Genomic DNA, 144,179 nt, shown 5'->3' with positions numbered 1-144,179 from the left:
ATACTAAAATAAACTTGACTACAAGAAATATCTCGTTATCCTGAGTTCAGGCATACTAAACATGACTCACTACCATGCTCCTTGAGCCTGCGGGGATTATAGGGTGTAATAATCCTCGCAGCTCAGTCTGGCCTAATGGAGCAGGTAGCCTTCAGTAGTGAAATACGGTCTTCGTTGTAAGTCACTACCAGGACATGCCACGCACGTCAGGGCTTGTCCTACCTTACACCTACAACGCACCCTGCCCGCAGGCCTACCATAGGGGTGACTAATATGTAGTCAAGGGAAGGGTCGGGGCGGGCAAGTGGGGACACTTGCCCAGCTAGCGTGACAGTACGAGACCGCACGCGGTCGCAGTTCCCGGACACATCTTTACGGCTGCTTCGGTGGGTGGCGCAACCAGCGCTGCAGGCCCACCAGCAGTATTGGCATCTACAAGCCCCGGCACTCTCTTGTGCACTTTACTAGGGACTAACAGTAAATCCAATGCACCAATCATGGATACCAATCGTATGTACAATTTACAGTAGGGAGCACTTGCACTGCGGCACGGATCAGCCGTGGCGCAGTGCCCTGAGTATCGGAGAACCAGCAAAACATCGGAGGCACATCAGCAAAAAGTGGAAGGGAGACTCACGCCAAGGTGCCAGGTCTAACATGTGTCCCCTCCAGCTGAAATGTGGGGGGAACTACCCTTCCCCAGGGAGTTCCACATCACTAAGGCGGAAAAATCTGGACAGACCGTCAGCGTTGGCGTGATCGGTGCCAGGGCGGTGTTCCACCGTAAAGTCCATACTCTGTAGAGAAATGGACCACCTCAACAGTTTCGGGTTCTCACCCCTCATTTGCATCAACCATCTGAGGGGCCTGTGGTCCGTCTGAACTCGGAAGTGAGACCCAAACAAGTAGGGTCTTAGCTTCTTCAGCGCCTAGACCACAGCAAATGCTTCACGTTCTATTGCACTCCACCTACTTTCCCGTGGAAGTAACCTCCGACTTATGAAGGCTACGGGTTGGTCAAAGCCCTCCTCAGTCATCTGTGAAAGAACAGCCCCTACACCATGCTCTGAAGCGTCTGTTTGCACAATGAACTCCTTGGAGAAATCGGGGGCCAGGAGCACGGGCGCCGTGCACATGGCAGTCTTCAGGGTGTCGAAAGCCTTCTGACAGGTGTCAGTCCAAATCACATTCCTGGGCTGCTTTTTCGAAGTCAGCTCTGTCAAGGGGGTCACGATCGTGCCATAGCCCTTGACAAACCTCCTGTAATACCCAGTGAGCCCCAGGAAGGCTCTCACTGCCGTCTGGGTCTTGGGGGGTTCCCAAGCCAGGAAGGTTTCGATTTTGGGCTGCAAGGGGGCTACCTTGCCACTTCCAACTTGGTGTCCCAAGTACACCACTGAACCCTGCCCAATCTGGCACTTGCTTGCCTTGATTGTGAGGCCTGCTCTGCGCAGGGCCATCAACACTTCCCAGAGGTGTCGCAGGTGTTCGGGCCAAGTGCCGCTGAACACCGCGATGTCATCCAGGTAGGCGGCACTGAACTCGTCCAGCCCAGCCAACACCTGGTTGACCAATCTCTGAAAGGTGGCAGGGGCATTCTTCATTCCAAATGGCATAACCCGGAACTGGAAATGCCCATCTGGGGTTGAGAATGCCGACCTCTCCTTTGCCCCATCGGTCAAGGCGATCTGCCAGTACCCAGACGTTAAATCAAACGTGCTGAGGAACCGGGCAGCCCCTAGCCGATCAATGAGCTCGTCAGCTCTGGGGATGGGGTGCGCGTCAGTCTTCGTGACTGAATTGAGTCCTCTGTAGTCCACACAGAACCGGAGTTCGGGTGTGGCTCCCGGCGCAGCAGCCTTCGGAACCAAGACCACGGGGCTGGACCAAGGACTGCTGGAAGACTCAACCACCCCGAGGGCAAGCATCTTGGAGACCTCCTCCTTGATGCAGGCCCGTACCCTGTCAGTTACCCGGTAAGCCTTATGCTTCACCGGTAACCTGTCTCCAGTGCCCACATCATGGACGCACCAATCTGTGACACTCGGAACCAGGGAGAACAGGTCTGGAAACTGCCCCAGCAACTGGCGGCAGTCCTCCTGTTGTTCGGCGGTCAGGGAGGGTGAGAGGTTAACTCCATCCACTGACCCATCCTTCTCACAGGCCACCAAGAGGTCAGGAAGAGGCTCCGACTCCTCCTCCATTCCGTCATCGGTTGCCAATAACATGCCCACTTCGGACCTTCGCAAGTGGGGCTTGAGGCGGTTGACATGTAGGACCCGCAAAGGGTTCCTGGGCGTCTTCATGTCCACCAAGTATGTCACGGGGCTCTTGCGCTCCACAACCTCAAATGGTCCTGTCCACTTATCCTGAAGGGCACAGGGCTCCACTGGGGCCAGGACATACACCTCCTGTCCAGGCTGAAGCTCGACCAGAGTGGCATTCTGATCGTACCACCGCTTCATTTCCTCCTGGCTTGCTTCCAGATTTGCCTCGGCAAGTTGTCTGAAGCGTCTGGTTTGGTTTCTGAAGGCCAGCATGTAGCTATATACATTCTGGGGAGGTTTCCTGGGAGATTGCTCCCAGCCTTCCTTTACCAAACTCAGTGGTCCTCTCACGGGGTGGCCGTACAGTAGTTCAAAGGGGCTGAACCCTAGGGACTTCTGTGGTACCTCGCGATATGCAAAAAGCAGGCATGGCAAGAGGACGTCCCACTTACGCCTCATCGGACCTTCCAGGCCCATGATCATGCCTTTGAGGGTTCGGTTGAATCTTTCAACCAACCCGTTACCTTGGGGATGGTAGGGTGTGGTGAACTTGTACGTTACGCCACACTCCTGCCAAAGGGACTTCATATATTTCGATATGAAATTGGTTCCCCTGTCGCTCACCACCTCTAGAGGGAATCCTACTCATGAGAAAATTCCCATCAGTGCACGCCCCACCACGGGAGCCGTCACTGTCCTCAGAGGGATGGCTTCAGGGTACCGGGTGGCATGGTCCACCAAGACCAGGATGAACCTGTTGCCCATGGCTGTCTTGGGGTCCAGAGGCCCAACGATGTCAATACCCACTCGCTGGAATGGCGTACCGACCACAGGGAAGGGTTGGAGGGGAGCCTTGTTCTTCCCTCCCGTCTTTCCACTTGCCTGGCAAGTCGGACAGGTTCTGCAATAAGCATCGGAACTCTTGTGCATTTGGGGCCAGTAAAAGTGGGTGACAAGCCTGTCATAGGTCTTGTCCATCCCCAAATGTCCTGCTAAAGGCACATCATGAGCCAGACCCAGTAGGAAGGCTCTGAACTTCTGGGGTACCACCAGCACACGGGCTGACCCAGGTTCAGCAGCCTTAGGCTCCGAATACAGGAGGTTGTTCTCCCAGTACACGTAATGTGTTTTGGCCTGAACACCATTGGCCTGGTCTGCAGCCTGTTGCCGCATACCCATGAGAGAAGGGCATTCTTTCTGCTCCCTGCAGAATTCCTCCCTGGAGGGTCCTCCTTCTTGCTGCCAATGGGTCAGCTCAGGCAGGTCCCCCAGTTCGGCGATCTGTTCCCCTGTAGGCTCCAGGGCATCCCCCTCAAGGTCTGCCTCTTCCTGGACCGTAGGAACTTCAGGGGCCGGCTTCCCGCGCCCCCTGCGCCTTCTCCCTAAGGCCGGTTCCTGGGCCTCTCCTTCAGGCCCCAGGACCTCTCGATCACCCCTACTGGCGGCCATTGACCGGGTGGTCACGCACGCCCAGTCAGGCAGACCCACCATCCGCAGGTGAGTCGTTTTCTCCACCTTTTCCCAAGGGGAGTGCTCCAAGTCGTTCCCTAGCAAACAGTCAACAGGCATGGTTTTTCTCACACAGACCTGCAGAGTACCAGAGACCCCCCCCCACTCGAAGGGAACTTGAGCCATCGGACACTGACTCTCAGAATTATCAGCGTTGATAACCCTACAGTAGGCATGGGGTACAACCTGCTCTTGAGACACCAGGTGCTGCCTCACTGCAGTCACACTGGCTCCTGTGTCTCTAAGAGCCTCGGCTTCCTTACCATTGATGATCACCACCTGCCCATATTTTTTAGTGTTAGAGGGCAGGTAGTTCGTAGGGATCATCTCGCTGTCTCCCAACGAGACCAGGGTCATGTGAACGGGATCTCCACCCCCCGGGACCATCATTTCTTCTCCCAGGTGAACGCTAGTCACTTGTCGGGGCGGAGCACCAGTGGGTGCGGGTTTTCCAAATAGGCGACACTTGGGGTCACTGGATATGTGCCCAGGCTCGCCACATTTGAAACAATTGAAGGGCCCCTTTGGAACAGGTTTACCTGTCGGGGCCCCATTCTGCTTCGGGGGTGGGGGAGGCTGAGAACCCTGCTGCGGATTCCCTTGGGAACTACTTTGGGGGCCTTTTTGGAACCCTTTCTGTTTTCCCCCCTTGTCCCCCCCACTCTTCTGCTGGGGACCCTGCCCACTCTTGGCGGAATCTCCCACGGGACCCTTGTGGACCCTGGTGCTGAGCCAGCGGTCCGCCTCCTCAGCAAGCTTCCTCGGGTTGGACAGCTTGCTATCGATCAGGTGTTGGCGTAACTCAGGAAAACAGTGATCAGACAAGTGCTCCCATGCAATTAAATCAAAGAGACCTTGAAAATCATTAACTTTGTTACCTTTCACCCAACCATCCAGTGCTCTGCAAAAGTAAGTCACATACTCCACATACGTATTCCCAGGCCGCTTAGTACATCCCCTAAACTTCTGTCTATACATTTCAGGGGTAAGCCCGTACCTGTTCAATAAAGCTTCTTTCATGTGGGAATAGGATCTCTGATTCTCAACGGGCAAATCTAGCAAGGTATCTCTCCCTTCGCTAAGGAACCTTCCCCACAACCCCGCTCCCCAATCCTTGTCAGGGACCCGGTGGGAGGACATGGCTACCTCGTATGCCCTAAACCACTGTCCTATGTCATCCCCCTTAAAGAACTCCTTAACTACGTCCTTCGGGATGTGCACTCTTGACTCTACCTGCACTGGCGATGTGCTGCCACCAGAGGGAGGCCGATCCAAGTCTCTCTCCTTGAGACTTATCTCCCTCATTTTTATTTCGTAATCCATCTGGTGCTTTCGCTCTTCCAGCGCCATCCTTTTGGTTTCAAGCTCCAGCTGGATTTTCATTTCTGCCAACTTCCTCTCGTGATTCCGGGTTTCCTTCCTGTCCGCCAGCTCCTCTGGCGACAGGCCTTTACCCAAGCTGTGCTCGCTGTCTTGCCTCTCTAGATCGATCAGATCCCCAAGCGCATTCTGCTCCTCCGTCGTATTCTGCTCGGCGAGGACGTCTTGCTCTTCCGGGGTCTTTCTGGACTCCACCCAGGCTTTCAGGGCCTTGTAGAATTCCGGTTTGTTTTTGCAACCAGCGTGCGGAACCTGGAGTTTTCTACAGAAAAACTTTAGTTCCATCTTCGAGTATTTGTCCAGCTTTGCGGCGTCCCACTCTACCTCCAACACCTCGGAGGTAGTGGACTCCGCTCCATCCAGGCTCTTTGTGCCCGGCATGGTTTCTGCACTCGGAATCTTCTTTCGGCAAAATTCAAAAAGCAAAGTTTGTGGCTAAGTAACTGGACCGTAATCCTTGTGTAGTGGTCAGAAGCTCAGGTATAGATATCGCAAGTGTAAATTCGAAATCCTCACCGCTGCGTCCAATGTAGGAAGGGGGAGGCTCTAGTTGGCGCAGTGTAGCACTAGCGACAAGCAGGGACTCTCTCTTCCTCGTCAGGGCTGAGGGTTACCTTCCAGACAACCTCTGCTTACCCTCTAGGTAGTGTGGCTTAAGCAGTCGCAGGCTAATCTTTGGGGCACATAGGGTTAAACACTTGCAACAGTACACCTTTACAACCAACCCACCACACAACGAGACCAGACTGTATTCTGTAAAAATATATATCTTTATATAGATTTTAAGCAGGCTTGTGAATACAGTCAATATACTTTATGGAAAACGGTTGCAGATTACTTGATTCGGGTTACCACAGTTCTTATGCAGTTCTCTTGAGGCCCGTAGGCCGGTGTTACTCAGAGTTCTTGTGGAGCCGGCGGCTTCCAGGGGATCTGTCCCACGTCGCGTTGCCTTCCCGGGGTCGTTGATCGTTGTGGCTCTTCAGCCGAGCAGGTCACTGGTCCTCCGGGGCAGCGGTGTTCAGTGGCGGCAGGGTCCTCTCCTCGTCGTCCGCTCCGACCTTGGAGGCGGCGGCTGTGCGGTGGTGACAAGTGGCAGTACGGTCCCCAAGTGCAGGACGTACCCAGCAAAATGTCGGTGCAGCTGTGGGCTCACAGCTGGGCTGTCGGGCAGACTACCGACTTTGCGGATTCTCGTAGGGCAACTGTCCGTCTTTGCAGGTGAGTGGCTGTTCGTTATGCAGTCCCCTCGAGAGCTCGGACCGGACGGGTCCTCCTTTGCTTTGCTCTCGGGCTCCCGGTGCAGTTGCGGTCACGGTGTTCGGGCCAGCGGCGGCTGGTCCTTGCTTTGCTCCCGCTGTTGCTGTGGGCCCCGGTCACGGTGGTCAGGTGGATGTCGTTGCCTTGGAGGAGATTCCTTCGTCAGTGCTGCGGCGATGGTCAGCACCCGCAGTCGCTTCCTTCCAAGGGGGGTAGCGTCCACTGGTCCTGGGACGCTGGTCAGGGGGCAAGTTCAGTTGCAAGCCCTTGGAGATCTCTTTTAGCAGAGTTTGGCACAAGTAGAGCAAAAGTCTTTTCGTAGTCTTTTCGTCTTCCTCTCCTTCAGCAGCAAGGCACCAGACACAGGCAAGAGTCAGCACCCTTCCTTGTCTCTCACGGTCCTTCTCGTAGGGCAGAGTCCTTCTGTGGCCCAAACCGGATCTAATTTTCAAGGAGCAGGGCTCCTTCTTTTATAGGCCAATTCTTTTGTTCTCGCCGGCCAGGGGGGCCTTTGCCTAGCCACTCTCAGTTCTGGAGTACCCCGGCGGGTGTACTCCGGCTTCTGCTTTCAGTGTGAGGGGCCGGCGCATCAGACGCCCCACAGGAGGTGGAGCCAGCATTGTCCGGACAGGGGTGGCCAAAGTACCTTGTTGATGGGGGGCTTCGCCCTTCCTGGGCCAGGTGCCGGCAGAGTCATCCGCCGCTCCCCAGGAGGGCGGAGCCAGCATTGTGGTGGCCGAGCACAGTGACAGTTCGAGTCAAGAGGCACTCCTACCTCCCACTAAGGTGTAATCTGCGCATTCACCACCTGTCATCCCTCCAGCCCTGTCACTCACACATCCCAGACAGACAGATACACATACCAGCAGAGGCGGCTGAAATGGTTAAGCAAGCAAATGCTAACTTTCTAAAAGTAGCATTTGCAAACCCAGGATACTAAAATAAACTTGACTACAAGAAATATCTCGTTATCCTGAGTTCAGGCATACTAAACATGACTCACTACCATGCTCCTTGAGCCTGCGGGGATTATAGGGTGTAATAATCCTCGCAGCTCAGTCTGGCCTAATGGAGCAGGTAGCCTTCAGTAGTGAAATACGGTCTTCGTTGTAAGTCACTACCAGGACATGCCACGCACGTCAGGGCTTGTCCTACCTTACACCTACAACGCACCCTGCCCGCAGGCCTACCATAGGGGTGACTAATATGTAGTCAAGGGAAGGGTCGGGCGGGCAAGTGGGGACACTTGCCCAGCTAGCGTGACAGTACGAGACCGCACGCGGGTTCTGCGGTCGCAGTTCCCGGACACATCTTTACGGCTGCTTCGGTGGGTGGCGCAACCAGCGCTGCAGGCCCACCAGCAGTATTGGCATCTACAAGCCCCGGCACTCTCTCGTGCACTTTACTAGGGACTAACAGTAAATCCAATGCACCAATCATGGATACCAATCGTATGTACAATTTACAGTAGGGAGCACTTGCACTGCGGCACGGATCAGCCGTGGCGCAGTGCCCTGAGTATCGGAGAACCAGCAAAACATCGGAGGCACATCAGCAAAAAGTGGAAGGGAGACTCACGCCAAGGTGCCAGGTCTAACACACAGTTTCCTGCACTATCTGGCATTTGGATGCCTTGATAGTTAGGCCTGCAATTTGCAGGGCATTTAAAACCTTTCCAATGTGGATCATGTGATCCTGCCAGGTGAAACTAAAGACAGCAATATCCTCCAGATAAGCTGCACTAAAGGATTCCAATACTACAAGGACTTGATTCCCCAAGCGCTGGAAGGTGCCAAAGGGCATAACAGTAAACTGATAATGACCATCAGCTGTGTAGAATGATGTATTTCCTCTATTGCTCCTGGTGCCATGCCAATCTGCCAGTAACCTGCAGTTAAGTAAAAGGTACTTAGAAATTTGGCTGCACCTAGTTTGTCTGTCACTTCATCTGCTCTTGGGATAGGGTGAGCATCTGTCTTGGTGACAGAGTTGAGGCCTCTGTAGTCCACACAGAACCCCATTTCTCTTTTTCCACTCTGTGGATGAGGTTAGTGGACTAGAACCTCTGGGCTGGCCCAGGGGCTCTCAGAGGGTTCAATAATCACTAACTCCAGTATCTTGCTGACTTTAGCTCTGATGCTTTCCTTGACTTGATCAGACTGGGGATAGATTCTGTTTTTGACAAGTGAACTGTCACCAGTGTCCACATCATGGGTATAGCAGTTTGTCTGGCCAGGGGTCAAGGAAAAGAGCTTTGCAATCAGGCTGCTCTTGTGCAGTGAAGGTGTCTAATAAGACAACTCCATCCACTGACCCATCTTTGGGGCTGTATGAGACGAGGTCAGGGAGAAGTTCACTCTCTGTCTCCTGATCTCCATCAGTCAACATCAGCATGGTGATGTCAGCCCTATAATGAAAAAGAAGGCTGTTCACATAGATCACCCTTTTGAGTGTCCTACTTATGCCCAGGTCAACCAAGTAGGTGACCTTACTTTTCTTTTCTAAGATGGGGTAAGGGCCACCTCATCTGTCCTGGCGAGCCCTTGGTGCCACTGGCTCCAAACCCCACACCTTCTGCCCTAGTTGAAATTCTACCAGTGCAGCTTTGTGGTCATACCTGTGCTTCTGAACTCCTGGCTGGCCTCATGATTCTTGAAAGTTTTTTCCATGTACTCAGCCATTCTTGACCTTAGGCCAATTACATAGTCTACAATGTCTTGTTTTGGTTCTTGGAGAGGCTTCTCCCAACACTCTTTTACAAGACAGAGTGGTCCCCTGGCAGGATGGCCAAACAGAAGTGCAAAGGGGAAAAACCCTACTCCCTTCTCAGGCACCTCTCCGTAGGTGAAAAACAAGCATGGTAAAAGGACATCCCATCTCCTTTTGAGTTTTTCAGGGAGCCCCTTAATCATGCCTTTCAATGTCTTGTTGAACCTCTAAACAAGACCATTGGTTTATGAGTGATAGGGTGTAGTACACCTGTACTGCACGCCACACTCTTTCCACACGTGCTTTAGGGAAGCAGACATGAAGTTGGAACCTATGTCTGAAACCACCTCCTTAGGAAACCCTACCCTGTTGAAAACACAAATTAGGGCCTTGGCTACTGCAGGATCTGTAGTAGACCTAAGGGGAATCGCCTCAGGATACCTAGTGGCATGATCCTCTACCACTAGTATGAATTTGTATCCTGATGCTGTGGGAGGTTCAAGTAGACCCACTATGTTCACACCTACCCTTTCAAAGGGAACCCCAACTACTGGTAGTGGTATCAAGTGGGCCTTTGGGTGTCTACCTGTCTTGCCACCGGCTTGACAGGTGACAAAGGAGGTGACATACTCCTTTACTTTCTGCTACATTTGGGGCCAATCAAAGTGGCTAACTAACCTTTCCCAGGTTTTGGTTTGGCCCACATGTCCAGCTAGGGAGATGTCATGAGCTAAAGTTAATAAGAACTCCCTGTACTTCTGAGCCACTACCACTCCCCTAGTGGCTCCAGGGTTGAGATATCTGGCCTCAGTTTACAATAGTCCATCCTCCCAATAAACTCTGTGGGTACCACTGACATCTCCCTTTTCCTGGGAAGCAGATTGCTGCCTCAGGCTTTCAATAGTTGGACAGTCCTGCTGTCCAAGGCACAGCTCTTCCCTAGAGGGTTCCCCTGGGCCAAAGCGTTCAACCTGGTAAGGGACAAGCTCCAAGGGTTCAGTCCCCTCTGGGAGTACAAGTCCCCTCCCTGAGGAGAGGGGTTCTGATCCTTTTGCTGTACAGAAGCTGGTTTCCCAGTCTTCTTACAATTTCTCTTGGAAGGTTGGGCCATACTTTTAGGCTCCAACACCTATTTTTTACCCCATTTTCTGCTCTGTGCTCTGGTTTTTACACACACCATCTCAGGGATATCCAGCATTGCTGCATGGGTTTTCAATTCAACCTCAGCCCATACTGAGGTTTTGAGGTCATTGCCAAGCAGACATGCAGTAGAACCACTATCTGTTTCAGGCCAGTAACCCCCGACCCCCAGTCTAATCTCACCATAGCCATTGCACGGTTAGTGGTAGTACTCTCAGCATTGGTGACTGGGTAAGTACTCCCAATCAAATATTACTCAGGGGAAACCAATGCATCTCTCACCATAGTGGCACTGGCACCTGTATCCCTCAGAGATCCATTAATCCAAGGGTATTGAAATATTTCTTTAAGTTGGGTGGCCACACAGCTAAAGTGGCAAACTCAACTTCCCCTTCTGAAATTAGAACTGCTTCAGTGTGCATCCCGATTTGCTCCTGGCACATTGTTGATCCCATCTGGAGACTGGCGACACCAGGAGTAGCTGTACTAGGACTAGGGGGCTTCTTGTTAGGACAAGTAGCATCTCCAGTTAAGTGTTCCAACTTTCTACAGTTGTTACACCAGGCCTTTGCAAGATCAACGTTCTTTCCGCTGTACTTGTTAGTAGATTGGGAAGAGTTTTGGGACCCACCCCCGTGCAGGTTTTTGGGGCCCTTTTGAAGACTCAGGCTTTTTATCTTGGGGATTCTCACCACCTTTCCCCTGGGAAGGTTTTGTAATTCCTTTCTTTTGTTCAACCCCAGGCATTGTTGTTTTCATCACCCTTGTCTTGACCCAATGGTCTGCCTTCTTTCCCAATTCTTGGGGAGAAATTATACCTAGGTCTAGCAAATGTTGATGTAACTTTTTATTAGTGCAATTACTTAAAATATTTTCTTTCATAAACAAATTGTAAAGTCCATTGAAGTCATGCACATTGTGTCCAGTTAACCACCATCTAGTGTTTTAACTGAGTACTCTACGAAGTCAATCCAGGATTGGTTTCGGGGTTTGTGAGCTCCCTGAATCCAATTCTATATTCCCCAGTTGTGAGACCAAATCCCTCAATCAGAGTTCTCTTCATGAGGTCCTAAGACCCAGCATCTGCCCCAGAAAGGGTCAGGAGTCTGTCTCTGCAATTACCAGAGAACAGTTCCCAAAGGAGTGCCACCCAGTGTGACTTCTTCACTTTTCTCATTTCACAAGCCCTCTCAAAGGCTGTGAACCATTTTTGTGATATCATCACTCTCTTCATATTTAGGGACAATCCAGATGGGGATTTTTGATCATAATATTGCTCCTTATGTTTATTAAGTAAATTGCTGCCACCATTGATGGGTGCAAGGCCCATCTCTGTCCTCGCCTTCTCTCTCTATAGAGCCAGCAACCTGGTCTCTAGATCCAGTATTTTGGTTAACCTTGCTAAAAGGCTGTCCTGCTCATTGAGGCTGTCCTTAATGTCCTCAGTAGTGCCTGACCCACCTGTGTGGGATCTAGATACTGAGAGGTTGATTTTTAGATTCAGGACCATTGGGGCTCTTATCTCCCTATGAAGTGTGGGGGGGGGGGTTGGAATGCTTCCTCATCCCCTCCATCTTCTTCCTCATCAGATTGGTCTTCATCATTGTCAGACGGGTGGTCCTTAGCATACCAAGCCAACAGCTCCTGTGGCTTTTGTTTGGTGGGAGGGGCCCCCATGTTTAAGTTTTTAATTTTATATAGGGACCTTACCTCCTTGAAAGACAACTGAAGGTAAGGGGTGAGATCAAGCTCCTCAACCTCATCCTCAATGTCATTATGGTTATCTTCACTAACAGCTGGGTTCTTTTTAAGAGACATAGTTAGAAAAAAAAGTTTCTAACCCCTCTTATCCCTAGCTAAAGTGACTTCTTATTTTTCTAAAATTCTAAGCAGACTTAAACAAGGCACTGATTTGGCAAAAATGCCAATTTGAAACCATCAGAATTCTAAAGACAATGTAAGAGTTCTGTCCTGTGATCAGGTGGTAACCAAGTTAGTCCAACAAATACAAAGTTGTATATCCCCACCGCTGATCTACCAATGAAGGAAGCTGGCTCTGTATGTGCTATATCAAAGTGAGGTATAGTGTGCACAGAGTCCAATGTATCCCTAAGGGTGGACAGAGGTAAAAGCAGATAGCCCCTTACTATCTATTTGGGGTAGCGTGGTCGAGCAGTACGGCTTTCTCAGAGGACAGTGTTAAGCATTCGTTGTACACACTCAATCAGCAAATGATATCACACACTCAAAGACTGAACTTTAGACCAATTGGTTTGGTATACAAATATTCATTATTTTATTTTCTAGAACCAAACAAGCCTGGCATAGGTAAGCAATAAATACTTTACAGTAGTAAATCAGTTTGTAAATAGTTTGAATTGCAATTGTATATGCACTTAGATTTGATTACAGTAGAGTTATTGATAATGCAATGCTTTTGAAAATACAGTACATATACTTTGTATAGGCTTTTTAGTAGAATGTCAAGTAGATTACTTCACAGATTACATTTCTTACACAGTACAGAACACCTGCATACTGCACAGGGACATTTCCTGTAAACAGGTAAGTAAAAGCGTTTTTGTTATTTAGTTACAGTTTTAACGGTTTTCATAGATGTTCCATCTCCACACTTACTTTTCACAGAAAAACAGTCAATTTTATCCTATGGAGGAAAATAGTGTTATCGGTTAGCGGGTAAGTACTTTGTTGTGGTAGTTGGTATTCTGGGGTTACACTTAGGAGTCCCCCAGGGGCACTCTTGTAACACCCTCAGCTGCACTAGGGCGGCCTGGTGTGGAGTGCTGAGGCCCAACGTTATCCAATGGGGGATAGGCAGCCTCGTTTGGTTGCTGCTGACGAGCAGGCCACTGGATTGTGGGGGCAAAGCTCCTGGACTTAAGCTCAGGACAAATGGTGGTTTGAGCCAGCACAAAGGTGCAACCTCAGCAGCACTGTAGCTTTCAATAGGGAGTCTCCGGTTTGTAAACACACTGCAGACTCGAGCCCGAAGGTCTTCTGGGTGTGACCACCACTTAGAGAAGTAAGTTGGGATGCTGCGGGTTGGTTAGGCAACGTCAGTTGGGTCACCCAAGGCCATGGGAAGTCAGGTGCAGGGGTGCCTTTTAGGGTCAGATCTTCTTACCAGCTCCTGCTCGCAGTTGGGGTGATTTTCCGGTTTGAGGCGGAAGGCGTCGGCTGGAGGCTTGAGGCAGGTGAGGGGTTACTGTATCTCAGGTCAGGATCGCTGGAGAGACCTCCTCTTGGTGTTGGGACACTCGGACCGTGGGCATCAGGAGCAGAGTGGTGTAGTCTTGCGGATCCTGCCGGAGCTGGAGTCTTTTGGTGTACACATCCGACATTCAAGGGAGACAGAGTCTTTTCTTTTGAAGGCTGGGCAGGTCCTCTGGGTTCTTGAGGCTGCTGGCTGCAAGACACACCAGGTTTCGCTTCTGCAGGTTTGAGGTGTGGACAGACCGGTGGGGCTGGGACCAAGTCAGTAGGCATCCTGCTCATTAGGTTTGGAACGGCTGTTCGGTCCTCCTTCTTTTCTACTTCATGTTTCTTGTCTGAGGAATCAAGGTTCAGGGGTGCCCCTAAATACTACATGTAGGGGTGTTACAGGTAGGTAAAATGGTGGGACCAATGGGTCCCTTCCCTGGGGTGGGCACACCCTCTATTATGCCACCCTCCAGTGTGAGGGGGGCATAAGCCTTTCCCTGGTTGGCTGTGTCACGCCATCTGCAAGATGGTGAGGACTGAGAATGTGGCTTCACCTCACCTCCCCCACCTGAGGGGTGGAGGTGGCAGAGGTGGGCACACCTCCCTTCCTCACTTGTTTTTCCCGCTGGTGTTCTCCCGCCCAAAGAGGGGGTCAGAGCCAGTGGGGACCAGTTGCTGAAAGCAGCAAGTGGCCTTGGGAAGCTCACAAAGGTGGCAAGCTTTTGAAGCTTCCCCTTTGTGGACCCTGCCCATCCAGGGGGAGGAGGCTTGGCACCTCGTCCCAAGATGTGCATTGTTTCAGGCCCCCAAGAGCAGCAGGTTCTCGGCCCAGGGATCCAGAAACATGTCTGTTGGTGGCAGCTGAAAGCAGCCACTCAGCCTGGAGACTAGTGGTTGGTTGTTTTACAGGGAGCATCTCTAAGATGCCCTCTGTGTGCCTTTTTCATTGAATCCCACACTGGCATCAGTGTGGGTTTAATGTGCTGAGGAGTTTGATACCTAACTCTCAGTTTTCAGTGTAGCCATTATGGTGCTTTGGAGTTCGTAATGACAAACTCCCAGCACCACATACTCTTAATGGAAGCACTGCACTTACAATGTCTGAGAATGGACTTAGACACTGTAGGGATACAGGGCTCATGAATCTGTACCTTCACCACTGGTATAGTGCACCCAGCTAGAGGGGTTACTGATCTATGCAGGGCAGTGGGTTGTAGGCATGGCACACAGGGATGTGTGCCATGTCAACTCTTCACTTTGTTCTGCACTAAGACATGCAGACTGCAAAGGCAGCATGAGAGTGTAAAGGTACAAGGTCTTTAAGGGTGGCACAATACGTTTTGCAGCCCTTAGAGGTCTACCCTGGTCACAGTGCCCTAGGTACCTGTGGTACCCTTTACCAGGGCCTGACCTGTGACTAGAGATTGACAATTGGGTTTTGGTTTCAATGCAGTTTTGGAGAAAGAACATAGGCCCTGGGTACCTAATTAGCAGGAGCCCAGGCCACACTCAGTCAAAGCACATCATCAGGTCAGCAAAAAGTGGGGCCACCATGCAGAAAGAGGGCACTCTCTCACCGGAGAGAAAGTCCTTTCTCAATCGGATCCCCCATAGAGTGTGGATAAAATCGAATACACTGTCCCAGAAGGGCAAGATCGTGCAGCGATAAAAGAGTAAGTGGCTGAGGTCACCAGTAGCTTCATTACAGTTCCAACATGTTGAATTATCTCTAAGAGACCATTTATGAAGTCGAGCCGGGGTCCAGAATTTCCTATGAAGGAGCCATACTTCATTTGGGAGAGAGAAAGGGAGACCTTGTGGGTTACAACTGATTTCCAGATTAGTTGCAAGGTGTCTGAATAAATAGGCCCTTGACTATCCAGTTTCCTCTTGAGTGTCGCAGTGAGGGATGTATATTTTGGTTTTAAAAGGTGATAGAGCTTGGAGGATTAATGGCCAGATTTGTTGAAAGAAAGTATGGTCTTAATGAGAGAGGAAGCTCTTTCAGGGAATTTAATTTTGGACAGACTGAGCTTGAGAAAGTCATTAAAGGCTATGTCAAGCAGGCTAAATTATTGTTGACATTACTTGAAGGAGAGAGCTGCTTTCCAGGGGCCCAATAGCCTTAGGAAATGGATGTCTTTTGACGCCCATGAGCACCAAAATATGGTTCATCCATGAATTTAGATTTGTGGGTTGTGTCAGGGTGACATTGTGTTATAGTGGGCTAGTGGAGTCTCTAAGAGTGATCAATCTTCAGTAGGGCTATTTTCGTATTGTTAACTGTTTCGCTACTAGGCCCCCCCCCCCCACAGCACTACCCTCTGCCATGTGCTAACCCTTTTTTTGGCTTTTTGGGGTAGTTTGCACTAAGGTCCCTGTAACGTTTTGTCCCCATAAGGTATCCATGCCAGATTTCTGCCTTGTTCTTCCAAAAAATGCTGAAGTTCAAGGTACCCAAGGTTTGTGGATTTCTCTGGAGGGGACCCAGAAATTACCCAAAAGACAGTAACATTTGTTTTTTGGGGGAAAATGGAGAAAACGTGCTGCAGAAGAAAGCGTCAGGTTTTTTCCCCTTCAAATGGTATCAACAAAGGGTTTGTGGTGGTGAAATCATCATCTTCCCAGCTTTCAGGGACAAGCAGACTTTTGTCAGCAAAACAAAATTCTTTACACAGTTTTGGCCTTTTACTGGGACATAGACTCTTTTTGCTACTTTGTGTGCTTTCAACCTCCTTCCAGTTAGTGGCAGATCCCAGACAGCTATACATTTCTGAAAAGTAGACAAAATTCTGAAGGAGTCATTTGTGTAGATCCTTCAAGGTTTTTTTTAATATAAACCAGCAATTGAAAATATAAAAAATTGAAAATGAGTTGAAAAAAACAGCCATTTGTGCCCACATTTTCACCTGTATCTTCTTCTAAGTAGGACTGATGTTTGAAAGTAATATTCCGTTACATCCGCTGAACCCTTCTGGTTGTGGAGATATATGACTTGTAGGTTCATCAAGAACCCAAGGAGCCCAGAGCCAATAACTGAGCAGTGTCTTGAAGTGGTTTTTCATTGTATACCAGGTATATAGCAATTCATTTAGTAAAATAAAAAGAGTGAAAAATAGGTATCAAAGACACCTATGCATTTCCGAAATGGGAACAAAATATAGAGTTTAGAAACAGTAGTTATTTGCACATCTCCGAAATTGTGGGTAGGAATACTAGCCTGTGATTTATAGGACATTTTACAAAGTGACTTAATTTTTACACATTGTCTTACATTATGAAGACAGAAATGCATAGAAATTTAATAAGTAATAACAGTTACTCTACAATTCTGAGTTCCCCTAAGTCTCCCGATAAAAATGGTACCCCACTTGTGTGCGTAGGCCTAGTGTCTGTGACAGGAAATGGCCTAAAACGCAATGTGGACACACCACATTTTACAGTTAAAACAGACCCTTTTTTTTGCACAGTGCCTAGCTGTGGATTTTGAACCCTAGCACAGCCGTCACCTTGGGAAAACTAACAAACATACATTTTTTAAAACTAGACACCTAGAGGAATCCAGGATGGGGTGACTTGAGTGGCTTTCACCAGGTTCTGTTACCCAGATTCCCTTGCAAACCTCAAACTTTGAAAAAATAAAAACATCTTCCTCACATTTCTGTAATGGAGAGTTCTGGAATCTGCATGAGTTTACAAAATTCTACCCATCCCGTATTCCCCAAAGTCTTCTGATAAAAATGGTACCTTACTTGTATGGGTAGGCCTAGTGCCTGCAACAGGAAATAGCCCAAAACGCTAAGTAGACACACCACATTTTTACAGTGAAAACTGACCCTTTTTTCGCCAAGTGCCTAACTGTATATCTTGAACCCTGGCTTTGCCAGCACCTAGGGAAACCTAGCAAACCTAAACATTTTTGAAAACTGGACACCCAGAGGAATTGAGGAGAAGGCAACTTGTGTGGCTCTCACCAGGTTCTGTTACCCAGAATCCCCTGCAAACCTCAAACTTTGTAAAAAAAACAAAAAGATTTTCCTCACATTTCTGTGATGGAAAGTTCTGGAATCTGTGTGGATCCACAAAATTCCACCAACCCCGCATTCCCCAGAAGTCTTGCGATAGAAATGGTAAGGGCGGTATCTGTCCCCGGGCACAGCAGCCATCTTGGGAAACTACCAAACCCACACATTTCTGAAAATTAGACACCAGGGGAGTCTAGGGAGGTATGGCTTGCGTGGATCTCCCAACATTTTCCTTTCCAGTATCACATGCAAACCTTAACTTTAACTGAACAAAATCACTTTTTCCACATATTTTTGCTTAGGATCACAGTGCCAGCACAAATATCCTACTACACAGTGTTCTCCACAGTCTCCTGAGTAAAATGATAACCTCACTGTTTTGCGGTAGGTAATCCAGGTGACCCCCCTTGCAAAACCAGGTTATTTTGTGATAGGTAATTTTGATGTCTCCTAAATACAGTTTGGGCCCTTGTCTGTCGCGGGTACTTGGCCCACCCATGCGAGTGAGGTACCATTTCTATCAAGAGACGTGGGGGAACGCTGGGTGGTAGAAAATTTGTGTCAGCCCGGTGATCCTACAACTTAACCACACAGAAATTTGAGAAAAATTTGATTTTCGCAGCTAAATTTGAGGTTTGCAGGGGATTCTGGGTAGGAAAACATTAATGGGTCCACGCAAGCCAAACCTACCTGGACTCCCTGGGGTGTCTAGTTTTCAGAAATTTGTGGGTTTAATAGGTTTCCCTACATGGTCGCCGGGCTCAGGGCAAAACACCCAGGTGACCCCCTTTCCAAAATCAGGTCTTTTTGTGATAGGTGATTTTGATGTCCCCACAATACGGTTTGGGACCTTGCCAATCGCGGGTATTTGGCTCACCCACACAAGTGTGGTACCATTTGTATCAGTAGATCTGGGGGGGAACGCTGGGTGGTAGGAAATTTGTGTCAGTCTGGTGATCCCACAACTTTCCGACACAGAAATTTGAGAAAATGTGATTTTTTCTGCTAAATTTGAGTTTTGCCGGGGATTCTGGGTAGGAAAACGTTGGGAGGTCAATGCAAGCCATACCTCTCTGTACTCCCCCAGGTGTCTAGTTTTCAGAAAATGTGTGGAGTTTGAAGGTTTCCTTAGAGAGCAGCCGAGCCCGGGGCTGAAAACCCAGGTGCCCACCCCATGCAAAACTAGTTTGTTTTGAGATAGGTTATTTTGAAGTCTCCATCTCCACAGTAAGATTTGGGCCATTTTTTGTTGCGGCCACTATGCCTAAAGACAAAAGTGAGGTACCATTTTTATTGGGTGAGCTGGGACAACACTGGGTGGTAGGAAATTTGTGGCTGCCCAGTGATACCACAATTTTCCCACACCGAAAAGTGAGGAAAATTTGATACTTTTTAAAGCTAAATTTAAGTTTGCAGGGGATTCTCAGTAGGAAAAGTTTGGGATATCGACAAAGCCACACCTCCCTGGATTCCCACAGATGTCTAGTTTTCAGAAATGTCTGGGTTTTTTAGGTTCCCTTAATGGCCGCTGAGCCCGGGACCACATACAGAGGTAACCCCCTTGAAAAACCAGGATGTTTTGTGATAGATAGGTAGGCACCTTTGTGTTTGGTCCCGGGTTCGCAGACATCTAGGGGAACCTGAAAAACCCAGACATTTCTGAAAACTAGACACCTGTGGGAGTCAAGGGAGGTGCGATTCGCATTGATCCCCCAATACTTCCCTTCCAAGAATTCGCTGCAAACCTCAAATTGAGCTAAAAAGTCACATTTTCCTCTAATATCTGTGTGGAAAGTTGTGGGATCATCACACGGCACAAATTTCCTACCACTCAGCGTTCCCCTCCGTTTCCTGATAAAAGTGATACCTTACTTGTGTGGATGGGCCAAGAGCCTATGACATAGAAGGCCCAAAAACATGTAGAGATTGAGGTGGACCCCAAGCATGTCCAAAAGGGCAGTTTGTTTATACGTTTTTAGGATGACGCTACTTTGAGTACCTGCACAAGTGAGGTATCGTTTTACTCGGGGGTCCAAGGGGAATGCTGGGTACTAGGGAATTTGTGCCTGCGTGGTTATCCTACAAGTTACCCACACTGAAATGCCAGGAAAATTTATTTGACTTTCTAAGTACATTTGAGGTTTGCAGGGGATTATAGGTAAGAGAATGCTGGGGGATCCATGCAAGCCACAATGCCATCCAAGAGTCAGTGCACACACACTACCATCCACACACCATCAGCCAAGTGACATCCATGCACACTGCCAGCCAGGTTCCATCCACACACATCGCCATCCAAGTGCCATCCATGCACACCGTCAGGCAGGTGCCATTCATGTACACCATTTGCCAAATGCTATCAATGCACACAGTCAGCAAAGCAATATCACACACCAGGGCCAGACTGGGAACAGCAACCAGCCCTGCCAGATTGCTGCTCAACTGGCCCTGGGAGGTAGGGGGGAGTGCTATGTTATGTTATGCTATGTTAAAAGATTTATACCGCGCACGTACACCGAGACGGTTTCTTGGCGCTCATACCAAACATAGCTAGCCAGGGCAGGAGAGTTACTCAAAAGCCACCTTGAAAAGGTGTGTTTTTAGGGTTTTGCGGAACAACTCATATGAGGTAAAATGACGAAAGGAAGAAGGGAGGGAGTTCCAGTAGGAAGGGCCTAGGAAAGAAAAACGTGCTAGTAAAAAGCACCACTCTCGCTTGTGTAACTGGGGCTCCATATTGCAACACTGCTGCAAGCCCGTCCCCAGAGACAAAACCAATCCCCGGGGAAACGGCCGGTGCCCACTACGCCCATTCTGCACCGGCAGCCAAGCACCATCCATGCACGCAGCGAATCAAGCACCAGTCCACATACAGTCCACCAGTCCACATACACTGCCAGCCAAGCGCCACTTCATGCACACAAACAGGCAAGTGCCAATCTACACACCGGCATCTAGCGCAAGTCCACCACACCATTAGCCAAGTACAGGTCCACACACACTGCCAGCAAAATGAAAGCTAATGGTCAGTAAAAGCAGAAGGTCAGCCAAACTCCAGTTAACACACACACACAAACTCTCCTTGGTTTCTAGTGTATTTCTGCCCCACCTGGGTGCAGATGACAATATAAATAACGCTGAAACAGCCGAAATGTGTGCCTAAAAAAAGGGAGCAACACTTGTCTATGAGGCTTTTCACTGGCATGCCCATAAACATATCCCTGGTGTCTAATGGGCTTTTTGCCCCCCGCGCAGGGAGCCAATAGAGGGCTTTTGCCCTAATCTTCCATTCAGGGCAGAAAGCCTTTTTTGGGGCGTGGAGGCATTAGCATGCCTATTTCCTTTCGGGCAGACGGCAGTCCTTGAGCATAGGTGCTGGGCAGGGAGTCGCGAGCGTTGAAAGTGAACGCCGCATGAACATTTCCCGCACTGCTCTGACCCAGGAAGTCATTCTTCTTCCTTCAATATGAAACTTTGGCTGCTGTAATCCACATTGTGCCGGCACGGGTAACATCCGTGAGTAACTACACTTTACTAATACATTTTTAATTTTTCACATTAAGTGCCTCATGGGAGGGTGTACCTTAGCGCGTACATACCACCGGAGCGCCATTTAGTTGTGGTCCTGACGAATGCTGTGCGATCCCGCTTTTTGACAGCAGAAACATGTTGACCAGATATCGTAATTAAGGACACAGGTCTCCTAATAGAGAACCTTTGAGTGTGCGGCTTTCCCGTTTTTAACCTTAATACAGGTTGGCCCGCATTAAATATTTTGTTTGGGTTCCAACCGAGTATTTTGTAACCTTGCACTCACATATTTTGCACATCCTTTTGAGTTTAATCACTATTACACTCACCACCAACCCGCTCCGCTGTAACTCAGGCGTTGTAGAATGCTGTGGGGGGGTTATTCGGCCACCCCAGCGGGGACCCGATGATGGAGCATGTCACCAACTAGCGGTGAGTGAGGGTCCTTCTAAACAAGAGGTTACTTGTCTTTCCCTGTTGGATGCAGTCATTCCTGTCCAGTGGGTTCTTACCTCCTGGTTATTAGGATTGGAATTGCCAAATCCTAGAGTTGCCTTAACTAGGTAGGGGTCTTTGAATAACCTGTCACTTTCATTTGTTTTCACGTATGTTACGTTTCACAGAGTCACTCCTTAGTTGTTTTTGATATACTTGTTAGGTACAGGAGTGTTTACCCGCGCCCTATCTCTCTTGTTGATATAAAGATATTTCCTGCAGCCCCCACATCTACGTATTAAAAATAAAATTCTTTGGTGCCTAGTGGGCTTTCTGCTCCCCCCGGGACAGATTAGGGAATATTGCTCCCATCAGCCTCCTGGGGGAGGCAGAAAGGCTGTGGCAATTTTCTTTTGGGGGGTGGGGGCATTGCAATGCCCAAAATGGGCATGGCCAATACACATTAAAAAAAATCCCTGGTGTCTAATATGCTTTCTACCCCCTTCTGGGGCAGATATGGGGCTATTGCTCGATCTGCCTTCAAGGGGGGGGGCAGTAAGACTGTGGAATTTTGCAGAGGGCATTGGCATGCCATCTCGGGCAGTCCCCACCCTTAACCAATAAAAAAAAACCTGGCTTCAAGTGGGCTTTCTGCCCCCCCCCGGGGGGCATATTGGGGGCTCCTGCAACCATCTGCCCCCCTGGGGTTGACTGATTTTTCCCCAAAATATTTTGGGGCAGCAAATGCCCTTGCCCAAGGGGCTGCTCCCCGCTCCCTGGTGCCTAGTAGGTAGATCCTGCTTGGGGCTCAGCCTCCTGGGGCAATCCCCAAGCAGGGATCCACTAGGTAGGGTTACCATTGGAAAGGGGAGATTCTACCCTTTCCAATGATATCTCTCCTGACTTTCTACTTGCTTGGGGGCTGACTTAGCCCCATCAGCACATAGAAAGTGAAACTGAAATGAGCCCATCAGCTCATTTCAGTTTCAGTTTCTGTGCAATGACGTCAGCGCGATGTGCGCGTTGATCGTCATTGCACAGAAACCAAAGAGACAGACACGGGAGCACAGGAAGCCCTTCCCCAGCTCCTCAGGCTGTTAGGGGGAAAAGAGAATCCCTCTGGTGCCCGCACCAGAGGGATTTCCTGTGCCATGTGATCAGACAACCAGGGGCCGTTCGACGCACTGGTGCCTAGGACGGCCACAGAAAGATGTTAATGATGTATTTTTCACAAGAGGTGGATTTTATTTTACTAGTTAGCAGTGAGATAGGGTGGAGGTCCCCCATAATCTCTCTTTCAATTTGTAGCCATGTGAGGGTATAATTTAGGGAATGGGAGAGCCAAAGGTAGCCTTATCTGGCTAGGAAAGCAGTTTAGTCGTTTTTGAAATCTGCCAAGTTAACTTCTCCTAGCTGAATGGGCAAGCATAGTTTTTTATTTCGATTCTAGAGCGTTTATGTTGCCAAATAAAGTTTGTCAGTAGAGTTCCGTTTTTGTTATGGTGTAGTGACTCTAGCAGGCCAGAGTTCAATTATATGCCCAAGTATTTAATGAAGTGAGGCTGTCAGGTTAGTCCTGTGGATTTGAAAAGGTTGTTAGTGCAGAGGTTGTTTAGACTTATTGAGTTTATAGCCGGAAACCTGGCATAGACTTCTATTGTCTCCAACAGAGAAAATTGATTGGGAAGAGTCTTTGGACATAATCAGGATGTCGTCGGCATAGGCAGCCACCTTCACTGTTAAAGGAAACGCCGGCTATTGAGGGTTTCGTTTGGATCTTAAGTAGGGGCCCTAGGGTCAAGATAAAAAGGGATGGTAACAAAGGGTAACTTTGCCTAGTGCTTCCCTCCAAATTAAAGGCTGGGGATAAGAGACCATCCGATCTTGCCTTGGCAAAGGGACTACTGTATAGAGCCATGACCATCTTAGTGAAGGTCTTGTCTAGGTTATACTTCAGTACGCTCTCCTAAAGCAAAAGTCCAAGAGACCCTATCTATAGCTTTTCAGCATCTAATGTAACTGTGACAGTTTCAGAATACTTTAATTTGGCTCTCTCAATGATGTGGCATAGGAGGTGTGTATGGTCTATTCCGATGAATCCTGCCTGTGAGCGGTCGATTAGGGATGGCAGCAATGGTATGAGCCTTTTACATAGGATTCTGGCATAGATTTTCGCATCTTAGTTAATTAATGAAATTGGTCTTCAATTTTTTACCAGCGATGGGTCCTCCTTTCCCTTTTTTGGAATAACCACTGTAATGGCCTCACTGGCTGTGCCTGTGATGGAGCCTGAGGAGTGATTGAATAGGGCCAGTTACATGGGGTTAAGGACAAGAGTGCATGTTTTATAAAAGTTAGCTGTGAAGCCATTAGTGCCCGAAGCCTTATTAGGTTTTACGGGAATTGATAGCTCACTAATAATGATAAAGGAGGTTGCTGTGGCTAAGTGCCAGCTTCTCTTGTTCAGAGACAGTCATTAGCATTGTTTCCTTTAGGTAAGCCTTGCAGTCCTCCAGCAGGGGGATGGAGTTTTCTTTGAATAAGGATAAATAAAAGTCTCGGAGGATCTCTAGGATTTTTCCAGTATTGGTATGTGGAACATTTAGTTAATACCACTGAGATCTTGCTTATGTTTCAGGTATGAGGCCAGAATTGTACCTGCTTTGTTTGCTCCACATAGTTTTAGGGATTTATCTTTATTGATTCAAATCCCAGCCCTTTCACTCAAGATTCTATTGTATTCATATTTTTTAGTGGTGAGAGCGAAGAGGATTTGGGCATCTGGGTAAGAAATGTGCGTATCCTCTAGGGATTTAATCTCTCCTTCTAAAATTTCGAGATCTCCATTATGGGTTTTGTTTAGTTTAGTTTGTATTTCGATTAAGAAACAGTGGCTTTGAAGGTGTCCCAGTGATTAGTCAGTGCTGTGTCTGAAACCATATTTTGCTTAAGATAGTTCTTTGTTGTATTTTTTAGAGCGGCTCTGGAGCCAGCATCTCTGATAGACTCATTGTTGAATCTTCAAATTTTGCTAGGTGTTCTTCTGTTAGTGCCCATGAGAGCTAGGGTAACAGCAGAATGATCAGAGACTAGTCTCGATAGGATGGCTGTCTGATCCATTAGATGTATATAGGCATGGGAGATCAGCAGGTAGACAATCCTGGAGTGAGAATTGTGAGGATTGGGAAAAAAAGGTATAGTCCCTGGATGTTGCAGCCTCCACGGGTCATGAAGGTTGAACCGTAGCAGATTTTGAGAAAGATCTATATGTTCTGGAGGGCTGGAGTGATCATCTGGATTGCCAGTCTATGGTCAGGTCCATGGGGAGGTTAAGGTCTCCTCCAAAAATAATGAGGCTATCAGGAAGGATTTGGTTTAGGGAAGGTGATAGGTATTCCTAAAATTTGGGTCATCAGTGTTTGGGCCGTGCATGTTTAGGAAGTGGAAAAACCTGTTGTTTCTGTAGAGTTTTGATAAGATCCATCTACCTTTCTCGCATGTGATGTGAAAATCGATACATATGCCTGATTTGTTTTAGATTTTTTTTTTTTTTTAGAGATCAGCGCGACTACTCCTCCCTTTTTATTGATGATAGGGGAGAAAATGACATCATTAAGCCAGGTTTTACCAAGCTACGCCATTTCCTTATAGGTGACTTTCATTTCCTGTAGTAGGATCACATCTGCTTTGAGTTTTTGAAGGTAATTTTTTATTTGCTTATGCTTTACTGGGTGGTTAAGACCCCGGCGTTTAGAGTCTCAGGTTTACATCGGGGGTCATTATTCGTGTTGTGAAGACATGTATGTGGAGTGTGTTGCGTGTATTGGGTAATTGGCATGTGATTGGAGAGAGCCTGTTGGTCTCTGGCAACAAGCTGGTATCTAGTATTGGGCTGGGGAGACCTGTGGTGTCTGAGCTATTAGGCAAATAGGAAGGAGGTAAGAACATAAACCCATTAAACTGCTCTGTGACTGCGGAGTAAAACAGTTAGTCGCCACTGAGAATCTAAAATGAAGGAGCAATGTTGGATTGTCAAGCCGCACAGAATATTGAAGAGTAAACAAAAGAAAAAAAAGTCTACTAAAAAGTATAAAGGAATACAATTAGTAACAGAAAGTAACCCAGATCCAAGAACCCTTTCCAACCCCACTTCTCTTCCCTCCTACCTACCCTAAACATTGAATGTAAGGGAGATGACAGCAGGGTAAATCCCGCCACCGCAGAAACACAACGAATGCCAACAAATCAATTGGTTAAGCAGAGAATCTGATGGTAAGTGAATGAGGCATAGCATTAGTAGAAGTCATAGAAAAGGAAAGGAGATGGAGCACAGAAAATACACTAATAATGTTGGTGACTCCCATTTCACAATGCGTGCTGTGTGTTCAGTGGCTGGTGGAGGCACTAAGGCTGGGCGGGTCATGTGAAGTGGTCATGTGAAACAGTGTCGGTGTTCGCACCTCAATCAGTTAAGCGTAGACGGGGCAGTCAAAACGTGTGGTTAGGTGGAAGACCAGGCTTCTATATTAGGCCATTATGAAAGGAGGAGCTGCTGCTACTCTGTGGTGCGTGTAAGACAGAACGAGCATGCCCTCCCAAAGTATGGCATTACAGAAATATGGAGCTGGTAGCCAACCCTGGGCCAAATTTGGTATCTCATGGTGTCATCGCGTTGTGAAGCTTACAATAGGAAGTGTCTAGGCCTCCGAGAACTAGTGTTGGAGAGCTTGATGAAAAATAACAGAACAAAACAGTGAGCCGTAATGAGCAATTTGTGTGGGGAAACAGTGAAATAGTACTGCGGTTATGCAATAAGACAGAAAACCTCTATGAGGAACAGGGAACTACAAATGGTGCAGGCACACTCCGGCATGCCCACAGGAAGCAGTTCCAGACAGGCTGGAGTAGCCTTCTTGCTTCATGACTTGGTTTTGACTGGGGTTGATGGATGAGCGTTCATTGAGGAGCCATCTCACATCCAGAAAAGTTTTAGGTCTCTGGGGTCACTAAAAATGTGCTGTCTCCCATTCGCCTGGATTCCGAATTTTGCTTGGGCAAAGAAAGAAAATTGCAGGTTGGCGTTTGTTAGCCTGGGATGAAGAGCAAGGAAGCCTTTTCTGATCTCGATCTTTTGTTTGGAATAATCTTGCAAGATGAAGATTTTTTTACCTTTCCACGCTATATGGTTGTTCTTACGAATATAGTTTAGGATTAATTCTGTGTATTAGTACCTTAGAGGGTGGCTGGCAATCTGGTGTGTGTTGTTTTTGTTAGGAGACTTCAATGAGGGCACACAATGTGTTCTCTCGAGTTAGAACACCTTTTTAAAGGACATCCCGGTCATTTGTGGAATCCATTTCTCTAGAAAGGTGATGAAAGATTCTGATGAATCCTCTGAGCCCTCTGGCAGGCCAAAAATACGCAGGTTTCCCCTGCAATTCCTACCTTCCAATTCTGCCACATTTCTGAAGGCTCTTAGAGGTATTCTGTAGTGTCTGTATATCTCTGACTGAGAGCGCAGTTTTGTCTTCCAAGGCACTGATTTGTGTCTCCGCCTCTTTCACTCTGGGATTAATGGTGTTTATGTCAGATAGCAGATAGTTCCTGCTGAATCAAGTCTATGTTAATTTTGGTAGATTTTGCCAGGTCGTGCTCTTCTGCTAGTTTTTTAAGAATCATGTCCATGGTATTATTTATCTCAGACTTTCCTTTAATGGATGAATCAGGCAGTGGTGGTTCCGATACGATGCATTTGTAATTTGGTTTGGCCTCTGTCTGCCGTGGTTTTACCAGCAGGGAGAATGGTAGGGAGAGAGAGGTGGACAACAGATTTGTACAGTTTGGTTTTATTGTGACCATCCCTAAAACTCAGTTCTGTTATGTTCTAATTCTGTATATTCCGGTAAGATCTGTAGTGGTTGCATGGACTTCAATTGTCTTGTGGTTGAGAGAGTTCAGCTCTGATACAGCTCACAGCTCAGTTTTAGACAATAGTAGTGGTTGCTTGGTCTCTGTGGCCCTAATCTGGGGGGTCACAGATGAGGAGAGGAGTGTTGGTAAAGCTGGTTTATGGAGCAACAAAGACCTAGTGCACATGTGTCTGCCTGGGAATAAGCAGGAAAGGTGGACACACCGTGTTTATGGATGGTGTTACACAAGACAGGCAGAGCTAGGAGATCAGACCAAGCCAGAGAGTCTTGCTTTAGCAGGGGTCTTGTCAGAGGTGTTTATTGGATTTTGCTATTTAGGTTGCTCATTTGGTTGTATCAACCCGGTGACCTAGGATTAGTTGGGTTAGCAGTAGCCCAAAATCAGAGCAAGTGCAGAGTGTCTCAATCTCGTTCACAAGGAAAGGTTTCACTGTGCAGTATGGTTCACTGCAGTATCTTCACCTACATAGAGGGGGACAATGCATGCTTGTAGCTTAGTGAAGAATTTGCCAGAGCATGACAGCAGCAGGAAACTTATGGGGTCAGCATACACTAGATAAGTGGATTGTGCTGGCCCTGCTCATCGTTATTTATCTGATGGATCCAGTTTGAAGAGAGCTCCGTAAAAATTGAGTACACCTAATTTCAGCCATCGTTTTAAAGTCCGGCAGGACGGTAGGCAGACACAGTGGTATCAGGAGAGCTCATACAGTCCCCCGGTGAGCACCTACATAGTGGAGGTTTGGCAGAGAGGGTTGAGCCCCTGGACAAACATTGGTGCCATAAAGAATCCTTACTTGACGTTTGTAGACATTTGTGTCCCAATGTTCCAATGTCAGTGCCTGCAATTAGTACAAATGATTTGTTATGGGTCCCGCACTCCTGGGTAGTTGTTTAGGAGGTTGTTAAATGAGTGTAGTACTGTCGTTGGTGCAATGGATGGTAATCTTGCTGGGCTTCCAAGATCAAGATATATCACCATTAAACTATGTATCCTGTGAACACAAGATGCATTCCATCCATGCACTCCTTTTCAAACTTTCATAGATTTTCGTGCAAATTTTACTTTCATATTGAATAATTCATTTATTTCTCATTTTGTTCAAGGTATGTCCTTATATTCATGACTGTTCAACATATTCCATGTCTCAGAAACATTTTTTTCGCATTATTATAGTTGCCCAATGCATTTCAAGCGTAACGCCCTTCCTCAGGGGACTTCATAAACTCTTAATGCATGGAATTATTCGTTCAGGGTGTTTAGCTGCAAGCTCATTGAGGAACTGAAGCAAAACACTGGTGACTTGGAGTACAGCTCAACAGTAGGCCTGAAATCTTAAGAGAATTCAGGAGTTTCTAAAACAGGCGAGCTGCATCCGTCAGCCTGGCCTGCAATTAGATCAGGACAGTGGCCATTTTGCCGATCCCTGGCTACAAGCCTCTGAGCTCCGGCAGTCTGGGTTGAGAAAAAAAAGCATAAAAATGTGCTGGATATATCTCGTCCAAAGTTACTCTTTGGTGCCTTGGGTGTTTCGATCCCCGGATCTGGCGGGCATGTAGTGGAATCCAGGCTGTATGGTGAGGTAGCTTGCTGTAAAGGTCTGTGGTGGTAGCAGCAGTGCAGTTAAACCACCATACGCCAAGCTGTCAAAGTACCTTTAGGCTTAGAAAATACCAAGAGTCAATTACCAAAGAAGCCATTTTTTATGTTTGTATAAGTCTCGAGACTTACTGCACAGAAAAATATTCAATTTACATTGAGAGTTTGGGTCAGCCCACTTTCTCATTTCTTGTTTGGCAGTTTCATTCACATTGGTAGAGTTGAGTATAAATTCAAACACGCAAAGACATACCCTTTACTATGTGGCAACATACCATGGTGTCAATGCACCGAATACAAGCGTTCCATGGAATAGGAAAGTCAATGTGTTGCAAAAGCTCTGAGGTCGAAGACAGTAGTGTGGCCTCACTCACAGATGGTGACTGCTATGCAATTTTAAGGTAAAGACATGACTGATAAAGGGATGTGTGGTAAAGATCACACCCCAGCCCTCCTGCCCCTAAAGACTACCCGACCCCTCTGGGCACTAAAAAATACCCCAACCCCTGAGCACAGAACACTACCCGACCCCCATGAGCCCTCACAACTACCCTGCCCCCCTGAGCCCTAAACACTATCCAGACACCCCACTGAGCCCTAAACACTATCCAGACACCCCACTGAGCCCTAAACTCTATCTAGACACCCCACTGAGCCCTAAACACTACCTGACCCCCTAAGCCCTATACATTACTCGAACCCCGAGCCCTAAAGACTACCCTGACCACCCTTGAGACCTCAAAAGCTACCCTGCCCCTCCTGAGCCCTAAAAACTACCCTGCCCCCTGAGCTCTAAACACTACCCAGAACTCCCCGGAGCCCTAAACACTATCCAACCCCCCCCTGGGCCCTGACAACTACCCCTACCCCCAAAAACTACCCCAACCCCGAGCTCTAAAAACGACCCCAACGCTAAATACTACTCGTATCTCCTAAGCACTAAACATTATCCGATCCCTAAAAACTACCCTGACCCCCCCTTGAGACTTCAAAAACAACCCCCAGGTCCTATAAACTACCCCGAGCCCTAAACACGACCCAGACTGCCCCCCCCCCCCCAGCTCTTAACACTACCCCGACCCCTAAACACTACCCTGACCCCACTCCCTGAGCCCTAAAAACAAAAAACTTTGGAGGTGTTGCCTACCAATCTTTCTGGAAATGCTGGCGAGCTAAACAGTACTTCTGTCTGGCAATAACAATTCCTTTATGTTCCCATAGTTATTTTTGGTGTATTCTCAATGTCCAGCCGGTTTATATCTTTGCTGTGCAGTGAACCCGCACCAAGAATTGCTTTCTGGTGGAATACAGGAAGTTTAAACAGAAAGTGTTGTGTGCCCATGGGCTCACATTTTTATTGTCCCCAAGAATCATTGCACTCTCTGCCAACCATAAGTCAAAGTTCTCTGTCCTATAACTCTTATGGCAAAAATGTCAAACTAGATTCTAAAGTGCTGGGATCTTCTTTTTCTACCGTAAATGCTGCACAATTAATATTCTTGTTATTAGAATTTTCCTTATAATCAAGTAGCATTTCAGAAGTCATCTTTTTGGTTTGAAGATCACTATTCTCTATTTTTTCATTTGCTACATGATTGGCAAATGTTTGTGATCAATTAAGTTATAACAAAATCTATATACATACGTAGATTTCTTGAAAGATGGGGTGCCTAATAATGCAAGCGGAGTTTAATTGTATTATCTTGTTCCTTTAATTATTTGTGTAATTTTCTTAGTTTGGTTGCAGTTTTCACTCTAAAGCAATTTTTATTAGAATGCGCCATTAAAAGACTGTTCTTTTTCTTTAAAAATATCACTGGATGAATATTCTACACTTTTTTGTACCTATGATTACCATTATACTGCTTAATTAAACAAATGGAGGAGTACCACCATAGAGAATCAGAACAATTCCTAATGGGGTGTGTAGAAGACAAAAGGAAGGGATTTATCCTTTTGTAAAAAAACCCTCACTCACCAACCTAGTGGTGACATGCTTAATCATCAGGGTCCACTCTGATGACCTAACGCCACCAGGGTGTGCTAAAACACCTGAATTACAGTGGAGCAGGTTGTGGGTGTAAAGACCCAAAGTATCTATGTATGTATGTATCCATGTATGTGATCTGGTCAAATAGATACTTTGGGTCATAACTACCCTTACAGTATCTCATCACTTTTTTTAACATTGTCCAGTTGCTTGTAAATAAAATGTATCTTCCCAGCAAGTTAAACCAGGACAATTTTTAACACCTTTTTTTGTACTTTACACCCACAACCTGCTCCACTGTAATTCAGGTGTTGTAGCACACCCTGGTGGCGTTAGGTCATCAGGGTGGACCCCGATGATGAAGCATCCACTAGGTTGGTGAGTGAGGGTTTTTTTACAAAAGGATAAATCCCTTCCTTTTGTCTTCTACACACCCCATTAGGAATTTTTCTGATTCTCTATGGTGGTACTCCTCCATTTGTTTAATTAATTGATACTCAGGGGAACAGGAGTACTCTCCATTCACTCAGTGTGAACACGATCCCTTGCTCTCTCTTTTGTTCGTTTATAAACCATTATACTGCATCAAGACTGCTCAATTAAGTTACCATAGACAGTAAGGGCAACTTTCCGCCAGGCATAGTGTATTCTATGTCAAAGTGCGTAGGGAACACTAGTAACTTCACCTGTTGTGTTTGTTTTACTTAGGCATTATTTAAAATGTATATTTAATATTACCTCTTAGTGTCAGGCATTATCATCAATGAGATTACACAGAGTAGTAATTTCATCATAATAGCGATACCTGACACATCAAAGAGTGAGGAGAAGGCCTGGCGACCTAGGCATATTTCACATTTCTAAGCATGAAAACAAAATGTGGTAATATATTGTTTTTATAGAAGGCTGTAAATAACAGGTAATTACTCAGAAGAATGTACTGACCTTGTTAGAAAGAAGGTCTGAGTTTGTCTTCCTTGGAATTTAACTTCTCATCTTCAGCTGATTTACAAAGACACAGAGTGCACACACTACGATTTTCACAATGTCTCAGTATGCAAAATTCTATTTGGAAACAGTTACTTATAGGGACAGATTCACTCTATTATATAGAGACAACAGCACACTCAGTTACTATTTCATGTCAATGTATGTACACTGCATATCCAATATGATTAATAGAATACTTTATTATTATCAATCAGGGCAATGCAAATTGCAATACGTAGGTCGCTAGACTAATTTATTCATATAAATACAGCGCAGTGTGCTTATCCTAACAAGCTGTTCCCATTATTGCACACAATTTCAAAGGGGGGGGGGGCGCAATTTCTTTCATGTCTATGATACATCCTGATAATGGTCTAATCAGTGTGACCTTAGGACCTGTATGTCTTCAAGTCCCAACTTCTCAAAAGAAAATTGGAATGGTTAAAACCGATAAAAGTGGTGGGAAGGGAAAAATGGCGGCTGAGCGATCATCAAGGAACCAAACAACTATGCAGAGGGGAGGCAACAGGCTTGTACTGCTGCAGCCTCTTAAATTCCTATAGAAGTGCCTTACTTTCCTCCAGAACGTGCTCTGATTGGTTCTAGTGTTAGTCTGACTTGGAAGTTCACCTAATAATTTTGTGCTGCAGCCTCTGCAAATCAGCTATTCAAAGTCTCCATTTGTGATTCCTGCACTTTCTCTCCCTGATCTTTAGCGAATTTCCAGGGATCTTGGTATTACCTGCCACTCTGAAACATCCGTTCATGACAGAAACCGGATTCCAAGATAAGCTGAGAAACTAGTCATAAACACTCTAAATTAAGTACGTCTCCCGATAGGATGCATAAAACCTGGTGCCTTCACCCTAGTAAACTAGGAAAACTGCCACTCTCCCACACAACCTATGAAGCTTTAAACACTACGTCTTTCTAAGCAGACTCGCAGCAAAAATCTTCCCCAATTTAAGTTATGCAACACAGGGCATACAAAACAATGCCTCGAGTACTCATTTAAAAGAAACAAGTAACTCATGTTTTTGAACATTTAAAGGTATATCTGCAGTACAAAAGTGGATATATTATAGATCCATTTAATGAACTTATTTACTACAAGGACAGGTACAATTATTAAAATACAAGAAATATGACCCATTCATTCTGCTTTGCTTTTCTTTTCTTTATCAGCTTTCCGTTTCCGTTGTAGCGTCTTGAGTTCAGTCATTACTCGTAATGTTTTACAAACCCAATTAATCTGAAAAGTAAAAATAAAATAGGTAAAATCAATATTTCTGAAACAGTATGCTTCACAACACTGCATTAGCATGGGTGTGTGGAATGTTTATGACTGATAATTCTATTGTCAAGATAATACACTTGAAATACAGTCAGAATGGCAGCTCTTGCTGCCGGGAGAGAGGAGCACCCCGCAATGAAGAGCTGTGAACCAATAAACCATTCCACAGGTACTGGTGGCGTGATAGACCTTTAATTACCATAGATTGGCGATGATGAGCCAGCCAAAGTGGACTGAGACCTCTTCATTCGTGGATGTGAATCAACAAGCAAGTCTCCCTAGCCCTGGTGAACCCTTCTCTGCTCCCCTGAGGATAATAGATTCTAACAAAGGCTTATGGTCAGTACGGAGAGTAATCTGATGTACCTATATGTATGTTCTAAAATATTGTATTCCCCATGCTGCTGCTAAGGTCTCCTTCTCGATGAGAGAATGGTGATGCTCAACAGCAGTCAAGGAGCGTGAAGCAAAGGCTACAGTTCTTTCAGGTAGGCAAACCTTCTGCGATCACATTGTGCCAATGCCAGTAGCACTGACATCAACCATTACAACTGTGTTATTTTCCGTAACAAACGGTACAAGGATGCTTGCATCACAAATGTTTTTCTTTATGTTATCACAACGTTTTTGTTACTCCGCACTCCACAAGAAATCAATTCTCCGTCAGTGTTTTCAAACAGTCATCAGTGTTTTCAAACACTTCGTTTTGCTAGCAAAGTTTTGATCAGATTACGAGTAATACTCGATTAGCCCTAGAAAAGACTGTAATTCGTCCTTGTTATGTGGAATAGGCACCAATCTTATTGTTGCAAGCAAATATTTTTCCAGTTTCATTCCTTCCAGTGACAATGAGTGTGCCAAGTATACAACTTTGGTCACCAGGAATGCACATTTGCTTGCTAATAACTTTGCCACCATTTGGTGAACCTCCACAAAACTTTGCAGACCTATTCAATTTTCTACATTGGCAAATGGCACAAAGTTTCATGATGATTCATTAAGGGGTTGCAAAGAAAAAAGGAGGCGTTTGTCATAAAATGCGCTCTTCCACCAATGCATTTTCCATACAGTTTGTACTTAGCTGTTTACGGTTAACTGGCTGAACAGATTTTAATGAAAAGTGACAGGAAAAGAGTAAACTCTTTTTGGTAGAAGATGTAATTTGGTTATGTAGTTTTAAATTTAAAAGGAACTGAAACCTAATGAGATGTTAGGCCGCAGTAATTTCACGGTAAATATATATATATATATATATATATATATATATATATATATATATATATATATATATATAACGCTCCAAAATCCTTCCAGACTCGTAGAAGAACACAACAGCACTCGAGGGTGGAGGGTTTCAACACGCTTAGGTTTTATTCAGCGAGGGGGGTGCACACAGACGCGTTTCGGCGTTCTGCCTTCGTCAGTGTGTGATGCAGTGTGTTTACTCCCGACATGTTTTTAAACATCATCTGTTCACTCCCACATCCACTAGAGCATAGACATAGAAAGGGGACTCGCACCATACATTGAATGGAGGCAGCCATCTTGCAATGTATATTTTGGATCACATTGATTAACATTGAACAAGAGATAAAGCAAGCGTTCAAGCCCACTAATGGGCAACAGCCATATTATATGTATGGTATATGTCACATACTAATCCTGAATTGGACAACAACATACAGCCGTGGATCGGCTAATGTCCCCTTATATAAAGTGCATAGTCAAATGCATTAAATCCAAATATGAGACTTATGTTTCAACAACATTTCAACAGCAGTTACTCATACCTAGAATGCGGGATTCCTGTAGTGAAATGCCTCACGTGCAGCAACAGAGAACATGTTAGACTAAATGTAATCTAAACATCACGTATCATTATAAGAATCAATCTCTCAGAAAAGTGTGATGAAAATCAAAGGTACAGTGAAAGAAATCATAATAATATTAATAATAATCTGCGAGAGTCTCTCTCGATAAACCCATATATAGATCCAAAGAAGGAGGAGTATTCTGCAATTCTCAAACTCAGAGTACATTGTACAGTCATTTAGAAAGGTCTAAAACCGATCAAAAGATATGGGTCATTTGGCATGGAAAGGTCTCTCACAGATTTCTCATCATATGACATAGATCAAACAAGTTTCAAGAGCTTATGTATACAATGGTGTACAGTCGATCCAAAAACATGACACTCACGAAGTTCTAATTACAGTTTTTTTGAGAATGGACTGTCATCATGGATCAATGTGCTTCTCATATTGTTAACAGATCTTTTAAGCTTACTTCCCCAGGTGAAAAGCCATCTCCTCCCCACTATTCAGACCTTTGGGGTATTTAGTTGTGAGATCTATGATATATCTAGACTCAAGTCTCCTCAATCTACGTAAGCGATCACCGCCGCGTATATTAGGAGGTACAACATCTAGGCCAAAGTATTGGAGCTTGCTCCGATCTCGGTTGTGGGCCTCCGCAAAGTGGCGAGCTACCGGATAAGCCTGGTCCACTTTGTCAATGGCTCTCATATGCTCGAGTATTCTGAGCTTGATCTCCTTAATCGTACTCCCAATATAGCGTAAGCCGCAAGGACACTGCAGACAGTAGACAGCATATTGCGTGCTGCAGGTGATAAATTTGTTGATATACATTTTTCTACCAGTGTCAGGTATGATGTAGGAAAGAACTCGTTTACTTCCTGCGCACGCTTTACAGCGGCCGCAGGGGTAAAAGCCTCTTTGCTCCCTTAAGGTGTTACTTTTTCGGGGCATTTTCTCGAAATGACTGGTCACCAGCATGTCGCCTATAGATCTGGCCTTACTGAAAGTTAGGAGTGGCTGGGATGATAGATCTTCTTTGAGCACAGTGTCTGTGAGGAGAATATGCCAATTCATCCTTAACATAGCTCTAAATGTTTCGGCTCCTGATGAGTAGGGAGTTATAACTCTAAATTTTCCCTTATTATCACCTGGTATTCCTCTACGGTTCCCATGGTCAGGAATGTTGGTCAGGAGGGTCTGTCTCTCTATTCTTCTGACTCTATTTAAGGTATTGTTCAATAATTTTTCACCATAACCCCTGACCATAAATCGGGATATGCATTCCGAAGCAGCCGCTTCGAAGTTAGATGTTTTTGAACAATTCCTACGGAGCCTCAACAGTTCCCCGTAGGGGATACTGTTGATCAATTGGGGAGGGTGACTACTGCTGGCAAAGAGTGTTGAGTTGCCAGCAGTTTCTTTCCTGAAAAGGTTTGTGTGGAGTTGTCCTTCTTCTACATATATCTTGAGATCCAGATAGTCCGCTGCCACCGGACTTACTGTTCCCGAGAAATGGAGATTGATTGTATTTCTATTCAGGACATTGATGTATTCATAGGCTGTTTCAGAATCGCCTTTCCACACTAGGAAAAGGTCATCAATGTACCGATGCCAGCGGATGACCTTTCCTTCTTTCCCTCCTAGTGTACAGCTACTGGGCACCTGCTCCTCCCACCAGCCCACGAAGAGGTTCGCGTAGCTGGGGGCAAAGCAGGTACCCATCGCCGTAGTTGGCGTTGTTCTAATGCATGCTTCACAGCCTCTAGTCCATGGTGGTGTTCAATAATTGTATAGAGACTGGTGATGTCTAATACCATCAATAAATAACCTTGTTCCCACACCAAGTTCTGTAGTTTTATCAGAAAGTCTTTTGTGTCTCGCACATAAGAGTCCAAGGTAGATACCAAAGGAAACAAAGTGTGGTCCACAAAGCGAGACATATTTTCTGTGAGGCTCCCAATAAAGGAGATGATTGGTCGACCAGGTGGACAGTCACGATGTTTGTGCACACACACACACACACACACACTGTAGCCCTTGCCGATCTCAAAGGAGAACATGAATTGCTAATAACTGCCTTTACAAAAGTAAAAGGCAGCCTATTGTTTAGCTCATACTTAGTCTGTATTGTTGGTTTTACTGTGAAATGTAGTGTAATATATTGCGAGTATAAGAAGGCTTGAGGTACTTTCAATAAATATGTAACAGTAGTTTTATTACTTAATATATTTTAAAAAATTACAGTGTTGCAGTAATATCTAGAAATTACCTCAGTACTTAGAATTTATTTTTTTACATGTTAAATAATTGAAAATGCACTCTACTACACTATATTTCACAAATATAATTGTGAATATAAAAGAATATAAAGGGGATAGGGCGCTCGACCTTGGCTCTGGGGAACTTAACTCCAGCCTCGGTAATGATGCTAAAACATCCTGTGATTCTGGGCAAATCACTTAATCTCCCGGTGCCTAACAAAAATGAATGTGTGTCCTCATGTAAAGTAACTGGTGCTCTGTAAAGCGCTCCGATACCCGATTCGGGTCTAGTTTGCGCTATATAAAACTCTGAAAAAAAAAAAAGGATGACTTACAGTTTATTTTTCATTTTTTACATATATTTTTTTATAAGTTAGAGTACCACTGTACAACCTAGAAAGTACTGCAGTCCTCACAAAATAAAAAATGTAGATCAAAAATACACTGTACTACACATTTCACAAATATAAGGACTTAGTGTCTTTTTATTTTTTACATATGTTTTTATTTTATTTTTTTAATTATAGAGTCAGCAGTATTACCTAGAAAGTACAGCTGTACTTACAAATATTTAAAAAGACTGGAAAAAATGAAAACGTTACAGTACTACATTGTATTTCACAAATATAGAATACTACAGTGTATTTTTTGCATAATACATTTTTGTATTATTTCTGTAACTTATGCGGTACTTGCTACATACTACTGCAGTACTCCGCAAATGTATAAAAAAATAGATATATACAGTAATAACACTAGTTTTACTTACCTTTACAGAATTACCGTAACTGCTTTATTCTTTACTATGCACTTATAGTTCAGTAATACACTATATTTCAAAGTAAAAGCCAGAACGCAGACTGTGTGGTTTAAATAACATGGCTGTCTTTTACTTTCATAAAGGTAGTTAGTAGCCAATTATATACTGCTTTGGTAACAGAGGAAGATGGCAGCCGAGTAGGAGCTCTACCTCCGAGCTCCTGGGTTGGGGAATACCATGAACGTTTAACATTATCCTCCTGAGTATGAGTATATGCAGGTTGACAAGATGGGAACAGCAATGCCAGTGACATGTTAAGAGCAGCATGATGCCAGATTGTGTATCTTTGACACTGAGAAGGTGAAGGTGAAGAGGAAGTTGCGAATATGTTTTAAGCAGAGTACAGTATGACTTATCTACACATTAGTTATACAAAATAATAAGAGAACAAGTGTAACCACCTACCACAATTATGATGGCATTACACAACAATGGCGCCGAAAATACCAGAGAAATGAACATCCCTCCAGAATCAAAATATTGCTGTTTTGAAAATACTCTGAAAAAAGAAAAAATAATTATCATTACAAGCCAGACAAAACAAATAAGGCATTAAACCCCCGCCAACCAACCAACAACTTGTAAAACAAATTAAAAATAGAATACAACAATGAAAAATATATATGTCTCTAAAAGAAACCTTAATCCCTAGTCAAAATGTTCTGTTTTTTTGTTAATGTCATCATGTTTTATGTTTTGCTGCTCCCTGTGGTGTCATTACACTGAAGAGAACTTAAATGCATCTCTATTTCTTGCGACTCTTGAAAGTAAATAGGGCCTACTTTTATGAGAGAAATCGGTTTTCTATTCCACCAGGGCGATATCAGACGGACTTGAGCTAAGAGGAGAGAGAAGCTTTGAGCAAACAGAAAGGCTTTAGATCGCAAACAGTTTGAAGGGGGCTACGGATCCTTTCCAGCAGCTCAAATTATAGTTTCAATACATTTCTTTGGAAAGTAGTGTGTTGTTGAGGAAGTAGCCAAGGGAATTTAACATCTGAATCCAAAGAGTCAACCATGGAGAGAAATCGGTTTTCTATTCCACCAGGGCGATATCAGACGGACTTGAGCTAAGAGGAGTGAGAAGCTTTGAGCAAACAGAAAGGCTTTAGATCGCAAACAGTTTGAAGGGGGCTACAGATCCTTTCCAGCAGCTCAAATTATAGTTTCAATACATTTCTTTGGAAAGTAGTGTGTTGTTGAGGAAGTAGCCAAGGGAATTTAACATCGGAATCCAAAGAGTCAACCATGGAAATAACATGAATTAGTTATCGGGGAGTTCCTTTCCGTTCTGTGTTATAAAAGGAAATCTTTTCATATACGCACTATTTAGTGTCGTACTAAGCCATTGCATCTATATCCCCCTGGCATGAAACCGGATGCCTTTGGCAGAAATACAGGCAGACTATGTTGCACATTCAGTGTAACTCTCCAAACATCGAAAGAAAGCGAATTAATCACGCCTTGTTATTAGACACATTACGTATCCTTTTGTAGGTGGACTTAGAATAAGGACAAGGAGCTTTTTAAGAAACAAAAGTGTCAATGTAGACAGGCAAGGCATTGGTGAGGTCACTTGCCTCAATGCTAATGAGGCTGGGAATTGTTCATCAGCAGCTGCAATTTCTTTGTAAACATTTTTTTAAAAACATGCCTTTGCAAATTCAAAACAGCGTTTGGGGAGCAGTTGCCTGCGTACAAAATTCGATTCATGGGGTATGAGAGTGCTTTAGAGCTGCGTAGGTGCCTATTCTATATTGAGGAGTCTCCGTAGAAGCTCCATTGTAGAGGAATCTGCGTCCCCTTGGACAGCATGCCCAGATATACTATGCAGATGGAAGTGGCAAACAACTGTCTCCTCTACAGGTACTGTGGTGACCAAAGACCACGGATTATTCCCTCAATCCGAGAAAAGTTTTTACAATCATTACTGGTGAAAGGTGTCAACTTAACATTGCAGACAGAAGGTACCACACTTACTACTAACAGGGGGGTGGGGAGAGACCACGGACATAAGGAGGGAGTAAAAAAAAAAATCTTTGTTTTGTTGGATCAAAAACTAAAACTGGTTGCGAGTCATCTATGACGCTTGCTGTTGTAACTTTGGCTTTTCCCCTTGCCTTTACCTCTCCTCTCGACTACTCTTGATTCATTCCTTCCCTCCTTCCTCTCCTTTCCCCCCTCCTCCTCTTCTCCCAGTAGTACATTTCATTCCAGTAGAATGTTGGCGTGAAGGTCACCTTAGAATGTTGGTGACTTCACTTGTCAGCTGGTACGTGAGGATCTAGACTGAATAAATGTCCTCCTTCTCCTCAAGCTGTGTGGATGCGTTATTCTTAACAATTGGCGACGATTCAGCTGTGCTGGGGACAGCCTAGATCCTCTCCCCAGTTTCTACTACCAGCGCGTCTGCCACCTCCGATTTGTTTCTTTAGTCGGGCTCCTGCGAGGTGGAGAGTGCCTGCCATGAGGGTCACCCTTTTTCCACAAGCACTTGTTTGTATTTTGTCTGCGGTATCTGCGCACCCACTGAGGGGTGTTCCTCCTCCGTGAGCAGTTCTGCTTCTGCTGTGGCAGCGAGTTTGTGATGGCTTGCCGTGCCTCATTCCAGTGAAGGAGTATACCTCTTCCATGAGCAGTTCTGCCTCAGAGGTGGTGGTGAGTGCTGTGCGCATGTGGCGACTTGCTGCGCCTTGCTTTGCTTTCCTGCCTTCCTCCTTGTGGTGTCTGGACGGCATTTTCATTGTTGGGCGTGGTTACCTGTTACCAGTGTGCACCGTGCTGTTGAAGGAAGGAATCGGACTATTGGCAGGATGTTAATTGCAGGCAAGCGGCCTGCCACTGTGAAGCTATCACCACCGGCTGCTTCCTGGTGCCTGCCCCTTGCCCTAAGTTGACTCAAATGACGCAACATGCCACTCTGCTCCCTTTCCTCAGAGAGTTGTAGCAGAGGCAATTTCACTGAGGGAGGGGCGGGCGGCGCTGCCTCGTTTTAATTGCCGCATGTTGTGTATGCTTATTCCTTTCTTTCACGCGTTCTTCCGCGTGCTGTTCTTGCGCGCTGTCTTCTCGCGCATTGTATATATTCAAATGTGTGTTATTGCTCAAATATGTTGTATTGGTTCATGGCACGATCTGCGATCGTGCCATTCCACAGTTGAGGGTTAGTTGGTCAGTTGCTGTTGGCTGACCGATACCTTTGGATGTGTCACCGGGAGATGCTTCTTATCTACAATTAAACTACCTTTTACAGCTACTTCTTTTGTGATTCCTGACTCAACAATTTGGCGACGAGGGACGGAGCATTTTGGAAGCATCTCCTTGTTTTATTTTTTTTTTCAATTTTTTTTTTTTATATAAACGAGTATCGAAGGATTTCGAGTCATTCAGACGTGATTTCAGATTTACAAAGTTAATTCCTGGCACTTCTAATTAATTTGTGGAAATCCTTTCACCTACTTCGATTGTTTAAGCGCCTCTACTTCAAGTTGTTGCCGCCTGTGATTAAGCGCCTCTACTTCATGTTGTTGCCGCCTGTATGTTGTTGCCGCCTGTGAAACACGAAGGGAATTCATGTTTCCTTTCTGTACGCCGCACAACATTTATGCATGAGGAGCCTTGTTTGGTTTATTTTCAAGTCGAGAGGTGATTGGATCTATCGGGTTGAGACGCTACTCCCCGGTCTTGGAAAGAAAGGAGGTGACTCGTTCCACGAAGGTGAAGTTATTTCGTGTTTGCTAATCGACGGTTTGAGACGCCACTTTCTTCGTTTAATAATCGGAATTCACGCTGATCAGACCACTAAAAGGATTTCACGTTGATCGAACCACTTAAAAGAAAACTTTACATCACGCTGATCGAACCACTTAAAGGAAAACTTTAAAACCTTCATATTTCAACGCTCTTGTTCTATTTAAAGAGAAGAATTCATCCCTTCAACAATTTAAGTTCATGACTGTTTATTTTTTTTAAATGACACATCGTTTTATTTAATTTATTATTTCTTTTCAGTGATAAGTTAATAGTTAAATCTTCATTTTAACTTTAAAAACAGCATTACTATGTGTGCACAAGGTTACACTCTTTCTCCTCCCCAGAGTTATTGGGCAGCTGGGAGTTCCCCTTGCATGCCTTGGATTGAGTGGAAAGCCTATTTTCTAAATTACATTGAAACTTTAGATGCTAACAGAAAAATGAAACCTCCAGAAAAGAAAGGTATTTTTTACATTGCTTAGGACCAGAAGGTTTAAAAGCTTTTAATCAACTACCAGCTTCACAAGCAAGTGGGGATGCTAATGTTTTTGAAAGAGCCTTATTTGATTTTGATAAATATTGTTCTCCTAAGGTTTGTATAGGAATTTCTAGATACAAATTCTTCCAGAGAAAACAACTAAGTGAGGAGTCTATTGATAATTTTGTTTCTTCCCTTAAAACTTTAGCCTTAGACTGCAAGTTTGGAAATTTAGAAGAAGATCTAATTAGAGATCAAGTTGTCATGCATTCATGTAATGAAAGTATACAAGAGAGACTGTGGATTAATGGTGATGAAAATTTAGATTTTGTTGTAGCTATTGTAAGAAAAGCTGAACTTTCATGTAGGAGTGCGCAACAAGTTAAAGGAAAGGATATCTCTGTAAGTAAGGATATTGTTTCTAAAATTAATTCTAAATATGACGATAAGCGTAAGGATTTTTCGAAAAAGAAACAACATTTTAGTCAAAAAAGCAATTCTGAAGAGTTTAAGAGTAATTTAAAATGTTACAGGTGCAATAGCAAATCTCATCTGGCTAATAGTAAGACATGTCCTGGTTTAAAACAAAAGTGTTCTAATTGTGGATTATATGGTCATTTTACTTCTGCTTGCAGAAAAAGTAAGACCAGCCAGAAAGTCAAGTGTATTGAACAGAGTGATAACAGTGAGGATGATACCTCGAGTGATTTCAACAACTGTTCTTTTGTTTTAAATGTTAAAGATTCTGCAGTTTTAAATGTTAATGATGCTGTGATTAAGAAAAAACCATTATGCGATATGGTTATTGGAGGGGTAAAAATCAACATGTATGCTGATTCTGGTTCACCATATTCTATTGTATGTGAATCTGTGTGGAGAAAGTTGTTTGTAGATAGACTAGGTAGCTATTTAGAAAAAAGTGACATTAATCCTGAAGGACATTCAGGAGGAAGAATAGACATTTTAGGTTTTAGAACATTGGTTTTCAGGTTCAAAAATAGAGAATGCATTGCAAAGCTTTATATTTCTAAGAAAGGTCCCTCAGTGCTTAGCTGGTTTGATCTAGGCAAACTTGGTATGATTTTGAACCCAAATAGTCCAAATCCAGTGATGCTAGTAGATGAGCAAAATGGGATTTCAGCTTTGTTGTTAGACAAATTTCCTAAAGTTTTTTCAAAAAATAGAGAAGTTAACTAGTTTTAAGCATGAGATTCGTTTGAAGGAAAATGCATGCCCTAAAGTGCACAAAGCTAGGAATATTCCTTTTGCTGTCCGAGGGGAAGTTCAAAATGAATTGGATGCTTTAGTAAAGGAAGGCATAATAGAAAGGATTGAGTCATCTGAATGGGTTTCTCCCATAGTGGTTGCCAGACGGGCCAATGGCAAGGTCAGACTTTGCATTGATCTTCGCCATCTTAACAAAAATATTGTAGTAGATCAATTTCCTCTCCCTCGCATCTCTGAATTGTTATGTTCTGCTGGTGGTTCTAAATTTTTCTCAACCATAGATTTATCAGCTGCCTACCACCAGATAGAGTTTAGTGAAAAGAGCAAAGACTTAACAGCATTTATCACTCCATTTGGGTGCTTCAGGTTTAATAGGATGCCTTTTGGTTTGGCGTCGGCTGCTGCCATTTTTCAGAGGGTGATGCAAGACATTTTAAAAAATTGCAAGAATGCTGTTTGCTTCCAGGATGACATTTTAGTTTTTAATGACAACAGAGAAAATCATAAATCTGCCTTGGAAGATGTTTTGGGTGCCTTAAACCTGCATGGTCTTACCATTAAGTATGAAAAATGCAAATTTGGCGTTCATTCCGTTAACTATTTAGGCCATGAACTGTGTGAGGAAGGAATTAAGCCTAAATCTAATTTATTGGAGGCTATCAAGTCTGCACCACATCCTAAATCTAAGGATGATGTAAGGTCATTTTTAGGTTTAGTTGAGTTCTATGCTAGATATGTACCTGATTTTTCTTGTAGAACATTCAATATCAGACAGCTAATTAAGAACAGGGTTACTTTTGAGTGGACAAATGAGTGTGAGAAAGAATTTTGTGATGTGAAGGATGCTATTTGTTCTGCCAATGCTCTTTCTTGTTTTGACCCTTCTCTACAAAATATTATTACTACTGATGCCAGTTCAAAAGGTCTTGGCGCAGTCTTTACTCAAAAGAACAAGAATGGCAAAGAGGTTGTCATTGCACATGCGTCCAGAGCTCTTACCCCTTCCGAGGAGAAGTATTCCACAATAGAGAGGGAAACGTTAGCATGTATTTGGGCTTTGGAGCATTTCAGAGTGTTTGTTTGGGGAAAAGAGTGTATATTGAGGAGTGACCATAAACCCCTAGTATGTTTACTTACTACTGAAGGAATGCTGAGAGCTTCAGCCCGTATTGCACGTATGTCAATGCGTTTACAAGATTTTATCTATGACATACAATATGTACCTGGGAAGGAAAATGTTTCTGCTGATTTTTTGTCAGGAATGCCTTTACCCATTCAGGAAGATTTGTATAACGAGTGGGATGATTTTCAAATTGCTATGATTCACGATGAAGGTCCTATTCCTATTAATCAGACTTTGTGGCGGAAAAATTTTGAGGATGATAACATTTTGAAAAGTGTTGCTAATTACATCACTAGTGCTTGGCCGGATAAGAAATATATTTGTTCAGAACTTAAGAGTTTCTGGGAAGTAAGATCTGAACTTTCATATAATGACTGTGTTGTTAAAAGAGGTGAACGTATTATTCTTTGAATGATTCTGGAGGAAGGATCTAAACCATTTGAGAACTGTGCCATCCAATTCCATTCTGAGTTTGAGGCATTCAAGGAGTCTTTTGTGGTTAACCGTTTCGACACACAAGAGCAGCAGAGATTTAACATTTTAGTACCAAATTTACTTGCTTTCAGCACGTCAATCTTGCCACATGGGCACAAGGTTAATATCCCTCATCATGAAGGGAGAACTCAGAACTCATTTTCACATGCACCTCCGACTTTAAGGCAAGCTCTATCAATCAATGAGCTTATCGTGTTCTAGCTAGTGGCATTCATCCCAGTTTTTTTGTGGGGTAAATCATAGTAGCGTACCTCCCTAATGCGAGCCACAAAATGAGAAGGGGTAATCGCTTCCCACTGAGACCCATACTGTGAAGATCCTCCGTCAACATGTGGAGATTTTTGGCACCATTATACAAACAAACAATACAGGCTGAGTCTGCATGGCACGCTATGTCCATGCTGCTGCCGCGCTCTGAGGCAGCGGCAGCTGCCAAGATATAGAGCGGGGAGTAGCGCAAACAAAAAAAAAGTACAGTGGGCTGAGTCTGCACCACACCCCATGGCCAGCAGCTGTGTTACTGGTGCAGCTATAAGGAGGCAAAGGTTGCCCGGGAGAAGAGCGGGAAGTGCAGGTTGAGTGAATCAAAGTAATGTACCTCCTGAATGCGAGCCGCAAAATGAGAAGTATTTTACCATTTAGCCCCATACTGTGAAGATACTCTATAACCATGGGGAGATTTTTGCCACCAATATACAAACACACAAAGTACGGCAGGTTGAGTCTACACGGTACGCCATGCCCAGCAGCTGGCGGGACTCTGAAGCAGCAGCTGCCCCGAACTAGAGAGGGAAGCAGCGCATACAAAGTCAACAAAAATGACAGCAGGCCGAGTCTGCCCGGCACGGCACGCCCAGCAGCTGTCTGGCAATAGAGCGAAGACTAAGCCAGCACCTATAGAAATTAGTTCTAGCACTCACACAATAACATATGCATGTCCCGTGATCACTGCTACCGTGCTGATTAAAATGAAAACGCAAAATAAAAATGTGTGCGTTTTGCGACGAGTGGTGGCAGAAAGTTAAAAGAGTTCTCCCGCACAGCAATTGAAACCTGAATGTGTAAGGAAACTGTGATTGACCGGTGCGCCTGGGCCTTGAACGGACGTGACGTAGGGCCAAAGTGAACAAGTGAGGAGGCACCAAAGGAAAAAAAACATAGGTGTGCGCCAATGGTAAGTAGGAGGCGGGAAAACGTGGGGATATTGACGACAAAAGGTCTTGCAGACAGTGCATGCGCGCTGATGCTCGACCTAAAAAACAAGGTAAATGGATGTTATAAATAGGGATTGTAATTTGTTACTTTACATGAAAGAAAACACACCTTAATTCAGGTTAAAAGGGCATCATAGTTAGTTGAAAACGTCAGTTAGGACAGTTTTAAACTAACAAAACCATTTACATTCACTTGTTAACTTGTGCCCTAAAGTAATTTTAACTTGTGACCTCATCATGCACTGCCATTTACCCCACATGACATCATTGATCACTGCAACATCTGAAATGACACTGTTGTTCACATTGTGCATGGCGGGTAAATGAGTTATAGTTCCTTTAGGGGATACATTCTAGTTTTAACTGACATTTTCACCCAACTATACTGTCCCTTTAGCCTTTGTGATATATGCAGGCACCCATACACACATGGCAGACAGCTAAAACACACATGCCCTCTCATGGAGTGCTTAACCGAAAAGAAAAAACATTTTCCCAAAAGTGAGCAGTAGAAAGCTATAAATCAGCCAAGGGATGGTAGAGGTGCTAAGCTCCAGAGGAGAGACAAAGACAGCAAACACAGCAAGAGGAAGGCAATCAATTGAATAATAAGCAAGCAAAATAACGACAAGGTCAATGAATAGTAAGCAATTGGAGGGCTGTAAGCCCACAGTATGTTTTTGGCAAGCTTACAAAAGGAATTTCTCGACCAGACAGCTTGAGTAGCTTGGGCAACAGCTAAAAAAAAAAAAAATATATATATATATATATATATGTATATATATATATACCAACCAATTCGTTCACAGTCCACAAGAACGACGTCCAGGCCACAAGTTGTATTCAGATCTGGATTTTTTTCACAGCCCTAATCGACGCGTTTCGGGAATTGCCTTCCCTTTCTCACGAGTACCATAGTCTGTTTGCATCCATTATTTAAAGTAAATCACATGACTTCATTGAAAGATAGACATAGCCAACAGACTACCATAACATCACATGTCTGGAGCTATATTATACATACATTTTTCAGCAATGTGTGGCATAATGTAAATCAATAGGATAAATAAATTCATTGGTCGCACATAATTTTGGAATGGGCGTAATACATTATACCGTATAGACGATGTTCACTCAACTTTTAAGGGGACGATCAACCCGTTCACATTATTTCTGACTTCCCTACAAAAGAGCGGGCTTATAGAAGGAAACGCTATAGCTCTACCCAACGAACGATCAAATGCGAATGTACGTGAATGATACAACTGATGGTTCGTAGCCCGTATCGGACCGTATTTTGAAGGAGAGCATAATCCGGTTTCATTTTATTTAATTTAAAATAATAGAATGCGGGTAATTCTTTCATATGATTTGAGTTGTCATGAAACCTTATCGAGTGTTAAAAGCCTTCCCTTTAAATTCAACGGGAAGTCAGAAATAATGTGAACGGGTTGATCGTCCCCTTAAAAGTTGAGTTGAGAAAGATGCATTGCTGGAGGTGAAGACTGAAGGCCTCATTTATGAAGCCATGCGTCACTTTAACGCCACCAGAGCGTCACTTTTTGTGACGCATCAGTACAGTAAAAAATGCACCTTATTCAGTCATATTTACAAAGTGGCGCATCTAGGTAGATGCGTCACTTTGTAAGCCCCTGCGCCACATTATTCCTACGTAATGGTGTAATGGTCACGCAAGAAAGGGTCGTAGAGGTGACGCAGTGAAATCTATGAGATATCACTGCGTCAATTTTATGACGCTGTTGCGTCCAAATATTACGCCTGTTTCACAGCAGACGTGCAGGCCCTTTCACATGGGGCCTGGCCCCATGTGAAAGGATGCATTGCTGGAGTTGCATAATTTTTGAGACACACTCCAGCAATACATCACTTTTGCGCTTACAGATACGTCTGAAATACTGACGTATCTGTAAGAACTTCCAACATAATACGTCATAAATTTAATATGACGCATGAGTAAAAGACTAAAGGCTTCATTTATGAGGCCATGCGTCACTTTAATGCCACCGGTGCGTCACTTTTTGTGACGCACCAGAGCTGTAAATAATGCACCTTATTCAGTCATATTTACAAAGTGGCGCATCTAGGTAGATGCGTCACTTTGTAAGCCCCTGCGCCACATTATTCCTACGTAATAGTGCAATGGTCACGCAAGAAAGGGTCGTAGAGGTGACGCAGTGAAATCTATGAGGTATCACTGTGTCAATTTTATGACGCTGTTGCGTCCAAATATTACGCCTGTTTCACAGCAGACGTGCAGGCCCTTTCACATGGGGCCTGGCCCCATGTGAAAGGATGCATTGCTGGAGTTGCATAATTTTTGAGACACACTCCAGCAATACATCACTTTTGCGCTTACAGATACGTCTGAAATACTGACGTATCTGTAAGAACTTCCAACATAATACGTCATAAATTTAATAGGACGCATGAGTAGAAGACTAAAGGCTTCATTTATGAGGCCATGCGTCACTTTAACGCCACCGGTGCGTCACTTTTTGTGACGCACCAGAGCTGTAAATAATGCACCTTATTCAGTCATATTTACAAAGTGACGCATCTAGGTAGATGTGTCACTTTGTTAGCCCCTGCGCCACATACCTACGTCAGGTGTAATGTATGCAAAAGGCACGTATTGACGCAAGAAAGGGTCGTAGAGGTGACGCAGTGAAATCTATGAGATATCACTGCGTCACTTTTCTGACGCTGTTGCTTCCAAATATTACGCCTGTTTCACAGCTGGCGTGCAGGCCCTTTCACATGGGGCTTGGCCGAATTGCTTGACGAATCCCCCCCCAAACTTTCAGGGAAGGACCGGAGCTCAAAGAGGCCATTTTGAGGAAATGTTCAGGCAGATTCGTCAACCGGCGCCAAAGTTATTCCAAATAGAATTTTGAGATTTAACATTGAAAAAAATCCTAACTATAACTACCTACTGGCGACCGCCAGTAGGATATATATATATATATATATATACATATATATATATATATATATATATATATATATATATATATATATATACACACACACACACACACACACACACATACACATATACACACCAAGACACCACAGCACATAAATTTGAACATTTGAAAGGGGTAAAGAGGTGTATGCTTAAGCCAGAAGAGTGTGAGAAAAATCCAGGAACTTCATGTATCTCTTGCCGATGCATAGGAAACGGGAAGAACTCCTGCACAAGACTGGACATTTAAGCAAGAGGGTTTTGAATTTTTTCAAAGCGACAGCATTCTTTATAAAAACTTTTTCTAGCCCTGGCTATAAATCTGGAAACTCCCCAAAATTTTGTAAGGGGGAGGAGCAAGAGGACATGATCTTGTTTGGTTTGATTTTTTATATAAAGAACATTTCAGTATGCCATACCATAACATTTAGATCTTGCTAGCAAGATCTCCACTTTTGCTTCAAATATTATCAAACTGCATGATGAACATTCATGTCTATGATGCAACTGACAGCAACTACATTACTCTGTTGCTGGCCCCGACACAACATGCCTTAATCTTGTTCAATGGGGGGCTTCTTTCCCCCATAAGGTGGGCTATATGATATACTTAATCCTTGCCCGGCCCAATAACATCTTCAATCACACAACAATCCCCATTGATTTGTCAGATTAGTCCTTGATTTTGTGTTTTTATACTGAAGCTAGGACATATCCCAGACACAATTTTAGCAATAGTCATAAATTACGTTTTAAGTTGCGGCGTAGGCCACATGACAGAGCACCTATGAGTGATATTATGAAAGTTCCTTCCTGTTACAACAAGAATGTGCAATGCAATAGGGCTTGCAGTTACAAGAGTTTAAGCTATTGGCATTGTAAATGACAATGTCTTTTATTTATGTTTTTTTAAACTAAAACAAAAATAAAAGGCATTATTTGCAATGTCAATAGCTCAAACTTGCGTAAATGAGAGACCTATTGAATTGCAAATGCTTGTTTTAATTATGTCGTACAGTGCCATTCAAGCTTCCGCGCATTCTGAAATCTTACTTCTTCAGAAACGAAGTTACACTGAAAGGTTTAAACAGATGGAAAATGAACATTGCCTGCTGTAGCAATCGATACCTGGACACTTAAGTAAGGGAGGGGTGTGAGGCACTGGGGAAAAGCTGGCCACACATTCATATGTAAGAGGGGCCTGCTCAAACTGTCCTGAGCAGGCTTTTTAAAAGAAAGGCTACACTCACTGCAGCCTAAGGTTTTTGGGGGAGAGGGAGCGTCAAAGAATTCCCTTCTCCTGCTGCTAGGAGGGAAATTGAATAATAGAGTTCCCAGCACTACACCCTGGGTTTGCACAGAAAACACTCAAACGCTGGGTCAAACTAACATGTAGGCCAGTGATCACAGTAAGAAAAACAAGCACTCTCATGGAGCGCAACATCAATGCAAGTTAATAAGAGTCTGCAGTGATGAAAGATGTCCATTTTTTCCATTGCAACATGTATTTTGTTGGTTAAAACAGGGTCGGGGAGGAGGCGTGAAGATGGCAGCCGGGCCGAGGGTGGCGGATTTTTTTCAGAAGGCTGTGGGTGTCACAGAGCCCTCCTCACGCAAACTATGTAGAGGTCTTTCCTATTTCCTGAACCACAGCTGTGGTGGTTCAGAAGACCCTGCAGTTCACTGGCTTCTAATGGGAGGCTAGAAGAGTCCAGTCGGTCTGTGTTGCTACCGTTACAGTACAAAAAAAAATTGTGCGTGCGGCTCTCACCCTGTGAGCAACATTAAGCTTCATGGGAGCAGCTCTTGCCCTGCAGGGATGGCTTGGAGAAGAGCTGGCTACCAGAGCCACCCACTATAGCCTTGTTGTGCCTCTGCGACTTTGAAGTCCTCAGGGCCTTTGTTACACAGGCAGCACTCTGTTTCATGAGTGCAGAGGGGGCATTGTTAGAGTGGGTGAAAGTGAAAGTGCGGTGGGAGTGAGCGAGATACCGCGAGCGTGCACATCTGTTGTCCGGGCACAAGCTGAGATCGCCAGAGAAGACATGCCGTGAGCGTGCACATCAGCTGTCCGGGCAAGTGCACATCTCTTGTCCACCTTTGGACACAACATCCACAACAATAGATCTCGCCAAGGCAAGCAGCGCATACGCTGCATTACTAGGCAAGACTTAAAAAAGGGCACCTTGACCGAGTCACCCGATCGACTAAATAGAACATTTACCACTCGGATAGCTCATTTTGGTACTATATCAAATCACTTGACTGGTAAAGCAGCTTGTAACCATACTAATAGTGTGTACAATTCTGAATTAAAAACAATGCAGCTACTGAATAGGACAGAGGAAAGTAAATGGAGATTAAAATATGATGAATTTTCTAGTCAGTTCAAGACTCAACTTACATAAGAAACAGCTACTGTATGCCACCAAAACCTGCTTCATCTTAGTTAAAAAACAAAAACAAAAAAAAAAAACCTGGAAAAAACAACCTTTATTTATCCTCCTCATCCCGGGAATTATTTGCAGCTATGTAAAGATTTATGTTCCCTGTCTGACATCTCTCTGACACTACTCCATCACAGGATCTATACAGTAGAGTAGCTACCGACTTGCATGATAAAGTCAGTCTTACTTATGAGGATATAATCTCTTCCCAACGCCATATCCTGGTTGACTTGCATCCTCCTACATCGAAAGGCGAATCTATTATCTTGCTATGATGGTTCGGCCACAGGGGTATACTACGCACTGCCGGAGGTGTGGAGGAAATTAGAGAAATGCACAGAAGCATTAGATCAGGTTCCTCAGAAGACGCCCCTCTTCACTCGGATGTTTCCTTTTTCTCTTGAACCGGTTCCTCTGCCTTTGTTGTGTCATGTCATTAATTCCTCATTCAAGGAAGGTAAGATACCAGCTACATGCAGAAAGGGGATTGTTACCTCACCTGTAAAACCATCTGATTTTGTTCTCTTTGACACAAAGAACTACAGATTCATTATGCTACTTCTAGCTGGAACTAAATCATGGAACTGAACTTTGCTAATTAGCTCCATACTTGATCTTCTCATTTTACTTGATTGGCAGGATTTTAACCCAAACTATAATACTGAGGCTGTACTGATCATTACGATTGATGAACTTGTTGCCCACCTTTCATATATTCGACCTTTTCATCGTGCTGCACAACGAAGAGAAGTGGAATCGGACCTAAGAGGGCTCAACTCCTAAAGATTCTTCCTGATTGGTCAAACAAGCTGGATCATTAACAACTTTTCAATTCAACAAAATATCACATTAGCAGGTGACTTAAGAATCAGCACTCACTCCTTTCTTGCCAAAAATCTACATGCGGTTGTGCAATTTAAAATCACAGCTTTGAGTTCAAGTACCTATTTTACAATTTCCTAATAGTGAAGTCTGACAATGGTCTTTAACATCCTTTAATTATTAGAGTTTTAAATGTTTTAGAATATGCAGATGAAGCCTTTTTTCTTACCAACTGTGCGTGTGTCATTGGTGCATAGTGGTTAGGTTCCTTTCTGTAAAATGTTCCCTTCACGAGGTTTTATGTGCTGTGTGGGTGGAACACTAAATATACCCCCATGAGTCAAGAGTCAAGTAAAACCATGGGGTCTTACTATTTACACACATTCCAGTTGTTGGTTTAGATATCAAGAAATCTTTAGAACCCAAACAAGATAAATGATAACATTTGAAAAACGGTGCCTGTCAAAAGACATCAGAAAATGCAATAAAGAAACTTTCCAAGCAATACTTTTTTACTCAAACGCCTGAGTTGTAAGAGGGTATGGCTAATTGAACACAACTGTTAACAATGACTTCACAAGCTGTACTATTTCTCGACATGTTTAACAATGACAAATAAATCAACAATTACTTTATTTCGAAGCAAAGGACGCTCATACGTGTGCTCATACAAAAAACTACCATTTAGAACCAATACAATGAAAATAACAGTATGGCTAAGTTGTGGAGAATGCAGCATTGAATTAACTATTTTTAGTTGACTATGAGAGTTGTATGGTGCACTTGGTAATTTTGTGACCGTTTTCTTCACAGGCATTTCTTGTCTACAAACAGAAATCACTCCATGGATGGTTAAAACCATTACGAACCAACTGGTTGACTTTAATGGTACTAGCTGTTGTACATACATTTTGCAAAAGTAGTTGTACTTGACAAATGGTACATTAAAAAAATCCTTTGGATGGCTGAGAACGGGAGGGCCAATATTATTTCTCAGAATGTAGATAAGCTACTGGTACAAGACTAATACAATTTCTCAGAGCACAGCGATTAAATGCTTAGGCAACAAGAGGGAAAAAGTGCTTTAGAACTTAACCACTTGGCTGCTAGGCGTTTTCCCGTCCTGCGCTGGGTTTTATTATTTTTCATTGTTTTATGACGAGCTGGCCTTGTCATCCGCGCACGGCAGGTAAGCGCCATGACGAGCCCAGCTCGTCATTAGCCTCGAAGGGGTTAAAGGCAAGAGTTGTACTTAGAGGGCAAAATCACAGGCACATTAATTTGACAGTTTAATTACTGACCTTAGAGATTGTGAATAAGGCTAGTGAAAATGACAACATTGCTTATGCACACTTTCGGACTGCCAATGTCCTTAAAGTTAGGATTGAACCAAATTATTTTTGTTTTCGTATTACCATATAGAAAAGCAGCTGATCATCGATCCTGTATTTTGCTGGTCTGTTAAAGCACAGCTAGATTTGAGCGGACAGGTTATTACAGCTCTCTTACACCATACTGCACTAATGTTCAGACATATATGGCAATTGTCCAAGCCTGCCTCGTGTCATGCTCCGCAATTTAAAAAAACTAATAATTTGAGCCAACATCTGTACTTAAAGATAGCATTCGTTCTAAACAGCTGTGCTACTCCCAGAATTATATAAAGGGTGCTCTTTGCATTATTAGCTTAAAACGCAATAAATAATGTTCAACAATAGTTTGCTGGTTGCATACCTTTTCTCATTGCCATTTAAAAACGCATGCAAGTTGTGCAACCAAAAAAATATATTTTGTGTGAATAAACTATGGCATACTAATCACAATACATATTCTAGTGCCAATACATAAGAATTAAAGAATATTATTAAACAGAACATTTTACCCAAACCTCCAACCAACACGATTAAGAGGTTTTTGGTGTTTTGAGGGAGTGTATATGTTTCGATACACTCTTCAGTAGAGGTTTTAGCATTTCATTTTAATGGCTGTACTTTTAGGTAAGCACTATTTTGCATTTCCACCTATAGTCTGAATTAAAAAACACATCTTGTGCCTATTTTAAGTGTGCAGTCATTAGCCTACACATTACTTTACTGATAAGCGGAGACAACTCTCTGCCTTGTGGATACTCTGCTCCAGTTGGTACATCTCCTGTTCACTGTGGCTATTTTGCTCATCAGTCTGACCAACACTTTCTGCCTTGAGTATACTGTTCTTTTCATTCCTGTCCTGCTCGTTATAACTAATCCGTCTATCAACAGGGCTAGGATACACTTTTCTACTTAGTCCAGTGCTTGCCTCAGTCTGATAAATATGCGAACACTTAACTAGTTGATCCTGCAGCTGTTGAGTCTCCACACTGAGTTTCTGAATTGTATGTTTTAAGTCTGCCTTCTCCAGGCGCATAGACCGGCGTTCCTCCTCACATTTTTGCAATCTTTGTGTGAATTCATATGTGTGTTTCTGCAAGGACGCTACACTTTTCAGTATGGGACCATTGACCAGAATGCCTGCTTTTAGGGCATTTGAGTCAACTTTATGAAGTCCATGTGACAAGCTCTGAGACAAAGAGCTTCGGTCTGAGGCTCGGAGAAGATTCCTACTCAAAGGTACATTAGCTATCTTAACAGACAATGTTTCCATAAGCTTTGAAAAGCTACTTCTGGCAGCATTTATAATTAAACGGGCACTTGAACGGGAAGACATTTCTACTGTATTCAGAATGCTTTTTAAATCCGAAACAGAACTCATTATTTCACGAAGAAGCTCAGAGTTTTGAAACCAGCTCACAAGGTCATGCAATTGTTGTTCATTTTTCTGTCCTGACTGCCCCCGTGATGCCATGCCATGGACTAAAATCCCTGGACCTTCATTAATCCCATCAATCCAGGTGAAGAGAGAGTTGCAGGACTGTCCAAAGTACTGAAGTCTATTCGCTGCCAATACCACTATAACACCTTTGCGGAAAACGTGGATCATGCTTTTGGCATGTTTTTTTTTAAACTTAGAGCCATGTTTCTTTTTTTTCTCTGCATTAACGAAAGCTTGCGACATTGCCCTAATGTCCTTTTTGACTATTTCATATGTTTTAAATTGGTCCTGAAGAAGGTCTTTTTGTATAGACAGGGCGCATATTCTGTTATACAGAGAGTATAATGCCCCTGCCATGAGTGTACAAGCAATGAAAAGTGAAGCGTTTTCTTGTTTTATGGTTGTTAACTGGTCTTTGCACTTTGAATTTTCTAACGACAGCTGATCTGTTACTTTTTCGAATACAGAATTTTTCTCTATGGCTTTCTCAGCAATCTCTTGGCATTTCTCAGTTTTTGACTGAGACTCCTTTAAGAGAGCTGCAAACTGTACTTCCAAATCCTTATTCTGTTTCTGCCAACGTATTTCCCAAGCTTTCATCTGATTGGAATAGTTTCTTAAGGTTTCATCAGATGTCTTCTGAAGAATTGACATAGCATCAGCTTTTTCCCTCACCATTTTTTCATGTTTTATCGCATTCTGCTTTTCCTTCTCAAGTTCTTGAAGGAGGTAAGAAGTATGTTCCTGTATGGCAGCATAAAGTTCGTCAATTGTAAAGGTACCCATCAGGATATCATTTTTTTGCAGCACACAGCCTGAAATCAGATGCTGATATATACTGTAGAAGTATTTCTTTTTCTCCTCTAGGTCATCGTTCATTGCCTGCACATAGCTCTCTGCTTGTTGCCGACATTCTTTTACACTTTCTTTCTCCCTCTCCCAGGATTCGTTTGTGTGCTTCAGATCATTTTGCAAACTGTCAATCATACATCTGCTCTTCATGTATGCTTTGCGTAGTTCATCCAGCTCTCCAGTGACTAAAGTCAGCTGTTTATTACTCTCCTGCAGTTTTCTACTTAGATACAATTTACATTCCTGAACAGTATCGGACTCTTTCTTTTTCTCTTCATATCTCTCTCTAGTGTTGGCTAGCTCATTACTCTTATGTGTTATCTGACACTCATATACCAAAAGGATCTCTCTCAATGCCTTTAGGAGAAAACTAGGGGTAAGAGGATCATCAGTGTGAAACCTTATTTTAGCATCTTGGTTAGAAAAAGAGTCCACTAACAATTTCAATTCTCTACAGTAATCTCGAGCTGCATCTTCAAGAGAAACATTACATGCCCTGACCTGGTCAATGTCTTTTTGTAAATCTTCACAAGATTTTTCAAGTTTCTGGCAATTTTTGGAGAAAGATTGAATTATTGTATCTTTTTCCTTCATTTCTCCTGCTAGCTCATTTAAATGACATTTGTAGGCTTCCTGGCTTTGTAACAGTTTTTGAGACCATTCATCAGCATTTGTTTTTTCTTTCTCAAAAGAAATTTCTAAATCTATATATTGTTTCCGCAATTTATCTAAATTAAAAACTGCTTCATCTTTATAGGCTTTTTCGGTTTGCACACATTTTTCCAGTTCGTTAATGCGCAAATGCAACAAATCAGAATTAATCTTTGAATCCCGAATATTTGCTTCAACTTCTTTTTGCAATGTCTGTTCTCTCAGTGCAGCAGCTTCAAGGTCACTTTTTAGACCTTCCTCTCTTTTGTGGTAGTAATTCATATCATTCTCTTGACGTTGTATAGATTCAAGGTAATTATTCCGTTCTGCTTGGAGATCCTCCAATTTCTTTTGCATATTTTGGATACTTTTATCCTGTTCCTGCAGTTTTTTGTCAAAGTTATTTTTTTCAGAATTCACCTTTTCAATCTCTTTTTTACAGCTTTTAACAACACCATCCCTTTCTACCAAGTCAGACTTGAATTGGTTTTGTTTCTCCTCCCAGTTGTGCTGTGAAAACGTTAGCAACTCCTCAACATTGTTTAACTTTTGGTGCAGATCTTCATTCTGTACTTTGAGTATTTCCTGTTCTCTGTTTGCATTTACAAGTATTTGCTCCAAAGTACATCTTTCAATGCTAGCGTCTTTTCTAGCAACAGCCAAGTCATACTCAAGACTTTGTAGAACTGCCTCTCCTCTTTCAACTTGTGACCGTAACACAGTCAATTGACTTTCCCTTTTAGATAACTCATCATTGTACGCTGAAGCCATCTCCAACTTTTCCTTTTCTACCAAATGTAATTTTCGACGGAGTTCAATAATGACGCCAAACTCCGCTTGCATGTGGTTCGGTGACATTTCCCGCTCCCTCCTAACTTCAAAAACAGCATTCGGAAGCCTTTTCACTTCATCTGTAGAAACCTTCGGCGTGACAGACGTCATTGTGAAGACTTTCCTCATCAGCCTTAAGTTGATGCTTTGTTCAGAATTTCAGCTTTTAATTACCGGCTTCACCTGTATCATCAAAATAGGATTCAACAGTTCAGTTCAAGATTGCCACCATTAATTAGGGTGAACTCATTATATGCTTCACATACTGAAGAGAAAAGGAAGTAAACTAATTATCCATAGGAGACAAAAATGAACTCTAACAAATATTTCATATATAGCCTCAACTGACATAAGGAACTAACGGATTATTTGAGTTGAATATCTAACACTTTTTCATGTTGCAGTATTCCAAGGAGAAAAACCAAATGTTTAGAAGATGGACATTCTAAAGTCTGCTTGACCAGGCAAGCATCTACATCAGATATTTTAGTTAACTTAAATGTGAGTCAACAACTAACAGACTTATAACTTTCATATTCAACAATGTGCCCATTCAATGGTATGGGGCTGCAAGGACATTGCTGTATTTAATGGAGTATTTGATCAATGTCTGCCCCTCTTCTGAGGAATTAACTTTAAGTTCTTTCATTAATGTATTTATTTATTGGACAACTCTCCCCAGAATTGCATCCAAAGCAAAAAGTGGCCACCACCAGTTACTTTCAAAAACAAATTCTCTAATATAGCATCTGATGCACAGTCTCACCAAGAAACAAAGTTTGTTGAATATTGGGACAAATCAATTTCTAGCACTGCTGCCAATGAGAGACCGTATTACAATGCGAAGCAAAAGGAGGAGTGCCCCAATAGCTTTACAGAAGTGAAAGGAGCTGCTCTGCACTAGCCAGACATGAATATCCTGAATGTACCATTCCACACTGCGGTCACCTGTCTCTGTTCTAGTGTAATTCTAGAATCCCCCTCTATCTGAGAGTTCTAAACAGTTTTTCAACATCTATCATTTTTAAATACCCATATACACAGCCACGCCCATATCGCTAACTTGAGCCACTAGACTATGCAACACACAGACTAGCAGGTCTGTAATCCTAAACCTTTTACACATGTAATGTATATAAGAAACCCACAACTCCAGATACAATAGCGTTGAAGCACAAATGCAAAGCCAGGGAAAAGGTTTCATATATGCAGTCTGGGTGCCTCTTGTCAAGCAGATTATGCAAATAAGATGTACTCTAGCCTTTCAAGCCATCAGTGTCACTCTTCACGGATCTAGAATACGATTAAGAGTCTCAGGGTTAGTTTAACTGGACCCTCATGACATAACTGACAACCACCAGACAAGTTGAGAAACCTTACAAGCAACTGTATGAATTTAAAACTAGTCACCAACACTGGCCTATTGTAACTTAGTCATCTAGGTTCATGAACAACACAGAAACAGGAGAATTCATATCTAGTTTTTAGTTGATTACATCAAAAGTACTTACTTTAAGGACTTCATGTGCACTCACCAGGTCAAATTTGTAAGCCAAAACTAAGCTCATTTATTTGTTAAGTAAAGGTGTTTTTAGACCTATGCATGTAACCTTAGGGTTAATTCAGAAGTCTAGATAAACAAAAGTGTAATGTTCAAAGGGAAGTTAGAGTCTAATCAGTGAAGGTGGAGGGCTCAAACTAACATCATCTCACGTTTAGTTCTGTTAGAGGTTGGCCGGGAAAGTATTTTTCAGATTAATCCTAAAGGGCATTCAGTTTATTTAGCTCTCAGGACTGGGCTCATGATGTCCACAGCTTTGGAACCTGTACTCCGAGAGGTACCATCAAAGTTTCAGCTGGTTGAAGGTTTCTTATCAGAAAAGGTGTGCAGCTGAGGATCATAGGCACATGTGAGAGACGTAGCAGTTACATTTCTCTAGCTAGGCTGGTCCCTTGCCCTGGGAAGCTAGGAGCACAGTTCAGAGAAAATTGAATTTAACTGTCACCTCCACTAGGAGCTACTGAAGAACTTTGAAATCCAATTCGATCCGACCGCTCACCATAATTTCACGCACATTCTGACAACCTGGGTTTAAAGCTTTTGAAGTGCATTGATGAATCTCTTTATGGAATTGCTATGAATTATATTCAAATATTCAAGGTGTTCTCACAACAGTAGTTTGATCAGTTCAATTCGACAATCCTTTCATGAGGACAAGCAGACCAATTTGACAAAAGGAAGTACTGTAAAATGATGCTGTAGGCCACTGCATTTATTTGAGGAGATGTGAGAATTTCGAGTCAAACTATTCCCAAGTTCCTGACTTTGTAATGTGGTAGGAGTTGGATCAAATGGTCCAATGCAACTCTTCCAAATGATCTGAAAACGGTTTTGTTTCCATTGAAATACATCAAGCATAGTTTCAAAAAGAAAACACAAGGTTCAAATACGTGGTGATGCTAGTCTGGTCTGACAAACCATTTTCCAGTCACAAGTTGACTTTTGTATTAGCAGCAGACATTGGTCTAGGAGCTGTGCCAGATAGTGGATATAAATGATAAATAGGAGGCAGGGTTGGGGGGCTGGAGGTATAGAGGAGGGGTTAGTGCTGTTAAGCTTTGTGTGGCACGGTGCAGGAAAAGGATTCAAAATATCAGATTGTCGACTTGTTGACCACAATACAATGGCAAAGATTTGATTCAACTTAATAAAGTTTCATATGCAGAAACACATTGCAGAACATAGTTTTTTAAGCTGCTGACAGATCGAAGAGCATGACAGCTTAATTTATATTTTAATCCAAAGAGTATTTCTTGTCGTAATAAAGCGAAGGATGGTTCTTTGCCCCTTGAAGGCTTCAAATCGAATAATGATTATATGAAGAATGTGGTTGCGTTGTCACCTCAAACGTTCTTAATTCAGTTTTACAGTCTGCAAATTGACCAAATAGGGCATCAATATCTAATGGAAGCATATTGCCTTTTAAGTTTGTGGATATCTAAATTTTCTTTCAAACAAAATGTTTTAATGGTATACTCTTCGTTGATTTATGTGTGTAATATCCTTATATTTACTTTGTTCTACTATATTCACAAGTTTGTTTAATGTTGCTCACATTGCAGACATATTGCTTATGCTTGAAAGTGCACCATGGTGATAGAACCTGGTGTAGTGATGCCTATGCTGTTAATGGTCAGTTGCACCTGACATCTCCTGCTGGACGGATGGGATCACTTAACTGGAGTAAACTAAATCTTATACTTCACCATTTGGAGCGTCCTCATCTTCCTTATTACTTGAATTTTACACTGGTGACGAGGAGCGGTTTCTACCCACGCATCAGCATTGTGATCTCAACAAAACATAATTTTGGGTCTTTTTCACTCGAATGAGTTGTGGATCTTTCAAACTGGTACTTTCAAATTTCAGTAAGTACCTTTTATGACTGACTTTTACACTTAAATTGAGCTTACTACACATGTATCTTTTTCTATACTTAATTTGATTGGGCCTCTGTGTGAGCTCCAACATTAGAGCAACCGCCGCACATCTCACCTCATTTTAAAGCCTAAATTTCATTGAGGTTGGCAGATTTCAGTGCGGGCTCTATTTCGTTTAATTTTGCCTAAGAAGACAATTCATGGACATTTATATTTGGGAATTAGTGGATTGTCATCTCTGCCTCCCTTGTCATTGCTACGCTTAACATTGCACTTCTATCAACTCGCTAGTGAGAGACCTTTGATTTGGGAGATAATTCATGGACTTTTGTATTTCAAAACCAGTGAATTATGTTTCCAACTCTCACTGCGTTTATATTTCTGCATTTAATATCTGGAGTGACTCTCATTGGCAGTGACATGACCATAAATACCTGGAAATACTTATTGAGAGTTTAACCACTCTCTAAATGTGTAGTAGCACTCCTGGAAATAGCTATTGAGACTTTGGCTAACCTCTAAATGTGTAGTGGCGCTTTTGGGAGACACTTCATTTTGGGGTTTGGAATATCTGTTCCAACATTTTAAAGGAAGGAAAGGGTTACAAGCGGCATCGTGATTTGGCATCAATTGAATTTAAACTGCAACACTATCAGCTGTTGTTATCTCGTGGATCTTCTCACCTGCTTCTAAGAAACCAGAGGATTTCACCCTTCACGTCCATCAGAAGCCTTCCCCTTCGGAATCCTCTTACTCAGTGTTCTTTCTTTTCGTCACTTCGTTACGCCGCGCAACTCTGTTTGCGTGCGTAACGTAACGTGGGTGCCATTTTGGTTCCCGATAATTATTTAAAAAAGGACGAGATTAAAGCTGCATCAACGTTTTGAAACGCAGCGGTCACTGAAGTTCACTATTTTCATTTAAGTATGGACAACATTCGGAAGCGTAATTGAAGAATTGAAGTCTCTGCTTCTGCATTGTATCTTCTTCGCATCGATCAAACTTTTACAAGTAACTCTTTGTAATATTTTACCACAGTGCCATTGAGTGGTGTTTAATGATTCAGCTTTCTATTAACAATTTTTCTTTCCTTCAGTTGGATTTAAACACTGTGGTCATTGCGGTCTTCGCTTTACGTTAAATGGTTGTTTAATTCTTTCTGTACAAGTAAGCAGTGCTTTGACATCTATTTCACTTCAGGTACCTCTTAATTTCTTTTCATTGCTAATTCTATAATAGGTGCACTTTGTGAATTTGTGTTGTTTCATTTTTATTCAACTCCCTTATCTCAATAAAACTTTGGTTACTTACTTTAATTCACCAGTCCACAGGACGCCTTTGAAAGCTTTCCAATATGCAAAATGTAGCAACACCTCAATTTTTTCTTTCAAAGCCAGGTGATCCACTGATCAAATGGCAAAAGTGGAAAAAGGTTTTTGAGAGGTACGCAAAGGTTTGTGGTACTAATCTCAGTGCAGAAAGACGAACAGCTCTTCTCCTCCATTACCTCGGCTCTGAAGGACAAGAGGTGTTTGATCACCTACCTGATGAAGATGATAAAACTTTAAATGAATATGAGATTTGCATTGTGAAACTTGACAAGCGTTATCGGTGAGTACCATTCTAGAACGGTACCACTTTGGTAGAAGGACACAAATTGAAGGAGAATCAGTTGAAAATTATGTCACCGCAGTTAGGAAGTTAGTGCCATCGAGCAAAAATGGTGCCCTGGTGGAAGAAAAAAGTCAGGGACCAATTCATGTTCCGGTGTAATGCTGAAAAGGTCAGAAGTGATCTTTGGCAAAAGGATGAAGCCACTCTTGATGAGGTATTATCTATTGCCAAACAGATAGAACATTCTTTGAAATGTGTGGATATAAGTACAAAACGTGAGAACAAAGATAATGCCATTCAGTCAGTAAAGACTAATTCTAAAGAAAAAGACTTTAAGAAAAGCTCTGTGGCAAGGGGTCAGAAAAAGAATGGGCGAGATTTAAAACTTAAATGTTACAGATGCGGGGGTGAAAATCACCTGGCCAATGATAGGAAATGTACTGGACTCTCTTGCACGGTTAAGAAAAACAAGGGAAAGGTTCTTACAGTTGCACACAAAAGTGACAGTGATAGTGATAATGATTCTAATTGTTACTGCGGACAAGTTGTTTCACAAGTATCAGATAATCATAAAAGAGGTCCTCCAGATGACATACATGTGGAAGGAGAGCTGACTAGAGTTTTGTTTGATTCAGGGGCGAAGATCACCATTATTTCTAGACAATTTTTCATGATCAAGCTCGCTAAGGGTGTAGGTTTGTAGGTTTTTATTAAAATTAGCACAGTTAATTAAAACCATTGCAATAGAGTGTCATCATAGCGCAGTTACCACGTTAAAAGCAAGAAAACCATCAAGTTTAAGTTCATATACATATAACTAACAAGGCAATCTTGTAATTACCATTATAATCACGTAACAGGTTTCCAGAGCCAAGAATAAAATAAATTAGTTCAGGAATACTAGGACAGGGGACGAAAAAAGTAATTAATAAGTTTTTTGGGGCGGAGGAACTGGAAGGGCAGGGGCCAGAGAGTGTAAAAAGAGATTGTCCAGGAGTCTCACATATTTTCCAGTGCTTACAAGCACTTGAGTATCTAAGGAAGTAAAGCAAAAGGCCGATGCCTCCCAACATGTTCTGATGCCCCATTTTAAATATAAGGGTTTTAAAAGAAGTCTTCTGGGAGGGTCAACAGCGGGACAACAGCAAAGAAGATGCAACCATGATTCCGACCTGTAGTTGCACAGCCTGTAGGCCCCCTCCTCACTTGTTGGACCCCATCGGTTGAAGGCAGTGGAGCACAGACCTAAGAGATGCCTGAACATTATGTTCTTCTGGGCCACTGCATTCAGATTTACCAGGAGGTAAGATTAAGGTACCCCAGGGAGGTATGAGTTATTCAAGGGAATAAGGATAGTTGATGTTTTTTTAACCTGGATGTCCATCCGATAGGAAATTTGTCGGACCTGCTTATTGAGAACCCTTTTCCAGACTGTGTATGGAATAGTGTCTGCGGTTAGTAATGAGTTGTCGATATCTAGCGGTCTTATGGCCTTTAAGATTTGATGATTCCAAGGATTCCCAGAGCTGGCAAGAGTTCCTTTTAACCGGGCTTTTAGGGTGTTGTCTTCAGCTTTTAGTGTCCTTATAAAGTATTTAAGGGTATCAGCCTCACAGAAAATAGATTGTCTTTGAAGGCCCAGCTTCAGTCGTAGTCTTGCTCTGTGGATGAAATTCGGAAGATGGAAGATTTTTTAATAAATGAAAACTTGGGCCTGGTTGAGACTGGCTGAGCATGCGCCAGGAAAGGCCTGATGTCCATAGTTTAAGGCGGGGAGAAGAGTGGCTTTAATCACCTTCAGAATGGGTTCTGCAGAAGAACTACTCAGGGACTGGTTGAGTCGGATCAGAGAGTATGTTATTGCTCCAGCTCTCTTTTTCAAGGTGGCTAGGTGAACTGATTTTCTGGAAGACTCGCTAAACCAGACCCCCAGGTAGTTGTATTTAGAATTTTTCAGGACCAGTGTTTCACCTTAAACTTTTCTTGTTCTTGCAGCAGCCAAATATCAAAACCTTTGTCTTTTCCTGGTTGATTTTTAGAGCGTTAGCAGAATTTTATTTGTGCTCGTTGGAGGCCAGATTTTTCCTGGTCCATTATAACAATATCGTCGGCATATTGCAAAATGTGCAGGTTCGTTTTTGCGAGGCCCAGTTTTGGTGGAAAGAGATTGCTTTTCTCCAGGAATCTTCCCAGGTCGGCGGTGTAAAGGTTGAACAAGAGGGGGGTGAGAACGCAACCTTGCTTTAGGCCGTCTGATGTTGGAATTTTTGCAGAGACTGTCGTTGGGCCAGTTCTGCGTCGTACCTAGGTGTTCTTATACAAGGAGATAAGGGCTCCTAGCAGACTCTGGGGGATCCCCCACTTGTCTAATTCCCTTCATAAGGTATTGCGAGACACTTTATCAGAGGCAGCTCTGTAGTCTATAAAGCAGCAATAAAGGGGGAGATGATTTTTTTGCGCTGCTTGTTGACTCAGGATGACTAGAATGGTGATGTTGTCTATTGTGGAGGCCAAGGATCAAAACCCAGTTTGAAAGTATGGTTGAATGTTATTTTTTTTCTACCCATTTTTCTAGCGACCTGAGAAGACACCAGGCATATACCTAGGCCTCAAGATCTAATAGGGCATGAGTCGATAATTAGCTGGGAGAGAGGGATCTCGTTTCTTAAAAATTGGGCATAAGATCGAGCCTTTCCATGAGTCTGGTAACCGATAGGTAGTAAAGGCGTTGTTGTATAAGGGGGCTAAAAGCTTAGCCCAATCTTCCAGAGCACATTTGAATACCGCAGATGCAGGCTGTTGGTCCCGGGAGCGCCATTATTTTTCATGGCTTTCAAATACTTGGCGACCTCGGCCGGAGAAGTCAGCTCATGGGTTTCTATCTGCGTAGTATCGACACAATCTCTAATTTCGCCCTCCATAGGGTCCAGGGTATCACAGCAGTATTGTTGAATCACCTACTGGGACCAATCTTCTTCACGGACCTTGTTCCCACTGCTCTTATTGGAGGAACGAAGTTTGTTTATATGGTTCCAAAACTGGGTCAGGTCTTTTCCCTTCGAGAGGGAAAATATTTTCATCCATTCATTCTGTTCTTTTTGTCTCTTGGCTTCCCCACAATGATTTTTTGTAGGCTTTGCGCATTAAGGCCATATTGTTAGCAGAGTGTTCTGCGACTTTCGATTTGTGCAGGTGCATAGCCCTCCTTAGGGCTCTTCTTTGGATGGCTAACCTCCGGGTTAAAAATCTGCTTTGGGCAAGGCATTGGGGGGGCGGTCTGTGGTGAGCTTCAGGGCCTGTTAAGAGGTTTCGTAAGTTGACAATGGCTTTGTCCCACCAGTGATGGAAGTCTGTGGGAGCATTGAAGTTTGGAATTATTCCCATGAGCCAGGTGCCCACCTTATCAGAACCAGATGTGTCCCATTTAATTCATCTGACTAGAGTGTGGAGTTCGACCTGCATTGAATGCCTCACTTCAGTTATTTCGGCAGCGTCAGGCACTTGCAGGTCCATTGTTACAGTCAAAGGGATTTAGACGCTTTCGGTACGAGTGGGGATTTTCATCATGATTAATTTATTTGCCAGAGACGGTGATAAAAAATGTAGTCAATGGTCGAAAGATTCTTAAATGTTGGCAACAGATGGGCACCAGGATCCTATTCCAATGTGATCTGCTTCGCAGAATGTAAATTGTAATTGGTTAAAAGTGGTCATGACTTCTTGCGCTTTAGTTTTGGTGACTGAATGGGCGTTGGAAGCCAGGTCTCTGATGTTGAAATCCTCTAGTGACAGTACTTCTGCAGAGGCGAATTCCAATAAAAGTTCTTCCAGATGTTTGACCAATAGGACTGTTGCAATTGATATTGATGTTTTAGCTATGTTGTGGTAACAGTTAATTAAGAGCAAGGGAAAGGCCCTGCTTGAAGTTGAAAGACCGGTAATTAGTGCAGTTTGCCCTGCTGTTAAGTTTCGATGGATAGGAGTGGCTGCGATCTTCTTGCACCTGTGTTTAATGAAAATGGAGAGGCCCCCAGAAGGTCTTCCATAGGATTGGGCTGGGAGGCTGATTGAAAGAGTTCATAATAGCCGTGGAGAGCCAATGGAGATAGAGCCCAAGTCTCCTGAAAAGAAATTATGTCACTTTTATTCAGATATTCCACTGCTGATTTGGATGAGAGGGTTGAGTTCAACCCAGCCGCATTCCAAGAAGAAATGGTCAGTTTGGGGTCTGACCATTTGGCTTCCCCGTTAGAGTACTGCTGGGAGCATACGGTAGGAGGCTCTCAATGGAAGTACCCATAGCGGCTGTGAGTATTGTGGGGGACTGGATTTATAGCTCACCAGACGTTGATTGTTATTACATGAGATGTTAGTAAAGTTATCCTCTTTTGAAGCATCTGGAAGCCAAACATGGGTTGCACCCCGAGTCCTCTTCAGTACGCTGATGTTTGGCCTCACTGAGTCATCCTGAAGAAGAATGCGGGGATATTTTTGTTGTAGAGGGACTCACAGTTCTATGTCCCAGTCTTCAATGAGGCTAGATTCCCCAAAAATTGCATCCCTTAGGGATTCTCGAGACCACGTTGTAACAGTTCCTTCCGACCCCCTTTGCCTGGTATTGAGGCAAACTTGACTGATGTAAGATCTTTAGAAGTAACCCCAGAAAGCGCCAGAACTTAGCATATGAGGTTGTTTCTATTAAGGATGTCGTGCGGGCCCTTGTGTACAAAATGAGGGAAAAAAACAAGTTCTGCATCTTTTTCCAGACTGGTATTTCTCTCTCCCAGCTATTTCAGGTAGAGGTGCAGGGACCTTGAGATGTTAGGGTCGAACATCAGATAGACGATTATTCCCAATCAGTTGAATTTGCCCTCCCGAGATGTATCAATTGAGACTGAGAAGGCCACTGCATTTGTATAGGGTGATCCGGAAGAGTTTTGGATGACGAGTGACACAGAGAAGGGTCCGTCAGTACACATTCTATTGTAATTTGTAAATCTACGTTGGTTTGTTTTACATTTTCCAAGCACTTGTTTGGGCTGTTCTATGTGTTTGGGACTTCCCTTAGGGGCTGAGCTAAGCTGTCTTGCCTGTCCAGACTTTGGCCTTGAGAGGCTGTTCCCTTGGTTTTGGTTGGCAAAGATCATTGCTTCTCCATTGTAGAGTATAGTTTAGTGATTCCGGAGGCCGGGGGTTTCCCTTAGGCACTTCCTGTGTTAATGACCGGAGATTATCGGTGGCGTCATTATTGCCCATGAAAATCATTCTAGTCTCAGGGGTTTTCATTTTAGGTTTTGATGCTTGGTTAAAAATAAGGAAGTAGGGAGCCCCCGTGCTTCAGAAGCTGGTACACTAGATGCCCCTGACACGTTGAGCCCCGATCTCCTTTTCGCAAGACGTTGTTTTTTTGGATTTTTTTTAAAGTTTCTTTCTCTCCCTCCTAGACAGTGGTGGTTTCGTGGGTAGATTAGATGGCAGGTAGGCGGTGTTTAAATGGGCTGGGTCAGTGAGATCAGACTGCGTAATCGCTAATGGAATGGTCATTAGACTGCTGATGTTAGTGGACTCCTAGCCAGCTTTGTGATCACTTGGGTCGGTCGCAAATGACAAGTAAGGTGAGAAAGGTACATTTTTTAGGTCTAATTCCAAGGAGGGGGAGATAGTTCTTCTCGCTGATGATAGGGCATCCAAGGACTCTTCAGAGGAAAAAACGATTTGAGCCTCTTGAGTGGATTTCGATTTCCCGTTTCTATTGGTGTTGAGCTTCACGCTGTCCAAAATAGAGCCCAGAATTTCTGGAAGAGAGAAAAGTTTGTTAATTAATGGACAGCAGGAACAAGAGTTCGAACTATCGGGAGGCCCTACCGACCTTTCGAGAGATCTTAGCCTGGAGCCCAGGTCAGACAGTGCTGAAGGCAAAGTTTGAATTAAGTCAATCTGTAGTTCCATTTTCTGAGATTGCCATAATAGAGCTGTTGCAATTGAGTCTTGCTTTACGTGAAGGGACATCAATGAGACAGAGAAAGGCCCGAGGGGTTAGGCACAGATGGGTCCTTGTCTTCTTGCAGTGCTGAAAGAATTGTAGTGAGGGCTGAAGCCCGGTGTATGGCCTAGGGAATCCTCGATTGGATAGGTTTTTAGATGACAAGGGACTTTCATACTTTGGGCTCTTCCTTAAAGATGAGGAGTCACTGGGCTCAATTTGATGTGCACCCGGGCTGCATCGCGGTGCGGGCTTCGATAAGAAATGAGATGCTGCCGGGTCTCTGCTGCTTTTTTAAAGATTTAAAGGGGGCAAACAAGAAGCTGTCATGGACTTGGGCTTGAACTTGTAATTTGGCTACAGTAGTTGTTACAATAGTTTTTGTAGAATCTAAGCCAGGGTCTGGTGCAGAAAGGTTTCCGGCCCCAATGAGGTGAACTTTTAATGGGTCAATAAAAGTGTCCTGGATCGTGATGACATCCTCCTGGAAAAGCCTGTACGGCTGGTGATTCTCAGGTGGAACCTGGCCTCAGGCGAGCATAAGCAAGGACTCTCAGAAAGCGATCTTTTAATATGACCAGGGCTCGTGTATTGCGCCTGTCAAATGTGGACTGTTCAGGGGTGTTCTAGAGGATAGTTGTATTCGTGAAGAGGGGTGTTGGACCTGGAACGTGGGTGGGAGGCGAGGGGGGGAGCTGAGGTGGGGGTAGTTGGGTGGTTTGTTTTTGATTTGCTTGTTTTGTTTTCCTTTGAACATTTGTTTGCCCATACAGGGTATCCAGCCTGGAGCCAGTTTTGCCTTCATGTACGGCTCAGCGTATTTTACTGTTAGGGTTTCTTGGCTTTTGACATACTGAAAGTATGGTGCCATTTGATTATCGGCTACTTTTGTATGTGCGCTCATTTGTCAATAGAAAGATTTAATACTAATATGACCAGGGCTGTGGGAAGAGAGCGGATCATGGTCCTGGGCTTCCACATCATACTGAGATGGTGTGGTAGGGGCAGAGCCAGTTTGAGGAGTGGGCTTACTGAAAAACTCACTAATCCATGCTTGTGACAGTTGGCCACCTGGGTATGACACTTTGCCTTGCAGTGACGGCGACTGTTGTAGATCATCCCCGGGGGAGACAGCTCGAAGTGTGGTACCCTTTCTCTGGGGACGTTTCCTAAGTGGCATAGTGACTTGCCCTCCAGAAAGTTCCTGCGAAGTACTGCTTACAAATTAGCGACTTGGAGCTTGCGCACTCCCTGTCAGCAACCCCACTGCGCACTGTCCAGCGATTGCTTATGCCAGTGAGGGTGTCAAACTAGCTGTAGTTGTAAGCAACCCGTCAGTATAACGTGGTATAGATAGTGGAAGGCACGTACGGCCACCCGAGGTGCTAGTGGCGATTGTGTTGTTTTGCAAGGCCTTCCTCTCTTCTCTTTGCTGATAGGTGAGCAGTGCTAGGGGAGCTGGGTCACTCCACACTTCTTGCTGCCCAACAGTCTTCACATGGATGGGTTCAAAGGCAATGGAAGACACCCTTTTCCCCTCGTTGCCACCCAACTGGGAGTCTCTCGTGTGCTGAAGGCGGTGTGGAAGCGGTTATCCCCCCTCTGATGGTGTCCGGCCCAGTCTAGTCCGGGTCTGCCTGGGGTCGTCCATAGGAGCGGGCCTCTAATCCCTGCTCGGCACCGCTCAACCAACATGCTGCGTGGGCGTGAAGGAGGAAGAAGAGATAGTGAGCGCGCCTGAGGAACTGGGAGCGGGGGAGCAGAAAGAACTGCCGCCGCCGCCCTGACCTGCAGGGCTTGACCGTGCTCAACCCCAGCACCTTGATCCGCACCTCAATCCGTTCCTCAGGACGCCAGGTCAAAGCTCCGGTTCTGGCTCTGCTCTGCTCGCCCTGATCTGCACAGGCGGCTGGCTGTGTCTGCGGCTGGACACGCAGGACCCCCCCCCCCCCAATCGCACACTGCAAACAGGCAGTCAGTTAGTGTGGTGGAGGGAGTAACTACAGGGACCACCATCCACCACGAGCGGGCCCACAACAGCCTGGGAGAGTTTATCGGGATCGCACACAGGAACACACCCTCTGTGTGAGTACCGCCTGCAGCTGCAGTGTCGGAGCACATCCCAGTCGGCTTCCTGGTGTGCCGTGCCCAGCAGGAACCACTCACCGCCTCACCTCGTCTGAGAAGCCAAAACAGTGCACCAGGCTGCTCAGGAGGTTCGCACCATCACAGGCTTCTCCGTGGCTACCCCCAGCTTGCAGGCGACCCCCGAAATGCCAAGAAGGACACCAAGGGGAGAAGGCACCGGCAGCAGGACCTTCAAAGCGTGATGTGCAGCTGTTCCGTGTGCTCTCTGGAGCAGGACCGGTATGCATGAGTATGTTGCAGTCAAAAAGGTTCCTAAGGGTGTAAAGCTCCTCAAAGCTGATATAAGTCCTACTAGATATGGAAGTGAGCCCATAAAATTGCTGGGGTTCTTCACTGGATTGGTAGAATACAGAGGTAGACTTACCACGGGGAAGATATAGGTTTCACATAAAGGGGACAGCATCCTCAGTTGGCTTCATCAGAAAGATCTTGGGGTGATGTTAGACCCCAACAGTGATCCCCCCCATTTTATTAAGAGAAGATGTTCAAGTTAACGATGTATTAGTTCAATATGGTGAAAGTGATTTTACCACTCTTTTGAAGAGAGAGTTTCCCGACATCTTTAAAGATGAATTAGGGTGTTTAAGAGGCTATCCTCACAATATAAGATTAATTCCTAGAGCAGTTCCTAAAGCTTGCAAAGTACGCAGTGTCCCACTATCGGTGAGAGATGAGATGAAAGGGGAGCTGGAGAAGTTAAAGAAAGAAGGTATAATTTAGGAAGTAGAAGGCACTAGGTGGTTGGCACCAGTTGTAGCCGCACAAAAATCGAACGGAAATGTGCGCCTATGCATTGATTGAAGAGAATTGAATAAACAAGTCTATCATTGATAAATATCCTTTGCCAAAAATATCTGATATGTTAATGCTTCTACAAGGGGAAAGTGTTTTTTCTACCGTGGACTTAAAATCTGGCGATCACTCGATTAAATTAGAAGATGAGTCTAAAGACCTTACAGCATTTATCACGCCCTTTAGGACCTACAGATTTGTTAGGCTGCCATTTGAACTGGTGTCTGCAGCATCTGTATTCCAGAGACCTTTAGAAATGGTTTTGAAAGGTGTTATGGGTGTGAAAATTTATCAAGATGATGAGCTTGTATATGGGAGGAATGAAGAAGAACATGACAGGATACTCAGAGAAGTTTTTAAGAAATTTCAGGAATACAATCTTACTGTGAGGATGGACAAATGTAAATTCAAAAAGGTCATCAATTAGTTACCTTGGACACACCATTTCAGGTCAAGGTGTGCAAGCCAAGGCTGAACTTGTAAGTGCCATTCAGAATCTAGCCTCTCCATCCAATATGGAGGAATTGATGACATTTTGTGTAATGTCAGAATATTATAGCAAATTCATAAAGGACTTTGCTGGAATGTGCGTGAATATGCGGAAATTGTTGTGTAAGGGTGTCAATTTCATTCGGTCAAATGATTGTGAAAAAGAATGTGTTGCTGTTAAGAGCATGCTTAAGAAAACTCCACAGTTAAAAAGCTTTGATCCAACCAAAAGAACTGTACTCATTACCGATGCCAGCATGATAGGTTTGGGTGGTGTTTTACAACAGAATAATGGTAACTCAGAGAATGTCATTCTGTTTCGATCGGTAAGTCTCAGAGGTGCAGAACTGCGTTACTCTGTGAAACAAAGAGAAGCACTGGCTGTACACTGGGTGATAAAGAAACTCATAAATTTGCTCTGGGGTGTGAAATTTGAAGTAAGGACAGATCATAAACCACTATATCAGGTTATTAACAAAAAAGGCATGGATACCCTCTAAGGGAGGATTTCTAAATGGGTTGTAGCACTTCAGGGAAAGAACTTTGAAGTTGAATACTTACCAGGTGCAAGGAATAGTGTTGCTGACACTTTGTCGAGATTGGTGGTACAAAGTTATGGTAAGGATGAACTAGAGAAGGATCATATTAATGAATGGGTTTTTACCATTGAGGCTGGTGGAATGAAAGAAAACAGATGGCAAGATGAATGTGCTAAAGACAAAGTATTTGTTGAGTTAATAACTGTACTTAAAAATGGTTGGGAAAAGAAAGTCAAAGGCGAGTGTGAAAAGTATTGGCTGGTGAGAGATGAGTTCGCTGAAAGTGAAGGTCTTATTTTTAGAGGTACTAGGTTAGTTCCACCCACCACACTGCGTGAAGAACTTCTTGTGATAGCACATGAGGGTCACCTTGGGATGTCCAAGACTAAGGAGAGGTTAAGACTTAATTATTGGTGGGCAGGAATGGACATACAAGTTGAACGACTTGGGAGAGATTGCATACCTTGTTGCATGAGTGAAATGTGTCAGAAAACAAGGGTCCAACCCATGGTAATCAGGGAAAAAAACGAAGCATCCATGGGAAGAATTGTCCTTTGATATTTTAGGGCCCATTGGTGGTAATGGTGGGGAGTGTTATGTTTTTGTCTTGGTTGATTTATATTCCATGTGGCCAGAAGTGAGAATCATTAAGTCCATTGATACTTTGCATGTGATTGAAATTTTTAAGGAGATTTTCGGGAGAGAAGGGTTACCTGGTGTTATATTGACCGATAATGGTATGCAATTAGTCTCATCGGATATGGAGGATTTCTAGGTGAAGTGTTCAATTAAACACAAGAAGTGTGCGTTTTATCACCCAGAAAGCAACTTTATCTTGGAACGCTTCAACCGTGTTTTAAAAGAGACCATTGACTTAGCTAAACATAATAACTTGGATTGGAAAAAGGAAGTCATTAGGTAGGTTGAAATTTACAGAGTTATACCTCATGCCACAACTGGTCGGACTCCTTTTGAACTGCTGAAAGGAAGAAGGTCAAATACTTTGATTGTTCCTTTTTGAGTCAATGACATGGAATGCAAAAAAGGATTGGTAAATTCTAATAATGATTGGAAACTCAAAGAGAGTGACAAAATGGAAGCACGAATATTTATTATGATCGAAGAAAAGCAGTGAAAATCATAAATGTCAAAGTTGGTGACTTAGTTATGATTAGAGCTCCAGGTGGTATGAAAGGATCTGATTTGTTTCAGAAGCCTCAGAGTGATCAAAGTATTCACTAACACTATCAAGACTGAGGATTCCCGGGTTTGGAATCTTAACAGAGTGATGATTATTAATAACAGTAAATTAAATGTCAACAATGATAAACCATCTTCAGTTGGTACCGAGCCAGTCCATTTTCCTTTAAGTATGTGTCTGTGGCCTGTTGCACAGAATGTTAAAGGCAGGGGAAACCCAATAAACCCTTGTAGGCTTGGGCACAAAGTAGTTTAAGTCAAGAGGTGCTACAAGGGACTTATTTAACACAGATTTACATTCATTAATGAGTCGTACATATGTAACGCACTCTTGTGTATCCACAGGATAACCGTCTTATATCAACTGTAACAAATATATTGGTGGAAGGCAAAAGGAACATATAGAGCAAGAATCGTATTTAGTATTCAAAAAAATCTTTATACTGCATCAAAAGAAGGGAGACAAACACAAATGAAATAAGGCAGAACGGTCATGAACAGAGATAAATCAAATTTTCACTACAGTTCATAACTAGAAACATCAACTCCAGATATTCAAAAACACAACCAAAATTAATTAATAAAGAAGGGTTGTGAATTGGTGACAGAGCAACGTAACAGGAGATGATGGAGTGTCGACGTTTCGGTCTAGGTAGCAGTCGTCAGATAGACCATCATCAGGACGGTGTTTTTCTATGCAGGAAAAACTCCCTAAAAGAACTTCTGACGTTAAATCCTTACGTGAAATCTCACAATCAGTCATAGCGCGCACTGCCTAAATTCAAGTTGAGGCATCGTGTCGGACACCTTTTGCCACACGCCATTGCTCTTCCGTGCCCATAAAAGATCCACTTTAGGATTCAAGGGAGTTTTTCCTGCATAGAAAAACACCGTCCTGATGATGGTCTATCTGACGACTGCTACCTAGACCGAAACGTCGACACTCCATCATCTCCTGTTACGTTGCTCTGTCACCAATTCACAACCCTTCTTTATTAATTAATTTTGGTTGTGTTTTTGAATATCTGGAGTTGATGTTTCTAGTTATGAACTGTAGTGAAAATGTGATTTATCTCTGTTCATGACCGTTCTGCCTTATTTCATTTGTGTTTGTCTCCCTTCTTTTGACGCAGTATAAAGATTTTTTTGAATACTAAATACGATTCTTGCTCTATATGTTCCTTTTGCCTTCCACCAATATATTTGTTACAGTTGATATAAGACGGTTATCCTGTGGATACACAAGAGTGCGTTACATATGTACGACTCATTAATGAATGTAAATCTGTGTTAAATAAGTCCCTTGTAGCACCTCTTGTTGCACAGAATGTCTTGTATTCTAGTCTGTAGGTCCCCAGGAGTCCAGTCTCCAACTCGATTGGGTCCGAGCAAGGGCAGAGTTCAGGGTCATGGGGGAGTGGTCGAATATATACCCATGGGTAGTTATTCTGTATGTCTGGATTCACCAAAATGACACACCCAAATCAACAGATAGTCCAGGCGGGACTGAGATAGCAAAGGATCCGAGTTATAGGAGAATTGTTGGCCCCAGGGGTGTGCATTCCTACAGAAGTCAACTAACCCCACCACCTCTACAAAATCTTAGAGCTGGGTATTTACACTTGATTGTGTCCCAGTTCTGGTCACCCTATCAAGGTCTCCTTGCAATGCTATCATTAAGTCCCCTCCCACTATCACCCAATTTAGTCAAACCACCAATCAGCAGGTCGAGGGGGTGGGGGGGATAAATAGCATGTTGACACCGCCAGTCACCTCCCGTTCCAGAGGCCATTGATCGCTGTGTGGCATCCCAACTAATCAAACACGGTGCTAGATAACTGCAGTGGCAAAGATTTGCATGCCAGGATCCCACTTCTCTCGAGCCCACTGTAAACCCAGCATGTACCAGTAGCCGAAATCATCTTTGTGTGAGGAAGCCATACATGTTCCCTGTTAAGTGCATCACCTACAGAGGACCAAATATGGTGTATCCTGAGAGGATCTTGAGTGCCTGCCCTCCTGGGGGATGTTGTGTCAGTGTACCTGGCATGACATCTAGGTGTTCCCCTGTGTTGCTGAGGATACAAGTGCAGTTGTATGTGCTTATGAACTTCTCCCCTTTCACCATATCTCCCCTCTATACCCCTCTATGCACCTACGTGCTGTAGGCCTAAAACTTCCCACTTCCCTGTTGCGAATGTAAAAAAAAAAAGTGGGTCTCTCCAGGGTCTGTGATCCCGAACTTCATCGGAAAGAACACTGCATATTTTAAGTTCCGTTGGCACAACTGGAGTGTAATTGCCCTGAATGACTCCTGTTGTTTCTGCACGATGGTGGTGTTGTCAGGATAGGCCTTCACACTCCCACCCTCTAGTGCCCATGGCGGTGATTCCGAGTGCGTGGTCCCTGTGGATCAACAGTCTAGCCACTATCACAGGTGGCGTAGCCCCCGGGACATGGGCATGCTGGTCTCTATGGACGTATTCCAGTGAACCACTGAGGTTTTCCCCTCTAATACTTCATTGTACAGCCAGTTCTTAAGAAACAGTTTTATGTTTGTGTCTTCCAATCTTTTGGGGACCCCAACCACACAAATGTTATTGCGGCCGGAGTGGCCCTCCGCGTCATTTACCTTCTCCGTCAGAGTCACCACGTCTTGCTCCAACTTTTTAGGGTGAGCAGTGTTTTGCCCCACCATGGGATTTGGAAGTAACACAGTGGATTCCACCTCCTCCACTCTGTTGACCAGTTTCCTGTGGTCAGCCTGTAGTACATCCACGTCAGGACGCAGTGTCTATTTTGAGCTCCATGGCTAATCAGGTTTCTTTTATGGCAGCCAGGAATGCTGCCGTATGAGACCCTAGCCCCACGTCTCTGGCTTCCAGTGGCGTGCCGATGACCCCATCTCCTCTCGGGGAGGAGGGGACTCTGTCGGGAGATGGGGGGCTCTGATCATCTCCTTGTCCTTAGTGCCTAGGTGTCCAGGCCACCCTGTGGGGGCGAAGGAAAGCTTCCCAGGGCAGTTACTGCTCGCCCACAGCCCCGCGCTGCCTCAGCTCCCGGCTGCACCTTGAGGAGCCAGCTACCCAAAGAACCACTGAGCACCGCCCAGGCCGGGCACAGGACCGGCTCCAAGCGAGCGCCACAGCCACCACCCCAGGCCAGTGCTGGTTGGTGTGGGCTTTGGCAGCATTCTCTTTTCTTCTGGTGCATCGCCTCAGCTGTGCGATCAATCTTTGATGCAGGTACTGCAGAGGGCCTAACTGGGTCCCCTATAGGTGGCCCGCATTCCATCGCGGTTGGCCTGAACTTGTGACTTTGTCCCAGTCTGGTGCAACCAGATATCCACAGTTGGTGGTTTAGGCTTTTTGGCACTATTTTCATTCAAAACTATCAAATTTGTTCTCTCCGGTTCTACCAATTGGATTGTCATTCCTATCTTGTTTTATTTATTAAAAACTACTCTATTTTTTCTAACTCTGTTTTGGGCTTCTTTTGTAGTGGGTTTTCACTGTCTGAAGTGTTGCACAAATACCTTAAACATTGCCTCTATGTAAACTGTGACAAGCTTCAAGGGGGTTGAGCACAGGTTAATTTGGGGTTACTTGTACCATACCCTGACAAGGATTGTGGTTGCTACTTGACCAGGACTCACACCCCAGTCAACTAACAATCCAATTCCTTACACCCCAGGAGTTCACCTTTCAGTCCAAGGCAACACTGGGAGTAAGTCCAGCCCTTCTGGTCTCCCCGGAGGTAACAATCAGCAGGTTTTCTTCCTCCCTCAAAGGCCACTGTTTGAGGGGTTTTCTGAAGAGCAGTGAGGTGGAGTGCTATTTTCGTTCACCTCACTAGCTAGTGGGTGCGGGGGATGGGGAGAGAGGGGGACTTCTACACCCCTCCTAACCAATCGGTGCAAAGTTTCCCAGGTGAACTATTTCCACCTTTCTAGTATATATTCCAGTATGTACTATAGTACATAATGTTTGTTGTACTGCAAACTATCCTACGTGCACCATTCTCAGTGAAATCCAATACAAAAGAAACGTTCTGCCACTGGGGAAGACTTGTAGCACAACAATGAAGGTTTCTAGGGTAATGAGCAGTCCTCAATCCTGTCTCACTTAACACCAGGATGGATCTGGTGCCGGCTTCCTCCTTCTCTAAAACTGGAGCCAGGGGAGCTAAAGTTTATCCTGTGATCAAAAGATCTCTCTTCTCTAGGCCTTACTTCCCTCAACAATATAAAGCAGCAGAGATCCTCAGGTCCCTTTCAAGTTAATGTTGTTCCCTGACTCTCCATAACTGCCCTTCTTGGATTATATACTCTATCCAGGCCATTCTGCCAGGCCCAACCTAAGGTTTCTGCTCTGGGAGAAGTATTTCACACCACATCAAAGAAGCAGCTGTAGGCAGACTAATGTTAATTATCCTACTAGAGCCCAAAGCACAAAAAGTATACATTTCTAATAGTTTCTGTTGCTGCGTCTTTATCAAAACCCAACCTCATAATTCAATTGGGCTTTTAATAAACATAAAAAATAGTGGTTGAGTGAACTTTATATCTGGTTCTACGTCAAAGATACAAAAAGTATTTTAATTGCATTTTAACTACAACCCTATAGAGTGAAAGTGGTGTTTTAGGGTTAGACACTGTAAGAACATGCAAACACTAAATGTTCTACTTTTAAACACTCGCAGCCTTTCTTGTGAGCGGCAAGCCTTACTCGTGGTATAAAAGTAATATTCCTTCCTGTTGAAAAGGGTTATTTTGAGAGGTATCTCAGTAAGTGGAGAAGTGTGGCTCAATGATTAGAGCAGCAGACCCTGATGCAGAGGTCTAGCCCGGGACCAGGGTTCAATTTCCCGCCTCGGCGGGTCTTGGGCTCAAAATTCCACAGACCTGATAATTCTCGCCTCGGTGCCTATTCCAATCATGGAGTCCCACTCTGCAACTCTGGGAAATAGCTTGCTTAATCTCCACCACGGCCCCCACAACGCTAAGGATGCCTGGCCTCCACCTTGGGGGTGCCCAGGAGTGGACGCCTCACAGGGAAAGCCAGGATGGGTTCCACAGCGGTATTCGTACAAGCGCCTTGAGACCCTTGCGGGTGAGTAGTGCGCTATACAAGTATCAATTTACAATTTTACAATTTTTATTTACATTTAGCTTAAAAGCAGCAGCAGTCCGGCTACACATGTGCCATCCATTAGACTGGACTCAAGTCCTGTAATATATGCAGCAGTCTACAGTTGACGTTTATTGTCTAAGCCATGGGAGCAAGTTCTGCACCATGGGGATGCAAGTTGGGGATCATCCAATTTCATCATGTTTTTTGGGGTCAGATCGCAAGAACTAGAGACAGTATGCAGAGTTTAAAAAGCAGCAACCATTAAACTGGCCATTGTTTTATCAACAATTTATTCACGAAAGCTCAACACAACCTAAACATATAAGGTGGCTATTATAAGCTGCATTTTTAAGAAAGGTTTTTCTAAGCTTGCTATCTCAAACTAAACGTGCAATATGAAAAATACACAAGGGGTACCTATTGAATTTGCTCAGAGTGTCTTAAACATAGCTACAGCTAGTATAAATACTACTAGAATGTTGTATCCTGGTTTCAATGTTTACATGCTCTGCCAGCGAGTTCCTCATAGAATGATGCAATATGGAATGTTGGGGGTCAGAGACTACAGTTGAGAAAGGTGAGCAGCATGCTGGCTGCTCCTGGTGGGGCTAGTCCTAGACTGAACATCTGGACATGTAACTTGTACAATTAATACTCCTGAAATACTACAACCTGCCTGGAGTTAATCACTACAATTTTAAGGCTATTCTGTTCTTTTCTGTTTTCCTTTTTGGAAGAAAGGAGAATATGTTGTATCCTGGTTTCAATGTGTTCATGCTCTGCCAGTGTGTCCCTCCATAAATTCCCATTACTGTTGCTTATTATGCCTTCTGAGTTGCATGGAATGACCATGAATGTCCGATCAGTTTCCTTGCCAGACTTCGGTTCTTCATTGGGTGAGAGTTCGTTCACTAGAGTCTGTTTGTGTACAAACGACTTATCAGTCATGATACTGGACGTTTGCCGCTTCGCATTTAGCTAAGCATTTATTTGTGGTATGCCTTGCTCGTCTACAGAGCTCATTTACTGTTTGTTTTTCCATGAAGGCACAACGTTTTTTTATTTTAAACAAGAACAAGGCATGGATTCCCACCAACATATTCTTTCTTGCACACACTGCTCCACACTGATGTTCACATAGGTTACAGTCCTTTTGTCACAGTGCACAGCCCTTTGACCTCCATAAAAAGGTGTGTTCCTTGGGTTGTTTTTCCCATTGTTACGTCGCACATTGTCTTTGCATTCACAAAAGGTGAATATCATGGGTGGTCTTAGTCCCATTGCTACAGTTACAGTACACACCATTTTTACCTCTTTATGGTGTGTGTCACACAGGTTCCAATCCGGTCGCTACAGTGCATTACTTGTGCACAATGTTTTACCCCCACTCGAGGTGTTTCGCATGGGCCCCATTTCCATTGCTCAGTGCATGTTGTCTGTACCTCTCGACGAGGTGCGTCCTTACACATGGTGCACAACACGTGACCTCAATTAGAGCTGCGTTTGTTCACAGACTTACTCACACTCATTTATACTCTTTTCTCTCAGTGCACAATTTACCTTTCTTTAGGTGTGTAGTGTAGGTTGTACTCTGTTTCTAATAGTGCACAACATATTTATCTCTACTTGAGATTGCATTTGCACATTCGAATTGTTACCTTTTTGGGTGTGTAGTTTGGGTTCTAGTCCCATTTCTACAGTGCATGGGTTACTGTTACGCCAAACTGTTTTTTTGTTTTTTTTTACTTTATGTTTCATGTCTTCCCTTTAACTCTTTAACCCAGTGCTCTTTACTATGTATTATTCATTTTTCATTATGCGATGGAGTAGGAGTAATGTCTTGTATTTCTCGGACTTGCTTTTTGCATACCTTTCTGGCCAGTAGGGGTGCACGGGTAGTCAATCTCTTGTATTATTTATAGAAAGGAGGATGGGTAATGGTTTATGTTTATCCGTTTGCTCTTCTTTCTTTTGGTGTTTCCTTCCATTTTACCACTTCTCTTCTTGTATCTCCCTGGTTCGCTCTACTCTCTTCCGCTCATCTAGCTCAGTTTTCTCCCTATATCCGCTATGCTGTTCTTTTCTGTTTTCCTTTTTGGAAGACAGGAGGATATGTTGTATCCTGGTTTCAATGTGTTCATGCTCTGCCTGTGAGTTCCTTCTAGAATGATGTATTATGGAGTGATGGGGGTCAGAGACTACAGTTGGAGAAGGGGCGAGCAGCATGCTGGCTGCTCTTGGTATGGGTAGTCCTGGACAGAACATCTAGACAAGTAACTTGTACAATAAATACTGCTGAAATACTACAACCTGCCTGGAGTTAATCACGACAAAGAATATTCAAAGCAGGCAAGCTGTGTCAATGGAAAGTCGCCTCTCATTTGTTAACAAACCAAGGCTAAAGAAATTATATAGGGAAACTATATTTGTCTCGCCATGAGGATGCTACGTTCTCAATGTTTACAGAAACATATTTTAAAACTTGTGAGCAGAACTGAATTTTATTCAGAAGCATTCTTGTATGAAGATATCAAATGGCATTAAGTGAGCAACTCTGTGCCTCATTCAACATAAATAATAAAAACAAATGAAGAATCATAATTTACCTCCAGTTCATTGCAGCAAATTCATTGATGTATTCAGCACTGTACACCAACGCCACTGAAAAAAAAAATATCTGTCACTTTCTTCAAAGACTGTTGTTAAAATCCCATATCAACATTTATGCCCCATTTGGCTGTGCCAACACAGTTGTTATACAAGGGCAGTTATTACAATTTGCAAATCCTGCTTTAAAACTGAAAAGATAACTACTGCTAAATTGTGAAGGTGGAAGGTAATCTTAATAAAGTCCTCCATTGTGGGTGTACTTGTAAAGCGCACTGCGACTCCATGGAGTATCCTGGCGCTGAAGACAGCTGGGGAACCCGTCCTGGTTTTCCCTGTGAGATGGTCCCTTTCTGGGTATCTCCAAGGTGAAACCAGGCATCCCCGGCGTCTGTGAGGTCGCCGTTGTAGAGATGAGGCAAGCCTAATGCCCAGAGTTGCCGAGTGTGTTCCCTGGTTAGAGTAGGCACCGAGGCGAGAATTATCGAGTCAGTTTTGACCCTGGTCCACGACCCTGCCGCGTCGGGAATTGAACCCTGGTCCCGGGCCGTTCTCTGCTTAAGGGTCTGCCGCCTCTAACCAGTGAGCCACACCACTCCACTCCACTCCACCACTCCATTTTACCCATACATTTTCTTTTATAGTGCCCCACACCACCACATCGAAGAGAACAAATTAGCTTATTTCAATTACTTATCTGCACTGATACGGAATAGATGGTGGATCAGCTGCAAACAAGAGCTGTATAATAAGGAATAAAACATCAATACTGCAAGTAACGTAGTTACTCCAATGCCTTGGCATCCTTTCCTCAACGTTCTTGGGAAGATTTTCGCACATCCAGAAATTCAGATGGGGAGGACAGATAATTCAGACAGTCCGTACTCTGGTCAACAACATTTTCAACATGGTATAGAAAATGTAGCATCAGATCTGGAAAAGCCATCAGAACGCACTCTGCAAATACTTGGGTTTTTTTTGTGCGCAGTAGGTAAAGCAGATCAGGGGGTTAGACTACATGCTGTACAGTACTACACCAGAGTCATGGTTCCCTTAGCCTTTCATAATTGAACTATTGATATGGATACTAATGAATTATGAAATAATAGCACTACAGAATACAATCCACTTGGTTAAACGCGCAAACCAACAGCTCAAAGGCCACAACACTGCCTAGGCACAAACTGAATAAGTGAATGAAATCCAAAAGTGAACATGATTCCCGAATGGAAGAGAAAAATATATTTGTATGTATATCCTTACCACCCACCACCTTGATGTTCCACCAATGTTTAGCACTGCAGAGTACATATGATGCAAAAAGCAAGGAAAGCCTTGGAGTCTGTTAGCCACGATTGTGGGCTGCCACACACAGTAAACGGTTTTGTGGTTATTTTAATGCCCATATTGATGTAAAAAAATCATCATTGGCCTAATCAGAAGAGTACATGGATGGTCACAGAAAAAGGACACTAAGAAAAATTGTGTCTATAGCCTTGCAAGTCAAACAAAATAAGGATTGAAGCCTCAGAGCAGGCGAGTAAAGAAACGCCTGTTACAAGAGTTCTTCAGAACCCACCTACTTTCTGAATTCGAGTTGTTGCCAAATTCGAATTGAGGGGAGACATGGAACTTCATGCCTTAATGTTGGGAAGTAAAGGAGAGAGTTAGGGCTATGGTTTTTTCTATCATGGTTTCTTGGTCGGCTATCTCGCTCCACCATCTCTGACCTTCATTCACCACTATTTCTACCAGTCAGGCTCCATTTAATCATATTCTGGCTTTCTACTCTGGGTATCCACCTGAAAAAAGAACTTATTCTGCTATGCCAAGTTCCGCAATACACCTCAAGCTTCACAGTTTATTTGAGCACTGAGATATACCAGCCATGTGAGGGAAACACACTAGTAAGAGACATCCGCAGGTTAAAAAAAAAGTGCCAGCTGGTTAGTATAATCCAAGAAGCTAGGTTTATTTGATGGGGGAAGATTACTGATGAGCCCATTGATGAGGATACACAAGTTGACCAAAACCAGTTGCGAAGGATGGTTTGGGAGCTATGTGGTCCAGTTAAAAAAAAGGGTAAATGCAGAGTGTACCTGGCCGGATGTGATGTATGAAGGTTCCCTGGCCGAATTGTGATAGGTGATACAGGGCACAGGGCTTACAAGGCAACTCAGACCTCATTGCAGGGAGCTGTGTAGAGTCCACGGTAAAGAAGGCCTAAAGCCAAAGGTACAAGAGAGACATGGGGGCAAACACTGCTGAATGTAGATTAAGGCATATATAAACCTGCCAGAATTAATATAGGATGGATTGACAATGTTTAAGAGATCAAGGGAGTGATTGCCTATCAGGCGCGGTGCGTCCATTGGGGCGTTGTCCCCCCACCCCCTGCCCGCAGCTCCCTCAGCGTCTCTGACCTTAAGTCTCTGAACTTAAGTAAAGTGAACCAGTTTACTTAAGTTCAAAGACGCCAAGGGAGAACTGATAATCAAGTCAGTCAGCATGACGTCAGACCGCCTACCCCCTTCAGAGTCTGAAGGGGGTGGGCAGTCCTTCGTCATGCTGACTGACATGATTGTCGGACCAGGGGTAACAGGCAGCAGCACAACACAAGTGCGCATGAGTGGGGACGGAGGGCGAATTTTTGCGCCGTGCCCAGTCATGCGCACTTTTGTTTGCACTGACTCGCGCATGACCATTAGGAGAGCGAGGGTTGAGCAAAGGCTCAAACCTCGTTCTCCTAATGGGCAGGCGGGCGAGTAGTAACCATGCCCTAAGTCAATCCTGGCGCTGCCGGAAGTGCCAGGATTGGCTGAGAGGGGTTCCAAGTCCACTCCAGTGCCGTTCGGGAAGGCGCCAAGTGGAGCAGAGGTAGCGGGGACCAGCTTTGAGGTAGGTTTTCTGTTTTTAATTCCCCGTCCCCCACCCCTGTGCAACAACCCCCACCCCCAGTATTGCGAGGCATGCAACGAGCCGTAACTGAATACGTTGAACTCGTTGTTGGCTACAATTGCACATTTTCCATCATTTACAACACATTTTCCTGCAACGGTTGATTTAAAATCACTTGGCCTTCTAGATTTCACAAAAGGTGCTTCGAACTTGGATCACACAGTTTTCGGCTGGGAGAGGATGGTCACTTCTGTGAAAAATCTCCTTCCTTCAATGTGGCAGCTCAGCATACTTAAATTTCATTTTCTTAGCTTTTAGAACACGGTCCGGAGATCAGTCAGAACTATTTGCGCGCAGTTGCTGTAATTTGCAAATTGAGTTTGCAATGCCGAATATTGTAGTTTGAAGATGTGGTGCCCTCTTGGAATGTTTTTCAAATCGAAACAATATGCTGCTACATGTACGAACAATGATTGGGACACGGTTAGGGATTCTGCTGTTCATGTCATTAACTTGCTGACTGTTAATGTAGCTTTGTAAATTTCTTTTCAATCTACACAAGCTGCAGCAAATTGCTTTGCCAATGCTTGTGTTGATATATTGCATGTTGTTGCCCTGCATTTTGAATCTCAAAGTATGTTGTTGTTTTACTTGTTACTTTTCTGGTTGCTCCTGTCCTGTCTGACAGTATTAATGTGTCTTACTTATTGCAGTGCTGAGTCGCACACCACTTGTGCATCAAACGTATGTTTTTGTCTCTGCTAGTCGAGTAAATACAACTTTGGTCATTTAAATAGTTACCTCGTCTAAAGCTCCTTGAGCTGCGGTACTAGAGTGTGGGAAGGTTCCCAGGGAAAGTGTGTGAGTGTGTATGTGGGGGGCGACTTGTTAGCAGGATCAAGCACCGCAGGCTTCGAGATCAGAGACTGCGACCAGGGTGTCACTGTGGATGGACAGAGGGTAAACCAGGCACCTGCGAGTTCACCGCGAGACGTCTGCTTTCAGTTGTGGCTTGGAATTAACCCACAATTACTGCCATTCCTTAATGACTGGTGTCCCAGAGTCACGAGGGTGCCTGGGTCTGGCTACAGTGTTTACTGCGGCGTGGCATACTTACAGCAAGTAATAACGTGGCAAAGAAGATTTCTCTCAGGTGGTATATTAAGCCATAAGCGTCATTACTTCTAACATTTTCACCAATCAGTGAGCTGGAAAATAAAGTAGCAACATGCGAATTGGTCCGATCACATCTCAGGCAATCCATTTTCGCTGTAGTAGGGCTGGGGCAGAGTAAGTCAATTGCCAACAGGGCTGGAACTGAGGCAAGTGAGGGGGTGGCGGTTGAAATGGGGTGAGTGAGTCATCATAGAGAGCACTGCAAGGAGGATTAGAGCAGGTGATAGTCCGCCTTTGGTTTGGCAGTACGTATAGATTCATTTTATAAAACACTGCCCCAAAATTAATTGAAAATAAGAAAAATGTGATAGTAAAACTGTTCTGCCTTCCTTAATTTGTCAAAACCCCAATTTAATATTGTTTAGAGAGTTAAGGCACCTCCTGCAGGCATCACTCGGCATCAGACAAGTCGCATGATATGCCAGTAATACAGCTTAGGTGGTTAATGAGCTTGCTGGAGAGGTCTGTGTTCACTCTGCTCATAGGTTTGAATTATAAGATAACTTAGAGGGTCACAAGTACCTACTGCAGAATGTTGCATGTAAGTTGTAGGGCACTTATTTGAATTATCGGTAAGATTGCTCAGTGAGTTGTTGCATGTGTTCAGAGATGCATGTATAACCAGCAGATCATGCGTTACAAAAGTGTTAAAGTAGCTTTATGAGGTATTCACCCACTGCAAAACCTGTAAGGCAACTGAAACTTTTTTTATTTTAAGGTTGGTTAAAGTGTTTTTTTTTTTTACAAGTATCAATCCTTATTATAAAGTGCCAAAAACCAATTCAGTGTGCAGTGGTACAATGAATAACTCAGTGAGTTGAACACTTTCCGATTGAACGTTCCGTACCTTATAGCTCACAAGTGCAAATCTGAGCCTTCAAACTTCCACACACTTCAGTTGACAATTAGCTGAGTTGCTACAGATGATGTTTTGAACGTTGTGTGTGTTCATGCCATATTTAGAGCGCGGCCAGAGTCCTCAAGCGATATCATGTTTACAGTCGGAGATGCCAATCCTAGGGAAAAGGGGATCTCATGCCCCAGGCCTTTCTCTCCAGTGCCTGATCTTTCAACTGTTGCTCATTTAAAATTCCAGTCACAACCTGTGCTTTAATAAAGTTATTAAAGCAGTGGCGAAGCTATTACTAATTAAAGGGTTGAGTTTTTCAGATGCTGAGGAAATTTAAAGAAAGGGCGCAAAACAAAGTGGCATGTCAAAGATCACACAGCTCTTGTCACCCGGGGAGGCGAAGGCTGAACGTTGGTTTCCTGGCTCTGCCGTCATCGTTTTAGACCGTTGTGTATATCAGGTACGACGATGAAGCACCGAGATACAATAAAAGATTACATACCAGCAATAATACCATTTACGTATGAAATGTACTGCTCCGATTTTAGACTCCATGGTGTAAATTGTATTTTAACTGTGACATTTGTTCTTGCTGAGCCCAGCTACTGGCACACAGGTTCTGGGCTTACTAACAGATACCAAGAGCACCGCAGGCCATTTGTTGAATCCCGGGTCACAAGCATTTGTCGTAGCGGGTAAATCACAGCAAGGGGAGATGTGCGGCTCGTCTACTCTCCGTGCTCCAAGTCCACTGCACGTGTGGTAAAGTCTTTTATTCAACAGCACACTTCAGTAATGGACAGTGAATGAAAAGGAAATACAAACGTGTGTAGGTACTCAGTGACCAAGAGTGCCTTTGTGTTATTGAGAAGTGCTGGCCCTCTCCCATCAAAAGTATTGGCTGTCCCTCACTCAGAGAAATCTCTCTTGGAAGCAGACGCATGTTTTCTGCACATAGTGGGTAGCATGCTGCACAGTGGGGAATGGTGGTAGGCAGGGTGTATTGTTGGGATCTTGTGCGGGGGAGTGCTTTTTGTCTATTGTGACAGATCAGAGGGGCCTGAGGACGCATCGCAGGACGTAGAGTGAGATGAAGGAGGTAGGTGAGATGAAGGAGGTAGTTGAAGATAGAGTGCTGTGGGATATGGGTGCATTTTTGGCAGGTAGATACGGTTAGCAGCCCCTTGGTATGATGGTTTTATTTGAGTTTTCTGGAGAGGTGCAGGAGTGCACAGGGAGAGGACGGAGACAAACAGATAAGGTCCCAAGTAGAGCAAGGGACAGAGCGATGGATACGAGATAAAGTTAAAGGCAAAAGTAAAACAGATAGGAGAAGGAAAGACACAGCGACTGATGCAGAAGGGGCACAGAGAGCAAAGGATCTAGGAGTGGTGTATAAAGGCAAAGGGGGTTGTGAGGGATGGGCACAGGGAAAATAAAATGACAGAGGAGTCATCTGTAAGGGCGCCTGGAGAGGCAAAGACACAGAGGTGTGATGTATGAGGGCAAAGGGAGAGCAAAGACACTGAGGAGTGATATGTAAGGGGTCTGGGAGAGCAGAGACAGACAGGAGTGATATGCAAGGGCAGAAGAGGAGGAAAACAAACAGAGGAGTGATATGTAATGACACAGGGAGAGCAATAACAATCAGTAGTGATATGTAAGGGCACATGAAGAGGCAAAGGCACAGATGAGAGATATGTAAGGACACGGACAAAGGAAAGACACACAGGAGTGATATGTTAGGGCACAGGGGGAACAAAGATACAGATGAGTGATATGTAAGGGCACTGGGAGAGCAAAGACACAGAGGAGTGATATGTAAGGACACGGACAAAAGAAAGACACACAGGAGTGATATGTAAGGGCACAGGGGGAACAAAGATACAGATGAGTGATATGTAAGGGCACTGGGAGAGCAAAGACACAGAGGAGTGATATGCAAGGGCACAGGAAGAGCAAAGACACATACTGAATAAGCAGCTACCTATGTTATGACATCTCTTTATTAATGTAATAACTGCACTTTCACAATTGCTTTATTAACCTTCCTGCTTTCTCAAATTTGCTTGAAAATGCACCATTTGTCAACTCTTTTTTCAAAATTTCCTCGAGGGGGGGGGGGGGGTGGCGGGGGGGGGAATACCCCCTCACCCACCCCCCTGGCACTCCGTAGGTTGTTCCGGTTCGCTCGCTACGCTCCCTCCGGTGCATTAGGACAATAATGTTACGCCACACCACTTTCAAATTTCACCAGCCGCCGCTGCATATCTTGTCTTGGTTTGTCCAGACAGCGGAATAACCTAAGCCAAAAAATCCTACGAACAATATGTGCACCTCTAAACATCGATCTTTTCACAGCTGGCTTTATATGTAACTTGCAAAATAATTTCAGAAGCGAGTTGGGGCAGGTGTCAGGCTGGAGGGAGTAAAGAACAGCTGCACTTCTGAAGGGAAGGTTTCTAGAGCAAGCCGGTCATGCATGTCAGTTTCTTTTTACCATGAATGCACATTGGTAAAATTAGGCAACCATCATCAGCTTACTAATATATTCACTGCATAGATATTTTAATGTTCAGGCTCAAACTGGTGACTGAGGCAGGTTGCAGGTGTCTTACTGTATGATGTGCACTGTATTTCTCACATGATATTCTATTAGACTAGCACCAAAATAACAGTAGGTGTATCCAAGTAAATCGGTTTTGCTCATAGGTCTACGACTGCACAAGATATCCATCCTAAAAGGTGTACAATCTCTATTAAGCAAGCGATATACATTGGAATTGCTTAACATTAATCATTTGTTCATGCCATAGTGTTCTATGTGAATGATGCTTCCAAACATTCTACCGTACATCTCTAGTGCAGGAATATCTAATCCTCCTCAGAAAATTATATAAATCATTTCTGGTTTCCAGAGGATGGAATTTTACAAAATATTTATTATCTAGAGAATGGATGCTTCAATCTACTTGTTCTGTAAAAAAACTAACAAAAAAAAGCCCATGCTGGATCCATGGAGTCAAATGACAAAATAGCAGCTTTCTCATTGTATCAGAGCTATAATAGCCTGCCTATGTGAAATCTCATACTAAATCAGTGTTAATTCCAGCTAGGTTCGGATTCAGCTACCTTTCCACAAATCTACATACAGGGATTGTGTAAGAAATTGAGTTATTGGTTGGCTGGGGTGTAAGCCCTGTTCAAGCAGCAAACACAATCCTTGTCAGAGTAAGGCACAAGCAAACCCCAAATTAGTTGGTGTTCACCCCCTTGGTAGCCTGGCACAGTGCAGTTGGGCTTAATTCTGAAGCGATGTGTAAAGTATTTGAGCAATACTTGAAAGAGTGGACACACCACAAAAGCAGCTCACAACAGGTTTAGAAAAACAGTATAACTTTTAATAAATAAAACAAGGCCAAAATGACAAAAATTCAATGATTAGAACCAGAAATAATGATTTTGAGAATTTTTTGTGAAAATAGTGCCAAAAAGTACAAAGCCCTACTGGGGTATCTGGTTGAGCAGGGACGGGATAAAGTCACAACTTCCAGCCAACCGTAATGGAGTGTGGGCCGAAAAACAGGAACCCAGTTAGGCCCGCTGAACAGAGAACTTAACATCCGGGTTGCAGAGTGTTGCATGCATCCGCGAATATGTGCCGAGTAGCTGAAGCGATGTATAAGTTCCGAAATGCGGCGAGGCCACGGTGCAAAGTCCTGTTGAATCTTCATCAAGGATCCCATGGACGGGGCCTGCAATGCGAAGTCCAGCTTCGGGGATGAGGTGCAAAGCTGGAGATGCGTTGGTTCGAGGAGCTGCAATGCCGAGTCCAGTGTCGTCGTAAAGGCTGCCGTTGATGAGAATTGCAAGAAACTGGGCTGTGGATGCACCATGCCATTGGGGCAATGTGTCAGAACCAAGGACTGTAGGGGGATGCAGGTCTTTGCAACAGGTCCAATCCATGCAGCAGTGACGAGGAGTTGACTTAGCTAGCAAACCTACGCATTGGTTCTGTTCGGGGATGCCTGACTCAGGAGAGAAGATTTTTCAGTTCCTCTAGCAAGCACCTTAGGGCCACTTCTGAGGGTCAAGATTGGGGTGGCACCACTTGGCAGGGTAGATTCACAGATAGCAGCATGCAGGTGCAAGGTTGCTGGGAGCCTGTTATGTCCCAGAGACTTCAGATCAGGAGGCCAGCCAACTAGTCCCGGAAGTCACTCTGGATTCAAGTGATGCAGGACCAGTCCTTCCCAGTCAGGCAAGAGGGGCCAAGTTAGCACAGCAAAGCAGGAGTCTAGCAGAGTGGCATTCCTTCAGTAGCACAGCAGTCCTTCTTCCTGGCAAAGTACCCATAGGTCCAAAAGTGTACTGAAGTGGTGGTGTCTGAGATCGTTATACACCATTGGGACTTTGAAGTGGAGAGAAGCTTCTAAAAGCATTCCGTTGATGTGCACAGATGTCCTGGCCCTGGATCCAGACCAGCTACAGGGGGGGGGGTATACAGCCCTTTGTGTGGAGACAGACCACAGTCTATTCAGGTGCAAGTGAGGCTCGGCCCAGCTCCTCCCTCCCATCCTGCCAGTGATGGTCAGCTCATTCACATCTAAGCTCCCCACTGTGTGTGGCTGTCTAGGAGAAATACACAAAGCCCAACTGCCAACTACATCCATTCGTGTAACCAGAGACAGGCTGCAGGCACCAAATGGGTAAGACGAGAAAATACCAACTTCAAAAAAGTGTAATTTTCAGAGTTGTAATTTCAAATAAGACTTAATCATAATTTAGAGTTTTAAATTAGGATTCCTGAGACACCAAACTTGAACCAGTCATCTCTTCCCATTTGAAAAATGCAATAAGGGAATCCCAATGTTATCCAATGGGAGGGATGGGCCTTGCAGTAGTGAAAAACAAATGTAAGTGTTTTACTCTACTATGACATTTAAAATGTGCCACTTTTTAAAATACACTGAACCCTTCCCTCTGGGTGGTCCATGTTCTACCGTGACATATGTATTAACAAGCAATGACAAAGCCAAAAGGTCTGGCTTTTATAATGTGAGTGCCGAACTGTTGGCCTTAACAAGGTTTGTCTGTAAAAACATTGTTGCATACACAGTGTCAGAAGAGTTTCTGCCCTCAATGAGAAAAAAACATGCCTTGCTCCTCATATGCCCTCTCTCCCCAACCATCAAGAAAAGCAATGTCAGTGAGAGGAAAACTGTTCTGTGCAGGGGACATTAAATGAAGGCAGAAAATAAATGGCTGGACTAACATTGAAAGCTCCACAGTGTAGAAAGTAGGGCAGGTGAGACTTGAATGGGTGCGAAGGAGTAAGACAAAGAAGATCAAATAGGGAGTGAGTAAAGTGATGTGAGGGTGGGGGTAAAGGTATTTGTGTGGGGTGTTGGAAAAGACCCTTACAGTGTGAAGGAGAAAGGGAATTGTGACTGGCATAGGAGGAGACGGTATTGTGAAGGATAGTAGAGCGTGAGATAAAGGAACCAGCAGGGAAGGGGTGAACAGGGTAGAAGATGAGAGAGAAAACAAAGGAGAGACTTAGACATAAACAAAACAAGAGTGGCATAAAATGACGGGAGAGGGGGACGGAGAGAAAGAGAGAGAGAGAGAGAAAGAGACGAGAGGGTAGAAGAGGAGAAAGAAGCATTAATGTGACCCTGTATAACGTATTTGGCTGCTCATGTAAAGCGCTCCAATATCTTTCAGTCAAGTTTGCGCTATATATTACCTACTGGCGGTCGCCAGTAGGTAGTTCTAGTTAGGACCTAGTTTCAATAGGAAATCCGCAACATTCTATTTGGAATAACTTTGGCGCCGGTTGACGAATCTTCACGAAATTCTCGAAGAAGATGGGGCACTCCGCTCCTTCCCTGAAAGTTTCGGGGTGATTCGTGAAGCGGGGGCCGAGAAAAAAGGGGGTCCCAAAACATGTTTTCCCCATGCAATTTTCCATAGGGTCCTTTAAGTGAGGAATTACACCAAATTTGGCAAAAAGGTAGAGTTTGGTTCGCAGATTACGCTTTTTGGTAAATGGTGTAAATCCGTTCAGTAGTTCATTAGAAAATCAAAAGTAAAATCATAGATATATATTCGAATTTGTACCGTACTCGTACCGTCAGAGGACAGTACGCGTACCATTTCGAGCATAAGCTGCATGCTAATTGGCTAAAAACTGTCTGTCAACACTCCAAACCAGGAAGTGTTGGCAGCCATCTTGTGCCTAGGTAGAACCGAGGCACAAGAAAACAGAAAAATGAATGCTAAAAACGCGAAAAGGGGGCAGGGTAGAAACACCCTGACCCCCTAGGCCTGAATAGGGCGTCCCACAAGGCCCCCAAATTGTTTTTTTGTTTTAATTCACGGGGTACGCGTAGGTACGCGTACCCTGCCGATAAAAAAATTCATTTTTTTTAGCCCCCGAGGGGTCCAAATCCAGCCCCGGGGGCTTACTTTAATAGGGTGGGGGGCTCTGAGGCCCCCCTAGCCCCGGGGACCACCAACCCCCAGGGCTTTTAACTGGTGGGAGGGGGCGGCGCGGCCCCCCTCCTGGAGCCCTTGGTGGCCCTGGGGACCGCCACCCTCCTGGGCCGGCTCCTGCAATGTCCCGGGGTGCCTACTGCCGGGACACTGCTGTTTGCTACGGTAGGGCGGGAGCAGCATGATAGCTGCTCCCCATACAGAAAAGCAATGCCGGCTCCAGCAGGGTGCGGGGAGCCGGGAGGGACTGTGGGGGGCTTGGGCACCCCCACACGGTCCTCAACGGAGAGGGCAGGCCCCAGGGGATGGGGTCCCTGGGGCCATATGTTGCCCAGGAGGGGGGCCACGCGGCCCCCTCCACCATTAAAGATTTTTTAAAAAAAAGATTGTCAGGCCCCGGGGGATGGTGTCCCCGGGGCCTTAAGTGGGCATAGGAGGGGGGCTGCCTACACAAAAATAATAAAAAAAGGTGGCCATGCCCCGGGGGCTGGGGTTCCCGGGGGCAGGAATTGGCCACGGGAGGGGGGGCCCCCTTCAGGTAAAGATTTTACAAAATAAGAATTGAGGTGAGGCCCTGGGAGATGGGGTCCCACGGCCCAAAACAAAAAAAAGAAGGGGGGCTACACAGCCCCCTTCTTAAAAGTAAATTTAAAAAAATTAAAAACGGGATAGGGAGGAGGCCACGCCCCATCCCTGACCTCTCTGCAAATGCGCCCCCTGACATACTGGGGGTCCCTGGGGGCCAACTAGCCCACCAGGAACCTCCAGTATGCGCCAGGGGGCTGCATTGCAGAGAGGTGTAAAAAGGGGTGTGGCCTCATTACAGCTCTCTGCAAAGCAGCCCCCTGGAGCATACCGGAGGTTCCTGGTGGGCTAGTTGGCCCCCAGGGACCCCCAGTATGCACAGGGAATTAGTTCCCCCTCTGCAAACGTGCCATGGGGCTGCATTGCAGAGAGATGTAAAAAGGGGGGTGGCCTCATTACACCTCTCTGCAACGCAGTCCCCTGGCGCATACCGGAGGTTCCTGGTGGGTTAGTTGGCCCCCAGGGACCCCCATTATGCAAAGGGAATTAGTTCCCCCTCTGCAAACGCGCCAGGGGACTGCGTTGCAGAGAGGTGTAATGAGGCCACGCCCCTTTTTACACCTATCTGCATCGCAGCTCCCTGGCGCATACTGGTGGTTACTGGTGGGCTAGTTGGCCCCCAGGGACCCCCAGTATGCAAGGGGACTTATTCCCCAACTTAGAACATGCTACGGGGCACGTTTGCACAGTGGTGAAGGTAGGGGGTGGGGCTTGAGGTGATACGAGTGTAAACATGCCCTGTGGCGCGTTTTAAGTTGGGCAAATAATTCCTCTTCAAACCAGAGGTCCCCTAGGGGGCCAACTAGTCCAACAGGTACCTCCAGTAAGCGTCACGGAGCTGCATTGCAGAGTGTTGTAAAAAGGGGGTGTGCCCTCTGAACACCTCTCTGCAACACAGCTCCCTGGCGCATACTGGAGGTACCTGGTGGGCTAGTTGGCTCACAGGGGACCTCAGGATTAAAGGGGAATTAATTCCCCAACCTAAAATGCGCCACAGGGGGTGTTTGCACACATATCACCTCAGGCCCCGCCCCCTTCCTTCACTAATCGAGCAAAATATTCCTCTAAAATCAGCCGAACTACGAATTCCGATTTACTCACCTGTTATCAGGTGAGACCTCAGTGCTGCATCTTTCAGCCCACTACTGATCCTGAAAAGTAGTTCTAAATCGTAGTTACAGCAACTTGAATTTCCTTGCATAGGCTAACATTGACTGGTTTCACTTGAAAATGTTTCTAAGTGTGGAGTTTTGGAACTTTAAAAAATTCCTCTAAAATCAGCAGAAGTACGAATTACGATTTACTCACCTGTTATCAGGAGACCTCAGGGCTGCATCTTTCAGCCCACTACTGATCCTGAAAAGTAATTTTAACCATACTTACAGTAACTTGAATTTCCTTCTATAGGCTAACATGGACTGGTTTCACTTGGAAATTGTGGAGTTTTGGAACTTATATATATAAATTTAAAAATATATAAAATAAAAAAAATAAAAAATTCTATATCTTTACAAACATTTTTCAATTTATATTAAAATAAATATGTAATGTAATTTAAAAAATAAAACATCTAAAAATAAATACTTTAAAACAGCGTAGTAAATCAGTTTAAAAAAAAACAATTAATACATTTAAAAATTATCATTTACAAAACCTTTGAAATTCACTGAAAAAACCATAGGTTTCAGCCACGTTATAGTTAGGAATTAGCATTTAAAAAACCTTAGAAATTCACTGAAAAAACCATAGGTTTCACACGTTATAGTTAGCTGGACATTTCACTCATACAAAACCATTGAAATTCCCCCGTTATAGTTAGTTCAGCTAACTATAACTCGTGCGCCCGCAATGCATTGCTGATGACGTCACATATTACATCACTCATGACATGGTCAGTGACATTACTCATGACATCACTGATGACATGATATCATCCTTGTGAAAGAGTGGCAGACCTCCTCTCACCCTAATATTACCTTTGATACACGTATCCAAAAATAGAAACAACATTTTTCAAAAAAATGGAGATACCAATACCAGTTACAACAACCTATTCAGTAATTCCAATATCTACATACACATCCACTCATTCACCAACAGTTCTATATAGTCACTCATACATGTACTCAATCATATGTACTCATACACCTTTACATCCTGTTACACAGCGATACTCATCCATAGAGTTACTCACACACATACTCACACATGCAAATAAACTATCAAACATCCATTTACTTGCATGTACAGCTATACACACACACACCACTACACTTACTTCTACAGAAACGTACACATACTTACTATTTTAAACAATCACTTATAGAAACATACTTATTTATACAGGAACTCTTTTAAACTCACATATACTCACTTACATACATCAATACTCACATATACTAGTTTAAAACATATGTAGTTACTCATAAAGACACTATTGAGACAGTCATTCACTCACTAACACACCCATACACACATTCATCCACCCATACAGTCCTACACACATGCTGTCTTCAAAACACATGCAAACAGTGAGTCACTCATTCATGCATCTATACGCTAAGTAATACCCCCCACCGAACCATACAGACACTCATACTGATAATCAAAAAACCAACTAATAACCCATATACACACTCATGTAGCTACTCACCAACCCATGCAGCCATTTATACACAAAGTGAGACACTGATACAGGTATTTAAATATTTAAACATTACTCGTTAATACATGTATTCACTAAGATACACTTAATAAGTCAGTTATACTATCAATTTTACAAAAAAAACATCCATTTATGTTATGTTATGTTATCATAACTTGTATAGCGCACAGCTGCCCCAGCTAAAGGACGTCCCGGCGCTTTGACTGGCAGAAAGAACATAGCATACATAACAAAAAGAAGAGAAGTAGCAGTGGAGCAGTCAATTAAGGTCCAGGAGGGAAAAGGTAGGTTTTAATAGCCCTCCTGAACATAAGTAAGTCATCTAGGGCACGGATGTGAGCTGGTAAGGAGTTCCAGAGCTTGGCCGCATGAAAGCGGAAGGAGCAACCTCCCGCTCTGCAGCGTTTGAACCGTGGAACTGTAGCCAAATTTTGACCCAATGACCTCAAGGAGCGAGAGGGGAGATAGAGAGTGAGAAGGTGTTCTAGGATCTGGGGAGAAGACAGTTTGAGAATCTTGAAGGAAAGACATAGGGTCTTAAACTCAATCCTTTGAGCCATGGGCAGCCAATGAAGTTTCCGGACGGTTTCCTTCGCTGAACAGAATCTAGGAAGACCCACCAGGGCCCTGGCCGCCGCGTATGGTGACCTGGATTATCAACTGCCTGGTAGGGGTGTCGAAGAATTTTAAGATTGGTCTGAGCCCACGCAGAATACCAAAGCATGTAGCAGCCACTTTTTTGGTGTGTCCGCAGAATCTGAGGGCGGGGTCTAACCAGACACCTAGATTTTTAACCTTGGATACCGGAATGGGGGTTGGACCCAGCTCTGGAGGCCACCACTGATCGCCCCAGGGTTTGCTATGCTTACCAACAACAAGAACCTCAGTTTTCTTAGCGTTGAGCTGCAAGCAGTTCGCCGTCATCCAGCCAGCCACTGCTGTCAGACCCTCCCTAAACCGAGAGACCTCAGAGTCGAAATCCCCATTGAGTGCAACCGCCAGCTGCGTATCGTCAGCATACGAAACCATAGTCAGGCCTCACTGCTTGGCGACCGCAGCCAGCGGCTGAACGTACAGATTGAACAATGTGGGGCTAAGTGCCGACCCCTGCGGTACTCCCTGCTCTATGAAATAGGGTTTAGACTCAAATGGAGTCGCAACCCGAAAAGAGCGGCCTGTTTGAAATGACCGGAGCCATTTAAGTGCAAGACCACAGACCCCGGCCTCTCCCAGACGTCGTAGCAGTATCTCGTGTGAGACCGTGTCGAATGCGGCACTGAGGTCAAGTAACACCAGTGCCGCAGTCTGACCAGAGTCAAGCGCAGCGCGCAGATGTTCCGTCATAGCAAGGAGAGCAGTCTCTGTGCTATGACCAGCCCGAAATCCATTCTGAGAGGGATCCAGAACATTAGCAGTCTGGAGATGTTTGGTCAAGATTCCATTGGCATGAGCCTCCGCAACCTTCGCGGCCCAAGGGAGGAGAGAGATCGGACGGTAGTTCTCGAATAGGAGAGGGTCCAGTGCGGGTTTCTTCAGGATAGAAGTGACGTAGGCTTGTTTCCACTTCGATGGAACTGTCCCTGAGGAGAACGAGAGATTAATGAGTTGGCACACAGGGAAAAAGCATAGTGCAGCCGACTCTCTAAACTGCGCAGGTCTGAGCGAATCAGTAGGAGATCCAGATTTTACTTTGGTCGCCAGCCTATCAAGCTCTGCCTCAGAGATTGCGGGAAATGTGGGAAGAACCACATTAGTAGTGGAGTTGGACCTGAAGTCCTAGCTCTGGGGGATTGTACTAGGGAATGAGCGATAGATAGTGTGCACCTTTTCCAGAAAAAAGGAAGCAAGCTCTTCGCAGTGGGATACTTAACATATCTCGGCTGCTGGAGCTCTTTTAGCAGTCAGGTCTTTAAGAACTTTAAAGATCAGCTTCGTAGGATTAGAACTGCGTTTGAACTGTTGGGAATAGTAAGCCGCACGAGCCCTACATATGGCTCTGTGGTAGACTTTAACTTTAGCAAAGTACTGCATTTTTTTCCCTGCGTCATAAGTTTTTCGCCAGTCTCTTTCCACTTGTTTGCACGATTTTTTCAGGAGCGGTAAGGTGTTATCATACCATGGGCTAGGTTCTAAGCCACGGCATTTACTCCATTTAGCAGGGATCAGGGAATTAAGTGCCCGAGAAACCCAATCACAGAACAGATCGTAGCCAGATTCGACGCCGTTAAAAGAGCCGAGAGGAAGTTCGCCGAGCAAACAATGTAAATCCTCAAGCTTTAATTTCTTCCATGGGCGTTTAAGAACAACTCTGTCTATGGTATTAAAGGGGGGTCTCCGATCGCAAGGCACAATTCCACCAAGAGATGGTCCAAACAAGCTATCGGAATAGGTGGTGGGGCCTTTGCCGTTGTCAGATTAGTAAATATAGGGTCCAGAATGTAGCCACCCACATGCGTGGGGTGGGTTATCACCTGACTTAACTGCAGCGCCTCTAGATCTGCGAGTGTGCTACTAATAGCTGGGATATGACAAAGGTCAAAATGGAGGTTAAGATCGCCAAGGACACTAAAATTAGCTGATCCCATCGCAAGAGAGCTCACGGTTTCTGGGAGAGCCTTTCTAAAAGCAATGTCGTTGCCAGGGGGTCTATAGATCAGAAGCCCAGAAAGGGTAAAGTGGTGATTTACCGTAATACGAAAGTGCGCACTCTCGCATCCATCCATAGTTAGTTTCTTCCAGATACAAGGATAGCTCGATTTAACTACCGCTGCAATACCCCCACCCGTAGAGTTACGATTAAGAGTGTAAATGGAATAATCTGGAGGGAGTGCTAAGTTCAATTCAGCCACGGCCTCATCATGGAGCCAGGTTTCAGTCATGAAGTAAATATCAGGGGCCTCTTACAGGATAAGGTCGTGAATTTCGGAATGATGCTTTACCAACGACCTAACATTGAGGTGCCAGACTTTAAGATCTCGAGGAGCCGGAGGCTCAGTGGGCGAGGATACAGAGGGAGGCGGCGCAAGGAGAGCTCTAATAGGGGTTGGGGGAGTAAGAGAGAGATTACCACATGGACACTGAAAAGGGCCACACAACGGATCAAGAGAGGGATGCTCACAATACCGGGACAATTGCCGAATACTGAGTAGCTCCTCCCGCATATAAATACCTCCGTCGGGCGTAACAAGCGCACTATCCCTGGCGCAAGGCGCCTCCTTAGCGCTGACGGGCGCAGACGGGCAGGACTCTGGCACAGGTCCGGCACGTCCGCTGTACGCGTCCGCTGTACGCGTCCGCTGCGTGGAGACATAACCGTCTCCTTTTATGCGCAGCTAGAGCGCGTCCCAGCAATAGCCCACACCCAATATGGCCGCCGTCAATCACTCGCCTGACCGGGACCAACTCTCAGCGTCAATGCTCGGTCGAGAGCGGTCAGGTAGCGAGGGGGGGGTGAGGGGGGGGAAGAGAGGTCACAGCACAAGTAAAGAATAAAAGCTTATTAAATCAAGCACATTGGCAATAAAACGCGCGATTTTTAAAAAATGCGCTAAAGTAAAAGATAGGCCTCCCGGCTTCCGCCTCAGGAGGGGGAGAAGATCGTTCTGCCTAGACGAGCGCCAGGCTCCCAAAAGCCCCTTATATGCGCAGCTAGAGCGCGTCCCAGCAATAGCCCACACCCAATATGGCCGCCATCAATCACTCGCCTGACCGGGACCAACTCTCAACGTCAATGCTCGGCCGAGAGCGGTCAGGTAGCGAGGGGGGGTGGGGGAAGGAAGAGGTCACAGCACAAGTAAGGAATAAAAGCTTATTAAATCAAGCACATTGGCAATAAAACGTGTGATTTTTTAAAAATGCGCTAAAGTGAAAGATAGACCTCCCGGCTTCCGCCTCAAGAGGGGGAGAAGATCGTTCTGCCTAGACATTCACTGGATGATGTCATCAGTGATGTCATGAGTGATGTCATTTGAGATGTCATGAGTGATGTCACTGACCATGTCATGAGTGATGTAATATGTGACGTCATCAGCAATGCATTACGGGAGCGCGAGTTATAGTTAGCTGAACTAACTATAACGGGGGAATATACATTTATATTTAAAAAAAACTCCAGAAACAGGAAGAGTGAGAGAGACCGGGAAGGAAAGACAAGCATTGGCATAGCCAATAGGTCTCGCCTTTGGGTAACATAAGCTCTCTTTTAAAAGTGATCTGAAGAAGTGTGTACCTGGGTAACAAACTCTGTATTGATCTGCACCACTGGTGGGGGTGTGCACCTTCCTGCCACTGCTCTGCGGAGAAGGGGCTGCGATCGCCACTGCCATGGTCTCTGTTTCAAGCATTACCTGGTGAGCATGAACTCAGATGCCCTGGATTGTGAACCTGCCACGCGCCGGGACTGCACAAGCTTAGGTGATGCAGATTCACTCTCCCAAGCAGCAGCCTGTGTACAGGGGCCGAGACTAGGCCATATAGCAGCTGAAAGCCGGAAACACAACAAAAGCGCCCCCAACACCCCCTCCTTGATTCTTCAGGCGGCAGGAGTGGAACAGCCTGCAAAGGGAGGTGGGTGGGGGTGTTGCGCAGGGTAGGAGTGGTCGAATGACTTTTAAAGTGTGTAGGGTGGGCGTTGTTCATGCAGGGGAGGTAAGCGCAAATGCCGGAAAATGGCAGAACGGCAATTGGGCGCCATTCATAGAGGAGGGAGGTTTTGCCGGTCTGGGCTCATTAACACATGGCTGTGTGTTAAGAGTTAGAAGGGCTACAGAGGGTTGAACGAGTCGGGTCAACAGGTGGGGTGTGGGAAGTTGGGGTGTGAATTTGAATAGGTGGGTAATGTGTGGAAGAGCTGGCACAAGAGGAGAATATAACAAGGGATTAAACAACCATCAAAACTATTTTAGGCTGCTCCTTTTCTCTCTTCATGTTAACTGTAGTTTTGTTTACAAGAAGAGGCGACACCCCAGATGGGCAAAGCTAGAAAAACAAGCATTTACAATGCAATGGTCTCGGCATTATTAAAAGGTAGAGCTATTGGCATTGCTCATGATATTTTTTTTCATTCAGGGGGTGGGGGCAGAAAAGCGAGCACAACGAGGCAACATGGGGTGGGGGCAGAAAAGCGAGCACAACGAGGCAACAGGGGGTGGGGGCAGAAAAGCGAGCACAACGAGGCAACACGGGGGTGGGGGGCATAAAGAGAGCACAACAAGGCAACAGGGGGAGGGGGGCATAAAAGAGCACAACAAGGCAACAGGGAGGTGGGGGTCAGAAAAGCGAGCACAACAAGGCAACTGAATTGTGCAAACTTAGGAAAGGGAACACACGATAATCTTTTTAGAGAGTAATAATAATTATAGTCATGTGTTTGTAGTGTGCATGATTCCCTCCAAAGTGCCTTGGTGCTTTGCAGAGTTTATAACAGAACTACTATTACATTATAGACGAAGTACTCTATTTAGTAAGCTTGTGAAGGAAAAAATGCCGAGTTAGGCATACTCGGATTCACACATGTGAAATAAAGATCAGTCATAGGAATCCGCAGAAGATGCAGAACATCCACTGAGTTATCTGACTGAGTAAAGGCGGAATATGCTTATTCCTTGCACGTTTGAGTTTCAGCATCTAGAAACGCAGTCAGTAGGTGGTGATGTTAGATGTAATATATATATATATTTATTTTTAGTGAAGGACAGTGCTCGTTTCCCCATAATATTGTTCATGCTGGAGTCTCTAGTGATTCAACTGCCTCCATCCCCCCGCAGCGCCTTGTTCTTTACTTCCCATCTTTATCCTAGCCCCCCCCCCCGCCCCCATTCCAACCTGTTCACGCCGTCTTTTGACCTTTACACCTCGACCTTCATGGACGTGGCACCGCTCTCTGTGTGACGTCATAGGGAGTCCTTTCACGGGCCAACTATCCTGTCACTACTGAGCTTGGACCGTCGGGACATCACGTGCACCTGGCTCCGCTCATATAATAATACAAGACCATCGTTTCTTAAGTTGATGTTAGTCTGTTTCCCACACGTGGTGACAGAGACGGAGATCCTCCAGCGCGCAAACCTTTCACTAACAGAGCAGGGGGAAGAGACATTTGCTTTCACTTGGACAGGAAGTGGAACGCTGCCACTTACCCTCTGCTTTCATAGTACTAACTTCACCTTCTATAGTATATTTCATGCCATGACTTTATTATCAGCCCTACTGGCTCAGTGGTAGCGTAACCTCCATGATAAGATTGTGCCTTAACCCACTCACCTTTCTGTTTGAAGCGTGAGCATCGCGCATGCAGGGGGGCTGCTTTCTGGAGACACACTGCGTAGCAGGTTCGAGGGAGCGGCTTTGCACTCTGGCAGCAGGCATGAGGGAGCGGTGTAGCACTGTGGCAGCAGGCATGAGGGAGCGGTGTAGCACTGTGGCAGCAGGCATGAGAGAGTGGGGTTGCACTGTGGAAGAGTGGGGTTGCACTGTGGAAGCAGGCATGAGGGAGTATGGTTGCACTGTGGAAGCATGCATGAGGGAGTGGGGTTGCACTGTGGAAGCAGGCATGAGGGAGTGGGGTTGCACTGTGGAAGCAGGCATGAGGGAGTGGAGTTGCACTGTGGAAGCAGGCATGAGGGAGTGGGGTTAAACTGTGGCAGTAGGCACGAGGGAGCGATGTAGCACTATGGCAGGAGGCATGAAGGAGTGATGTTAAACTGAGGCGCAGAAGGCACGAGGCAGTGATGTTGAACCGTGGCACCAGGCACAATGCAGTGATGTTGCACTGTGGCAGCAGTTACCCCTCTTCCCGAATAAGCCTCCGAGGATCTATGCCCACACCGAGACATACGCCAGCAATATACTACCGGGGGGGGCGATTGCGGCGGAAGCGTCACTGCTAGACAGCAATATACTACTAAGGAGCAATCACATGAGAGGGACCATTAAGTCAACTACTGGTGGACTCCAAGCTCCCTGTTAGAACAAGGTTTGTGCAGAAAATGCCCCCGGAATCCCGCCGCGGCCGCACCGGAAGTCAGGCAAGGTCGCCTGTGACGGGGGCGGGGTCTCGTCCGGACCGGAAGAGGAGGCAGGCAGAGTCAATGCGTCTCGCCGCCCGGGGCTCCTGTGAGCGGTGGAGAGCCCCGGGGCCGCCAGCAGGAGGTTGCGCTCCGCATGCTGAGAGCTGAGTCCCCCGAGATTGGCCCGGTAAGTTCAAAAGGGCTGGGGGGGCTTGGCGCACTCGTGTGTGTGTGTGTGTATGCTTGTGTGTATGTATGTGTGCGACGTGACGGTGGCGGGGGGGGGGGCCTCGGTGCACTTGTGTGTGTGTGTGTGCGCGCATGTGTGTATGTGTGGGGGGGGGTGTCTCTGTATGTATGTGCGTGTGCCCTTGTGTGTGTGTTTCTGTGCATGCGTGTGTTGTATTGGAGCTGCGTGCATTGCAAGAAACTTGCAACAGCGCTCGTACTTGTGCGCGTGCAAGTTTCGAATCGCCTCCAAGGAGATGCGCGCGGCCAGGATTGTCTCCTGGAAAGCAAACACAGCACCGAGAAGGAGAAGTATGAGTGTCAGGGGTGAGGGGTAGTTGCCAGGCCAGGGGAGTGAAGGGCTAGTGCCACGGAGGTGAAGGTTGAGTGCCAGGTCAGGGGGATGAAGGGTGAGTGCCAGGGGGATGAAGGGTGAGTGCCAGGGGGATGAAGGGTGAGTGCCATGGAGGTGAGACACAAGAGTCAGGAGGGTCAAGGGTGAGTACAAGAGAGGGGAAGGGTGAGTGCAAGGGGTGAAGGGTAGCTGCCAGGCCAGGATGATAAAGGGCTAGTGCAATGGAGGTTAAGGTCGAGTGACAGGGGGGCGAGTAGGGAGTGCCAGGAGGGACATGAGTGAGTGTCAGGGAGGTGAAGGACATGTGCCAGGGAGAGGAAGTAGGAGTACCAGGAGGGTCGAGGGTGAGTGTCAGGGAGGTGAAAGTTGAGTGTCACAGAGAGTCAATGCTGAGTGCTGGCTGTGTGTGGAATAGGTAGTGTAGTGAGTGCGAACTGGTGTCTAAAATAGGTTTAGGTAGACCCAATGGTCTAACTTTTATTCCTAGGGTTCACTAACCCAACTAGAAACAAGGATCCCCAACCAGATACAATGGTCCTAAAGGGCATGTGTGGTGTAGAAGGGCGACATGATTCTTGCCTATAGAAGACCCTAACAGGTCTTGTGGCAATACATCAGGATCGATAGTTTCAGAAAATGTATCTAGACTCTTACACTACTGTAATGCTGGTGCTAAAAGTAAGAGAATATAATAGTTCTCAGTTTTGCCAGCAAATACCAGATCCGATTCACCTGGTATTCTGCGACCAGAAAAAGAAAGTGATAGGAAGAGATAGAGAGATAGAGAGCTAGAGAGATAGAGAGAGATAGAGATAGAGAGATAGAGAGAGAGAGAGACACCAAGGGAGAGAGATGGAGAAGACAGTCGGGTGGAGTGACTGAGGTCTATGGGAGGGCGGAAGAGAATTGGGATTGGATAAGAACAAAAGCTCCCCCTCGAAAACCTTAACCCTATCCATTCTCGCCTTACCTTTGAAGTATGGAGAGGAGAAGGAGTCACCCTTCATAACCACGAACCAAAAGAAGATGCAAGAGCCTTCACTAAAACTGCAAATAAACCCCAGACAAGGCTCAACAAGATAACAGGGCTGTAAACAACTTTCTCCTCCGAACAGTGTAGTGCTTCGCACTCCCAGAAAATAGAGAATACCACCCTCCCACGCAGAGGCTCAAACAAGATGCAGCAATAAAAACAACACAACGCAACCTGGAAAGGGAATTCACTTCATAAAATTAAACACATAAAAGAATAAGGCATGGATTTTATCAATGTAATGCTCTCTAACAGAAAGTCTGTGCCATATGTAAACGAACAACATTCAAATGTGTGTGTGTGTATATATATATATATATATATATATATATATATATATATATATATACACACACACACACACACACACACACACACACACACACACACACATTATAATGTATATATAAAAAACGTTGTATATAGGCAATGCATGGAATATATATGAAATAAAATGCAAGCGGATAACTGTAATACAATGAAACGCAAGCAGATTATGTGTAATAATATGGAATGAAACAAGCAGATTATGTGTAATACCATAACACTCAGTCATTAAGTAGGTTATTGTTCCCGCTGCAACTGTCCCCACAACTGGATATGCAGGGTGTGGGAGCAACAGACCAAATTTGATACGATTGGTAAAATTGCTTTGGTTAAGGGCTGAGTTGCAGTACAGGCACAATGATTCACCTCCGCACAATCCTCTGATATGGGGGGGCGGTCGGGGGGGCAGGTTATGCTCTCTTCTGCGAGACTACAGTCTCCACGACCCACTCCCACCCTCATCACTATTCTCCCTCGTCCTTCACCCCGCAGCAGAAGGTAAACATGAGCTATAGGCCCACAGAAAAGAAAATACCATGCAGAATTGTGCCAGTTCAAACTGGGTCAGCAAGTTTATTTCCCAATTCCACGTAAATAAACTCAGAACAGCATGCTACTGGCAGATGTTAGTGCATGGTAGCGCTTTTTACTCATAATCCGGGCCATGGTGAAATATTCACATTGACCTTGTTTGCACTTGTAACCCATTACAGTGCTTCTGAGCAATATTTCTTATATTACAACACATTGGCAATGTATGTACCACTGAAGCTCTTATACTCTAACATCAAATTTGATTCAGGTTCCCAGTACAGTTCAAGGTAAAGCCCCGCATGGCCACACTAGCACAGATAAGAGATATGTGAATCAGATACAGACATTTTTCTCTGCCTGATGAGTGGATTGTATTATGAATTATTGGTTTGAACTATGACCGTTTTGCTATACATTTATTATTGAACTTGTACAAACGTTTGATATATACGTGTTTTTTCATTGTCACTATCCCCTACCTACACTACCCTCACGATTTCACATTCTCCTTACCCCCAGGGGCACTAATACAACCGCAATGTTTGAAACTATAATTGTTGGTTCATCCTATAATGTGAATAAAACATTATAGACACATTTTTGTTAATTGGATTTAATTATTTTTATACACTCCTCCTTAACTGGGACCCCCTTCCTCTTAGTGCTGATGAGTGGATTGAATCACATCAATGTTTGAATGCTATTGTAAAGAAAATACAGCATCATCATTATGTAGTGTTTAGGTTCCTGTCTAGAAAAGCCTTCACCCTTGTGAATGGCGCAATGTGTACCCATAGTCATTTCAGAGTGCAAAGTCACCTTTGGACCAAACCACTGAATCATACAACACCTGAAATCACATGTGTTCTAAAGCACGAGTCTGCAAGAAGGCTCCTGCAACCTACAAAAACACAGCTTACCTGGCAAGGATATAAAACTGGATGCACTACAAGAACTTGCATGTACTAAAACAAGTTCTGCCTCAGAACTATGGATTCATACGGTCTACATTAAATAAGAAACTGCCTCATTCAGGCTTCTCTTTAGCTGGCAAAGACACCTATCCTCCCATGTTCTCAGGTACTACATCGGTGGTCTTGGTTGTGTTGATTCTGAGATGTCATTTTTTACCAAGACTCAATGGGGGTACCCAAGAGTATCGGTCTCTGTTTTTCCTGTCTTATTAAATTCTCCCCATCTGAGCACAACAGAGGTTAACATAATTGCATCCACATTAGGCTAATGTGACGCCATTTAAAAAGCATGCCAGTCAAAACCATCAGCAGGGGTCAAAATTCACACTCAAGCTTCCCAGCTTGGAATTCATCACACAAGCATTGCAGGCCTTACAGAGTTGACTGATAAGGGAACAAACTCAGTTCAAAAGTCGGTCACTCATCCAAAGTCCTTGCACCGAAGACCCTCTAGATAAACTGTTCAAGGAATTCCAGAATTATCAGTCAGCATGTCATGCATATCCAAATCTATTAATCATGAACCTTTCTTTGAAAAACACAGCAATTCACTACTCTTACGTCAGAACAGTGAAAAAACCAGCATGAAGGCAGTCCTCTGAAGTATGCTAATCCACCTGTTTTCCAACCCCTCCCCTCCCCAATAAAGGAAGTAGTGGACTGTCAGATGAAATACGGTGTCTCACATCTACTGCCCTACTCTGGGTCAAGCAGAAGGCAAGGGAGATAATATGTGGTCTTTGCTGACAAGCATCTCAGTCATAGATGCTGCCAGCACAGCTCTGTCTCCAAGACTAAGAACATATAGGGAATGCTAAGAGATTGGTAGAGAAAGGCGACAGGACGGACTGATATTTTTTTAATATTTGGGGTGTGGAGGGAGTACTGAAGAAAAGGTGAGGAGTACAGCTAAATGGCAGGTATTTTTGTTTTTGTGCAAAGAGGCACAATATTGTGGGGAAGTGAATGAGGGCTGCAGGACATTTTTTTATGATTGGGTGGAGAGACAATTGCAGAAAGTTTGAGGGGTGGTGGTATGGCTATACCTTTTATATTTGTTTTGCTTTAGGAGAAATGACAAGGCAACAGGAACCTTTAGTTTAAATATATAAAGAATAGGAGAGATTGGTGCAGGCAGGGAGTGTCAAGAATGGTCCCCATAAATACCCTCCACTGCGAATACCGATGAAGAAAAAAAACTGAAGGGGGAGGGGGGGGGCAGAGGCGTGCTCAACATAAGATTGTAGATAGGTACCCATCAGTAAACTGGATTTTCCCCAGATTTCCTAGTAACATATTAGGCAAACTGAGTTTCGCTCTTCTTCTCAATATGATCTATCTTGAAAACCCTCACTGGGACATAAGTGTTGCTGAAAGCCTGTCATCTATAACACTTTACAAGACATACAACCTGCCAAATTCAAGTGGTTATGAAAATGAATCCTTCACTTCCATAGCAGTAACATTTAAGAACTCCATTCCCTTGAATCTTAAACAAGAAATCTTTCTGGGTTTGAGAGAATAGTTGCAAGCCAGCCTTGACCGGTTTGCATATGGCCATTCCATATAATAAGCTGTTGCTGAGACTCACCATTGGAACAACAATGCACTAGATTGGAGAATTATCACCAAAATTATTTGTAATCTATCAAATTCCTTTTCCTTAAATTCTCTGCAAAGGCAGTCACGAGGCATGAATGTTATGAAAATGACAAGAGATAAATCAATCAAATCATTGAAAATATGAAGACAGCACTTATAATAAAAAAACATTTTGATGACGATGTCTACTTACCCATGGAAAGAAAATGACCAATCTGAAGTTTGTAAAATTTGAATGAAATACAGGTGATTAAAATACAGAATAAGTGGAAAACCACAAGTCCAATAAGCCATGGTTCAGACCAATCTATAGGCTGTAAAAAAAGTTTTAAAAGAAGTGTATTAGAAGAAATTCAGTAATGAACGCAAATTAGCATTTATACATAATAAGTAATAATGCACTGCAGTCACATAAGAACAAACTTCATCTCATAATTTTCATTTTGCCTGTCCAAAATGTTTGAAGATATGTCTAATGTATTTCCATGGAAATGTGATTTCTGTTCGAGGCAGACTGGCACTGCACAAAGTAGTTAGAGATCCAGTTAAGAATTGAATTAGGAGTACTTTAAACCTTACTTTCGAAAGTTGAAAGTACATTGATTTCTTAACCCATATTTAACAAGTAATTCTCTTTTTAAAGGGAAGTGATTAGGGATAGTTACTTTGTAGTTCCAATCGAGCAGCACATTCCACTCAAATGTTTGCTTAAAACTCTGGTTTCATCGTCAACTCTCCACAAAATCCGGCACTTTAAACATACTGCTAAGTTTAAGCATGCCAGACAAGTGCAGGTCCATTTTAGTTTCCAAATGAAGCTTTGCTCACAGCTAAAGAAAAAAACTTCTGAATAGATTTTCACCAAATATGACAGGAGGACAGAATATCATCAGAATGTGTGTTGTGGTTTGTTGTAAATCCAGTGATTCATTTTTGAGATATTTTGATTTGAAAGGTGCATTGGACGGGCTCTGCAGGGTTAACATTTATCCAAAGGCCGTCCATAGTGGGGGACAGGCTGTGGCCATGAGTTGAACCATCAATTTTCAGTTTAATAGAATTTCAGAAACAGTTTAAGTAAAGGTATGGTTCAGACTCTACTTTTCTTAAATGGTTTTCATGGAACAGATGCGAGTTATATTTTGAGCAGTGGATCATAAAACTCAAAGTTCAGAGATAATTAGGATGCTTTGACTACATATTGGCACTTTAATTGTGATTTTCAGCTAATCTCTCTGATTTTTCCCAGACAAATAAAAATGTGTTTGAAATACCAGAAACTTAAATCTTTCTGCAACTATAAACATACACGTGTACCCATTGCAGAGTTCGCAACAGTGACTGTGCACTTATGGTTTACATTCAATCATTTTGTTGTTGTTCCTTACAACGTTGCCAACTTTTGGCAAGTCAGCACAAAACTTTACAAAGACAAGGCGATGGTGACTGTTTCAAGCAGATCAATCCAGATGGGGAGCAGCTGGAATAGAACAGGGCTGTCAAATGTCTGCAATGTTGGGGACTGCACAGCCTGATGTCAGAGACTTGAGTCCGTCAGGTATATCAATTCTTAGATTTGGCACATCTGTTTAAACGCTAAGGACAGAAAGATGTGCATAACCCAATTGTTGGAAGCTGGCTCTCTATATAGTGTACTAAAAAGAAGTACACTCTGCAGAGACTCCAGTGGGTTCCCAACTGGTTTACAGATGCTAAAGAAGATAATACTTAAACTCTTTTTTGTGGGAGTGTGGGCGAGCAATTACGCTTATCGGAGGGTGGTGCTAAACATTTATTGTACTCGGAGGCAATAAATAAGTCCCACAAAGAATAAATCAGAGACCAAATTAGAAAAATAACACTTCTTTTTATAGACGTTTTAAAACCAAGAAATGAGTTCAAAGGTAAGTACTGTTTTTGATAGCAATATTCACAGGTAAGAAAAACTTTCAAACTTGTGCGCTTTTACACACAATCCAATCCTATTGGAGGAAAAGTCACAGATGCTTAAAAGGTAAGTACAGATGGTTTTAGGGAGTTCACCTTCAGGGTACTGAGTTGTAATGGGCCAAAGTGCTACCAGCAGTTCTTCGGGAACCACCCGGGTTCTACTGGGAGCAGGAGGGTGGCACACAGCTGGTTATTTGTGACCTGGGCTGGGCGGCTCCGATGCAGAGTTGTTTGGTCAGCTGGGCTGGGTGAGCAAAAAGGCACATGCAGGTCAGGGACTAACAACTGGCAGAGGAGAAATCAAGGTAGCTGGTTTACTCACAAAGTGGGTCTCAGTGATGCTGGTTTCCCTAGACAGCTGCTTGGTCCTGGTGTAATGAGAATCTGTACTGTGCTCTCACGGTTGATGTTTGGTGCCGGACGTCTGGTACCGTACAGGTTGGGGCTGCATGGCTCCGGTCAGTCCTGGTGTCTTCACACTCGGTGGGGAGACAGATCTGACCTTCCAGAGCAGGAGTACCTTCTCCTAGTCATCTGCGGAATCGGATGGGCGGGGGAGCTGCAAGGCGATGAACCATACTCTGCTTGTCCATGCCTGCGGACTGCAGGAAATTAGCTCCTTTACTCCAAGGGAGACTGTAGGCGATTTTTTAAGTGCTAGCAGGCTATCCAAGGCTTTCGTAGTTCTTCAGCTCGCAGGACGAGTCACTCTGTCAGAAAACGTAGAAAGAAGGCTGAGGAAAGGCAGTGTTTAATGCGAAAGTCCAGAGGTCTGCTGTGCTTCTTGTCAGGAAGAGAATCTTCTTCCCGCTTTTTTCTCTTGATCTATCTAATCCGAGTTCTTGGGTTAAGGGGTGCCACCTAAATACATAATTTAGGGGCATTAAAGTGGAGTTACAGGTAGCTAATGGGCTACCTACCTTTAGGGTGTGAACACCCTCTTTATGACCACTTTATGTGGAAAGTGGGCATTACCCTGACCCTAGAATGCTATTTCTATCCAAAACAAGTTGGAGGAATTTGAAAATTCAAGGGTCCACATCAGCTGGCCCGCCCAAGGGGTGGTGTTGGCTGAAAGTGGGCACACCTCCTAATCTTACTAATTTTCCCGCCTGTCTTGCCACCAAAAAAGTGGGGTCAGGACAGGGTGGTGAGCATCTCAGCCATCTGGAGAGCCCTGGGATGCATAACAAAGGCAGCAGTTCCAAGGCCATAGGCACTGTCTATGGACTTAAAGAGATGCTAAAGGGGTGCTAATTGTGGAACAATTGTATAGTTTAGGGGAAGAACACTGGTAACTGGGGACCTGGTTAGCAGGAACCCAGTACACTTTCCGTCAATCTGCATCAGATATCAGGTCAAAAGAAGGGGAATGCTACAACAGAGTCCAGTTTCCTACACTAAGATATTGCTTTACTGGCTAATGCTAACACCATAACAAATTAGAAACTTCAGTGATGCGTGTCTGCGTCTATAACTTTTGTGTGACCTGCCCCGCACCGTTTTGAAACATTAGCTTGTATGTTGTGTATCACCTGAAACAAAGCTCTGCAGTCAAAAGCAAGAGCATGTGGGTTGCTTTAACCCAGGGGTCTTTAAACTGTGGGGTGCGACCACCATGGGGGCCGTGGAGCGATGCAAAGGGGGTTGCGCATTCCCAGTCACACTTCTACCCAGGCCCAAGTGCTTCAGCCCCCCTCTTCCCATGTTCTGTGTCTCAGCCCGGGCTGCTGCAATGCAACTCGAGCTGCTGGGGCCTCAGCTGGGCAGTGCCTGGAGTTTTATCTCCAGCATGCCCATTTGTGTTTTTCACAGGTCTTTAAAGACCATTTGCATACTTACATGCCTTAGTAAACAGGTTAAAGAGGCTTAGATTTTTTCCTGTATTCCAGTACCCCTGGGTCCTCACTATGCCTATTCCTTACATTTGTATTTTACATTTACTGCTGTAGACTGAGAATGCATATCATGACAAGGAATATAAAGTAGGGTGCCAAAACAAAAATGCCTGCTGTGTGTTGTTTAAAGTGCCTGCAAAGACCTCCTCTTAACACAAGAGAGATGACTTACATTGTTGGTGAGTGGTAGTGAATGAATTCATGGAGAAGGAGGAAACAGGGGTGGGGCACTAAAAAAAGACTGCTGCACCATGTGCAACCAGTTTTAGTGCCAGCCCTGGCTGGGAGTGTTAGCCTCCCCCCTCCGAAGTTCTAGTCTAGTGACTCACCTGCTTCTGCCTATTGTTATTATTTACATTTGTAGTGTCCTACAGTGACCAAAAGATTCCTGTGGCTAATAACCATTGACTGCCTGAAGGCAAATGAGAAACACACTGAAGGAGAAGGAGAACCAGCCAAATGGGGTAACCTACAGACCATAGAGAAAAGTTTTTATATCTTCCTAAAGGATAATAGATTCTTGGTGGAGTGAAGTAAAGGAGGGTGCATGTTCCATAACTGCACAGCCTGCACCGAAACAGCGAGACAGAAAACTCATGCTTTCTTGAATTAGGGAACAATAAGCAGAGTGGCACAGACGGAGAGGAGCATACAGGTCCGACCCGTATGCTTGGTGAGGAGAGATGAGAGAGGACAGCAAGGGAGTGAGAGAATTCAATTGAAGAGGTCCATAAATGAGGAGAAATGTGAAGTGCCAAAGAGAAGTGTGGACACGCAAGAAGAGAGTGTGAGCCAAAGGTGAGGGCTTCTGTTAGAACAAAGGGGAGATGTGAAAGATGAATGGGGGGGACTGGAGAGGTGTAAGATACTAATAGACAAAAATTTGAATGGCGAGACAAAGTCAATGAGAATTGCTGAGGGGCACGGGAGGTGAAGGGGCCAGAGAGGCCATGTGATAAATGCGAGAGACTGTTAGAGATGAGGGCAGCGAAAAGACAGAATGACAAGAGGTCATTAAAGGTGAAGTGAGAAGTTAAATGAGGAGAGTTCAGAAGTTGTATGAAAAAAAAGGGGGGTGAAAGAAAATGGCCTGCAAAGTGAGAGAAGGATCCGGGGTTGGGAAAGGCGAGAGGGATGGAAGGGGGGGGGGGTGAGAGGAAAGTTGCATGGGTAAACTGCTTAACTCTGCACAAAACCGCCAGGGTTTTAAGGGACCCCTGCTTCTCCTGGCCAGGGCCAGGTGAGCTTCTAATGTGGCAGCAGGTATTCCTGTGGAGTGGAAGGCCCTTCACAAAAGGTTGACTAGAAATCTTTCTGATGTTAATTGCTGTATTTTGGCTATAAACGGGTACTGATGGGTTGAAATCTTTCCTCAGGGTTACTGTGTGTAAAACAAATGTCAAAATAATGAAGCAAAGCTATCTCAAAATACCTGTCATCATATAACATCATTTACATTTCTCCCCACACAATTTAGTCACGCCTGTTGCGTAATTTGGTCCTCATCTGCCTTATAATTCCAGTAGCCCTGCCTACAGGTTTAGACATTTTTGTAAGGAGGGGGTCCTTACGCCTCAAAATGTTGACAGGGGGGTCTCGGCATCCAAAAGTTTGACAACATCTGTTTTAACCTATATAATACTTCTGCTATGTGGTGTCATATCTTTGAAATTCATGTCATCGTGTTGCATAGATTATTTGAAATTTCATTGGTGGAAAAGTCATATACAATAACAGTTCTTAGCTCCATTCAATTTGAATGAACCATCTCACCAAAAATCTAAGATGATTGTGCGGAAGAAAAGAAGTATGGCATGTACACAACTCGAGTATTATAGCGGTTTAAAAGTAATTTCTGGACTGTTACATACTTAGAAAATGGGACATTTCTGTATTTTGACATTGTACTGGGAATACCTTCATTGTCATACTTGTAAACAAGTTACACTAGTGGTCGGGATCTATTGGGAGCGACGTTCCTAATCTTTTTTTTAATCACACTAAAGCACTTCCCCTACTTTTTAGTTAATTGGTTTTACAACTACCGGAAATAAAAGGGGGTAGGGGCCTCCTGTATTGTGAAGCATACGCCGAAAGAGCAAACAAGACTTCTGGCCAGTGTGCCTGCTACCTATTAATCAGCAAATCTAAAGGATGCTTGGGAGCCAGTACATGGAGTCATTGAAGATGTGTGGTGACAACGATCTATTCTTTTTGAGAAGCAATGCATGGGTGATTCCGGCTGAATTCTAAAATGCATCCTTCTAAAACAACTTTGCACTAGGTATAGTCTAACTCCTTATGATTAAAAATATATACCTGGAAAGCACTTGTTTTATCTTAAAAACTAGGTCTTTAGACATTGCAGTCAACGGCTGCGAGCTTGTAGCACTATAACTAAACGTGACTCTTCTCCCACTGCTCCAATGGGATTTAATTCTGTAACTGTTCAATTACATACATACATACACACACACGCAGTAATTGCCTTAACCGCTTGAGCTTTCATAACACAAAAGAGTGCATTTCCGCTAATTATTTCAATGCGCACTTATTTTCCATTTAAGGTGAGTGTCTTATTAGATCTAGCGTTAGCCAAGATCTTTTGATTTTACTAAAACACATGTATACTTATATGGATTTTCAGCCAGTCATCTTCGATCACTAGTCTGTTAATGTATCATTCACATTTTTCTTTTGCCCACTACAGTGTGCAGCAAGGGGCAATGGATGAGCCTCCTTCAGCCATTGGCTCACTTGCAGGGGCGGCTGGTGACATTTGAAAGTGGTGAGGCGTAAACTAATTTGCATATTGCACCGCAGCGAGCGAGCCCGAACCACCTTGCATCCATCCATACATCATTCATGCATCCACCCATCCATCCTGCATCCATACATCATTCATTCATGCATCCACCCATCCATCCATCCTGCATCCATCCTGCATCCATGCATCCACCCACCCATCCATCCTGCATCCATCATTCATTCATGCATCCACCCATCCATCCATCCACCAATTCTGCATCCATCCTGCATCCATCATTCATTCATGCATCCACCCATCCATCCTGCATCCATCATTCATTCATGCATCCACCCATCCACCCTGCATCCATCATTCATTCATGCATCCACCCATCCATCCACCCATCCATCCATCCGTGCACCCATCCATCCATCCATCCACCTATCCATCCTGCATCCATCCTGCACCCATCATGCATTCATGCATCCATCCATCCACCCATCCATCATCCATCCTGCATCCATTCATCCATCCATCCTGCATCCATCATTCATTCATTCATGCATCCATCCACCCACCCATCCATTCTGCATCCATCATTCATTCATGCATCCACCCAGCCATCCATCCTGCATCCATCATTCATTCATGCATCCACCCATCCATCCACCCATCCATCCTGCATCCATCATTCATTCATGCATCCACACATCCATCCAGCCATCCATCCTGCATCCATCATTCATTCATGCATCCACCCATCATTCATCCTGCATCCATTCATGCATCCACCCATCCACCCACCCATCATCCATCCTGCATCCATCCATCATTCATGTATTTGTATGACCATATAACTTGCACACAGCTTTTCAGTGTTCAATACCAGTCTCGAACCTTGTACTCCAGCACCGATGATACATGATTAATATTAATTGTTTTTAAAACATGTATTTATTCGACACCAATTTCACACCTTAGTCGGAACATCATTTTTATTTGTTTTTTAAAATATCTATTTATTTAACACAAAAGTAAGTCATGTATACATTTTTATGGCTCGATAAGAGGCTCGAACATGGTTTCCCAGCACCAAAGTCGGCCGCGCTAACCGTCAGACCACATCCTCTCCCCTTTGGTGTGGCCCTGCAGTTTTGATGGTACATATTCACACCAAAGTCATGTATACATTTTTACAACTTCAAACCAAAATCGGAACATACATATTGAGCCCAAAGTCATGCATACATTTCTACAACTGAACTTCACACCAAAATGGGAATCCCCGCTTTCTCCCATGCGAGCTCATTTTGTAATGCGTTGATAGTCACTAAAGAGGGCATCGTCTGATGCTGCTTGGGAGGCAGAAGCGAACCCCCCTCCCCTCCCCTTCACACACACACTCAATACATCCTGCTATGCACATGCTGCCCCATAAGCAGATGTGGTACCCAGGCACACGCGAAGCAACCAAGTACCTCGTTGTCAAAGACTTAACAGACACAGGCATGAACCACTTGCCCCCAACCAGTAGCAGAAAAAAGGCTTGCCCTCCAGCTTACAATTCAGCACTGCAGCAATTGCTAACTTATGGACATCCAGTGAGCAGTCAGCAGACAGTGGTCACGCTTGAAATGGAAAGTGCACATGGAATAGGCCCACACAAGAGGCAGGAGCACCATAGTGCACATTCATTATTTATGTGGCGGTGATGGGGTTCGGCAGGGCCGTATCCTAGCACTCTGAATTCTGATCATACCTGAGTTGAGTGTGAACGCCGGGTCTCCCTGGCCGAGCGGTTCCTTCGGGACTTGTCGTATTCCTGGGTCCGGTCAGGTCAGAGGTCAAGTCTTCAATCAAACCCCATACAAACAGAGGCCGCAGTACGAGGGAGAGAGAGCTTTGCCCCCCGCCCCCACACAGGGGGTTATGTACCCGGGCTATGTATTGACCAGCCAATCCTGGCGCTGTATGCAGCGCCATGATTGGCTAGGGGGCACCATGACTCCTCGCCCAGTCGCCCTGTGTAACCCTGGGGGCTGCGGCCCGCCTCCTGGTCCTCTCTCTAAGGGGGAATTCACAGGAAAACGATCTGCGCATGCGCGGGCATGCTTGTGCCCAAAAATACACTTGCGCAGCTGCTGCAGCCCCATCCTCCTCCCCCCCGCACCCTTCGCACTTCGGGAAAGTCGGGTGTCTCCCGGTTTCCCGGCTGGCAGATAGCGCGATTTTTTTCAATATTTGTATTGGGCTTTTAGTGACGACGCGGTAGGTCCATGGGGCTTAGTGGGGCTACGCCCCAATGGACGCACCGCGCTTGCTCACTTGGCTGTGAATGATAGCTCATCCACACACAAAAATAGCTCCCTTCAGTGGCAGGACTACTGTTGTAATGTGTGCTTTTTAAGACCAAAAATAATATTGCCTTTTAGACATTATGCTATATTGTCATGGGCTCAGAAGCACCCCAACAATAAAGTTGTGTAAAAACAATTACAAAACAAAACCAGCATTGACAACAGATTGGCAGCTAAAGCCAGACTTACTGGTTTTGTCAATGCTTGTGTTTCATAATTATTTCCCTGAAAAGTGAAAACAAACGAAATCGTTGCCGAATATTATGTTCGTTTAACCCTCTCTGAGCTCGCAGCCGCTGTACTCAGGGTTACAAAATTCTCATACTTTATTTTGTATGCACTTCGACCGCTGAATGTAACACATAAGCACACTGAAAAGTAAAGAAACATTCACACTCAATAAAATGTAAAACTGAACTGTAGGCTCGGAAATGTCCGGCTACAGATTTCAGTTGCTCGCTAACCTCTACTAATTCAAAACACATGCACCTAAACACAAGTTACAAGCAACATGTTGATTCAAAAGTTAAATATATACCAGTAAGTATGTCACTCAGATTCCTACGGTGTCCATTGACTTGGGAAAGTAACTAGTCAGACATCCGTATGCCATTGGTTCTCAAAGCAAGTATAGGTAAAAGTACTGAAAATGCCCCAACACCCTCGCGGAATTTCCACCGCTCCGTACACTCACCCCCTGCGAGAAAGCCGATGCAAGCCCACCGTCTACCATGGCTCATACCGGAGCCTGCAAGCGAAAGAGCCGCGTTCCTGCTTCCGGGTTGGAGAGCCTCTGACACAACGATAGCTCTTCTACGCTGGCCAATCAGCGTCCACAACATGATCCAATTCAACTGCGCTGCTGATACTAAGCTGAATCCTTGCCTGGTCCATGCACCAATAGAGCGTTTCCAAACAATCGACAGTCCAGACTGAAGCCCTGCCCACAGACGCAGCCGGTACTTTACCATGGCTACCCTACCGAGATCGTTGATGCAGTAACATAGAAACCGACTCGCTTGCGTTAGCGACAAACTGAAATTGCATCATACAACACAAATAAAGAGCGAAATCTACTTCAGAGTGGCTTGCCAAGACGCCTATTTCAACAGTGCTAATATCGTACCCTGGAAGTTTTTAAAAATACCTTTAATTGTGATTTGCAACATAATAGTGCGTAATAAACAATGTAGCTTCGTGATACACCGGTAGATTAAAGGAGCGACGATTAATTAACCAGTTTATATCTTAGTTACACCTGGCCTTTTAGGACAGAGTACCCCAGTATTATACCAGATTGTAAAGTTGCTGACCCCCCCCAAATAACAACACGACACTGTAGTGTGGTAGCAGGTATTTATTTCAACTATAACTGTAGAGAGCGCCGAGCCTGCCGTGAAATGCGCTCCGGCAATCGTGCCAATCACTCTGGTTGCGCGTGCATCATCTAAGATGGCCGCCGCCGCACGTCGCATAGTCACGCGACATGCATAAACTAGACCGCAACACTACATATCTCCCTTTTTCCAAACAATGAAAAACTGTAACTCACAGTCCGCCGCTCATGTCAAAGTCTAGGAACCTGGCAGGCTTGACCACTGCTCTGCCCCTGCGGGTAAGTCTTACTTGGGTGGCCATGGTCTCTCTCACTGGAGTCTCTGCGCTGGCTCCCCGACTACTCGACCCAGCCAGGCTCTCTCTTGGCCCCCTTGAGTTGATCTTCTTCTCCGCTCTGGGACTTCCTCTATTGCTTCGCTCTTCGCCAGATTCTTCTCCTCCCATGTCTGCTTCTCCATCGAACCGTCCTTCCTCTACTCTCGGCTCCTCTGCGACATTCGATCTTCTTCCTGTTTGATCCCACTGTAGCACCTGGTTGCATCTCGCCATGCGGTCCTGTGACCACACATTTCCGTCGCTCAACAGGGCAGCCCTGTCGTACACCTCCTTCACCTGCATCGGTTTGCTGTACTTGCTGTCACCTTTTCTTTGCATCATTGCCAACTTCACACGCACCCATTCACCTTCTTCCAGACCTGTGTCCCTTACATTTCGCCACTGGTCATAATGTTTAGCATAGATGGCCTGGGCCTTCTCCAGGTTCGCCTGGACCACTGCCGGAGACCACTGGCTCACTATGGTCTTCTCCTTCCATACTCTATTGTCCTTCGTGAAAGGGTCACGACCTCTCAGGATTTAGAATGGACTGTATCCTGTGCCTGTGGGGGTGATCCTGTAGGCCCATAGCATTTTCCATATCTCCTTCTCCCAGTCCTTGTTGTTTGCTATCGCTGCTTGCACCGAACCCATCACCACACGATTAAATCGTTCCACCAGACCATTGCCTGCCGGGTGGTAGATCGACGTGTGCTTGGAGAGAATGCCATTTCTTTCCATGAAGTTATTCCATTTTTTCCGAAGTGAACTGTGGCCCATTGTCGCTCAGGATCGACTTAGGAATACCTTCCCTCAGGAATGTGTCGTCCAGGAAATTTAAGATTGTTTCCACGTCCATGACTTCATACACCATCATCTCAGGCCACTTCGAGTATCTGTCAACGATGACACACACATATTTTTGTATGCCTTGTCCATCCAAGATTGGGCCCAAGATATTGATGGACAACTCCTCCCACGGGTTTTGTGGAGGATCAAATTTACCTAGTGCGGGACGCAGTGGCTTGAGCGTTTTGTCTGCTCCCTGGCACTGTGGGCATTCTCTGACATATCTTTCTGTTCTTAGGTCCATACCTGGCCACCAATATCCTTGCTTGGTTCTCATTTTCATCTTGACTATCCCCAGATGTCCTTCATGGAGTAACGCCAACAGTTTTCCCACTATGCCATCGGGGGGAACCACCTTGTCTCCCCGATACACAAACACTCCTTGATCATCCACCGACAATTCCTCCCTTATTTCGTAGAACATTCTGAGCGCTTCGCTGGTGTGTTTCTTTTCCTGCCAGCCCTGTGTTATGTATCTCTTCACCTCCTGCATAATGGGGTCTTCATTATATGCTTCATTCCATTCCTGGTTGCTGATAACCTTCTCTTGATCATCCGTCAGAGCTACCATCTCTTCTCCACTCGCTTGGTCTTCTTCCCCTGGTTCCATGGCTGCCGCTCTACTCAAGTAGTCCGCCACTCTGTTACGACTGCCGGGGATGTACTCCACGTCGTATCGGAATTCCAGTAATTTCAATGTCATTTTTGAGATCCTGGGGGTGGCGCTGGCGTGGCCCCTGGACGTTAACACTTTCACCAAGGGCTTGTGGTCTGTTTTCAGTTGGAAGCGGTGCCCCACAGGAATTGTCTGAATCTTGTTCATGGCCCACACCACGGCCAGCATCTCCTTCTCTATGACACTGTATTTTTTCTCCGTGTCACTCAATGTGCGCGAGGCGAAGCTAAGCGTTTTCATCTCTCCCTGTCCTCGATCCAGCATCAACACGGCACCCAAGCCTTTATCGCTGGCATCCGTGATTGGCACTGTCGTCCCTTGTGTATTATATCCTTGTAGGGGAATGGCTCCTACCACATCCTTCTTGATGCTCTCGAACTCCCCTTGTGCTTCCTCCGTCCAGTGGAACACCGAGCTTTGTCTGGTGAGCTTCCTCATGTGGTGTGTCTTAGTTGCGAAATGCTGCACAAATTTACTGTAGTATTCCGCCATACCTAGGAAGGACCTGACATCTTCCTTGTTGGCAGGCGGGGGTGCGTCACAGATCGCCTTTACGTTCTCGGCCTTGGGTGTGATGCCTTGCACACCAATCTCGTGTCCCAAATACGTTACTGATTCCATGCCCAATCGGCATTTCTCCCATTCAGCCGTCAGGCCCTTTCCCTCTAGTGTTTTCAGGACCTTCGTGAGCTTGGCATCGGGGTCTAATTTGTCTCGCCCCATCACCAGAATATCATCCTGGAAATATTGGATGCCGTCCATGTTCTTAAACAGTTGGTGTATCAGTTTCTGAAACACCGCTGCCGCTGAGGCTAGACCGAACGGCATGCGTCGGAACTGGTAGCACCCGAAGGGGGTTATGAATGATGTTAACCTTCTGCTCTCCGGGTGCAGGGCGATCTGATAGTATGCGGACGTCAAGTCAATGGTAGAGTACCATTTGATGCCTCTCGTCATGGCCAGCATCTCTTCAATCCTTGGCAAAGGAAACTTCTCCACTACAATGTTTTTATTTAGCTCTCGCAGGTCTACACAGAGCCTAACCTTTCCACTGGGTTTCATGACCAATACCAATGGCGCCAGCCACTCGGAGCATGTAATTGGTTCGATTATTCCTCTCTTTTCTAGTTCCTGTAGTTCCACTTGCACCGCCTCTCTCACCGCCAGCGGTACATTCCTCACCTTGTGAGCTGCCTGTGTGGCGCCTGCCTTGAGGATAATCTTGTGTGCAAACTTTTCTAGCTTGCCCACGGTGCCTCCAAAGACTTTGGGAAATTCTGCCTTCCACTTATCCAAGTCTGGCCATGCCTCCAGTTCTGTGAGCAGGATTTGCTCCTTGCCACCCGGGTCAAGTTTGATGCCCAAGTCGCCTTGGTCCAGCCATCCCAGCACTGATGGGCCTTTCTCCGAAATGTACAGCTTGCAGTAGGCCCTGCGTCCTCTAAATTCAAACCTCAATGGTCTGAACCCCAACATGGGTATGCGGTCCCCGTTGTACGTGACCGTCCGGATGTCCAATTTCTCCAGGTCTGGGGACAGGTGCGGTGTGAAGGTGTCGTTCCACACTGTCCGCTGGACAATGGTGTAGGCCACCTGTTTGGTCCCTTTGCAGGGGGTCCCTTGCTCCTGTTTTCCTTGTGGCGTTCTTCATCATCAATCTTGTTCACCATCGGGCTTACCGCCGCTTCCCTTTTTGCCGCTTCTGCGCACCTCCGCGCCAATTTCGCTCTCCTGACAATTATCATCACTTCCTGCAGTGTGGTGTCGCCGCTGGCCCATAGCTTGTCTTGTACTGCAACGCTCGTTGTGTGCATAACGATCTGGTCCTTGATGAATTCATCTTGGAACGTATCGTATTTACATGTGGGCGCCAGCTTTCTCAATGCTGCGACATATTCCTCAAACGTCTCTCCTGGAAGTTGCTTCTTTGCTGGAAATTGTACCTGTCTATTGACACACAAACAGTGGGTTCATAATGTTCGTTGAACTCCTCGATAGCATGAGCATACACATCATCATCCGTGCTTGCTCGTGGTTTGGGTACCAAGTTCTTGAAAATCCTTAACCCCTCCGGGCCTAGATTGTGCAATAGTATCCGTCTCTTTCGTTTGCTGGAGAACTTATCCTCATTCTCATCCTCCAACACTTCAATGAAATTGTCTATGTAGTCTCTCCAATCCTCCCACTTCATGAGAGGCTTCCCTGGTGTAGGTAGGAACTGTACAGGGGCCGTCACTGACGCTGTTTGCATGCTCATCTTTTCGCGCCTTTCTGTGGCTGGGGCGTCTCCGTGGCTATTAGGGCTACCTGGTGCGCTGTTCTCCTCTTGATGATCTGTCTGTATTTGGGGGGTCTCTTGTTCTGCCACTTCGCTGCTCCTGGAGGTAGCCAGCGCTCCTGCTCCGTGTGGTGTAGCGTCGTAATGTGCCCCGGTCAATGTGCTCCCTTCTCAGTCCTATCTTCTCCCCCCAGTGCTGAAGTCGCCTACCTTCCTGGGGTTATAGGCTCTGCCACGCTCTCTAGTGTCCGTCCTGCTGTGTGCGGTCTCATCTTCTGGTGGCCTGTGGTATTGCTGGTGCCAGTTGTTTTTTTTTTTTTTTGGGTGATTTTTTCCATGTAGCAGGGGGGGGGGGGGGGGTTCTTCTTCCTTCTAACCCGTAAAGTTGCTGGGCCCCCCCAAATAACCACACAACACTGTAGTATGGTATGTTATGTTATGTTATGTTAATATATATTTATTAAGCGCTCGTACGCCCAGGGGCTTCATGGCGCTATCGAAAAAGGAACACAACACAGACATAAAGTAAAATACAACTCAGCAGTAGGCCTGCTTGAACAACCAGGTTTTAAGAGAGTGTCTGAAGCTGAGAAGGTCTCCACTCAATTTCAATTGTAAAGGAAGCAAATTCCAGAAGGTGGCTGCAAGATGGGAACCACCCCCTTTTGCTTAATTGCAAGATGGTCAAAGCAGCAGCCACCAAGACGTTTCTTTTTGAAAGATAGAACAATCAATAAAGATTTTTGAGCAGAGCGAAGATTTAATGATGGGTTGTATCTAGAAACAAGGTCTTTTATAAACTTCGGGGCCGTGTTTTGTAAGGTTTTAAAAATAATACACCCAGTTTTAAATGCAATTCGCTGCGCAACAGGTAACCAATGCAATTGTTTCAGACCAGGTCTAATAGCTTGCCACTTTGTAAGTCCAAGAATAAGTCTAGCGGCTTGATTTTGGACCAGATGAAGTCTTTTTTGCACGCCCGCTGGGAGTCCCAAATACAGACTATTTGAGAAATCCAGTCGAGACAGAACAAGGGCGATGATGACCTGAGTGAGGGCGGCCTGCGTAAGAAAATGAACTATTTTCCTTATTTTTTAAGTTGAAAAAAACTGGCCGAAACTACAGTACCTACTTGTCTTTTCAAAGAAAGATCCTCACTTAATGTTACACCTAGGCTTTTAACCGAGGACGATCTCGTAGGTGGAGCCCCCATGCTAGAAGGCCAGAAGCATGGAATCCAACTTAATTCACTTTGCCCAGGCAAGACCAATTCAGTCTTGCCTGCGTTAAGTTTCAGATGATTAAGACTCATCCATCCCTGAATATGTGTCATGGTGTTATAAAATTCTACCACGGAGTCCTTGGTGTTCAGAGGAAACATGAGTTGTAGATCGTCCGCGTAGTTATAGATGGTAACTTTAGCATTCCTTAGGGAGTACAGTAGTGGGCGAAGGTACAAATTAAAAAGTAAAGGTGATAAAGATGAGCCTTGGGGTACTCCACATGTGGTGGAAATAGTGGGAGCTGTAAAAGGGCCCAATCTTACTGATTGCGTGCGGCCTGTGATAAAGGAACTAATCCAGCTCAAAGCGGGCCCCCTAAGGCCCGCTTGTTCGACACGGTCAACCGTGTCGAATGCTGCCGAAAGATCGAGAAGTACCAGGGCCTGGTGGATGCCTTTATCAGCATTCCGCCTTAAAGTGTTTTGTACCGCCAATATTACAGCTTCCATTGAATGACACGAACGGAAGCCTGCCTGATTGGGTTCAAGATATTCCGTTTGTTCTATGAAATTAGACACGTTTGCACAGACGTAGTCTTCCAGTAATCTAGATGTATAAGGTAGCAATGATATAGGCCTATAGTTTAACGGATCAAGCGGATCTGCTCCTACTTTCTTGATCAGAGGGATAAGCAAGGCCTTCTTAAGGCAGCTAGGGACTTTACCCTGTGAAAGTGATCCATTTAGCAGAGGGAGCACGCCCTCAGGAATGGCTGTCCCCACCTCTCTCAGGATGTGCGGAGGGCAGGTATCATCAGGTGAGCCAGATTTAACCCTTGCGAAAAGGTCAGACAAAATCTTTTCATCAATAGGGGGGAAGGTTTCTAATGTGGGAGGATTATAGTAAGCATCATCCAAAGGAGGGGGAGGTAGGGAATTTAAGATACTCTGTTTTATAGTGCAAATTTTGTTGAAGAAAAAAGCATTCAGTGAGTTACAGAGATCCTGGGTGGGGGTGACCGATGGAGCGGTTCTATCACTACTGCTAAGATCATTCACAATATTGAACAGATCTTTCGTCTTATTTTGAGAGTTCAGTATTTTTTCAGAAAAATAGTCAGTTTTTTGTTTTAGAACAAGTTTTTGGTAATCTTTACGGGCCTTGCAATAATTGACTTTATCTTGTGTTAAATACCCAATTCTCCACTTCCTCTCTTTTTGACGCACTTCCAATTTTAGAATCTTCAAATGTGGAGTAAACCACTTATGTGCGTCATTAGGGCGGGAGCGGGGAAAGTTTATGCAAGGAGCGTAGACGTCAGCTGCCTGACGGTAGCAGGTATTTATTTCAACTATAACTGTAGAGAGAGCCGAGCCTGCTGTGAAATGCGCTCGGCAATCGCGCCAATCACTCTGGTTGCGTGCGTGTGGAAAAAGGTAGGGCTATGACCTTTTTCAAGATTGCCCGGCGCTAACCGCCCTTGTACCATTCAAATTACCAAGCAATGAGGCAGGCGCCGGAGACCAGAAGGCAGGAAACAGAAGTTTTATTCCGACGGAGCAGAACACATCAGATCAGACAACAAGGTATCGTCTCGAGGTGCTCTAACAGCCTCTCGGAGGCCTGGCCTCTTATACACTGGTTTATGGCATGTGACCTTTCTTTATTACAATCAGAACATTGTGAAGTAAGGAAAAAGACATCCCCGTAATCCTCGTGTCAATCCCACCCCCCATATACTTCCACAATAGAGGTCCTCAACCTGCTGATAAGAGGTGGGGGCTATCACACGGCTGTGTGTTCCGCCGATTCTCAGGATGTGTGCGCCTGATCATATCCCAGGGGGTGGGGAGGCCTTGATCAATAGAGGGTCCTTTGAAGAAGAACGACTTCATACAATAAGGGGGCAGTAAATGATATCTCCCGGCTTAGGCGATGGCCTCGGACCTGTGTGGACAGCCGGACACGGGGGAAGGGGTCATCAAAGGAGTGGTATTCATGCCGCGTGGACAATCGAGCGCGGAGGGAAGGCTTGTCAACAGAGGGGTATTCATGGAAGGAGAGGAGGTGCTGGTCAGGCGCAGGCGTGACTCCCAAGGACAGGGTCATGCAGAAGGGTTGTGTTCATGAGAGGGAGGGAGGGGGAGCCAGGGTGCGCGGAGGATGCTTTCTGGGTCAGAGGGGTGCGCTGGCGATAGATCGTGGACAGGGAGGCCGTGATACCTAAAATGGCTGTCGTGTGCGTTGTACGTGGGTGACAAGCTGGCGCAGATGATGTTCAGCCCGTAAACCAAAATTCCACAGTCCTCCCTTTTAACATGTCTCGCCAACTTGTCAGTTTGGATTTATCCCCATAAGGCCACGTATTTCTACTTCGTAGAGGGGACTCATGTGCTCAGTTCGGAAGTCCAAAGTCTTTGGGCACATACAGTTAGAAACGAAGCTGCACAAGGAGGGTAGACATTGAATACCCAAGCAACACCCACATAATATCACAACAGGTATCAGTACGAAGGAAAACAACCTCCAACCCCAGTTCCTCACAGTGTCCCAAAACCAGCTCCCAAGTGACCATCCTTCTTGTTCTTGGTGAACCTCCGAGGAAAGTCTGTGGAGGTGTTCAATGGCTTTGTAGACTGAAGGCGAGTTGTCTGGCACGTAGGTGCAGCAGCTGGATCCGATGATGCGGCATGCTCCTCCTCGATCAGCTAGGGCCACGTCTAGGACAAGGCGGTTTTGAAGGGTCACAAGGCGGACCGCCTGAAGCTCCGCCGTGTTGTTAGCGAGGATGCCAGCCGTGATGTTGATCGTTGTTTCTACTGCCTGGGTCAGGTGCCGGATAGTGCGGCTGTTTGCCATTGGGCCCCACAGAGGAACAAGTCCCTTTGCTGAATCTAGGAACTGTGCTCCAGTGGAGTCAGCTTGTCCAATGTCATCTGCACGCCTCTGCCGGTGATGGTTGGCAGGGGCTACATATGTGGGTGGAAGAACGAAGGCAATGTAACAGGTACCCTTCCAACTTTTCGGGAGCCAGGTGTAAGCTTTGGTGCCACACACAAAGTACATATTTGGAGAGGCAACAAAAGAAGGGGGGGTCAACTGAGTCCAATGTTCTGGTGATTCGGCAGGAACTGTGACCCACCAGCTGCGTTCCCTGGCCTTCAAGGCACACGAGACCTGTGACATTGATGACAGACAGAGCCACAGTCAGAGTGGCGGTGGTTTGTTTTTGCAGATGAGAGAAGGTGGATCTAGCTGGATTGTGGAGTACCTGTACTTCAACACGTTCTTTGGCTGGAATGTCTTTAAGGAAGGTGGCGCCTGTGAGCGCAGGGCACAGGGGAGCAGAGGTCTTTCCGGTTTTGTTCAGCCAGAACCCAGAGTAGAAGTGCGACACTGTCTGGCTGGAAGTGGCGTTGTCCTTGTGGCTCTCTTGCATGAGGATCAACCAGGCGAGGCAGGAGCCGTGGACTGAGAAAGGAGAAGGGATGAAGGGGATGGAGTGTCCAGTGGCATGCGGGAGCAACCCGCAAATCCAGCAGTTCGTAGCATTTGCAGCAAGGTTGTGTTGGTGCAACAGTTGCACGAAGGAATTGTTCCAGAATTCCCTGCGCCTTTCTCGCAGCTGAGGCGACAGAGAGATTAGGTGATGCTCTTTCAGGGGTGTTGGTTGTGCAGTAGGTAGCAATGCCTCATGAGCCGGTGTGCTTTCCTCCAGAATCCAGAAGGAGGTCATGAGGAGGAGGCAGAAGAGGAAGACAATAAAAAGGGCGATTGTCTTTGATTTGTGCAAATTGTCAGTCTTTGGGTTTCTATAGTGGGTATTTCCTGTTGCTTCCATCATCTTCTTATCTGGCGCTTCCATCATCTTCTTATCTGGCGCTTCCATCACCTTCAAGGGGCTCGGTGGCGGGCAGAACCACAGACCTCGTTTTAACTTCTCTCCCGGCAACCCTTAGATGTGCTTAGGTCACCGTTCTGAGATTCAACTTAGCCCGTGGCCTACTTAGCCGAAGCTCCCTCCTTTCGACGCAGGAAATACCCTTCTCTGGATGGCACAGTGGGATCAGAGAACTTTGCAAGTTCGAGTGCCTCAGTATCGGGATAACAGTTCAATGTCGGTCGGTCTTTGTTCAGGAGCTCTTCTTGGGTGTTGACGTTTTCTGTCGTGGCCAGGTTTGCAGAGACCTTCCGGCAGTGATGCGCGTGCAGCCAGTGCCTCTTCCCCTCCACTCGAAGCGCCGTCCGTGTGGTAATCAGCACTTGCCAGGGGCCCGTCCACCGGGGTTCCAGACTCTTGGTCCATTGGAAATTTCGTATTAGCACGAATTATCCCGGTTGGATGTCGTGGCCGGGGCCCCTGGAAGCATCGGGGATGGCCTGCTGCACCTGTTGATGAATGACAGACAACGTTTTAGTTAACTTGCACAAATAATCAGACAGTAGGACGTCCGGGACGTCATGAATGGAGGTTGGCTTGGGAGCGGTCCAGAGGTTCATCGGTCGCCCGAATACAAGCTCGTAGGGGGTCAAATGGTGTTTGGTGGGAGTGGAGCGCATCGATAGCAAAGCCAGTGGGAGGGCATCTGGCCATTTAAGTCCGGTGGTGGCCACTATTTTTGACAATTTCAACTTCAGTGTGGCATTATGGCGTTCCACCAGGCCGGCGGATTGGGGGTGGAAGACTGCGTGAAATCTCTGCCTCACCCCCAATCCTTTTAGGATTAGTTGGATAACCTCAGCTATGAAGTGGGGGCCATTGTCGCTCCATAAAATTCGACAAAGGCCATAGCGAGGGAAGAATTCTTTCAGTAGTACTTTGGCAGTAGTCATGGCAGTGTTGTCACGGGTTGGATAGGCCTCTACCCATTTGCTGAAGGCACATACGATGACTAGTGCATACTTCAAGCTTTGGCATCTCTCTAGTTGGATGTAGTCCATCTGAAGGACCTCGAAGGGGTGATTGGGGGTCCCAAACCCTCCCCGGGGTACCACAGTTCCTTTCCCAGGGTTGTGTTGCAGACAGATGAGGCACTGTTGGACTAGGCGTCTGGCTGAGTCGGGGATTTTGTCGTTGTGCCAGACTTTGGAAATGAGTTCGATCATGGGTGCAGATCCTATGTGTGCGGGGGAATGAGCCATTGTCAGTATGGGGATCAGATATGAGTCAGGCAGCAACCATTTGTTTGCATCTTTTGTTCGCCAGCAGCCCTCATCATCCTTCAAACCCACCCCTGCCCACTTAGTCAGTTCGTGAGGGGTGCTGGCCGACTGGATGTCTCTGATCATTTCCCTTGTGTCAGTCCATCTCTCTGCTTGTGACCTGGTCACATACATGCGTGTCACCGTCCTATTCTCAGCTGAGGTTCGTGCAGTGATGTCGGCCAGTGCATTCCCTTGTCCGACTAAGTCTGTCACCCTTTTGTGTGCCTGACATTTGATCACCGCTAATCGTTTGGGGAGGAGAACTGCTTCAATCAGGGCGGAGACTAGATCTCCGTGGAGGATAGGGGTGCCGTGGGACGTCAGGAATCCCCTCTCCCTCCACAGAAGTCCAAAATGGTGGACCACCCCGAAGGCATACTGGCTGTCTGTATATATGTTTGTGGTGCTCCCTGTGGCTATGATGCATGCTCGTGTGAGGGCTATCAGCTCTGCTGCCTGGGCAGATCGTTGTGTGATGCAGGCTGTCTCAACTACTGTTCGGGCTGTCGTTACTGCATAGGCAGCTGAAGTGGTGCCATCTGGGAGTTTGATGCATGAGCCGTCTACCCATAGCTCTCCATCGGGGTCAGTGAAAGCAGTGTCTCGGAGGTCAACTCTACTCCTAGTTTGTTCGTCCGTGAGGGTCACACAGTCGTGTATGGGAGGAACGTCGGGGTCATTTTCAGGCAGGGGCAACAATGTGGCGGGATTCAAGGTTGTGCATCTCTTTAGTGTGATGTGGGGTGCAAGTAGCGTCAGTTCGTACCCTGTAAGTCGTGCGCTAGTCAAATGTTGAGTCTTGGTTTGGTTCAGAAGGGTGTCGACAGCATGAGGTACTAACACGGTGAGGGAGTTTGAAAGTACTATTCCTTCGCTCTGGCGGATAGAGACAGCAGCGGCAGCTACTGCTCGAAGGCAGGCAGGCAAAGCTCTGGCTACAGGATCAAGAGTGGCGGAGAAGTAGGCACAAGGGCGCTGCTTAGGACCAATTGATTGAGTTAGGACAGACAATGCACACCCCTCCCTTTCGTGGGTGAAGAGGGAGAAGGGTTTGGAGTAATCCGGGGTTCCTAGGACGGGTGCTGAACAGAGTGCATTTCGTAGTTCACAAAAGGAGGCTTGACACTCAGGGGTCCAAGGGAGCGGGGAGGGGACATCTTTGGCCAACAGGGCAAGTAGGGGCTTTACAATGAGGCTGAAATTAGGTAACCACTGTCTGCAAAAAGAGGTTAGGCCAACCAAAGAGCGGACTTGCTTTTGTGTTTTTGGGATGGGGGTGTCTAGGATGGTTTGGATTCGGTCGGGTGTAAGTTTCCTCCCTTCTTTGGACAGGAGATGGCCTAGGTATATCACTTGTGGCTGGCAGAACTGTAATTTCTTTTTGGAAACTTTATGGCCATTCTCTGCAAGAAAGTGTAGGAGTTGGACAGAGGCTGTGGTTGCGAGTGGGGTGGTGTCTGCCGCCAAAAGGATATCATCGAAGTATTGAATCAACACCACTCCATCTGGTAGCTGGAAGGCATCCAGCTGTCTTTTGAGGGCCTGACTGTAAATGCTGGAGCTTTCAGTGTACCCCTGGGGAGCTCTAAAAAATCGGTACGAGCGGGATTTTAAAGTGAAGCCGAAGAGATAACGGCTGTCTGGATGGATGGGGATAGAGAAAAACACATTCTTAAGGTCGATAACAGTGAAGGTGGTGGCAGTGGACAGGATGAGGGTCAGAATGGTGGTGATATCGGAGACTACAGGGTATTGGGGTACAACCACTTTGTTAATTTCTCGCAGGTCGATGATGAAGCGGTATGCTTTCTCATCTCCCTCGCCTTGCTTCTTATCAATAGGTAGGATTGGGCTGTTGCAGACGTTGCTAACCACCTCTTCAACCACTCCTGCATCTACCAGAGACTGAATGATCGCTACCAGTGCTTTCTCACCTTCGGGAGATATCCGATATTGTGGGAGTTTCGGGAGCATAGCGTCCTGTCTTACAGTTATATGAATGGGGTCAATCATCATACGTCCCACATCAGAGTCATTTTTGGCCCATAGTTACGGAGGCAGAGTATCAAGTAAGGACAGGTCAGCGTCAGTTATGGGGCACATGTGTCGTGAGGGGCAGGATTTGGGCATGCCTGGGTTGTCGTACAGGATGACTCAGATTCCATCTGGGGAACACCTAATGGTAGCTCGAAAATGTTTCAGTAAGTCAATGCCCATAATGGCGTCAGGGGAGTTGGAGGAGAGCAGAAATGTCGCGTCAGTGGTGTTGTTTTCTAGGTCAAAGGTGATAGGTACGGACAGGGGGTTAGTGGAGGGCGTCCCATCGAAACCTATCGATGTAATGTGTGAGCCAGACAAGGGTGCCCTTGGAATCAGTCGTTTCGATAACACACTACGTGTCGCCCCAGTGTCTACCAAAAATGGAGACTCTGTACCCAGGACCTTAGCAGTGACGTAAGGACCTTGCTGGTCAACACAGAGCTCGACTGGATCCCTCCCTTGCCCCTGGCGGTCCTATGCAAAATCGGGGGCATTCTCACCATCGGATAGCTGATATTGGTTCTGTCGGGGGCGGTCAAATGTGTTTAATCTCCCTGATCTGTCATTGTTGGTGTCGTTTGTGTGCCCTCGTCCTTGTCCTCTATTGCTCGGACCACCTGCCACATCCCTGGTGTCCCTATTTCTATTCATCTCTAGCAGAACCGGACACTGGGATTTCCAATGGCCAAATCCTTTGCAGAAGGTGCATTGGTCATTGCTAATGTCTCTACGTCCAGTGTGGGGTGTTGGGGTGTGATCTTTAGGAGGTAGATTTCTGGGGGTGGTCGATTGGTAGTTCCCCCTTTGGTGTTCCCGTCCTACCGCTATACCTTGTATCTGAGCTATCATTACCCTTTCTTTTAAATCTTTCTTCTTTTTCTCGGACGCCCTATCATTCTCATTCTTTTGGTGCTCGTAATACTGAGCCATCTGGAGGATAGCTGCGGGTTTGGAGGCCCCCCAACTACTCTCACTCGTCTGCAGTTTTTGGGAGACCTCTTGTGATAGGCCCTTTACATAATTTTGTACGAACAGGTGCTGTCCGGTTGCGGTGGTCATGTCTTGGCCACTGTAGTCGGAGAACACTGTCTCGAATCGGGAGAAGTATTCTGACACATCTTCCTGGGGTTTCTGTCGACAGGCCGTGACTATCGACCAGTCTACCTTTCTTTCTGGGATCAGTGTCTTTAACTTCTGAACTAGTTTGTCTGGGAGTTCTAGTATGTCCTTTACTGGTTTCCTTCCAGGCTCTCGCTGTCTATCTAGTTTACCGAGTTGGTCCCAGGTATGTCCAAACAGATCCGTGTGGTCAGCCTTCCGGATTTGCTTCCACACGTCAGCTGGCAGGCATAACCCGAAGAACAAGTCAATGTCCGCTAAAGTCATTATCGTCGAACCCAAGGCTGTGCCTAATTCGGTATAGAATGCTGTCGGGTTCTTTCTCAAATCGGGCAGAGTTTGTTTAAAGGTTAGGATATCTTGTCGGTCCCATGGTTGGTAAACCCAATTGTACACAACTCTCCCTTTTGCATCTGCATGATTAATATCATCGCTTGTTCCCTGGCCACGTGGCGGGATCCAGTAAGGGGCCGCCTCTCTGATGGGCATCATAGTATTGGCTACTTCTACTGAGGTCGTTTCAGGGACTGTAACCTTGGCTTCTGGTTTTTGTTCCGTGAGGTGGCGGAGGACCTCAAGCATCTGCATGAAGAGCTCCGTCGCCTCACATTCAGTCCCATCTCCAACATCAATCTTCCTATACAGCGTTGTTAGTTTAGCGGGGCCCTTACTTTGATACCTATCTTCATATGCGTTCAGGGTGTGGTAGCTGAATCGCAAAACGAAATGCCGTCTGTGGCTGTCGGCATGTGAATTATATATGCTCATTGTGTATTCTTCGCTCTCCCTTCATTCTACTAATGTCTTTGCTATTTTGTCGATCCCATCCCGCTCATCTTTGCTCAACCTATTTGGTCTGGCTGGTGGGTGCTTGCTAGCCTCGGGGTCGTCTGACGATGTTGTTAATGCGGCTGGTGCGGAGGCCGTGAGGGCTGGTGCACTAGCACTAAGGTCACTTTCGCTCGCACTCGGGGCTTGCAAGCTTTGTTGGCAGGGGGCATATGGAGGGGGCATGTAGATTATTGGGGGACCTAGCAGTAACTCATCGCTCGTCCGTTGTTTGGAGGGCAATTCAGGGTAGAGTGCAGAGGGGGTCCTAACAGGACATTGACCTGTTGACCCTGATTCTTGGTTTTGTGCGGCTTCTTTTATTTCTTTTATTTCTTCTTCTAGTTGCTTAGCGGCTAGGTGGGCTGCCTTTCGTAATTCTTTCCCTATTTTTGCTTCTTCTCTTTTCTTTTGTTGTTCCGTTTCTTTGCGCCACATGCCTATACTATCGAGCATAGTGGGCGTGGTCTTATTTTTCTGGAGCGCTATTTCCAATGTTTTTATTTTGTTTTCATCAAAGGAACCTATCAGTGGCCACTGACTTTCAGGGTTCTTCTTTGTATATTTATGCCATAGTTTAGTATAAGCTATAGCGACTAGTCCATGCTTTGTGAACATGTCCTTATTAGGGGTGCCCTCCAGTGGAGCCGGATGGTTCATCTCTAATAAGCGGTCCGGGCTGAACAGGCTACCAACCAGTGGGGAGAAGATAGGCATGACGGGTTACAATGGGGACAAAGGTCTGCACTACCTATCTTATCACGGCGGGCAAAGACTAGACAGAATATTTTTATTCTCCGTTGTTTGCCGGCGGTGAATACCTCAAAAGAACCAATACCGAACAATCAATGTTCGGTCAATCAAACAATCAGTGGGGAGAATAAGTGGGTGCGAAAAGGTTTGCGTTACCCACTCTTTCTCTACCTGCAAAGAGAGACCTTGTTCTTCCCTGTTTGCAGACAAAGAATCTCCAGACAATAATCCACAAACGACAGTTCGGGAAAACAGTGGGGGAGGAAGATAGGCACGACGGATTACAATGGGGACAAAAGTCTGCGTTACCTATCCTTCACTGCTTGCAAAGAGAGAGCCTGTTGTTTTCTCCGTTTGCAGACGGTGAATCTCCAGAGGTATCAACAAAGCGTAATACTAGTATTATCCAAACCAAACAATCATTTCTCAGTTTGTCGTGTCTACACGACCTTACCCGGACCGCATGGACGGTTTCCTGTCTTCTGAATCCAGCGCCCGATCGTCCTCTCTTCTTCGTGATGTTCGTGGCACTCCTGATGGTTCCCAGTCAGGACCGTAGATCACTCGAGAGAGGTCTGTTCGGAACTAGTGAAGGTCGGATGATCGGCTGTCAGACGAGGGTCTATCGGACACGAGCTCTCCCGATCGTTGCAGTCGTTCACTCTGTCGTCGGGACCTCTCCCACTGGATCCACGTGTCGCTGATGGGCCCCACGCTTTGGGACGCCAATTGTGGAAAAAGGTAGGGCTATGACCTTTTTCAAGATTGCCCGGCGCTAACCGCCCTTGTACCATTCAAATTACCAAGCAATGAGGCAGGCGCCGGAGACCAGAAGGCAGGAAACAGAAGTTTTATTCCGACGGAGCAGAACACATCAGATCAGACAAGGTATCGTCTCGAGGTGCTCTAACAGCCTCTCGGAGGCCTGGCCTCTTATACACTGGTTTATGGCATGTGACCTTTCTTTATTACAATCAGAACATTGTGAAGTAAGGAAAAAGACATCCCCGTAATCCTCGTGTCAATCCCACCCCCCATATACTTCCACAATAGAGGTCCTCAACCTGCTGATAAGAGGTGGGGGCTATCACACGGCTGTGTGTTCCGCCGATTCTCAGGATGTGTGCGCCTGATCATATCCCAGGGGGTGGGGAGGCCTTGATCAATAGAGGGTCCTTTGAAGAAGAACGACTTCATACAATAAGGGGGCAGTAAATGATATCTCCCGGCTTAGGCGATGGCCTCGGACCTGTGTGGACAGCCGGACACGGGGGAACGGGTCATCAAAGGAGTGGTATTCATGCCGCGTGGACAATCGAGCGCGGAGGGAAGGCTTGTCAACAGAGGGGTATTCATGGAAGGAGAGGAGGTGCTGGTCAGGCGCAGGCGTGACTCCCAAGGACAGGGTCATGCAGAAGGGTTGTGTTCATGAGAGGGAGGGAGGGGGAGCCAGGGTGCGCGGAGGATGCTTTCTGGGTCAGAGGGGCGCGCTGGCGATAGATCGTGGACAGGGAGGCCGTGATACCTAAAATGGCTGTCGTGTGCGTTGTACGTGGGTGACAAGCTGGCGCAGATGATGTTCAGCCCGTAAACCAAAATTCCACACGCGCATTATCTAAGATGGCCGCCGCCGCACGTCGGGTAGTCACGCGACGTGCATAAACTAGACCGCAACACTACACAGATAAGTGGTTGCCTAACGGGTACGTGACGCATTTGTACTGATAAAGAGTGTGGACACCATTACAGCCATGTATGTAGTAGACCTGTGGCTGTGGCATACAATTTGTCCGCATCGAAAGGAAGCCGGAGCGGTTAGGTAATAAATTGGAGAATACAATGTAATTACAAAGATGCGGAGGATAATTTATATTGAATAAAGTTAAAAACAAGTAATTAAAAAAAATATTATAAATAAAGCTTGTCTCCCCTTCGAATTGTGAGTGATGAAATGCATTTTGCTCTTTTCCTACATGTTGCTTTTCACCTTTCGGTCATACACCATACCTTCAGTATTTGTTACAACTCACAGATTTCCCATAACCTTTTTTCTAGGCTATAAAATACCCCTATGGTGCTGAAAATGAATAAATCGATACATATTAAAATTTGAAATCTTATCGGTTTTGTGAATAAAAAGTATGTTTATCATAATTAGGGCTCCTGTTTTTTTGGTATTTTTTGTTGTTGACATTTTCGTCTGTATCTAACCATATTTATTTTTTGCTAATTTTGTCTGTATTTATCCATATTTATTTGGGGTTTGTGGAGAAATTAAGCTGAAATTAGTATATTTCCACATTTATTTTACCAATAAATATGCACTCATGCTTGAATGCCTGCCAGGTTTCAATGCAGTGAACATCGCAGAAGATAAATCAATGTACATATTTGAAAATATGTACATTTCAGTATCAACCTTGTGCATATCTAGTGCTGTTAAATCCTCTTTGCTAAAATTCATTTCTTTTTTAACCCCTTACCTATTGTTAGAAGGTGGTTCTGATACTATGGGCCGCCCAGATTTTTTGCTTTTTGAGCACCTAATTGTTGAGCTTTTACTGTGGGGGAGCCTCATAAGGGGATACTCACCCACAGTGAACTCAGGATGTAAGAGACTGCATGGGGATTTTACTGGTGTCCCCCTGGCTTGACCAGGCCACTGCACAGCAGGTGGAGTAAGACAAACTGGGCTGGTTACATGCAGACACATGTGTACATGAATGTGCACACATGTAGGGGCTGCGCAGGGGAGATTCCTAGCGTGTACAGTCCAGGAGCAGCTACAAGATGAAGGGGAAGGCAGTACATGTGCAGAATTGGGTGGTGACATGGAATAGGCTTTATACACTACGAAGGAACATGCCAGGGAAAGTCAATGTGTTTTACTGTTTTTCACTTCATTATTCCCCTATGGGGATGTGGAGCCAATGTGCTAGATTAACATTCATAAGGCCTACAGATTCCAGGCACAACTAAAGTCCACAGTAGCGGATGTGAAAAGAAGTATTCTGCAGAGTCCAAAGGCATATTTGTACTGCTTTTGGGTCATTCTAGAAATGCCACATTTCTCTGAGTCCGTCATAACAGGGGCCAGGCTGAGGGCTGACCTCAGCTGGATGGATTGATAACCTTTCTTCCACAAGCTAAGCTTTTGCTTTTTGTCGAGCATGAAAGCTGGGTGGAGACCTGGGGATTTGTTTTTTTAACACCCCTCCAGCTAATGACACGGGTGTACTGTGGTGCCCAGTACAGGAGCATGGGAGCATTTAGACCAGGGATCATGTGTGTGCAGCAGTGGTGAAAAGAGGTGCAAATACTGAAGATGCTCCTCCTTTTGACTGTCTTGCTCCTTTTCCTCTCTTGTTCTTCCTCCGTTGGGTTGGCTCCCTGGTTTTCTTTGGACTTGGCCCTCGTAACTTTTGGACAGGAACTCGTGTGCGCCCCCCCACTTTGGGACCCTCTCCTGTTGTCGCATCTTGCCATGTTGAGATGGTTTCCATCAATGCCCACGACCCGGGTCCGCCATTTTGTTGATTCTTGGCCATTTCCTTTGGTCCCTTGTATTCCATCCTGCTGACCTTCAGACATTTCACTTATGCTGGACTGCCTTATCTCTTTCTCCCCCTCGGGTCACCCTCTCTCCTCTCACCAATCTCAGCCTCCAACTCTTATCCCCAGCATACTGCTCTCTACCCCTTTTTATAATTTATTATTATTATTTTTTTATTATTTCTCTTTTGCACTCTGTAAATATGTGATATATACTTGTCCAAGCCGAATCGCTGGTAAAATGGAATCCTGAGAATATCTACTATTTGTATATATATGTATATAGAGATAACTCTAACCACTAGTATATGTAGGAGACCTTTGTACTCACTACCATTCCTATGTGATTCTTAGAGTTTATCCATTTGTATCCCTTCCTTGAGTGACTTTACAACTTGTACATTTCCAATTTTTTCTATTTGTATCTCTTCCCTGTGGGACTTTACAACTTGTATATTTGCAATGTTTTTCTCCTGGTTGTATCTTTTATGTAACTCTTGTAATCCTAAGTCCTTATGTATCGCAACTGGTTCTTTTGTAAAGCACTCTGACACCTTCGGGGAATGTTCGCGCTATAAAAAATCACATTAAATAAATTAAATAAAAAAATAACATATATATAAAAAGAGAAGATGGGTGGGGCTACAGGCTCATCCATCAATCACTGGGTGACAGGAACCAGGCTGTGCCGAGGAGGGAAGGCAGCAAGGGGGAAAGGGGTTTTGTCTCAGAGACCATGTGGCAAGAGACCCTGGACGACGCCATCTTGAACAAACCCAGAGGCTGGACAAGAAGGAGGGAGCAGGGGTAGGGAAGTGATGTGTCGCTGGTTGATAGGACCAACAGAGACTTCCTGCCAGCCCCCTACTCAACTTTTAAAAAGTGCTTGCACATGAAGAGAAGCTCTCTCTAGGGTGTTGTCTGCTGAGGCGGAAGGTGCTGGAGCCTGGCTATGGGCAGTTGGAAGGAGAAACCCCCCTGACTGCCCCCAGGGCCCTAACTGTGCCAGAAGAATCATTCAAAAATTATTGCATATGTAATCAGTTTGAACTATGTTGCGAAAAAATTACACATGAAAAGTCTCTTAATACAGAAAAGAAGGGCAAGACTATTTCATGCTTAAATCAATGAGAGAGAGAGGACTAGATAGGCTAGACCGTATCCCCTGGATTATGTATATATATCAATAAGGACTAGCTAGTTAAAGAAGATTAGGAGACTCAGGTAGGTACGTCAATAAATAAGGAAAAGCACTGTTTTACAAAGCCCTCACCCACCGACCTAGTCGGTGGCATGCTTCATCATCGGGCCCACCACAGTGGCACCGAATGTGCCCCGGGTGTGCTTCAACGCCAAGTGACTGCGGAGCTGGTATGTTGCTGAGTATGCAAGACTATTTCATCACATATAAATACAATTGCTGTAAAATGTGCTAGAGGCTGAGGTAAAATTTCTCATGGGTAGCAGGAAAAATAGAGTTCCAAACGCTTTTTAGTAGTTTTTGTAGATCAAAACTGAAGGCCGAATTCAGAGTTCATGGGAACGCTGTGCGCCGGATTGTTTTCCCAAAAGTTATTGTTTCTGTTCAGGGGAGAACATCATATCAGACAGGCTCTCGAAGAATAGGTCTACATATTCAGGTGACAGTTCTACCAGGTTCGATAGTGCAGTAACCTGGCAGTTGTGAGAATGATTGCTATCAACGATGTCTGGATCAGCAATGCTCACAGAAGGCCGTACCTGGGTGATGTTGCTTTCATTTACCGCTTCACTGCCGCCACCTAGTCGTAGCGCAGGAGTCTCAACGAATGCCGTCATCAGGATTGGTAGCCGCTGGGGACAACACGATGCGTGAGCCGTTACTGGACTTAGCAAAGTATCGATATCCATTGGTACTGCTGATGGTAGTGCAAGACAGGTGTCTAACACGCATTCTTCTCCGCATAGCATACATCGAAGCACAGGTAAGATGCAGGTCTGCATATAGGTCTGAATGAAAGAAACCAGGTCATGTTCAGATCTCTCAGCCGGGCAATTCCAAGGACTCTAGTTATGCGGTCCCGGTAGCGTATTGCTAGGATCGTTTCTTCCATCCTTGCCGGAGTCATGTCTGTGTTTTGGCTTGCCATATCGGAGCAGGAGGGTCAAAAATAAAATGCCTGCTACGAGTCCCAAAATTAGTGGTATGCCGCCAAAGACCGAATGGACAAAATTGGGAATAATGCCCAGAACTGCTTTGACAGGGTTAGCAGTCCCGAAAAAATTGTCTTAAATACGTTTGAGATACCAATGGCATCCGACATATTTAGGATTTGGCTTAGGATTTCTGTGAAATGCAAAGGGCAATTTGTTGATAAAAGTTCATGTATCTCCGATGTTGTCTTTGCAACTTGGAGATCATACGTCTCTTTTGATGACGTGATGGGCACTGTTGTCTGCAAAAGCACAGACTTCATTCTGCTTAAAGTATCAATTCGTATAGAAGAGATTTTCAAAGGAGGCCAAATTGGCGTCTCGGAATCTCCAGGGCCATTTGGATACAATGCTTGCATATAGCAAGTGACCATGGAAGTTACGCTTACGAGATATGCTTTCCCTGGCACCAAGCCACAACATCTGTGATCCGTTATTAGAATGTAACTCCCGTTAGAAAGTTTTTTTTGTTTTTTTTTTTAAACCTTTATTTGAGCAAAAAACCATTCAGTGGTGTACATACAGATCGGGTACAAGATTAAAAGGCACAATGCTAGAGACAAATATTAAAGGAGAACGTTCTTCACTCTGGGCAGTACACATTGCAATCGGGGGTGCTGGTCAACATATAAGGCAGGTAGCATTGCACAACAGCGTTACGGGTCATAACAGGGGGGAATAGTACAGCCGATAGGGTCCCAGCATAGCGTAGCACACAATGAACATCATCAGTAGAGAACGATAACCATCATCAGTCAGCAAGTATCTTTGGAAGGCACAAGGTATTCGTGACATAGTAGGCAGCAGTAGTCCATTACATCTTCAGATTTCAGCCAACAGTACTCCTCACAAATCCAGCACTGCATTACGGATTATACAAAGCGCACATAAATAGTGCATGCCAATCAATCACGGCAATACAGATTCAGCAAAAAAGGACAGCCCTCACATCAGGCCACCATGACCCTCACTATCCGAGTCTGCATGCTGCGCAGCTCTGGCCAGCCAGTAAACCTGCAGCGGGCTCCAGAAGTCCTTAGGTCTGCACCGCACAGGCATCATGTCAGCATATACATTATATTGATCTTGGCAATACATCATATTGTCCAGCCAGTCCTTAAATTTCGGAGCCCTGCCTCTTCCCCACCTACAGGCTATCCTTCTTTTCGCTAGCAGTAAAGCCACATCTGCAAACCTGCGGTAAGGTACCGGCACTTCCTTCGTGTATCCCAACAGCATCACCATGGGATCAAACGTCACAGCCTCCTCAGTCATGATTTGTAGTGCATCGTGAACCTGAACCCAATAGTCTTGTATCGCACTGCACTCCCATGTCAAATGAAGAAAGCCAGCCCCCTCCGCCCGACAATGAGCACATCTATCATCCTCCGCCAGGCGGAATCTGAGTTTCCTAACTGGAGTGTAGTAAAACCTCTGTACAAATTTATAATGTATTATCTTCAGCCGGCAGCTAGACGATATATTGGCAGTAACGCCACAACAATAGGCCCATTGCTCGTCAGGAATATTGATGCCAAGTTCAAGAGTCCACCGTTCACGCGCATGACTAGCTGGCACCTCTCGTTGCGCCCTAATGGTGTTGTACAACTTCGAGACCAGATGTTGACCATCAGACACCAGTAAAGCATGTAGCGGCAAAGCTACCCCAGGTTCATCCGGGAACTGAGGCAGCAAAGCACGGAGCCCCTGCCGAAGCCGCACGTAATAAAAACATCTAAGGGATAGGGATTTTCCTCACGGAAGAATTGATCTCTCGCACGAAAATTACCTTCAAGAAACAGGTCCCCCCATGTGAATATCTTGTTAAGTTTGCACATGTTTTGGAATCCCGTTTCGCGTAGCAGTGACAATGTAGGGTGATACACAAGCGGCAGCGCCGGTGAGTAAAGCAACTTTAGTCCCAAAGCCTTCGCAATACGATTCCATGCATCTATCGTGCACGTCACCGTGGTGGGCTGTGTATCCACATCACTGACTCTCCCCAGTACCATACCATCAAGTGGGAGGGGATGAACAATCAATTCCTCAGCCGCTATCTGCGGCATAAACGGCGTGGGCCGCATCCAATGATAGGCATAGTGCGCCTGAGCACTCAGTTAGTATACCTCGAAATCCGGGACATCAAACCCCCCTTTGTCATAAGGTAATGTTAAAGTGGACCACATCAACCGCGGTTGCTTGCCCCCCAGAACAATCTAAGGAGTTCCGACCTAAGGCGTTTAAAAAAATATGCGCCATGGTAATATGGGATATTTTGGAACAGATACAAGAAGCGTGGGAGTACCACCATTTTCACCAATGAGGCTCTACCCGCCATAGAAAGCGGCAAAGACATCCATCGCGTAACATTGTCAGCCAACTTGGTGATAGCAACTCCGTAATTGAGCCTAATCGTCTCTTCCCTATCAAGTGAGATCACAATACCTAAATAGCGAAGATCCGTGTCGCACCACTCTAGGGGGTAATCCAGCGGAAACCTCTCAACAGCCGCAGTAAGCGGGAAGAATTGAGATTTTTTCCAGTTCATGTGTATGCCAGATGTCCCGCCAAAAACGAGAAGCTCCCGCAATATTGGATTGAGATTCGCCTGCGGGTCCTTCACATATACGGTGATGTCGTCCGCATAAAGTGATACCCCTATTTGGCGTTGGAAGCAATTGAACACACTGTGTTTATGCAATTGCCGGATTCGACAAGCCAGCGGCTCTATGGCGATAGCAAGTAAGAGTGGGGAAAGAGGACAGCCCTGCCTAGTACCTCTCGTTATAGGCAATTGAGGGGAGAGAATTCCATTAACTATCACTCTGGCCACGGGTTGGGTGTACAATAATTTTACCCATGAAATAAATATTTTAGGAAAGCCCATTCTACACAGTATATCGATGAGGTAATTCCATTCCACCGAGTCGAATGCTTTCGTAGCATCCAGAAAAACTGCGGCAACAGGAAGTTCAGGAGCTATAGTCGGAAGTAAAGAGAAGAGAGTACGAAGATTATGGAAGGTCGCGCGCCCCGGCACGAAGCCGGATTGATCCGGCAGTACTATAGTGGGCATAAGCACAAATAGCCGCGACGCTAGGACTTTCGCCAAAATGTTTGCGTCGCAATTAAGCAGCGACAGGGGACGGTAGGAATCTGTGTCCAGGGGATCCTTGCCAGGTTTTAGTAGGGACGTAATTGCCACCTCCCTCATGGATCCCGGCAGAATCCCTACCTCCAGGGACTCCTCAAAGACCTCTTTAAGCACCGGGGCCATAATATAAACATAACATTTGTAGAACTCGGCAGGGAGTCCGTCCAACCCTGTCGCCTTCCCATTATTCAGAGACATTATAGCGTCTCTGATTTCCTCCACTTCCAGGGGTCCACCAAGAAATGCCCTATGGTCATCAGATAGCCAACACAATGCAAGATCGTCAAGAAAGCCCCCATACCTGACCTCCCCCATCTGTTGTGTAGTGTACAGTTGTTCATAGTGGTGCATGAAGGCCTTCTGAATCCCCGTCGCATCCTGACACCGGGTGCCGTCTTTTAGTACCAGTTCTAGGACACCAGTGCTAAAACGTGGGTGTCTCGTGAGTGCAGCGAGTACCTTACCCGGTCTTTCACCCTCACAGTATTTCCTCGCAGTCCAATACTTCCCTCTATACTTCACTTCCCTAGCAGCCTCCTCTTCAAAGTCCGACAGTTTGCCCCTAAACTTATGACTGAGCTCCGGGTCCGAATCAGCAATCATCCTATTTTCTAAATCTTTTAAGTCGGCCTCCGATTTCATAATGGTCTTGACAATATCTCTGAGTACCCCACAGCTTTTGGAGATTGTAACCCCCCGAATCTTCACCTTAAATGCCTCCCAAATCATTTCCACACTGTCCACTGAACCCTTATTCCTGGTAAAGAACGCCTCTATTTCCTCCCCAAGTTCTGCCTTGAAGATGGGATCCGATTTAGAAATTGGGGTGGAGATGAACAGAGTGTCTGAGTTAAACAGACCACTCTTACCCAGTCCAAAGATCAGGGCTTGATCCATCACCGTTATTTATCTCACTGCCCCATCCCAGCTCAGAACCTGGCTATATGCAAATCAGTCTGTCCCTGGCCCAGTGCATCATGGGAACAGGGCAGACTAAACTACCAAGCCAATTCTTCACCAGAAAGGAGACAAGCTACCGGGGACCGGTTTCTGGCATTTCAGCCTTCTTCGGCCCGGCTTGCTTGAATCCTGATGGAGCAGTGAGAAAGGGACTCATGTCTGAGTATACCCTGCCACACCTATAGTGGCCAAAAAC

The 144,179-nt window shown here is 45.2% G+C and overlaps 2 protein-coding genes across 2 annotated transcripts; both read right to left on the bottom strand.

Annotated features, from left to right (window-relative positions):
* Window positions 1–33,046: 33,046 nt before the first annotated feature.
* On the bottom strand, window positions 33,047–118,319 carry TMEM18 (transmembrane protein 18). The gene is made up of 5 exons (XM_086926394.1): window positions 118,195–118,319; window positions 108,740–108,860; window positions 81,814–81,868; window positions 38,586–38,679; window positions 33,047–33,240 (listed from the first exon to the last, which is right to left on the bottom strand). Exons 1-5 carry the CDS (start codon window positions 118,231–118,233, stop codon window positions 33,142–33,144), a joined length of 408 nt encoding a protein of 135 aa, XP_086782520.1. The 5' UTR covers window positions 118,234–118,319; the 3' UTR covers window positions 33,047–33,141.
* On the bottom strand, window positions 53,572–108,815 carry LOC147707355 (coiled-coil domain-containing protein 171-like). Its single transcript, XM_086926393.1, has 3 exons — window positions 108,740–108,815; window positions 81,814–81,868; window positions 53,572–58,052 (listed from the first exon to the last, which is right to left on the bottom strand). The coding sequence occupies exon 3, from the start codon at window positions 57,996–57,998 to the stop codon at window positions 54,810–54,812; it is 3,189 nt and encodes a 1,062-aa protein (XP_086782519.1). The 5' UTR covers window positions 57,999–58,052; window positions 81,814–81,868; window positions 108,740–108,815; the 3' UTR covers window positions 53,572–54,809.
* Window positions 118,320–144,179: the final 25,860 nt, after the last annotated feature.

This window comes from Lissotriton vulgaris, chromosome 6 (assembly GCF_964263255.1).
Source record: "Lissotriton vulgaris chromosome 6, aLisVul1.2, whole genome shotgun sequence".
NCBI classification, from domain to species: Eukaryota; Metazoa; Chordata; class Amphibia; order Caudata; family Salamandridae; genus Lissotriton; species Lissotriton vulgaris.
This window is presented reverse-complemented; position numbering and strand designations above follow the sequence as displayed.

Excerpts from the sequence above, each read along its gene's own strand:
- TMEM18 (XM_086926394.1), bottom strand. The coding sequence starts at position 118,233 with ATGGTAGACGGTGGGCTTGCATCGGCTTTCTCGCAGGGG. Across the intron at positions 108,861-118,194 it reads CATCGGCTTTCTCGCAGGGG|CCTATAGATTGGTCTGAACC; the intron begins GTGAGTGTACGG and ends CTTTTTTTACAG. Across the intron at positions 38,680-81,813 it reads TTTGCTGCAATGAACTGGAG|AGTATTTTCAAAACAGCAAT; the intron begins GTAAATTATGAT and ends TTCTTTTTTCAG.
- LOC147707355 (XM_086926393.1), bottom strand. The coding sequence starts at position 57,998 with ATGAGGAAAGTCTTCACAATGACGTCTGTCACGCCGAAGGTTTCTACA.